This window comes from Cervus elaphus, chromosome X (genome assembly GCF_910594005.1).
Source record: "Cervus elaphus chromosome X, mCerEla1.1, whole genome shotgun sequence".
NCBI classification, from domain to species: Eukaryota; Metazoa; Chordata; class Mammalia; order Artiodactyla; family Cervidae; genus Cervus; species Cervus elaphus.
The window spans coordinates 145,285,320-145,420,945 of record NC_057848.1 but is presented as its reverse complement, the minus strand read 5'-3'; the positions used below and the strand labels follow the sequence as shown (position 1 = coordinate 145,420,945).

Genomic DNA, 135,626 nt, shown 5'->3' with positions numbered 1-135,626 from the left:
TGACTGGGCAGCCTGTATATTGAAGCTCAGGGCTATGTTCCTGCGCTGCTTGAGAATATGCATGGCATGTCTTGCTTGGAACTTGTTGGCCCTTGGGTGGTGCTTGGTTTCAGTGTAGGTATGGAGGCTTTTGATGAGCTCCTATCAATTAATGTTCCCTGGAGTCAGGAGTTCTCTGGTGTTCTCAGGATTTGGACTTAAGCCTCCTGCCTCTGGTTTTCAGTCTTATTCTTACAGTAGCCTCAAGACTCCTCCATCTATACAGAACCAATGATAAAACATCTAGGTTAATGGTGAAAAGTTTCTCCACAGTGAGGGACACCTGGAGAGGTACACAGAGTTACATGGAGAAGAGAAGAGGGAGGAGGGAGATAGAGGTGACCAGGAGGAGAAGAGAGGGTTTCAAAAGGGGAGAGAGCAAGCTAGCCAGTAATCACTTCCCTGTGTGCTCTCCACAGTCTGGGTTCCTCAGAGATGTTAATGGAGTTACACAGAGAAGAAAAGAGGGAGGAAGGAGAGAGAGGTGGCCAGGAGGATAAAAGGGGGAATCAAAAGGAGAAAGACAGTTCCAGCCAGTAATCAGTTCCCTAAGTGTTCTCCACAGCCTAGAACACACAAAAAGATTCACAGAGTTGGGTAGAGAAGAGAAGGGGGAGGGAGGAGATAGAGGCGACCTGGTGGAGAAAAAGGAGAGTCAAAAGGGGAAGAGAGTAATCAAGCCAGTAATCTCGCTCCCAGGTAAAAATGGGTACTGAAGATTGGGTTCTTAAAGGTACAAAATTGATAACAAATACCAAAAAGCAAAGATTAAAAATCTAGAGTAAAGGTTAGATACTCAAAAATGCAATATTAAAAAAAAAGTCACAAAAATTATAATATATATATATATGTGTGTATATATATATATATATATACACGAAGTTTGCTTTAAAAATAGGGTTTTTTTGGCAAGGAAATAGTAGGTTATAAAAATGAAAATTAAAGGAGTAATAGAGGACTTAAAATTTTTTTTTAATTAATTAAAAAAATATAATAGTAAAAATATATCTAGGACTTTCTCTGGAGCTGTTGTGGGCAGTGTGAGGTCAGTTCATTTTCAGATAGTTCCTTTATCTGGCTTATACTTCTCAAGATCTATAGGCCCCTTCCTATGTAGTCAGTTCTAACTGCAGGGTTTTAATCGATTGCACCTGTCACTTCCAAAGCGGTTCCCTCTGTTTATTTTAGCTTCTTCTGTTTGCTGGTCTCTTCGGTGTCTAATTTCCACCCTGACACAAGGGGGCGGTGGTGGTCACTTTTTTAGGCTCACTTGTTCAGTCATGCTGTGTGGAGGGAGGAGCACTGCAAACAAACATCACTGGTATGTGTGGGGCGTGGTCGCAGGGTTTGGGCCACACTGGGTTTGCCCCCGCTCACGGCATGTGTGCTTTCCCAGTCTACACTGCTCAGGCTCTAGGTTGCTCTGCCGGGAACTGTCTGAGGCAGGCCCTGGGTTGCGTGCACTTCCCAGGTCTAAGCTGCTCAGGTTCAGGTTCTCAGGTACTCCACAAAGGCGCAGACTTGGTTGAACCTGCGTTTTGTGCCCGTCCCAGGTCTGAGCAGCTCAGGTGACCAGGTGCTTGGTGAGCTCAGTCACCCCCAGTTGGAGGCTGTGTCTTATTGCCTCCCCTGTACCAGCTGCTTGGTTTTCTGGGTATACAATGGGCACACCTTCTCAGGTGTGCCATGTGTCTCTTCTGGGGAGCTGATCTCTGGCTGTGACCCTCCCGGCGGATGTCAACCATCCATAATCCCAAAAAGTCTTGGTTAGCAACGAAGCCTGCTTGCAGTTTCATAGAGGATGACTCTCTGGGGCTGCAATTGCCCCCTTCCGGCTCTGGTTGCCCTCGCCTGCCTGTCTCCAGCAGAGGATGGGCCAGTCTGCAGCCAGCTAGCTCTGCTCAGTCCTTTGTTCTGTGAGCGGGCCTGGCAGTGTCTTAGGTTAGGGCTTTTTGTGAGATAGCTATCCCACAGTCTGGGTTGCTATTTCAAGTTAGTTCCCTCAGATTGGCCTCGGGACATTCAGGCCTGGTCCTTGCCCTAAGCAATGCAGCCCATGCCTCCCTGCCCAGCCCTTGCTTGCTAGTGGCAGATGCGAGTGTCTGGGCTGCTTCTCCACTGGGAGTTGCCCTTAGGCATGTAATCTGTGGGTTTTAATTATTTATTTATTTATTTATTTATTTTTCTTCCCAGTTATGTTGCCCTCTGAGATTCCAAGGCTCGCCACAGACCCACTGGTGAGAGTATTTCCTGGTGTTTGGAAACTTCTCTCTTTTTTAAGACTCCCTTCCCAGGATGGATCTCCATCCCTACCTCTTTTGTCTCCCTTTTTATCTTTAATATTTTGTCCTACCTCCTTTTGAAGACAATCGGCTGCCTTTCTAGGTGCCTGATGTCCTCTGCCAGCATTCAGAAGTTGTCTTGTGGAATTTGCTCAGCATTCAAATATTCTTTCAATGAATTTGTGGGGGAGAAAGTGGTCTCCCCATCCTATTCCTCCACCATCTTAGGACTGCCCCTTGAAACATGGGATCTTAATTCCACAACCAGGATTTGAACTCACACCCCTTGCATTGGAAGCACAGTTTTGTCTTTTATAATTTGAACTTTTATTTTTTGCTTGGGGATAGCCGATTAACAATATTGTGACAGTTTCAGATGAAAAGTGAAGGGACTCATCCATACATATACATACATCCATACATATACATGTATATACTCTCCCCCAAACTCTCCTACCATCAATATTGCCATATAACACATAACCAAAATAATTAAGAGAGATAAAGGAGAGAAAGAGATAATGCTCAGTAACCATATGATCATCTGCATGTGCAAATTCAGACACCCTCAAGTCATCAAGGGCTTACAAGATTATCAGGTGCTATCCTTCTATGTAGAAAGTACATACTTTCTTTTTTTATTTTTTTATTTTACTTTATTTTTTTAATTAAAAATATTTTTTTTTTTTTTTTTGGCTGCTCTGGGTCTTAGCTGTGACACTCAGGATCTTTATTGCCACATATAGGCTCTTTAGTTGTGGCATATGAAAGTTTTAGTTGTGGCACATGAACTGTTAGTTCTGGTATGTGGGATCCAGTTGCCTGACCAGGGATCGAACCTGGGCCCCCTGCACTGGGAGCACAGTCTTAACCACTGGACCAATAGGAGGGTCCTGAAAGTAAAGATTTTAGAACTACCCTAAATCTGGTGGCTCAGAAAGTAAAGAATTCACCTGCAATGTGGGAGTCCTGGATTCAATCTCTGGGTTTGGTACATCCCCTGGAGGAGAGCACCCCACTCCAGGATTCTTGCCTGGAGAATCCCCATGGACAGAGGAGCCTGTCAGGCTACAGTCCATGGGGTTGCAAAGAATAGGACATGACTGAGCGACTAAGCACACACCCAAAATCTGGTTGAAGAGAAGGAATATATCAGCTCTTTTTCTCTGACAGCATAACATCTGTCCTGAGTTCCTTGGTTTCTGCTGCATTTTCCTAATCTTACATCACTTTTGGGACTGAGTCCCGTTTTCTCCCAGATTTCCTAGAGGGTAACTGCTCAAGTGTTTGTAGGAATATACGTTTCCCAGGAAGTCTTTAATCAAGCAACAGAAGCTGATATCTGAACTCCATGAAGGAGGACTGTGGAGACAGTGACTCCTGATTATGGTGGTCACCCAAAGAGGTATCTTACATCAGTAGAAAGAGCAGTCCCAGGCTGTGGTAGATGTAGTGGGGATGCTGAGCAAGAGGAATCCAGGACTCGAGTTGCATCCCCACTGCCTGGTTTTGGAGGCCCTTATGGACTACGATCACATGAGGGTCACCCTGACTTCCAACTTGGAATTCTCAAGGAGACTTGGACCTTGATGTAAGACAAGCAGCTTCATAAAGCAGACAGTGGAGTTACAGGATTCATTACGTGTCAATGTGAGGACATGAAAGTGGACTCACAGTAGCACACACTGCATAAAAGGAGGCCCTGGAAAACCTCTGTCGCTGTGCTCCCGAGGAAGCTCAAGTCACAGATGTCAGGTTGATTTCAGTCTGGAAATTCTCAGTGAGGTGAGGCCTCTGTCTAATAGGATCAGCCTAGTTTAGTGGGTGGACGAACCTGAGCCCAAGCAGGACCTCAGATGACAATGCTGAATGTTAGAGGGGACCCCTGGAGAGGGAGCCAAACAGCATTCTGTAAATTCTTAGCTCTGAGAGACCCAGAAGAGTTACTTCTGAGTGGTCCCCTCATTCCACCTGTGTGATCTCAGGGACGGCAAGGCCTTCTCTAGCAGGATAGGGCCCCAGATCTGCAGAGGGGTGTCATCTTGACCATAACCAGACTTAAGGTGAGGACAATCAGTGCTAATGAGAGGATCTCTCCCTGAAAGAGGGAGGCTTACAGAGTGGCAACCCTCCTGACAAGCAGAGATGCTCAGAGCAGTGCCCTGATTCCCTCCACTAGGGACTTGGGAAGGTGAGGGCTTTGTTTGGGGGCTGAAGGACTTGGGTTCATAGATGGAGACTTTCAGGGCTCTGATAAACTGCACACGGAGGACCCTGAGAGAGAATCCCGGGACGGATGAATATTGAGCTACCGGGGTTCCCGTAGCACGCTGCCCCTGCCGTCGTCCCTGGGAGACCGCACGTAGGACCTTACGCAGCTCCCCTCCACTTCCGCTTCGAAGGCGAGAAGTTTGACCGATAGCCGCAGCGACCGTTTGACGGAGACTTGGTGTCCAGGACTCGTTAGGAACCAAGGTGAGGACCTGAATGTAGCTGAAGGAGCTTTCCCAACCCTCCCAGTAATAAAAGTGACCCATCCACATCCCACCCCTGTGATATGGCTCTTGTGGGCCCCTCAGTGCTATTGGCTGAATGCGGTCTAGCGTCTCAGGTGAAGGCATTGGTCTGTGGGGGTAGGCCCGGATTCTACCCTCGAAGGAGCTCTCGGTCCTAGATAACGGCCCTGAGGGCCGATGAGCAGACTTCGACACTGCAAGGGGGCCACACTGAGCGGCCCCCCTGCACTCAGCTCTAAGAGGCCCTAGGTGGAGCTGGCTGATTGTGGTGCCCCCTGTTGTCCACAGGAGGTGGTCCTGGGGAATTGAGAGTCTTGCCCTAACAGAATAAAACCAGTTCAACAAAGGGAGCTAGTCCCCAACATGATTCATGGTTGTGACGCTGAGTGAGGTTGGGGGCTACTTCCTTAAGAAACGGGGCCACATCAAGCACCAGCCCTGTTCTCAGGCCTGGGAGAATTGGGCGTTTTGACATGACACTTCCCGGGACATCTCAGGGAAGTGACAGACCAGGTCAAAGGGGGCAGCCTCAGGTTGACAGGGGAGGGTTTCGGGTTTACCAGGTGTCATGGTGAGAACCTCAGAGGCTGTGGGGATGTTCCACACCACATCATTCAGACCAAATCCTCCCTGTCGTCATCCCTGGTCGACCTCAAGAATACATGTCGGTCCCCACTGTGGGCTAAGGAGTGGTCATCTAAGGGAGTGGTCAGCAGAAGGAGAAATCTTAGACCCTGTCATGAGTCAAAAGTAGACCTTGGTTACTTCTATGTCCTGGCTATTGTAAATAGTGCTGCAGTGAACATTTGAGTACAAGTGTTTTTTTCAGTTAGTTTCCTCAGGATATATGCCCAGTAGTGGTACTGTTGGCTCATGTGATAGTTTTATTCCTAGTTTTTTATGCAGAGTGAATTAAGTCAGAAAAAGGAAAGCCAGTATCATATATTAATGCATATATATGGAATCCAGAAAGATGGTACTGATGAACCTGTTGGCAGGGCAGCCTGGAGATGGAGACGTAGAAAACACACTCATGGACACAGTGGGGGAAGGAGAGGGAGGGGCAGATTGAGAGAGCAACATTGAAAACATACATATTACCATATGTAAAATAAATAACCAGTGGGAATTAGTTTCATGACTCAGGGAGCTCAAAGCCAGTACTCTGACAGCTTAAGAGGGGTGGGATGGGGTAGGGGGTGGGATGGGGTGGGATGGGGGAGAGTTTCAAGAGGGAGGGGACATACAGTATACCTATGGCTGATTCATATTGTTGTGGGGCAGAAAATAACACAATATTGTAAAGGTATTATCTTTCAATTAAAAATAAATAAGTTTGTTTTTAAAAAGACACGTAGAAGAAAAGAAAAGCAAAAAAAAAAAAAAAAATTAACTTTGAATTGGGATCTTGGATGGGACCACAGGGACAGCAACCTGCCTGCAACAGCTTCCATTCTTAGGAGACCATGTTTGGTAAGATGAGGTCATCTTCACTTCCTCCTGTTGGGACACAGGGTGGTTGGCTTTTACTATCACACAGGCATCAATTCAGGAGAAAGAGGAGGTTCTCTACCAGGAGCTCAGTTGAGGAACCTGAGTGAGGACACAAAGCATCCATCCCAACCCTTGGATTTCAGCCCAGGAAATCTCAGGGATGGGCTGTGAGGTTGAACATCTGCTTTACTGTTTTATACCAAGTCTAGGGGAGGGGAAATGTCTAGTCTGAAGGTGCAGCCACCAGTTAGCAAATGGAGAATAATGCCCAACATTTTAAGGAGCCAAGGTAAGGACCATGAATGATGATCCCAGTGAACTCAGGGTAGAAAAGACCCTACTAAGCTCTCAGCACTGGTTATCCCCTGGGAGGGAGGTGGACTGAGGCATCCCTTCACTTGCTTCTGGATCATGTGGGGGTCTAAACTGTCAACATCAGAGTTAGCAGAGGGAAGGATGCCCAGGCTCCGCCAGGATTTGATGTGATAATAGTGAAGATGAGCTGAAAGGAACCCACTGTCAGCACCTGCTGTCACCTCAGTAAATCCAAAGCAGGGCTGAGAGGATGCAGAGGAAAAATCTAAGGCCTCTGTTCTTCCTCTGTGGGATTCTCAGGGGACACGCTGACCAGGAAAACAGGAGCCTTGTGGATTCCTAGGGCAGTGTCCCCAAGGACACCTGCAGAGGCGGCCTTTGATTAAGCCAAGGTAGAATCTCCCTGTTTTAAGGTGCTCATGTCACCTCATTCTCCATCCTCCAGGTGCCCCAATCCCCTATTGGCCCAGACTCCTGCCTACGGTCCCTGAGCACAGCCATCATGCCTCGTGGGCAGAAGAGTAAGAACCGTGCTCGTGAGAAACGTCGCCAGGCCCAGGCTGATACCCAGGGTCTTCATGATGAGGCCACCACATCTGGGGGAGAAGAGACCACCTCTTCCTCTCCTCCTGATTCAGAGAGCGCTCCCTCAAGCTCATCTGCTGCTGGCACCCCCAAGGGGCCTCAGGGAGCCCAAGGCACCACCAGTGCTGCTGCAGGTGCTATACGCAAAAGATCTGGTGTCGGTGGCAAAGCACACTCAAGATCTGGTGCAGGTGGCAAAGCACGCTCAAGATCTGGTGTAGGTGCCGAGGGCCAAGTTCAGGAAGGTGAAAATTCCTCCCAGGCCTCAGCTGCTGCTGAGAGTTCTCACACAGAACTTCTGGCCAGGAAGTCAGAGATGTTGGTGCAGTACATGCTGTTTAAGTATAAAGTGAGGGAGCTCATTAAGAGGTCTGAAATGCTGAAGGTTATCCACAGAAGGTACAGGGAGCAATTCCCTGAGATCCTCAGCAGGGCCTCTGAGCACATGGAGCTGGTGTTTGGCCTGGTGCTGAGGGAAGTCAGGCCCAACAGTCACTCCTATACCCTGGTGAGCAACGTAGATTTCAGCGACAGTGAGTCTATGAGAGGTGATTGGGGGCTGCCGAAGAATGGTCTTCTGATGCCTCTGCTGGGTGTCATCTACCTCAATGGCCGCCGTGCCTCTGAGGAGGATGTCTGGAAGTTCCTGAATATTCTGGGCATCTATGATGGAAGAAGGCACTTCATTTTTGGAGACACCAGGAAGCTCATCACAGAAGATCTGGTGCGGGAAGAGTACCTGGAGTACCACCAGGTGCCCGGCAGCGATCCCCCTCGCTATGAGTTCCTGTGGGGTCCTAAAGCACTCACAGAAAACTGCAAGATGAAAGTCCTGCAGTTTTTGAGCAAGGTCAACGATTCGGTCCCCGATGCCTTACTGCCGCATTATGAGGAGGCTTGGAGAGAGGAGGTAGAGAGCGCCAGAGCCAGAGCTGCAGCCAGTGCTGGCCCTTCTGCCTCAGGCAGTGCTGGCCCTTCTGCCTCAGCCAGTGCTGGCCCTCCTGCCTCAGCCAGACCTGGCACTTCTGCTGCAGCCAGGGCTGCCACTTCGGCCTCAGCCAGGGCTGATATGTCTGCCACGGCCAGGCCTGGCCCTTCTGCCTCGGCCCATGCTGGCCATCCTGCCTCTGCCAGGCCTGGCCCTTCTGCCTCTGCCAGGCCTGGCCCTTCTGCCTCTGCCAGTTCTGGTCTTTCTGCCTCAGCCAGACCTGGCACTTCTGGTGCAGCCGGGGCTGGCACTTCGGCCTCGGCCAGGGCTGACGTGTCTGCCAGGGCCAGGCCTGGCCCTTCTGTCTCAGCCAGTGCTGGCCCTTCTGCCTCAGCCAGTGCTGGCCCTTCTGCCTTGGCCAGACCTGGCACTTCTGGTGCATCCAGAGCTGGCACTTCGGCCTTGGCCAGGGCTGACATGTCTGCCAGGGCCAGGCCTGTCCCTTCTGCCTCAGCCAGTGCTGGCCCTCCTGCCTCGGCCAGACCTGGCACTTCTGGTGCAGCCAGGGCTGGCACTTCAGCCTCGGCCAGGGCTGACATGTCTGCCACGGCCAGGCCTGGCCCTTCTGCCTCAGCCAGGCCTGGCCCTTCTGCCTCAGCCAGTGCTGGCTCTCCTGCCTCAGCCAGTGCTGGCACTTCGGCCTCGGCCAGGGCTGACATGTCTGCCACGGCCAGGCCTGGCCCTTCTGTCTCAGCCAGTGCTGGCCCTCCTGCCTCGGCCAGACCTGGCACTTCTGGTGCAGCCAGGGCTGGCAGTTCGGCCTCGGGCAGGGCTGACGTGTCTGCCAGGGCCAGGCCTGGCCCTTCTGCCTCGGCCAGTGCTGGCATTTCTGCCTCGGCCAGTGCTAGCACTTCTGCCTCGGCCAGTACCCACTCCAGGGCCACATCTAGCTGCTCATCTCACCCCTAGTGTGGTCTGAAGCCTGCTCTTCACTTTGTGGTTGTAAAAGCCTGTCAACCTGTGTTCCTAATATGCATCAATAACTTGTTGACTTTCCCCCATAATTTTCAGTATTACTTTTTTCAACAGAAACTTTATTTAGTTTAATGATAGAAGTATATTAATTACATGGGTACACACTATTTGCTGTTTGTCAAATTTAGGAGTAAGAGTTTTGTTTTTTGAAATACATATTGGAAATCCTTAAATCACTTGTGATCCAGGATGAGAATAACATCACTTTAGTATAAGAATATGCTTAGAAATGTGAAAGACACCACACTAAGAGAGGCTCAGAACATTGATACATAAATAGAGATATAGCTGAAAGTTAGTCAGTTTTTGGTTTGCTTTCCTCTCTGTTTAGTCTCCCTTTTTGTAAAGATAAAAGTTATATACATGGATCTGCTTATGGTTTTCAAGAATGTTTGAGAATATAAATTATCTCAAATGATTTATTCGTGGTTCTTCTTTTACACAAACATTAATTGAGCATCTACTCTTAAGAAGTCTTCATGCTTATACTGGTGATATTTAGTCAAAAATGTCCCAGCCTCTGCCCATTCAATTATAGTCTCTCAGAGAAGCCGTCATTCTATGGAAGAGGCTGAGATGCTCTCTACCTCAAGAAGAAAAAGTGAAAAGGGTAAAGTGGGGTTGGAAACAGCATATTACATTGTTTTCATTGCTAGGCAGAATTTTTGCTAGATTCAGGAGGTTGGGTATTTTTTTTTTTTCCTTCAGTTAGAATGCTGCATAGTACCTGATATCTGTTAGATGCAAAAAGAAAAAAAAAAAAAAAGAATACTGGCTGATGTAATCCCAGCTGATTATCTGAGGTCAAGATAATCATAGTAATAACAGCCACTGCCCTTAATGTCTCAGTAGAGTCAAGCACCATGACAGATGCTTTCTGTAAATACATATATTCCACCAGTCCAGCAAGACAGGGCTTATCAAACACAGTTCACGATGGAGAGCCCGAGGCTCATAGAGATAGTGTTTGATTTTTGCCGAAATACTTCAGGCTGGTAAATGACAGAGCTGGGACTAGACTCCTGCTCTATAAACTACTGGAGCACTCATACTATTTTCACCCTCCCCCGACCCCAAGACATACCCTTGTCTTTTTTTTTTAAACAAGTACTTTTAACATTTGATATTTCATTTCCTTTTTCTTATTTATTTATTTGGCTGTGCTGGCTCTTAGTTGCGACACGTGGGGTCTACTTCCCTGACGAGGGATCAAACATGGGCCCCCTGCATTGGGAGCCTGGAGTCCTAGCCCCTGGACCACCAGGAAAGTCCCCACCCTGTATCTTTTATTTCAGTGTTTTTCTCAATACTTCAAAATTTGTTCTAGGTGATAAAGAATGCCCTTGTGCTCAAGCTACTGGATCAGAATGTGTAACCAGAGCAGTAAGAATACCAAATATATTTAACAAAAAATACATATCACTTATTCATTATTCACAGATAAATGAGACAATATTCGGTGCCAGTATAAGCATGTACGTTGGCCATATTAGATAACTTCTGAAGACCAAGGGCTCTCCATATCATGCTTACAGTCTCTTGCCGGTAGAAAGTATATCTATCAGAAGAGAAATAACATGAGAACCTTCACCTGACTGATAAGGAGATAGATTGATGTACTTTTTTTACCTGATGGGTGACCACCTGTCCTGGGACTCCTGCCATGGGCTATAGCTTCTCCATCTTCCAGCACTCCTAGGAGAGAGACCCATTCTCTGTAGCACTGCAGAGCAAACACGGCTCAAGAGTTTGCAGAGATGTATAATTTCCCCAGAGCCTTTAATCCAAGATACAGAAAGCAAGATGAGGACCCCATGTAGGAGGATTGAGGAGAGCAGCACCCCAGAATATGGGTGGGGGGGTCACTGGAACAGCATTCCCGACTGCTCTCAGACACACAGAATCTCAGAACTGTTAGGTAAAGCACAGCCTCGCTTATTTCTCAGGCTTCTCAGAGACCTAAGAAACTTGGTGTTGGGGCAGAGTTCTGAGGTTGGATAGGAGTGAGGATCAGTCTCTCAGAATTGATGGTGATTAACCTGAATGAGGGCGATAGAAAGACCCAGCCACAACAGTAGCAACCTGTAAAGACCTGTCCTCATTGGCAAGCCCATAAAGTCCAGAAAAATCCAGGCTGCTGTAGTTAATGCTTTCAGATCAGGTCCCAGGAAGGTGAGGACATTGGGAATCAGCAGAGTCCTCAGCCTCAGATCAGCAGAGAATAGAACCCCAGGAAGGGTGCAAAGCGAGGACCCAGGATGTGGACATGGAAGCCACTCAACTCACAGCCAACAGGGCTACACTTAGTCCCTCCTCTCCAGTTAGCCCTGGGAAGCATAGGTAAGTGCTGGCCAGCTCAAGGGTCCCCTGACTTCTGCCTGGAGGGTGTCAAGGAGATGTGGACATTGATTTATAGGCTGGCTCTTCATCAGAGAGTGGAAATCCCAGGCATGACATTTGCACAGTCCTGTATGAGGAGTGTGGCCGCCAACTACCCCGTTACAGATAAATTCTTAGAAAGTCCCGCAAATGTAATGGGCCCTGGGAGGGAACAGGCAGGGCTTTCAGACTAGGTTTATCCCTTATTTTCTGAAGGCAGATGGCTTCAGGGCCTTAAAATCCTTGGGCTAATGGAGGGAGCCTCTATCAGCTGAGGAAGGGTACCCAGTTCCTAACAGGAGTCAATTGATGATACTGACCAACAACAAAGGATCCCTCCCAGAAAGAAGGGGGCTACAGAGGGCACTGTCCCTGTTGTCAGGCCTGAGAGTGTGCCACATAGGCCTGGTGACATGGTGAGTCCTACTCACTTCCTCCCAGAGGATCACATGGACGTAACGAACCTCATCCTGATCAAAGGGAGCAGCCAAAGCTCAGCAGAAGGATGATTTCCAGGTTGTGCCAGAAGTCAAGGTAAGGAACCTGAAGACTGAAAAGACCACCTGCCTCAAAACAGTGGGACAGAACATATTCCTTCCACTACCGTTAGCCTTGGAAGACCATGGGCTGGGTGGGCCATGAGGCAAATTCCACTTCTACCTTGAGAGTCTCAGGGAATTGGGGGCCTGATTGGAGAAGCATTAAGGCAATTCAGGGAATATTTCCAGGTTATTTTCAATCAGATTGAGGATGGTAAAGAATGTGGAAACACACATACCAGGATGTCCACACACAATCCTCCCTACTGTCAGGCTAGAAGGCTCCAGGCAGAGTTGTCAGGCCAAGGGGCCCTTCAGTTCTGACCAAGGAGTAGCAGGAAAATTAGGGTTTTGTTCTCATGGTGGTGGTCCCATGTTAACAAGGGGGAATCTTGGGCTTGGCTGAGAGTCAGAATTTGGGACCCTGATTTGGGACCCTGAGAGGAATCATCTGTCATCCTCAACCAGCTTCCAGAGCTTTCATTCTTGTGAGACTATTGGCAGGTATGGCTAGTTAAGGCCACCCTTATTTCTTCCTCCAGGCTCACAGGAAGGTATGGGTCTTACTATGAGGAAATAGGCCTGAGATCAAGAAGGAGGGGATTCCCCAGGCCCCACCAGAATTCAAATTGTGGAGCCGGAGTGGAGACTGAGGGGTCTACCCATCCCTGAACAGAGGGGACAAAAGAGAGTCATGCCCTACCCTTTGATGTCAGTTCTAGAAGATCAGGGCATGGCTGTAAGCACTCTCCCTAACTTCTTTATATCATGCCTTTTTGTTATTATTGAATTGCTAAGTCGTGTCTGACACTTTTGTGACACCATGGACTGTAGCCCACGAGGCCCCTCTGTCCATGAGATTTTCCAGGGAAGAATTCTGAAGTGGGTTGCCATTTCCTCCACCAGGGGATTTTCCCGACCCAGGGATCAAAACTATGTCTCCTGCGGTTCCTGTACCACAGGCCGTACCAGTGAGCCACCAGGGAAGCCCTGTATCAGGCATAAGGAAGGTCAGATCTTTGTTGGAAAGTGCAGCCACCAGTCACAAAAAGTGAGGGATATGATGCCTGCCAGGCACTGCAGCAGATAGTTTACAGTTAGCACCAAGGCCACCAGTCCTTCCAGACCGGGCTTGGCACGCTCCATTCACAGTTAAAAAACTGAGGCACTCTTCAGTTTAATAATGTGACAAATTTCCCATGGCTGGTAAGTGACAGTGATGGTTGTAGGCCATTGATTTGAGTTAGTCTAAAGCTCACCCTCTCACTCCTGCAAGCCTGAGCTGACCTTATGCCCTTAATTCCCTTTTTATTCTCATTACTGTGAAATGTATCTGAAGCAATAAGAAGAGGGACTCTCATGTCCAACTATTATACTGTAACACATAGCCAGAGCAATAATAATAATAAAAGCAAAATATATGTGACATATGAAGAGAGGAAAAAGATATTATTCACTGACAATAGGATCATCTATCCATACACACTAGGTCTCAGATAAGCTTAAAAGATCTGAAAGCTTTAAAGATTCAGATAAGCTCAAAAGATCAGGATTCAAAAAAAATCATCTCACAGCCATTTCTTTGTATAAAGACATATCTATTAGATCTGAAATATAAAGTTTATTTATTAGAACAGAGGTTGCCTGAGAAGTCTGGCTGAAGGAGAGAAGGGACAGGTTACCACGTTTTGTTTCCCTCACAGGTCTCTACCTGGACCCCCATTACTTATGCCATGGATTTCCCATCTTTCATCACTCCTAGGACAGGGACTCCTTCTCTGCAAGGTTTGGAGCAGGGAAACTGCTCAGGGCTTTTCAGGGATGCAGCATTTCCCAAGAAGTCTCTAATCTAAGGGACAAGGGCCTATAGGAGGACACCGTGCACCTGGACTGAGGAAAGCAACACCCCAGAGTATTAGGTGTAAGAAGGCTCCAGGCAGAGCTCTCAAGCTGAACATCTCCTTGCTGTGTTGTCACAGTATAGTTGTCAGGGTTTGAGACCTTAGGTCTAAGGAGGGCAATCTCAGGTCACAGAAGGAATTGTCAGATATATATGTGAAGCCCCTTGAAATGAACGGAAAGAAATAGCCACCCAGAACCACTGGGGTTCTGTAGCATCCAGTTCCTGATATCAGCCCTTGGAGGTCCTGAATTACATCATAGGATGAGGAAGAGAGAGCACTACTGCCATGGGTAGGACACATTCCAGAACCAAGTCCACCAGCTCCTCCCACATAGTGACATCCAGGGCAGATCTTTCATCTTGTGATTGAAAAGAGAAGTAAGTATTCCAAGTAGCTGAGTGCCAAGGTAGAGCTGAAGGGAACACATTTTATGTCTTTTTTTGTTCTTGCTTGACCTCAGTAACTGGGAGATGTATCTTTTTCTGTTTAGGGCTTTCTTTCTGATGCTCTTAAAATACTATTCCTTATAATTGAAGGTTTATTTGACATCCATATCTGTGTTATGAACAAAGTATATCCCATTTATTGCTGTATTTCCGTATAGGTATAAAGGTTTTGGTATTTTGTATAATGAATCAGAAATCCTTGGACCTCCTTTTATGGTTCAGAACAAGACATGTCAAGAGAGTTGGGATTTTCTTGCCAATGTGAAAGAACACTGAGTAAAATTGTTGGTATCAGAAAATAAAAGGATCTTGACTGAGTGGCATCTGCAATACAGTGGAACAGGAATTCCAAGCCCCTTTCCCTACAGCAACCCAGATTTTAAAATTGTATAAGTAACAAAATACCTTTATAGATGGTCCAGAATGCAATTAAGAAATTGAAGTATCACAGGTAAGCATATAACTTAGATCAGCTGCACTTGAAATGGGTAAGAACAGCAATTTGACTTTATTGGCATCAGGCCCTGGCTCAGGCTGGCAGAGCTTAGTAACAAGAGAGATTGTGACCTTTCTTGTTGGGGGAAAGTGAGAGTGAGGTGAATGTTCCGAGTGTCCAGGAAAATGTTACAATTAAGAAATGAATTCAAGAAAGCTGCAGGACACAAAATAACACACAAAAATGAGTTGTGTTTGTAAACACTAACAACAAACTATCTGAAAAAGAAATTAAGAAAACAGTTCTATTTGAAAAGTGTCAAAAAGAGTAAAATACTTAGGAATAAATTTAACAAAGGAAGTGAGAGAGCTATACACTAAAAGCAACAAGACATTGATGGAAGAAAGTGGAAAAGACACAAATAAAAAGATGTCCCAAGTATATGAACTGGAAGAATTCACACTGTTAAAGTATTCATACTACCCAAAGTGATCTACAGATTTAATATAATGTATGTCATAATCCCAGTGGAATTTTCCAGAGAAATATAAATGCTAAAATTCATATGAAACCACAGAAGACCTTGAATAGACAAAGTAATCTTGACAAAGAGGAGCAAAGGTGGAAGCATGGCACATCTTGACTTGGAGTATAGTATGAGACGGCGTGATACCAGCATAAACATAGACACACAGACCAACGGAGCAGAATAGAGCCTAGAAATAAACACATGCATTTATAGGCATGTGATCTTTGACAAAGGCACTAAGAATACACAACGGAAAAAACATACATCCTCAATCAACAAATAGTGTTGAGAAAATTGGATATTTGCATGAAAAGAGTAAAACTGGAGTCCTATCTTACATCATACTAAAAAAAAATACAAAATGGATTCAAGACTTAAAAATGAGACCAGAAACCATAAAACTCTTAGAAGAAAACATGGGGGAAAGCTCCTTGTCATTGGTCTTGGCAATGTTCTGGGTGTGTGTGTTGTTTTTGTTTTTTTTTTTTTTTTTGTATTTTGTTTATTTGTTTTTAATTTGACAGCAGAAACCCAAGCAAGAAAAACAAAAATAAGTTGGACTACATCAAATTAAAAGATTCTGTATAGCAATGGATATGATCAACAAAATGAAAAGGTGAAATAGGAGAAAATATTTTCAAGCCATGTATTTGATAAATTAATATCTAAATCATAAAAGAAGTCATACAACTCAATAACAGAATAATTAATTAAAAATAACTTTAAAAATGGGCAAAGAACCTAAATATTTTCCAAAGAAGACATACAAATGGCCAACAGCTATGTGAAAAGGGGCTCAGCATCACTAATCATCAGGGAGATGATAATCCAGACCACAGTAAGAGATCACCTCATACCTATTGGGAGAGCTATTATCAAAAAGCCAAGTGATAACAAGTGTTTGCAAGGGTGTTGAGAAAAGGGAACTTTTGTACACAGTTGCTGGGAATATAAATTGGCACAGCCACTATGGAAAACAGTGTGGAGGTTCCTCAGAAAATTACAACTGTAACTATCGCATGACTCAGCATTTCTACTTCTGAGTATGCTGTTGACACTTGAACAATACAAGACTGAACTGTGCAGGCCCACTTATAGATGAATTTTTTTCCATAAATACATTGGGAAACTATTCAGAGATTTGAGATGATTTGAAAAAAACTCACAGGGGACTCGCATAGCCTAGAAATACAAAAAATTAAGAAAAAGGTGTCATGAATGCATAAAATTTATGTAGATAGTAGTCTATTTTATCACTTACTATCATAAAATATACACAAATATAAAAGGATTAAATTTATCAAAAGTTATGCACACACACACACACACGCACACACACACTTTTGGACCATGAATAGCACTATACATTCCTGATGAGCAATTTCTATAGTAAACTGTGATCTCAAAGTGATCACTGATGGTCCATGGGTATTTCTCATTGTGTTTAGTACAATACCGTAAGCCTTGAATAACAGCATAGGACTCAAATGAAGTGCCCCTAGTGGTGCTGGAAGTGCTCACAAGAAACAGAGAGAAGTCATGACTTCATACAAAAAGTTGCTTGTTATGTACCACAGTTTGGGTCTGCAGTCGTGGTTGCCACCATTTCAAGATGAATGAATCCAGCATAAGGACCACTGTAAGAAAAAGAAATTTATGAAGCCATCACTGCAGCTACACCAGCAGGTGTGAAAATCTTGTGCTTTTTGTGAAATACCTTATCTTGTATTGAAAATATAGCTTGTATATGGGTGCAGGATTGCTATAAGCTAGGCATATCTATAGATTCTAATATGATTGAAGAAAAATCAAAGTCATTATGGCAACCTAAAGCAAAAGGGGGGTGAAGGGTCTAAAGCTGGAGAATTTTATGCCAGCAAAGGTTGGTCAGATAATTTTAGAGAGAGATTTGACTTAAAATATCAAAATAATAGTAGAAGCAGCTTTTGAGAAATCAAGAGGCAACAGATGCATTCCCAGGTGCCATTAACAAAATCACTGGGTATTAATCTTGTATCCTGCAACTTTACCAATTCATTGATGAGCTCTAGTAGTTTTCTGGTAGCATCTTTAGGCTTTTCTATGTCTAGTATCATGTCATCTGCAAACAGTGCCAGTTTTAGTGGTTTTCCAACTTGGATTCCTTTTATTTCTTCTCTTCTCTGATTACCACAGCTAGGACTTCTGAAATCATGTTGAATAAAAGTGGAGACAATGCACATCCTTGAGATTTTCATATTAAGTGAAGTCAGACAAAGACAAATATCACATCACTCATATGTGGAAATATAATTTTAAAAAATTGATACAAAGGAAAAAAATAGAAACAGACTGAACAGATCTCAAAAATTAACTTATGTTTGCCAAAGAGGAAACATGGTAGGGAGGAATAAATCATGAGCTTGGGATGAACATATACACACTACTGTATACAAGGTAGATAACCAACAAGGACCTACTGTATAGAGGAGGAAACTCAATATTCTGTGATAGCTTATATGAGAAAAGATTCTTTAAAAGAATGGATATATGCATATATATCACCTAATCACTTTGCAGTACACCTGAAACTTATACAACATTGTAAATCAACTGTACTCCAAGAAAAAGTTAAAAAAGAAAATCACTGAGGAGAAAACAGATCTGTCTGGACAGGTTTTAATGCAGATGAAAGTGCCCTATTCTGGGGGAAATGCCACAAAGTACATGGATTGTTAAGGAAGGGAAGTGAACTCCAGGATTTGAGATAGAATGAGATAGGCTAATTCTATGATTTTGTGCAAATGCCATCAGGGTTTTGTGCAAATGATCAGGACTCCACTAACCTATAGAGCTGCTAACCCTGAGCCTTCAAGGGAAACAATAAACACAATCTCCCAGTGTTTCAGTTGTACAACAAGAAGGCCGGACAGCAGGAAACTTTGGGGGGATTGGTTTCATCAGTGCTTCGTCCCTGAATTCAGGAAGTACCTTGCCAGTAAGGGACTGCCTTTTAAAATTCTTTTGATATTGGACAATGCCCTTGGCCATCCAGAACCCCATGAGTTCAACACTGAAGGCGTCAAAGTGGTCTCCTTTCCCCTAAACACAACATCTCTAAGTCAGCCTATAGATCAGAGGGTCAGAGGGACCCTTAAGGCTCAGTACACATGGCATTCAATGGAAATGTTTGTCAATGCTATAGAAGAGAACCCTGATAGAACATCATGAAGTCTGGAAGGATTGCACGACTGAAGATGTGATTGTTGTCACACACACACACACAAAAAAAATCCCATGAATGCCCAAACAATAAATTCCTGCTAAAGAAAACTGTCCAGATGTTGTGCATGCCTTCACAGGATTTATGACAGAGTCAGTCAAGGAAATCATGAAAGAGACTTTGGATATAGCATGAAAAGTTGGGAGGGGGTGAAGAGTCCCAAAATATGGATCTTGGAACAATCCAAGGGCTAACAGAAATTACAGCAGAGAAATTAACAGAATACAACTTGATGGACATGATTGGTTCCAAACCAGAGCTGGATGATGAAGAATAAGACATAGAAGAAGCAGTGCCAGAAAACAAATTGACATTAGACAATCTGGCAGAAGTGTTCAGAGTACTCAAGACTGCTTTTGACTTCTTGTATGGCATGGACCCTTCTATGATAAGGGCACTGAAATGAAAGCAAATAGTGGAAGGAGGGCTGATAATACACAGAAACATTTTTAGAGAAATGAAAAAGCAATATGTTTGGAGAGAAATTACAATGTATTTCCATAAAGGTACACTGAGTGTGCCTGCTTCTCCTGCCTTGCCTTCCACCTCCTCTGCTCTTCCATCTCTGCCACTCATCAAGGTCAACCCCTCTTCTTCCTCCTCCACCTTAGCCTACTCAGCATGATGGTGATGGGAATAAAGACCTTCATGATGACCCACTTCCACTCAATGAGCAGTAAATAATCGTCATGCCATACAGGTAATAAACTTATCTCTTGAGTATGTGTGTGAGTGTCTTTGTCCTAAGAGCTAATAACTCTATGGCAAGGACTGTATGAGATGCTTCTGTGTCATCATCACCTTCATCATCACCACCAGCTAAATATTCGTCATGTAGAACATTGCATACAAGACTTGTATTGAAGTGGATGGTCTACCATTACATAGGCAGAAGGTGAGGATATTTAATATAAAACTAATAATGTCTTCATTTTCTTACTGTTTTATAACTTTACTTTCAAAGTGTTATATTACTGCACAGGGTCCCACCTCTCTCTTATCAATGGATAAGCTGCACATCAGACTGTCATCATAGGTAAGTGTTTTCTCTTAAAGTAACAATGTTTTCAGTACTGTATTATAAGTACTACCATAATAGTGTATGCTATAAAAATTTTTAGCGATTCATTCATTACTGTATATGCTTGGCAACCATGAAGCAATCCTATTGATTACACTAGGCTACTACAGAGCAGTCATATTACTACTTCTTCATTATCAAAGTTTGAATCATTCATTATACCTGTAACTAAATATGAATTTCTTTTTACATTATGTTTTCATTTTTTATATTTAGTGTTTTGTATCTATAGTCTTTTGTGTCATGTAAGATAATATAGATGTAGGTACTGACATAATTCTTATAAATGGATGCTGTAAACTTACAGTATTGCTAAATACTGTGAATATATTTTCTTACGATTTTCTTTTTTTTTCTGTTAATGAAAATAAGCTTTATTATATCAAGTAATAAATACAAAGACACAAACAGTTCCATTTTCTTCCAGATGTTTGGGTCAACCCTCAGAAAAGGCAGAACTGAAATCTACATACAGTCTTAGGAAAAATTTCAGGGGTCCTTGTTAGGTTTGGTTTGGGAGGTTGCTCTTTCTTCTGTATTTATAACTTGTGCATTTTAGAATGGACTTCAAAGCACTAATAATCATGCAAATATGCTTAAGCAAAAAAGAAGTTACATTAAGCAGAATCTATACCGTATGGCAAACGAGGGGACTGGCTACTAGGTTAAGTGTGCTGTCAAGTCCGTACTACTGAAAAAAAAACTTCAAGTTATATCAGCTTGTGAAAAGGAACACTGAACAATGTGGGTTAACATAAATGTATTCAAAAGAAAACCTGACACTGGTATCTCAGAGTCAAAACTAGTTTGCTGTAAGACAGGTAACTTCTACGTGCATCTTTTGAATCAATGCTTTTAAAAAAAGAAAACAAAACCACAAACACCTGGAAAGTTCCTAACTATTTCCAATGTAACTCCTAATCAATTGCAAAATCTTTCCTCAATCTTAAAGAGACTGTAGATTCAGAGCCTAAATGAACCACGGGAGGGGCAGAGGGACGAGAAACTGAACTGGTTAACTTGAAAACAAAAGTTTCATCTCAATAAGGGAGGTGAACTGTAACTTCTCCTCTGGGAAGAAGCTGGAAAACCTTCCAGGCTCACAAGGCAGCTAGGACCTTGCGTTTCGTTCCGTTTCAGCCAGGCACTCCCGCACCAATCCTTGGGCATGGATGATGCCTTGTTTTAGTCTCTCCATCGCACTCTTGCTGCCCGCGTAGGTGGGTCTGATCTCCTTCCCCAGCTCTTCGATGATGGCCAGCAGCTTGGCATATTTGCTCTGGGGCACCTGGCTGTTCCCAGTACCCTGGGTGTAGCCTAGAGATGGCGGCCCGTAGTCACTCAGCAGCTGGCGGTACTGTGAAGACGTGGCCATGCTGGTGGAGGGCGGGTGGACGCTCCCAGCGGCGTTGAGGAAGGCGGCGGGCTTGTGTGCGGTCAAGTTCGGTTTGTAAGACCCCGAGCGGCGAGGCGCGCCGGGGCGCAGCGGGGCCCGGCCCGCTAGGGCGGCGGCGGCGAGGCGGTCCCGGCGTCCGTGCGCCCGTCCGTGCGGCCGCCGAGCTCCCGCGCCCTTTTTGTTGTTGACGGCTCGGGCCGCACTGGCAGATATGGCCGTCCCTCACCCTGACACCCGCTGCAGTATATCACCCATACATCCGGCGGGCGCGCGGGCGCAGGGGCGGCCGCAAACTTTGAGCGGAGCCAGCGGGGCCTGCCGGGGCCGGGAGGGGGCGGCCTGGCGCGCCGCGGCCGGGAGTCCTCTTATGATTTTCTTAATAACATTTTAGTTTCTCTACCTTACTTTATTGTAAGAATACAGTAGAAAATACTTACAGCATACAAAATATGCAATCACGGGTTATCAGTACGGCTTCCAGTCAACAGTAGGTTATCAGTAGTTAAGTTCGGACAGAGTGAAAAGTATACAGTTATTTTTGACTGCATGGGGGATTGGTGCCTCTAACCTCCGCATGGTTCAAGGGTCAATTGTACATCCAAAGGAAGTGAAATCAGGATCTCGAAGCGACATCTTCACTCCTGTGTTCATTGCACCATATTTACAATAGCCAAGATATGGTAACAACCCAAATCTCTACCAACAGATAAATGGATAATAAAAATGTGGTAGACACAATGGGATATAATTTCACCTTAAAAATAAAAGAAATCTTGTTATATGGGACAACATGGAGAAACCACAGGGGCATTATTCTAAATGAAAAAGCCAGTCACAGAAAGACAAATGCTCCATGGTTCCACTTATATGAGGTATCTAAAATTTTTAAAAACATAGAAATCATGTCAATGTATGGCAAAACCCACTACAATATTGTAAAGTAATTAGCCTCCAACTAATAAAAATAAATGAAGAAAAAAAAAAAGAACACATAGAAACACAGAAGGCCCAGGGCAGGGAGAAATGGGCAGTTGCTTTTCACTTGGTATAATGTTTCAGTTATGCAAGATGAATAAATTCCAGAGATCTGCTGTGTAACATTGTGCCTGTATTTAACAGTACTGTATTATGTGTCTAAAAATTTAAGAGAGTAGATCTGATGTTAAGTGTTTTTACCACAACAATAATTTGAAAAGTTGATTGTCTTGCTCTCTCTCCAGTAGAGAGTAAGCTGATTAAGTGAACGCATTTAGAAAACTCTTTTATACTGTTAGAGAGTGAGAATGTCAATGGGTGAAGCCACTGTCGAAAACAGTATTGAGGTTCCTCAAAAAATTAAAAACTGAATTACCATTTGATTCATCAAACCCACTTCTGGGTATCTATCCAAAGGAGTTAAAATTACACTCTCCAAGAGATATCAGTATTCCCATATTTGTTGCAGCATTATTCACAATAACCAAGACAGGGAAGCAGCCTAAATGTCCTTTGATGAATGAATGGATAAATATATGGTGTCTACATATCATGGAGTGTTGTGTGTGTGCGTCCTCAGTCGCTCAGTTATGTCCAACTATTTTCCAACCCCATGGAATCCAGGCTCCTCTATCCATGGGATTTTCCACGCAAGAATACTAGAGGGGGTTGCTGTTTCCTCCTCCAGGGGAGGATGCCATTTCCTTCTCCAATGGATTACCTCTTACAAGTGGGTTGCCCTTTCCTCGTCCAGGGGATCATTCCAATCCAAGGACTGAACCCAGGTTTCCTGTGTGTCCTGCATTGGCAGGTGGATTATTTACCACTGAGCTACCTGGGAAGCCCATAATGGAGTAGTATTCAGCCTTAAAGAGAAGGAAACTTTGTCATTTGCAATAATAGAGATGATCGAGATGACATTATGCTAAGTGAAATAAGCCAGACACAGAATGACAAATACATGATACCACTTAAATGAGGAATCTAAAACAGGCAAACTGATAGAAGCAGGGTAGGATGGTGATTGCCAGGGCCTGGGAAGAGGCATAGTGAGAAAGTGATTGTCAAAGGACACAGATTTTCTGTTATATAAGATGAATAATTTCTAGAAATATACTGTATAGCATAGAGCTTATAGTTAACAATTCTATATTGGATACTTAAAGATTTTCTGAAAGTGTGGATGCTACATTAATTGTTCTTATTCCTCCCCACCTCCAAAAAAATAAATGAGTAAATAAATAATGAGGGTAGGAGGAAGCTTTGGAGATAATGGACATATTGTAGGCATATATTGTAAATATGGATCACAAGCAGGGGTGCCCACCATCCAGGCCTTGGATCAGAACCTCATGTGAGAGCAGTAGGGACATTTAGATTAGAAATAAAGTTCATAATAAATGGAATGTGCTTGAATTATCCCAAAACTATCCCCCACTCCCAGTCTGTGGAAATATTGTCTTCTACAAAACCAGTCCCTGGTGCCAAAAAGGTTGGGCACTGCTGAAAGAAGATGTCAAAAGCAGGGGTAGAGAGGGCAGGCAGTTGGAGTTGAAAGCAAGTGTAAATGGCCTGCGGTGAGGCAGTTTGGAGCCTTGTTGTTATCAGTCATTGTCATGTCCCACTCTTTGTGACCCCATGGACTGCAGCTCATCAGGCCCCCCTGCCCTTCACTATATCCCAGAGTTCTCTCAAACTCATGTGCATGGAGTCAGTGATGCCATCCAACTATCTCATCCTCTGCACCTCCTTCTTCTCCTGCCCTCAATCTTTCCTTCCTAGCATCAGGGTGTTTTCCAACAAGTCGGCTCTTTGCATCAAGTGGTTAAAGTATTGGAGCTTCAACTTCAGCATCTGTCCTTCCAATGAATATTCAGGGTTGATATCCTTTAGGATGGACTGACTTGATCTCCTTGCTGTCCGAGGGACTCTCAAGAGTCTTCTCCAAGACCACAGTTCGAAAGCATCAATTATTTGACGCTCAGCTTGCTTTATGGTCCAACTCTCAAATTCGTACATGACTACTGGAAAAACCATACCTTTGACTATAGTGACCTTTGTTGGCAAAGTGATGTCTCTGTTTTTTAATACACTGTCTAGGTTTGGAGCCTTAGGAAAATGCAAAGCCATCAGTGAGAGGTCATTTTAAGTGAAGTAGCTGTGGGGTAGACAGACAGTGGAAGTGGTGGGCATGACCAGATCCTCAGATGGAGGGCCTAAGAGAGTCCAAAGTCTCCAGGACTGGTGACCGTTACCCTGGGTTGAGGGAGCCAGAGACCTCTCCATTAAGAAAGTACTCAATTATTTTATCTTGTGTGTAACTGGGAAAATTCTAGGCAAGTTCTAGTTTTTTTGTTGCTACTTAAATACGTGGAAATATTGGTTATTTAGATGAAATGGTAGCTAGGAGGGAAGATACTGGTCAATGACAAAAATTCTAAAAACTTTGAGTTGTTTCCAACTGGGAAAGATTCTACCTCAAGCACATTCTATGCTACATCCTCTGGTGTGAATGTTACATGATCTCCTTGCTACACTGTGATTTTCTTTGTCTTGGAGTTTGGGTAATGTGCTGGAGTTCATGGGGCTAGTGAAAGAGCATGTGAAACAATTGACTAGCTTAAACTGCTTTTGCCTCCTCAAATAGATTGTTGATTAATCACACCTTGAGTCATTTTACAAAGAAAGAAGTTCATGTGTCCAAGAAGGAACGCATGACCTCAGGATGACCCCGGAGGAAGATCTTCAGACTGCAGAATTCAGAGAAGAGAAATGTTGCCCCGAGGGCCCTTTACAAAGTGAGAAGTTCTTCAATGAAGAAAACCTGGCTTCCAGTAACCTGAGTAGCTGAAATGGACTAATTGAAGACTAGCCAATTAGCTTCCAAGTTAGAAATTCTCCTGACCCCTTAGATTTCAGGGGCTTCCATTGTGGCTCAGCTGGTAAAGAATCCACCTGCAATGCAGGAGACCTGGTTCGATCCCTGGGTTTGGAAGATCGCCTGGAGAAGGGAAAAGCTACCGACTCCAGTATTCTGGCCTGGAGAATTCCATGGACAGTCCATGGGGTCGCAAAGAGTTGGACACGACTGAAAAACTTTCACTTCATTTCACTTAGATTTCACCCAGGCTGCTGAATTGAAGAGAGATGTGAAACCTTGTCTTCTGCATTGGTCAGCCTCTCTTTTCTCAAAAACTCTTGCCTTAAGTATTGGCTTCTGTGCACATCAGGCAGTGAGCCCATGTTCATTGAATTTGGGCAGCCCAGTTGAGATTTAGGACTTGTGACCATCTGCTTGAGGCACTGTAGCCCCTGGCAGAGTGTGGGCCCTCAGCACCCACCCTGAGTGGCCACCTCGACTGAGTTTGTCTAGAGAATCATCTCTCGGGTTCCTGTTTCCTCACCATGGCACTCCGGGATCCTCAGGCCCCTCTCACTTTTAAGAAAAGGAACAGCTCCAGGATAATACATCTTCGGGGTGAGTAAACTCGTTAAAATGTGCCAGTAGTTAAATGTGCTAAATGTAGTTAAAATGTGCCTGTAGTCTAGTAATCTCGTCAGGACTGTGGGTTAGAATGGATGAGATGGTTGGATGGCATCACCAATTCAATGGACTTGACTTTGAGCAAACCCCAGAGTATAGTGAAGGACAGGGAAGCCTGGTGTTCTGCAGTCCATGGGGTCGCAAAGAGTCGGACATGACAGGATGACTGAAGAATGATAACAACACTGTGGGATAGACTCCCACCTAGGGGAGTTTATTACATTTGGTTAGAACCCTAAGGCTACAACCATGGGTTAGAGACCCACCTTAAGATGACAATGCAAGAGGTTAGAGCTGCTGAGGTACTCAAAGGATTGGGTTAGAGCTCCGACTACTGGGTTAAGGTCCCAGGCCTTTGGATTTACTTGCTTGTTTGTCTATGTCTGACTGTTATATGTGTTGGGATTTGGCTAATAGGAGTTGGCTTTTGGTTGACTGTGACAAAACTTTATTAAACCTGATGTTAATGAGGGTTCTCTGAATCAGGAGATAAAACACCTTGCTCCTGAACTGGAAACATTGCTTTATGGAGGTGATGGGGTTTTTCCCCCTTGCCTAAGTGATGACCCAGAGGTATTGTTACAGATGGATATTCTTTTTTTTTTTTTAATTATTGGAGAACTGTTGATTTACAATCTTGTGTTAGTTTCAGGTGTACAGCAAAGTGATTCAGTTACACTTATATTCAGTCTTTTCCAGATTCATTTCCCATATAGGCTATTACAGAATATTGAGTAGAGTTGCCTATGCTATATAGGAGGTCCTGTTCGGTTATCTATTTTCTATATTGGTGGTGTGTGTATGTTCATCTCAGGTTTCTAATGTAACCCTCCCACCAAAGTTTCCCCTTTGGTAATCATAAGTCTGTTTTCAAATTGTGTGAGTGTATTTCTGTTTTGTAAATAAGTCCATCTGTGTCATTTTAAAAAATTAGATTGCACCTATGAGCAATATACTATGGTATTTGTCTTTGTCTGACTTCACTCAGTACGACAATCTCTAGATCCATCCATGTTGCTGAAAATGACATTATTTCATTCTTTTTTATGGCTGAGTATTCTTCCATTGTATTTATGTATCACATCTTATTCATATGTTGATGGACCTGTAGATGGTTTCCATGTCTTAGCTATTGTAAACAGTGCTGCAGTGAACATGGGGGTGCTTGTTCCTATTCAAATTATGGTTTTCTTCAGATATATGCCCAGGTAGTCTATTTTTAAAAATTTTATTGGAGTAAAGTTGATTTACAATGTTGTTTTAGTTTCAGGTGTATAGCAAAGTGATTCAGTTATATATATATATACATATATTCATTCATTTTCAGTTTATCATATAGGTTATCAAAGAAAATTGATTAGAGTTCCCTGTGTTATGCAGGGTGTCCTTATTGGTTACCTATTATATATATATAGTGGTGTAAGTTTATCCCAAGCTCCTGTTTTATCCTTCCCTCACTGCGTTTCCCCTTTAGTAACTAAAATTTTGTTTTCAATGTCCGTAATTCTTTCTGTTCTGTAAATAAGTACATTTTATCACTTTTTAAATTTAGATTCCACATATAAGGGCTATATTTGTCTTTGTCTGACTTACTTCACTTAGTATGACAATCCCTAGGTCCATCCATGTTGCTGCAAATGGCATTCTTTCATTCTTTGTTATGGCTGAGTAATGTTCCTTTGTGTTTATGGACCATGTATTTATCTACTCCTCTGTTGGTAGACATTTAGGTTGCTTCCATATCTTGGCTATTGTAAATAAGGCTACAGTGAACATTGGGGTGCTTGTACCTTTTTGGAATTATGGTTTTCTCTGGATATATGCCCTGGATTCAGATTGCTGGATATTATGGTAAAATTATTTTTCTGTTTTATTTTATTGTAGTACAATTGATTTATAATGTGTTAGTTTCAGGTGTATAACAAAGTGATTTAGTTATACCTACACATATATTCATTCATTTTCAGATTCTTTTCTCATACAGGTTATTACAGAATAATGAGTAGAGTTCCCTCTGCTATACAGTAGGTACTTTTTGGTTATTCTGAAGCGACTTAGCAACAGCAGCATTATACATAGTAATTGTGTATGTGGGCTTCCCAGTGGTAAAGAATCCACCTACCAATGGAGGAGACACAAGAGAAGTGAGTGCAATCCCTGGATCAGAAAGATCCCCTAGAGCAGTAAATGTCAACTCACTCCAGTATTTTGACCTGGAAAATTCCATGGACAGAGGAGTCTGGTGAGCTACAATCTATGGAGTCACGAGGAGTCAGACACGAGAGTTGTGTATGTCTATCTCTAGCTCCTAAAGTATCCCTCCCCCAACATTTTTCCAGTGGTAACCACAAGCTTGTTTTTGATATCCAGAAGTCTATCTCTGTTTTGTAAACAAGTCCATTTATGTCATTTAAAAAAATTAGGTTCCATGTTTGAGTGATATTATATGATATGTCTTTCTCTGTCTTACTTAGTATGACATTCCCTAGGTCCATCCATGTTGCTGCAAATGGCATTATTTAATTCTTTTCTATGGCCGAATAATATTCCATTGTATGTATGTACCACATCTGCTTTATTCACTCCTCTGTCGATGGACATTTACGTTACTTCCATGTCTTGGCTAATGTAAATAGTACTGTAATGAAGATTGGGTGCATGTATATTTATGAATCATAGATTTCTCTGGATATGTGCCAGGATATTTTTAGTTTTTCAAGGAACTTCCATAATGTTCTCCGTAGTGGCCATGTCAATTTGCATTCCCACCGAGAGTGCAAGAGTGTTCCCTTTTCTCCACACTCTCCATCATTTATTATTTGTAGATTTGGGGATCGGAGAAGGCAGTGGCAACCCACTCCAGTACTCTTGCCTGGAAAATCCCATGAACGGAGGAGCCTGGTAGGCTGCAGTCCATGGGGTCACAAAGAGTCAGACACGACTGAGTGACTTCACTTTCACTTTTCACTTGTATGCATTGGAGAAGGAAATGGCAACCCACTCCAGTGTTCTTGCCTGGAGAATCCCAGGGACAGGGGAGCCTGGTGGGCTGCTGTCCATGGGGTCGCACAGAGTCAGACACGACTGAAGCGACTTAGCAGCAGCAGCAGATTTGGGGATGATGACCATTCTGGCTGGTGTGAGGTGATACCTCATTGTAGTTTTGATTTGCATTTTTCTGATAATTAGTGATGTTGAGCATCTTTTCATGTGTTATTTGGCCTTCTTCTTTGAAGGACTGTTTATTTATATCTGCTGCCCATTAATGATTGGACTGTTTATTTGACAGAGTGTGTGAACCTTTTATATATTTTGCAGATTAATCCCTTGTTGTTTGCTTTATTTGCAAATATTTTCTCTCATTCTGTGAGCTTTATTTTTGTTTATGGTTTCTTTTGCTTTGTGGAAGCTTTTAATTTTAATTAGATGCCACCTATTTATTTTTCTTTTTATTTTGATTACGAGGTAGATCAAAAATCATTGCTAAAAGAAAAAAAAAGTAAGCCAGAAAGATAAAGAACATTACAGCATACTAACACATATGTATGGAATTTAGAAAGATGGTAATGATAACCCTATATGCAAAACAGAAAAAGAGACACAGAAATACAGAACAGGCTTTTGAACTCTGTGGGAGAAGGTGAGGGTGGGATGTTTCGAAAGAACAGCATGTATATTATCTATAGTGAAACAGATCACCAGCCCAGGTGGGATGCATGAGACAAGTGCTCGGGCCTGGTGCACTGGGAAGACCCAGAGGAATCGGGTGGAGAGGGAGGTGGGAGGGGGGATCGGGATGGGGAATACATGTAACTCCATGGCTGATTCATATCAATGTATGACAAAACCCACTGAAATGTTGTGAAGTAATTAGCCTCCAACTAATAAAAAAAAGTACTGCAATTGATGTCAAAGAGTGTTCTTCCTAGGTTTACCTCTGAGAGTTTTATAGTGTCTGGCTTTACATTTTGGTCTTTGATCCATTTTGAGTTTATTTTTGTGTATGGTGTTAGAGAATGTTCTAAATTCATTCTTTTCCATGTAGCTGTCCAGTTTTCACAGTACCACTTATTGAAGAGACTGTCTTTTTTGGTTTGTTAGTCTTTTGTTGAGGATTTTTGCATCTATTTTCCTCAGTGATATTGGCCTGTAATTTTCTTTCTTTCTTTTTTGTGGTGGTTCTCTCACTTTTCTATCAGGGTGATGGTGGCCCCATAGAATGAGCTTGGGAGTAATCCTTCCTCTGCAATTTTTTGGAAGAGTTTGAGATGGATAGGTACTAACTCTTCTCTAACTATTTGATAGAATTCACCTGTGAAAGCATCTGGTCCTGGACTTTTTATTGGAAATGTTTAAATCACTGTTTCAATTTCAATACTTGTGATCCGTCTGTTCACATTGTCTATTTCTTCCTTGTTCAGTCTTAGAAGGTTGTACCTCTAAGAATCTGTCCATTTATTCTAGTTTGTCCATTTTATTTGCATATAGTTGTCTGTAGTAGTCATTTATGATCCTTTGAATTTTACATGAGTGTATTCTTAATGAAACCAGCCCTGATTACCTTGTTGTGGTGAGGGCATAAAGGTAAAATGAGGGAGTGTAAAGCAGGAAAATTCTTCCCCACCCCCAGAAGAATGTACCTTGAGCCTGGGTTAAAGAATTTTATACAATTGGACACATTATGGTGTTTCCTCACTAAAAATTCTAGTCCTCTTCTGTATCAACCAGAATAGCAGAGAGTTAGCTTGAACTGCTTTTATGTTTGTGTGTGTGTGTGATGTTAAAAATGAAATTTTACCAGGAGAAACAGCCACTTGTTGTGATGTTAAGGCCATGGGCTATATAGAGGCTTGAGGTGAATGTATTCCACCTGGAAGTTGCTCAGATATCTAGATTTGCTTGTCTGTGATCTCTGCTGGAGGGATAAAATGTTTTTGTCATCAACCAGAAAGATTAAACCACAACATGCTCAGAAAGGAGGTGAGGAAATTGGTGTTAAATGTGTGTGCGCCTGAATTGCTCTCTGAAACTCAGCTCTGACTGAGTTTAAGACAGCTTCCTCTTTCACTTTCTTCAATGTGATGCAATGCATCTTCCACCGTTTTTCAAGGTGGAGAGTGAGACAGAACCTAAAATTCCATAGGACCTTTTCAGTAGACAAGCTTGTCCTCAGCACATGGAGGGGCAGAAATATTAGGAGCCTCTGACCAAGTGGGCTCCAGTCATGGAACTGGTGGGACAGATTCCTTTGAATTTGGGTAGCATGTGTAACTCTCAAGCTAAAGTTGGAAAGCCACCTCTAATACAAAACTTTTCAGGGTTCTTTAAGTGAATGCTCAGATCCAAGCTGGTCACCTTTGAGACTGTCTATTCCTTTTAGTGGCTTCTCCAGGGAATTCATACAGCCAATTCCTCCCAGAAACCAAACTAGGAGATGGAATTGGGTCCTAAATTAAGGGACAGTGCCTCTAGTTTGCCCATTTTCTTCCTAGAAAGGAACAAAGCACTCTGAGCCACAGAAAGACAAGCCCTGATGACTTTCCTACAGCTCCTATGAATGCAAGGGTTTTCCAAGGGAAGCCAACATTTCTGCCTCATCCAAGACCTCAAGTCCCTGATAAGAGTGCTGGTTGATGTCAGCTGCAATCCATGAAGGCTGGGAAGAGGCAGCAAGCATTGGTTAAGGCAGTTGGTCCAGGCTCTGTTTGCTGGCCAAAATGTAAACTTTTTGAGCACTACAGTGGAGGAAATCGGTCTGTCAACTGCAGAGCTCAGTTTGGGCTGATGAGTGGCTAGGAAGAGCCAAGACAGCTGACCCAATAGTAATAAAAGTCCATCCAGGCACCAAAACTCCAAACTTAAAGCAATAGCCTATAAAGAGACATGTGAAGGAAGTTAAATCTCTGATAATTACCTTTCTTAAATACCAATTAATCCAACCTTGTCAGTGCTTATATCATACTCCAGTCTGGTTGGTACACAGATTTGAGACCTGGGATTATCATTTTGTACAGAATTTGAGAATCATTAACCAAATTGAGGATGATTTCCCACAAGATTAAAGAATGTACAAAGAGAGATGGTGGGGATTGAAACATAAAACATCAACCAATTTAATCTTGTTTTGCTTCCTTAAAACAGGTTGTTGGTTAATGAAACCTTGAGTTATTTTTAGAGACAGCACCAGGCATGTACAAAAAGGAGCCCCAGTTTCCAGGATGACCCCCGAACCAAGAGGGTTCAGTCTGTGGAACTCTCAGAGTAGGAATGTTGCCATGGGAGAACTGTATGAAGTCCTTCAATACGGAAAATCTGGCTTCTAGCAGCATGAATAGCTTAAATGAACTAATTCAAGACTAGCCAATTAGCTTCCAAGTTTGCAGTTCCCCAAGCCCTTTAATTTTACCTCAAATTCTGGATTGAGGAGATAGATTTGAGAGCCCTGCCTCGTGTCTTCTTGCCACTCCACCTTGGAATAAAATTTTTCTCTCAAAAGCCCGTTCCATAGTATTGGCTTCTATGTGCATCAGGCAGTGGGCCCTTGCTGGGGAACACTCGTGACTGATAGGCCTGGAATTAGATTCTTCTCTGAATTCCTCTAGATTCCACACTGTTAGACTCCCCTTGACCTAAAGCAGAGCTTGTGTTCCTTAACACTCAAATGTATCTTGGGATAAAAGTAAGGACACTGGATATATTCCAATGCACTTCTTTAGGCACAAAGCCTTGAAGGCTACCTCAGGAAATGAGAGCAATGAGGAGGAGAAACAGATGATAGTGACAATAAGATCGTCTCTCTGTGCAGTGTCAGATAATCTCAATTAGAATAGCACAAAGCCATCTTGGATGGCTTTTTTCCTTTAGAATTGTACTCATATCTCAGATATCGTGAGTTTGGTTCTAGATCACTGCAATAAAGTGAATATTGCCATAAAGTAAATCACAGGGATTTCAGGGTTTCCCAGTGCTTATAAAACTTGTTAACCCTATTGTACACCTACTAGAAAATGTCTAAAAAATATACATACCTTAATTTAAAATTATAATACAGTTACAATGTAACAAAGAGAATGGATCAGAGCACCATAAGAAATAAAATAAGGAAAAAGTTTAAAATATTTAAAGAAGTAACAAAATGTGGCCCAGGGACCCCAAGTGAACACACGGTTTTGGGAAAATGGTAACGTTGACATGTTCAATGCAGGGTTACTGTAAACTTTCATTTTGTAATGAAACACAGTATTTGTGAAGTATGATTAAGTGAAGTACAATGTTTAAAGGTATGCCTATTAATCAATTAAAACAATTCACATAAGAGTCTGACTCTTGCTTTTTAAAGATATTACTTTGTTTTAATTGGAGGCTTATTACTTTACAATATTTTAGTTGTTTTTGCCATACATCGACATGAATCAGCCACAGGTGTACATATGTCCCCCCCCCCATCCTGAATCCCCCTCCCACCTCCCAAAAAGGACGGATCAGCATTTTTCTTTGAGTGTACCCCATTCTGCCCCATGCCTTCTCTGGCAATTCCCCATCTCACCTCAAGTCTGGGACATGAGACTGTAAGGTTTGCATTAGGGACACTTCTCAAGATTTTACAGGCATGTGGTTTTTCCCAGGAATTGTTTAATCCAAGAGATAGACAAAATGAGGACCCCCATGAGTGAGGACTGGAGAGACAACCACCCTAAAATATAGGTCATTCGGAGACCTGCCCAAACTTGCTCTTGGACTTAGAATGCCCAGAGTGGGCATTGTCTCTTATAAGCCTTGTAGTTCTTTCTGAGATCAAAGTCTCCGGCTATGAAGAATGGCCTCAGTTGAGTGGAGGGAGAATCTTAGGTTGGAAGGTCAGGTCCCAGGACTGGCCAGGAGCATGGTGAGGTCCCTGAGTGAAGAAAGAAGTATCACTAGACCCACAAATGAGGAGGCTTTACAGACCCCTGCCCCTATTCTTAACCCTGGAGGCTCCAGGCAGAGTTATAAAGATGAGAAGCCTCTCAATTTTTGTCTGATCTAAGCGAGGGAAGGGCTTTGTCAGGATCAAACCCCAGTTCTGCAGAGCAGGGCACCTTGGTCATCACCACAGTGAAGATGAGGACCATCAGTGCTAATGAGATGGTCCCTCCCACCAAGGAGGAAGGCTCAAAGAGTGGCACCTCTCCTGTCAAGGAGAGATGCTCAGAGAAGCTCCCTGACTCCCCACTAGGGATTCAGGGCGGTGAGGGCTTTGATTGGGGGCTGGAGGACTCCAGTCCATAGAGCAAGGGGTCCCGAGCTCTGACACATGGCACGTGGAGGACCCTAGGGGATGACCCAGAGACCGCTGAACACTGAACGATGGGATCCCCACAAGCCCCACCCCTGGAATCATCCCTCAGAGATCCCACACAGGGCAGCCTTAGCTGGAAGTGTCTCCCCCACCAACTTCCATGCTGGCGGTGAAGAGCTCTGACTGCTGTTCAGGACGTTCATTTGGACGAGAGTGGATTCCCAGGACTGATCTAAAGGCATGGTGAGGACCTGAATGTGGACTCAAGGGACCATTGCCCCCTCCTGTAACAAAGCAAAACCCACAAAGTCTCGCCTCTGTGGTCGACAGGGAATGGTTCCTACAATGCTGTTAGGCTTCCTTTTTTGGTAATTCTTGATCTAAGAGATTCTTTAAGATCTAAGAGATTTCTTGATTCTGGAAATGAAGGAAATCTAGGCTCTAACTCCAGTCACAGGGAGAGCCCCGAGTGCTAAAAGGGCACAGGCAGTAAAGATGGTGACAGAAAGCAGCCCCCTTGCACTCAATTCCCGGACTTCTCCCCTTCTGAACTCTAGGAGGTAAAGCTTTGTTTGGATGCTTGTGGACACAGTTCAGTAAAGGAAGGTGTGTTATTCTCTGATAGATAGGAAGATGGGGATGCCGAATGAGAACCCTAGAACAAGCAACCCCCCCCCCGGCCCTGGATTTTCCCCCACCCCTATAGTACTATCTGAGAGCCTAAGCATCATGGTGGGATATGAGTCATCCTCACTTCTGATCTACAGTGACTAGGAAGTAAGGACTTAAGTTTGAGGGCCTGGCCTCTGGTCGGCAGAGGGTGGATTCCCAGCGCTGATCCAGATTTGAGGTGAAGACTGAGTTGGGACTGAGGCAGCGGCCACTCAGCCCATAACAAAGAGGGCCACACCAAGTCTCACTGCTGCTGTAAACCCTGGGAAGCCCCGGCAGAGCCATCAAACTGAATTTGGCCTGGGAAGTCTCAGGGATGGGAGGGCTTTGGTCTCAGGAATAGCTCCTGCTTGCAGATGGAGGATACCTCTGTCCTAACTGCAGTGAAGTGAGTGCCCTAAGTACTGATTGGGGGCCCCTCCCCATTTAGGGGTGGTATCACAAAGTAGAGTGCCTACGTATCTGGGAGGCTCCAGTGAAGTGTAGTCACGTATGTAGTACCCTGACTTTGCCCCTCCAGGGACTCAGGGAATTGAGGACTTTGCTCTGAGGCTGAACTACCCAGGTTATTTGTGGGAGGAGTCCTGAGTTCTACCCAGACCTGAGTGAGGACTAAGGGGAACACCAACTCTAAACTTAAGTTCTCATAAATATTGGCCCTTTTCCATGTAGAAACCTAGAGTATCTGTAAAGATGAAGTCTTCTCACTTCTGTCTGGAGAGTTCAGAGAAGTGAGGATGTTGGACTAAGTGAATGACCTCAATTCTGCCAAGGTAGGAGGCCCAGGGCTTCAGAGGAGTCAGGGTGAGGACCCTGAAAGAACTGATGTTTGCACTCACCCACCAACAGGGGATCAATAGAGAGTACCCTCCGTACCACCCGCCTCCTGGCTCAAAGCACTGAGAAGCCCAGGCATGAAGTCAGGTGTATGTGAACCCTCCTTTCCTTCTGATGGTATGGGATTGGAGAGAGCCTTTGTCTGAGAGGAGGTACACCAGAGCAGCAGACACGGGTGTCCCAGGCTCTACCGAGAGCCAAGGCAAGACCGTGAAAGAGGACGGAGAACCCCAGTGAGCCCAGGACAGAATTCCCTAGAGCTGACTGCTGTGGGTGCCCCCTGCCAGGGATACAGGGCTGAAATGCCCCTTCACCTCTTAAGGTATCATAGGAAGATGAAGACCGGGCTTTGGGGTATAAGCTTATACCACACAGAGGAGGGGGCCCTGCACCTGCCAAAAGTTGATACGATTGTCCTGAATATGTACCGAGAGGACCCCACCCTCCAGAATGGAGGGGGGTGTCCACAAGGACTAGACTGGCCCATTGCTCCTCAGCCTCAGGAGGCAGGTGGCAGGGCTGGCAGGCTGAAGCCTGAGTCTCACCTTAATTATTCCAACAGAGTTTTCAGAGGAGAGGGTGATCAGAATCCTTTGGGTTCACAGAGCAGGGCCCGCATGGAAACCTGCAGAGGGGGCCTTCTTAAAGGCAGAGTGGTGCCTCCCTGCCACAGGTGCTTCATCCTCTCATCCTCTCTCCTCTCTGCCCAGATCACATGCTGTTCTACCTGTGCTCCTGCCTGTTGTCCCTGACCACAGTCACCATGCCTCGGGGTAAGAGGGGTAAGAAGGGTAAGCCCACACCTCTGAAAAACACCCAGGCTCAGCATGGCACCCACAATCTGAGGGGCACTCAGGTCACTGCCACCATGATGGAAGCACTCTGCTCTTCCTTCAATCCTGATCCTGGGGTTGATGCAAAGGGAAAGCACGGTGCTAGGTCTGGTAACCATCTCAAGCGTCCTCGGGGGGCCCTGGCCACCACCACTGTGCCTGCAGGTGTTTCTCCTATACGATCATCCATAAGAGCCATTGGGAAAATTGGGAAAACACATAATTCCTCTCAGGCCCCTCTCTCCAACGTGCGGTCTGGAAAACGCTCACTAACCAGGCCGATGAATCTGTTGGTGCAGTTCCTGTTACGCATGTATAAGACGAAAAAGCCCATTAGGAAAGTGGATATGCTGAAGATCATCGATAAAAAGTACCAAAATCAATTCCTCAGGATCCTCAAAAGAGCTTCTGAGAGCATGGAGGTGGTATTTGGTATTGACATGAAGAAAGACAACACTGCCAAGCATTCTTATTCCCTTGTCAGCAAGATGAATCTCCCCTGCAACGGGATCGTGCACTGTGGCAGGGGTTTCCCAAGACCAGTCTCCTGATGAATCTCCTGCGTGTGATCTTCATGAAGGGCAACTGCACCACAGAGGAAGACATCTGGAATTTCCTGGGTAAGATGGAAATCTATGCTGGGAAGAGGCACTTCTTATTTGGGGAGCCCAAGAAGCTCATCACCCAAGATTTGGTGCAGCTGAAGTATTTGGAATATCGGCAAGTGCCCGGCAGCAGTCCAGCATGCTATGAGTTCCTGTGGGGCCCGAGAGCGCATGCTGAAACGAGCAAGATGAGAGTCCTGGAGTTCCTGGCCAGGATTAACCATTTGGATCCCAGTGCCTTCCACTGTCGTTATGAAGAGGCTTTGAAAGATGAGGAAGAGAGGGCCCAAGCCAGCAGATGTTCCAGTGTTCCTCCAGCAGTTCCTTCCACACCTAGTGAAGTTGAGGCAAATTCTGCCTTTTGTGGCTGAAGAGAGTATTCACAGTGCTCCAAGTACTATAGGACTGGACGTCACTGAGGGTTCACAGTGTAAAATACCCTGGTGTTCCTGTTCTGTATCAGGAATTGAGAGATAAATCTGTGCTTTTATGTTCTTGCTACTTTTCAAATGTTTCTCCTAAATGAAAGCTTATCTAGCCTATATGTGTACAAATTCATCAGTCACACTTAACCATTCTTTGTTGGTCTTAAGGATAAGAGTTTTTCTGTTGTGTAAAGCAAATGGGGAAGCTTCCATCTTATTTAGTAAGCCAGTGAAAGATAACATGGCATTGCAACATGTTATTTCCTTGAAAATACAAAAAAGTTAAGCAGTAAAATATGTGGGATCAAGAAATAGAGGAAAAGGAAGATGGTCGGTATTTGGTTTCCTCATCCCTTGTACTCTGTGTTTTATAAAATTATAAACAACAATGTATGCTTGGTTAATTAAAAAATGTAGAATTCTAATAATTTCAACCTCATGCTCACAGGCTTATTTATTTCCCAAAGATTAATTGAGCCTTTGCTCACAGAAGGCTCCATCCTAATACTTAGAAAGCTTAGAAAAAGATCTAGCCACTGACCATAAAATTATAGAGTTGAGAAGCAGCTGTCATGTAAAGAAAATGGTGACATGACAGCAGTCAAATGTGAATTCCCTGATGCAAGTTGGTGGTGGACCTTGGGAAAATATAAGTCCTTCAGTGGGAAGTAATTATAAGTTGAGGGCATGGCGGGCTGGATGAGGCTGTGGTAATCCTGACCAGGGACCAGGTTCTCACATGGTGGGCCCCAAAGTTTAAAGACAAAGCCTGGGATGGGAAACTGCCCTTAACAGTTATAGGCACTTCGCTCTGTTGCACTTTGATTTATTGTATTTCACAGGTACTGCTTTTCTTTTCTTTGTTCTTTTTCTTTAACAAATTAAAAGTTTGTCAGCCAACCTTGCTTCCAGCAAGTGTTTTGGCTCCATGTTTCCAACACTGTTTGGTCACTTCATGTCTGTGTCACATTTTGATAACTCTTGCGATGTTCACACCCTCAGCAGCAAAAAAAAAAAAAAAAATGGACTCAGTGAAGGCTCAGAAAATGGTTAGCATTTGTTTTAGCGAAGAGGTGTTTTTAATTAAGATATCTATATTGTTCTGAAGCATAATGCTATTGTGCATTTAATAGCCTATAATATAGTATAATCATAAATTTTATGAAAGCACTGGGAAACCAAAAATTTGTGACTGCATTGTGATATGGACTTTTCTTTGGGGGTTGAGAACCAAACCTGCAGTATTTTCTGAGTCTGCCTGTGCTTTGGGATTGTGAGTATATCAGACAGAAATCACATGAAGCTGGCATGGAATGTGTCCTGTGCACTTGTTTGGGTGCACATAAACACTGTGCAGATGAGATGTTTTATTCACGTTACCTTCTATCCACAGTTTCTGAGAAATCAGGGTGGCACTCCCCTGAGGTGGGATGATGCCCAGAAGCTGCTAGACTGCCACACTCTGTGCTATCTGTGCATAACTGTCAACTTTTAGGTTCTGAATGTTTTTCAGTCTACAGTTCATTCTCATCTACCCTCCCATAGCCCATGGCAACCACCACTCTTCTCTCTGCTTTTTTGATTTTGACCATTTTATGTTGCTCATATAAATGACATCACGCAGTATTTCTCCTTCTGTGTCTGGCTTATTTCACTGTAGTATAATGTCCTCTAGATTTATCCACGCTGTCATTAACTAGAGAGGTTAGCTTCTTTTTAAGGCTGAATGATATTCCATTGTATGTGTATTTTACATCTTCTTTATCCATCCATCTATCACTGGACACCTAGGCTGCTTCCCTCTCTTGGCTATTGTGAGTAGTGCTGCAATGAACATGGGAGTGCAGAGCTCTCTTCGAGGTCCTGATTTCAATTCCTTTGGATAGTAGTGGAATTTTGCGGAAAGGATCATGTGTTATTTTTGATTTTTTGAGGAACTGCTACACTCTTTTCCCTGTAAATTGGCTGTACCAATTTACATTCCTACCAGCAGTGTTGAATATGTTTAGTTTACTAAGAAACTTGCAAGCTGTCTTCCAAAGTGGCTCTCCCATTTTCCATCATCACCACCAAGGAATAAGAGTTCTTGTTGATTCACATCCTTACCAGCATTTGGTGGTGTCAGTCCTTTGGATGCTGGCCATTCTGAAAGGCATGTTGTGGTATCTTGTTGTTTATTTTAATTTGCAGTTCCCTAATGGTATATGATGCTGAGCATCTTTTCATATGCTTGTTTGCCATCTGTGTATCTTCCTTGGTGAGGTACCTAATCATATGTTTTGTCCACTTTTATTAGATGTTAGTTTTCTTATTAATTTTTAAGAGTTCTTCATATATTTTAGATTAGAGCCTTCATCAGATATACCTTTTGCAAATATTTTTTCCCAGACTATGACTCATCTTCTTGGTCTCTTGGTGTATTTTTATAGAGCAGAAGTTTAAAGGGAATTAAATCTAGCTTATCAATTATTTCTTTCATGGAGCCCCATCACTTTTTTCTATGATCTTTTATTGATTGATTGATTGGTATGTGGCACATGGGGTCTTAGTTCCCCAACCAGGGTTTGAACTCACACTCCTTGCACTGGAAGCACCATTTTTCTCTAATTTTAACTTTTTATTTTGTGTTGGGGTATAGCAAATTAACAATATTGTGACAGGTTCAGGTGAACAGTGAAGGGACTCAGCCATCCATATACATGTATCTATTGGCTCCCAAACTCTTGTCTCATCAATACTGCCACATAACATATAACCAAAATAATTAAGAGTGATAAATAAAGGAGACAAAGAGATAATGCTCAGTAACAATATGATCATCTGCTTGTGCAAAACTAAACACCCTCAAGTTATCAAGGCTTGCAAGATTATCTGCCACTATCCCTCTCTGTAGAATGTAAATATTTATTTAATTAAAATATTTATTTTTATTTATTTTTTGACTGGTCTGGGTCTTAGTTATGACACTCAGAATCTTTGTTGCCATGGGCAACAAAGTTGTGGCACATGAGATTTTTAGTTGTGGCACATGAACCCTTAGTTGTGGCATGTGGGATCCAGGTACCTGACCAGGGATCAAACCCAGGCAGGGAGCACAGAGTCTTAACCACTGGATCAACAGAGTGGTCCCAAAATAAAGATTTTAGAACTAACCTAAATCTGATGGCTCAGATGGTAAAGAATGCCCCTGCAATGCAGGAGACCTGGATTCGATCCCTGGGTTGGGAACATCCCCTGGAGGAGGCAACCCACTCCAGGATTCTTGCCTGGAGAACCCACATGGACAGAGGAGCCTGGCAGGCTACAGTCCATGGGGTTGTAAAGAGTTGGACATGACTGAGCTACTAAACACACACCCTAAATCTGACTGAAGAGAAGGAATATATCAACTCTTTTTCTCTGACAGCATAACATCTATCTTGAATTCCTTGATTCATGCCGCATTTTCCTAATCTTATATCATTTTTGGGACCAAGACCCATTTTCCCCAAGATTTGCTAGACGTTAGCTGCTGAAATATTTGTAGGAACATGCATTTCCAAGGAAACCTTTAATCAAGCGACAGAAGCTAATATAGGAACCTTCATGAAGGAGGACCGAGGAGACAGTCACCCCTGAATATAAGGGTCACCCAAAGACTGAGAAGAAGAATCTTAGATCAGTAGAGAGAGCAGCCCCAGGCTGTGGTAGACGTAGTGAGGATGATGCTGAGTAAGAGCAGTCCAGGAGGACTCGAGCTGCATCCCCACTCTCTGTTCTCGGAGGCTCCAATAGACTATGATGGAACGAGGATCACCCTGACTTCCTACTTGGAATTCTCAGGAGACTAGGACCTTGATGTAAGACAAGCAACTTCATAAAGCAGAGAGTGGAGTTACAGGATTCGTCACGTGTCTATGTGAGGACCTGAAAGTGGACTCAGAGTAGCACACACTGCATCAAAGGAGGCCCTGGAAAATATCTGATGCTGTGGTCCCCAGGAAGCTCTGGGCACAGAAGTCAGGTTGATTTCAGTCTGGAAAGGCTCAGCGAGGTGAGACCTCTGTCTAATACGATCAGCCTCATTTTCACAAAGGGAGGGACCTGAATCCAAGGAGGACCTCACGTAATAACGCTGAGTGTTAGAGGGGACCCCTAGAAAGGGAACCAAACAGAATTCTGTAAAATCTTAGCCCTAAGAGACCCAAAAGAGCTACTTCTGAGTGGTCCCCTGTTACACCTGTGTGATCTCAGGGAGGGCAGGGCCTCCTCTAGCAGAATTGGACCCCAGATCTGCAGAAGGAGGCATCTTGACCATAACCAGATTTAAAGTGAGGAGCGTCGGTACTAGTGAGAGGGCCTCCCCCAAAAGAGGGAGGCTCACAGAGTGGTGCCCCTCCTGACAAGCAGAGATGCTCAGAGCAGTGCCCTGACTCTTCCCACTAGGGACTCAGGGAGGCGAGGGCTTTGTTTGGAGGCTGGAGGACTCAAATTCATAGACAGAGGCGTCCCGAGTTCTGATAGGCTGCACAGGGTTGACTGTGAGAGAGGATCCAGGGACAGATGAATATTGAGCTATGAGGGTTTCTGTAGGTCCTTGCCCCTGCCGTTGTCCCTGGGAGACCTCACGTAGGACCGTATGCCCCGCCTCTCCATTTCCGCTTCTGAAGCGAGGTGCTCCACCGCTTGCTGTGGCGTCTGTTCTGCAGAGATTGATTGTCCAGGACTCGTCCGGAGCCGAGGTGAGGACCTGAGTGTAGCTGAAGGGAATTTCCCAACCTCTCCCAGTAATAAAAGTGACCCAACCCCATCCCACCCCTGCAATCTGCAGTTTCTCTGACCCTGTCCTGAATTACAGGGCCGAGCAGCCATCTTGTCATTGCCACGTAGAGGGCCACAGCAGGTCGGGCGGCTTTGTTTAAAGAGGGCGGCCTCTTTAGGTGAAGGGAGTAGTCTTGTTCTCAAAAGGTAAAAGGATGGGGCCTTCAGAGCTCACTGGGGTATCTCCTTCCAAAGAGGTGACTGCACAGAGGCCCCTCCTGCCACCATTGCTGCAGGGACCTGGAGTAGCGGCCCCCAATCTTTTTAGCACCGGGACCGGTTTTTTAGAAGTCAGTTTTTGCATGGGGTGGGGTGCGCTGGTGGGATGGGGCTCGATGGGGTGGACAACGGAGGGTGGGGTGGCATGGGGGTAGGGTGGGTTTAGGTAAAGGGAGGGTTTCAGGATGCTTCAAGTGTATTACATGGTTACTTTATTTCTGTTATTATTACATCCACTCCAGTTTAGATCATTAGGCATTAGATTGGGAAGGTTTGGACTCCTACCATAGGGGTCCAAATTACCATAGAGTAATTCAGGCTGAGAGAACCCATCATTTTTGTGGTGGGGGTTATGGCTGGCATTGGGGGTAAGGGACGTTCAGGTAGAGAAAGGCATTTATATAAAAGGGTATGGACCTAGAGAGTATTACATATGCTAAGTGAAGTAAGTTAGAGAAAAACAAACTATGTGATTTCACTTGCATGAGGAATCTGTAAAACAGTTGTAGATGAAGAGAAAAAAAGGAGGTGGTCATTGATGGGAGTTAGGGTTGGGAGTGTGGGGGAGACAAATAGATGAAAAAAGATTAAGATGTACTACCAGTTACATAATAAAAGCAATGGGTGTGAAATGTAAATAAATAAAGAGATAGAAAGATAGATAAGGTAACCCCGATAGGCATAGGGAGGAGTCTCAGTCTTAGAAGAAGTCAAACTAGGACTGTCAGTGCTAGTCAGCAGGCCTGGCATGCAAGCGGATTGCTGCACTAAGGAGCAGCCCCACTCTCAGATCTGGGCATCCAAAACAAGGTAGCTGGGTGTGGAGCCCCCAGCATCTCCTCTAGCCACTCAGGGAGATGAGAGCTTTGCTCTGGGGAATGTAGACTCAGGTCAGCAGAGGGAGGGCTCCCAAACCCTACCCAAACTGGAGGCCAGAATCCTGAGTGAGGACAGAGGGAGCCCCTTACTCCAGAACTGGGAGGGTTGAGAGACCCACCCTTGTGGTTAGCAGCACAGCCCCAAATCAGTTTTGGCAGGATGTGACTCACTTTGTCAGCTCTGGTCCCAGAAAGATGAAGACCTTTTTGCAGGGTTTTGGGCTCAGGTCGGCAGAAGGCAGAGTCCCAGGAAGAAGGTGGAGTCGAAGGAAAGATCCATACACGGTAGAGAGAGCCACATCTGATGTTGCCTGTACTATCAGCCCCGGGGATTCCAGAGCAGAGCTGGCCAGCTCTGGTGCCCCTGACTTCTGCCTGTGGGGTCCCAGGGAGAAGAGAGCCTTGGTTTCAGGTCCGGCTGCCCAGGTCAGCAGAAAACCAGGAGTCCCAGGCCATGACAGATATTGAGGCACCAATTCTATGTGAGGAAGGAGACAACTGACTCCCACAGAACAGCAGAGCCCACACAGAGTGCCACCTCTGCCGTCGTCCTGGGAAGCCGGGTTAGAGCTCTCAGGCTGAGGTGCCCTCTCATTTCCTCCAAGGATGGTCTCAAGGACATTAGGGTTTGGGTCTGATAGGTGAGGCCTCATTCAACATAGGGAGGAAGCCCCGTTCCTAAAATGAGTCATAGTATAACACTGAATGAACATGCGAGAACCCCACCCAGAAGGAAGTGAACCACATAGTCGCATCACTCCTCTCAGACCTGGGAGACCCAGGCGTGGGGACCAGATGACCCACATTTGCTTCTTCCCAGAGCCTCACAAGGAGGTGAGGAAGCTCACTGATGGGGGTATGGGTTCAGGTCCACCGCTGGAGCATTTGCAGCTAGTAGCAGGAGCACAGGAGAGGACCTAAGAATTGAGGGGACCACCCACCTACCCCACGACAACAGAGGGCAGTGCAGAATCTCTTCCTGACTGTCCACATCAGGAGTCCACACACAGCTATAGCTAGAGAGATCAGAAAAATGTCGCTGCTTTCTAGTGGGTCTCAGGGAGATGGGGGCCTTAGTAGGATGGGAGAGATCTCAAGTCAAGACAGAGATTTCCTGGCCCTGCCAGGAGTCACGGTAAGGACCCAGAGAGATGACTTAGATGAGCACCTACCCAAAGCAGTGGGGGCCCGCAAAGTCCCAGCCCCTGTCAGTCCTGAGACACCCCAGGCAGAGGTCTCCAGATGTCACCCCTCACTTCCAGCCCCAGGAACTCAGGGAGATGTGGGCCTTGATCTGAGGCCGGAAGACTCAGGGTGGACTAAGAGAGGAGCATAGGTCCCATCCAAGTGAGGACAAAAGGGGCCAGTGATGACAGAGCAGTAAGAGTCCCACAGAGTCCAGCCCCTGCTGCTGTCCCAGGGAGGTCAGGGACAGGGGTGACTGGAGTTGGCTCACAATTTCTTTCACCTTGGGAACCTCAGCATGCTCAGGTCAGCAGAGGGAGAGTTTCTAGCATTTGCCAGGACTCATGGAGAAGATGCTGAGGACTGTGGGAAACTCCCAGAATTCCTCTCACTGTCACTTCTTGGCACCCCCAGGCATACATGGCGGGCAGCAGTGTTTCTCACTCACAGCTAACAGGAAAGTGAGTGCCTTAGTCTAATGGGTCAGCAGAGGAAGGAATCTTAGACTCTCCCCTAAGTAAAATCTGGGGACCTTACATGAGGACCACACATTACAAGGCCTCAACCCCCAGCCACACCTTTTCAGGCCCCAGAGACCGTGGGCAGTAGGGCCAGGTAAGGCCACCCTGGCTTCCCCCATTCAATCTCAGGGAGCTGTTGGCCTTGCTGTGAGGAAAGGTCCTCAAGTCAGGAGAGAAGGGAGCCCCCAGATCCTCCCAGGAGTCAAAGTGAGGACTCATTTCTTTGTGTCATTTCTAAGGGAGATGAGGTTCTTCACCTGAAGGGGCGGCACCAGAGGCAGGAGGGAGGGGGCCACACCCTCAGTGTTGACAAGATGAGGACCCTGAATGGAGAAGCAATGAGTTCAGGACAGAGCAGGCCCCCAGAACTGCCAGTGCCATCCTCCCCACCAGTGCCCATGACTCGGTTCCTTCTCTTGCGTCCCAGGGAGCTTGAGGCATCACCGTTCAAGTGGCATATGGCAGGGGTCCCGGCTCTACTAAGAGCTGATGTGACAGTTGTGTGTGTAAACGAAGGGATCCAGAGAGGGCCCCGCTCCCAGGATCTGCTGTCACTGCAGGCAGCCACAGGCAGGCTGTGGCCTGAGGTTGGCTCACTCACTTCTTTCACTGGGTTCTCAGGGGATAGGCTGACCAAGAACAAGCGGCCAGTGGTTCCTGGAGCAGGGCTCTCAAGGAAGTGGGCAGAGCAGCCTTCTTCCCTCCCCGGTGAAGGAGCTCATCCACTCATCTTCCCTTCTCCAGGTTCCAGCATCACCTACTTGCCTGCCCAGTCCCCTGCCCGCTGTGCCCTGCCCGCTGTGTCATGCCTCGGGGACAGAAGAGCAAGCTCCGTGGGCGTGAGAAATGCCACCAAGCACGCATGGAGACCAAGGATCTTGGGGATGCTCAGGCTGCTGCCTCCCCCACCCCTACTTCTGGGAGTACACCCCCAGGCTCCCCCACTGCTGGTGCGGGCCAGAATCCTCAGGGAGCTGCAGCCACTAGCTCTCCTGTTGCAGGGGCTTCACGCCCAAGATCTAAAGCACGTGCCAGGCGCCAAGCTATGCAACATAGAAAGTCTTCCCAGGCCTCGACCTCTGCTAAGCCCGCTCCCCCAGATCCTCTGACCAAGAAGGCAGGGGTGTTGATACATTTCCTGCTTCAGAAGTTTAAGATGAAACAGCCCATTAGGAAGAGAGATATGCTGAAGCTTTTTCACAAAAGGTTCAAGACACGCTTCCCCGAGGTCCTCAGGAGAGCAGCTGAGTGCATGGAGCTGGCCTTTGGTCTTGAGTTGAAGGAAGTCAAGCCGAATGGTCACTCCTATACCCTGGTCAGCAATCTAGGCCTCACCAATGATGGTGTACTGAGCAGCAGCTGGGGGCTGCCGAAGAATGGGCTTCTGATGCCTCTGCTGAGTGTGATCTTCCTGAATGGCAACCGTGCCTCTGAGGCTGATGTCTGGGAGTTCCTGAATATTCTAGGCATCTATGATGGAAAGCAGCATGTAATCTTTGGGGATCCCAGGAAGCTCATCACGGAAGAGCTGGTGCAGCAGAATTACCTGGTGTATCGTCAGATTCCCGACAGCGATCCCCTGAGTTATGAGTTCCTGTGGGGCCCAAGAGCCCATGCTGAAACCAACAAGATGAAGGTGCTGGAGTTTGTGGCCAAGATCAATAGTACCGTCCCCAGTGCTTTCCCATTCCATTATGAAGAGGCTTTGAGAGATGAGGAAGAGAGAGCCAAAGCCATATCTGCAGCCAGGGCTCGTGGTGCTGCTAAGGCCATTGCCTGCTCCAAGGTCCCACCCAGCAATCCGTCCAGCCCCCAGTGAGGTCTCAGGCAGCATCTTCACTTTGTTTGACCAATACCGCCAACCTTTTTATTAGTGAGAGGATAAAGTGTGGCTGGAAAGGTCATAATATATTTTTTGTGCTCCTGTTTTACCCTGTTACCTTTCAAATGTTGTTTCTTTTCCTAGAATGTTTGTTTCGATTCAGAATCCAAGTTTACAAATGACACAGATCACACATTTGTTGTCTGTCAGATCTAAGAGTAAGAGTTTTGGCACTGTGTAGTACAATTCGAAAAATCCTTGCATTTTTTGGGGATCCAGAACAAGATAACATAGCTTTGGAATAGGAATTTTCTTAGAAATGTGAAAGAATGCTGTGGTTTTAAAACAGATGATAACGATGTAAGCTGTAGTCAAGTTTTGGTTTATGTTATTCACCTTTGTCTTTCTCTTTCTAACATTCGGCAGTACCCTTAGCGATACACTTAGATGTTCTTAGCTTATTCAAGAATGCTGATAAAATTAATAAGAAACTACATTCCTTGCTTGGTGTCTCATTTATTCCCATCTTTACTTGAGCATCTGCTCTTCAGAAGGTTCTGTGCTGGTGGGGGTGATGCGAAGATAAAGGAGAACCTGCACCTGCCTGTAGATGTCTTGAGTATATGAGCAGTGATTCCACAAGGAAGGTGGTGTGATGATCTCAGACAAGTGACAAAAAGCACGCAGGATGCTGGGGAGGGAGTTGGGATGAGAGCAGTGAGGTCTAAATTCTCTCAGCCTTTATTCTCTCAAACCAAAACTTTGAGGTTTTGTATTTTGGCCAAGGTCAATGGTAACATCCCCAGTGCCTTCCCGCCCCATTATGAAGAGGCTCTGAGAGATGATGACAAGAGATCCCGAGCTGCAGTTAGGGTTTGTAGTCCTGCCAAGGCCAGCGTCTGCTCCAAGGTCATGCCTAGCAGTCCCTCCAGCCCCTAGTGTGGTCTGAGGCAACTTCTTCCCTTTGTGTTCGACCAACACTCCCAATCTTTTTAAGTTGTGAGAGGCTAAGGTGGGGCTGGAAAGCTAATCATAACATACATCTTTGCATTCCTGTTCCTTCCTGGGAGGTCATTTTAAGTTGGCTGTGTGGTGGACTGGATGAGCCTGTGATAATGGTGAGCTGGGACCAAATCCCTAGATGGTGGACCTCAGAGTTGGGAGGCTGCAACTGAAATGAGAAGCTGCCCTGGACAGTTACCCTGAGATTGTGAGTCAACTGGGGAAAGAACGGAAGGTGTCCAGCACTCCTTCCCCAATGCAGGTGAACACAGTCCACAGACCAGCTGTTTGATGCCTATTATTGTCTCCTTTCTGATGGGATGTTGAGAAGTCACTGTGCTGGCATTCTGGGCCCTGAACGGAAGGAGCCCCAGCACACTCCAAACATGAGGGTATCTCGAGTGTAATCTAGTAGACCTCCTGAGAGGGGCTAGATTTTAGTGGTGGTGAAACACATGAGAATTGGGGTGTTTTGTCAGGAGGGCTTTGGGAGGCAGGGGAATTACTGGTCCTTGACACAAATTCTATAATGTTTTGAGTTGCATCCTGGTAAAATGCTTGCCTCTAAATTCAATAACATATTCTCTGATAGAGAAAATTTACTTAGGGTTACTTGTTTAAATGCTAAGTTATGTCTGATTCATTATGGCCCCATGGACAGTAGCCTGCCAGGCTCCTCTGTCCATGAAACTTTCCAAGCAAGAATACTGGAGTGGATTGCCAGTTCCTTCCCCAGGGGATCTTCACAACCTAGGGATTGAACTGGCATTTCCTGGTTGTCAGGTGAATTTTTTACCACTGAGCCACCGGGTAAGCCCTAGGGTTTCTTGCTAAGCAGCAGTTTGATTGACTTAGCTTTCTTTGTTTAGAAGACCACATGGTCTGTAGTTTCTCCTGGATAAAGAAAAATTCCCATAGATGAAGGTAGACATTCCCATAGATTTTCTTCTGGTATGAAAATAAGCATTATAAAACCTAAACATTGCCAGCTGCAGTGCCAGGTGCTTTACACAAGCTACATATGTTCCGATAATTCTGTAAGACAAGTCTTAACAAACTCACTTAGCAGACAAAGAACTTCTATTCTCCAGGCTGATAAAGTGACAAAACTGAGTGTAGAGCCTGGGCTGAATTGCTCTAGAGTCCATAATGTTTCACTCCTCCCAGTCTGAGGCTGACATTTTGTCGATTCATTTCTCTTCACACTGCCTGGCCGCTATCCCCCTCGCTATGGGGGATCCGAGAGCGCTCCTGTGGGGTCTGAGAGCAGTTATGGAAACCAGCAAGGTGAAAGTCTTGGAGTTTTTGCCAAGGTCAATGATAGTGTCCCCACTGCATTCCTGCCCCATTATGAGGCGACTTGGAGAGAGGAAGTAGAGAGCACTGGAGCCAGAGCTGCAGCCAGGGCTGGCACCTCTGCCTTGGACAGTGATGGCCTTTCTGTGGCCAGCGCCCACTCCATGGCCACATCCGGCCACTCACCCCTAGTGCGGTCTGAATCTGTTCTTCACTTTGTGATCACAAAAGCCTGTCAACCTGTGTTCCTGATAATGCATCAATAACTTTTTGACTTATCCTTTTCTTGTGGGGGGTGAGGCGGTAATTTTCAAGTGATTTTCCTTTCAGTAGAAAGTTTATTTAGAGTCAGAACATAAACTTATGAATGACATGGGTCACACACTTATTGCTCTTTATCAGATTTAGAAATAAGAATTCTGCTTTCTGAAATACAAACTGAAAAAATTTTAAATCATCTGTGTGACCCAGAGCAAGATTACATGGCATTGGAACAGGGGTATCCTTGGTAATGTGAAAAACCCCACACTAAGATAAGAAGAGAAAAAAATTAAAGTGGTTCAGTTGTGGATCTAGCTTACTGTATTCAGTCCCTCATTCCTAAATTTCAAAGATATATACCTTTTAAATTTAGAAACATATATTTAGGGTATACTAAAGTTATTAAAGAAAATGTGAGTTTATGAAGATGTAAATTGATGCAGCCACTATGGAGAACAGTATAGATGCTCATAAAAAAATTGAAAATAGAACTACCATGTGATCTGGCAACTCTACTCCTGGAAATTTAGCTGAAAGAAATGAAGCCAACACTTGGAAAAGATATCTGCACCCTCCGTGTTCGTTGAAACATTATTTACCATAACCAAATTATGAAAACAGCATAACTGTCCATTAATGGATGAACTGATAATGTCACACAGACACACACACACACACACACACACACACACACACACTCATCCTCACTCAGATATTATTTAGCCAATAAAAGAGAAAAAGGAAATCTGACCATTTGCAGTAACACAGATGCACCTTGAGGGCACTATGCTAAGTGGAATAAGTCAGACAAAGACAAATACTATATAGTCTCACTTATATGTGAAAATTTTTGAAAAATGAACTCACAGAGAATAGATTGGTGTTTGCCGCAAGTGGGGGTTGGAGGATGGATGAAATGGGTGTAAGTGGTCAAACAGCATAAACTTTCACAACTTTCATGTACAAAATAAAGAAGTCCTGGGGACATAATATACAGCATAGTGACTGTAGTTAATAATTCTTGTTAAGTTGCTAAGTGGTTTCCTACTCTGCAACCCCATGGATTGTAGCTCACCAGGCTCCTGTGTCTATGGAATTTTCCATGCAAGGATACTGGATTCAGTTGCCATGTCCTTCTCCAGGGGACCTTCCTGACCCAGGAATCAGACCCTCATCTCCTGCATCAACAGGCAGATTCTTTACTGCTGAGACACCAGAGAACTCCATAGTTAATGATACCGTATTGCATATGTGAAAGTTCCTGAGAAAATAGATTTTTTTTAAGTGAGGTATAGTTGATGTGGGCTTCCCTGGTGGCTCAGATGGCAAAGAATCTGCCTGCAAGGCAGGAGACCTGGCTTCAATCCCTGGGTCAGGAAGATCCCCTAGAGAAGGGACTGGTTACCCACTCCAGTATTCTTCCCTGGAGAATTCCATGGACAAAGGAGCCTGGCGGGCTACAGTCTATGTGGTCAACAAGAGTTGGACAAGACTGAGCAACTAATACTTTCACTTCATTTTCATAGTTGATGTACAATATTTTATAAATTACAGGTGAACAACAAAGTGATTCACAGTTTTTAAAGGTTATGTTCCATTTACAGTTATTATAAAATATTAGCTATATTCCCTTTGTTGTACAATATATCCTTGTTGCTTATTTTATACATATTAGTTTGCACCTCTTAATCTTCTGTCCCTGCCCTTCCCCTCCTGCTTGCCACTCCCCACTGGTAACCACTAGCTTGTTCTCTATATCTGTAAGTCTGCTTCATTTCCCTAGTCTGTTTTATTTTTAAAATTCTCCATGTCAGTGGCATCATACAACATTTGTCTTCCTCTAGCTCACTTATTTCATTAATACCATCTAACTATTTACTAATTAATAGCATAATACCCTCAAACTCCATACATGTTGTTGAAAAATGGCAAAAGTTCATCCTTTTTAATGACTAATATTCCACTATGCATGTATGTGTGTGCATGTGTCTGTGTGTGTATAGGTTGTATACATATAGATTACTTTTGTACCTTGGTAAATGTCAGTAATGCTGCTATGAACATTGGAGTGCATGGAATTTTTGAATTAGTGGATTTTTTTCATTTTAAACAGTAATTTAAAGTTTATTCAAGCTTTAATGCAGGTTATTCTAACTTTAAGTTAGCATCACATGGCATACTTCTGAGTCCATTCCTAAAAAATTCTGTTGTACTTATCTCTGTCTGTTTTATAGATCTCTGCGACCTCTGGCACTGGGGAGGGGGTCATCTGGGTTCGGATCACATAGCAGGGAACAAATGGATACCAGAACTTTAGAAATCATGAAAGCAAGAGACCACAGTGGTCTTAGAATATTGAACCAAGTGCTGCCATTAGTGTTCATGTCTGGATGATAAATTCTGTTGGAAATGCAACCTTAGGTAGTGTGAACGGGTAGTCTTTAGGGAAATGAATTGTCACGCAGAATACACTGCCTTGATATGGGCTGCCATTCTTTTTCATAATTGTGGTCTGCCAATGAAATGTGTCCTCCCCAATTGGACCTGCAGAGTTGGGCAGGTCACTGGCCACATCGCTAAGTTCCTTACTAATCCATTTCAGCGCCATAGTCTGTGCTTTTTGTCTGACTCCTCACGGTCTCAGTGTGTGCTCAAAGGTCCAGCCAAAACTCCTGATTATCTGGTGGCTGGCAAGGGCTCTCTCTTCATCTCACACTGGCTCTGCAGACACAGGTGCCTCTTAGTGAACAGGGAGGTTGGACTGGGGCGGGGTCACCTACGGAGAGTAGATGGGGGGAGGGGAGATGAGCAGTGGAGACCCTCAGACTCGGACAAGCGTCGAGTACCATCCAAATGGATGAAGGAGACCATCCAAATGAGTGGGCCATTTTTCTTTAAATATACACGCAGGAGTGGGATGGCTGGGTCATTTGCTAGTTCTCTTTTTAGATTTGGAGGAACCTCCTTACTGTTATCCATGGTGGCTGCACCAGTTGACATTCCCACCAACAGTATTGTCCACATGCTCACCGTTTGTTATTTCTGTTCCTTTTGAATGATAGCCCTTCTGATAGGTATAAGATAATACCTCATTGTGGTTTTAATTTGCATTCATATGATGATGATGATGTTGAACCTCTTTTCATGTGCCTCTCGGCCATTTGTTTCTCTTCTTTGGAAAAAAATGTCTATTTAAGTCTTCTGCCCATTTTTAAAATTCTTTTTTTAAACTGTTGAGTTATATAAGCTGTTAATATATTTTGGATATTAACCTTTATTGGTTATATCATTGGCAAATATGTTCTCCCATATAGTATGTCGTCTTTTCATTCTGTTGATGGTTTCCTATGCTGTGCAAAAGTTTTTACCTTTTATTTATTTATTTTTGCTTTTATTTTCCTAGATTTAGGAGACAGATCCAAAAAAATATTATTATGAATTATATCAAAGAGTGTCCCACTCTTTCATAGTGACTTCTAAGAGTTTCATGGTTTCCACTCATATTTAGGTCTCTAATCCATTTTCAGTTTATTTTTGAATATAGTGTTACAGAATGTACTAATCTTATTCTTTGACAGCAACATGTCATTTGAGTCAGTAATTAGAGTTTTCAGAAATTAACCCTGAAGATACATCCACAACCATATGAAAATACTTACATATCCATGAACATGTTAACAGAAGGAACAGGAGATAGATATATCTCCACAGAGTGGAGTACTATACAGCTATAAAAAAGAATGAGCATGATCTTTGTAAACTAATATGGAGTGCTTCCATGATAGATATATACAAAAGAATGTGGGAGTTTGGGGCTAATGTCAGTGATACTAAGTCCAGTGCCTCTGCATCCTGGTACGAAGAGGCTTTGAGAGCTGAAGAAGAGAGAGCCAGAGCCAGAGCTGCAGCCAGGGTTCCTATGGTGCCAGGGCCAGTGCACTTTCCCGAGCATGACCAAAGCTGCTCCCATCCCTAGTGACGTCTGAGAAGATACTTCACATTGCATTTCAAGAAAGCAGGCAGTCTTCCAACTAGCGGAGGGCCAAAGTGTTGCTCATGGAAACAGCATAAAATGTATTTGTGTTCCTATACAATATGCACAAATTGGAGGTTTTTCTTTTTTCTATTTTTAAATGTTGCTCCTTTTATTTAAAGATGTGTTTAGCTTCAGAGTCTAAGTATACTAATGCCACAGCTCCCACATGTACTGCAGATTATCAAGTTGAAAAGTAAGAATTTTTGTATTACATAGCACAGACTGAAATCCTTGGATCATTTCTTGTCATTCAGAACAAGACAACATGATACTGGAATATGGATTTTTTGTGTGTGTGAAAATGGAAATATTTCCACAGTGAAGTCTGTGTGATTATAAGATACAGAAAAAAACATCTTGAGAGGTATTCACTTCTTGGTTTGTTTTATTCCTTTTAGTCTTTCTTTGTAAAACTGAAGTGTATGTACCTGGATTGGCTTAGTTTATTTAAGAATGTGGGAGAAGTGAAATCCCAGTAAACTCGACTTCTTGCACACTTGCACTGTAATTCTTCAAATATCAATTTAGCATCTGTTGTTTGGAAGCTTCTGAGTATACTGGGGATGCTAAGAAAAATAAACCCAACCATTTCCTATAGAATTCTAGAATCTAAGAGAACAATTCATATAAAGTAGCTCGTGAACAAAGATCTAGGGGCCCAATAAAAGTGAGGTATAAGGAGGTGAAGGGATTGAGGGCTTTTCATGAGGAGTCTAGTGTAAATACACTGAGGCAAGGCACTTGGAGACTTTAGGACAATAAATGTCTGTGGGAGGTAATTTTAAGTTAGGCTACATGTTGAGCCCACCTGGGAGGCTGTAGAAACACTAAATAGAAGCCAGACCCTCAGATGGTGGGTCTCAAAGTTGAGAGACTTAAGCCTGGAATGGAAAACTACCCTGAAAAATTACTTTTCAATTATCAGGCTTCCCACACAGCTCAGTGGTCAAGAATCCACCTCCCAATGCAGGACATGTGGGTTCATTCCCTGGATCAGGAAGATCCGCTGGAGGAGGAAATGGCTACCCAATCCAGTAGTTTTGCCTGGAGAATCCCATGGACAGAGCAATCTGTTCAGTCCATGGGGTAGAAAAGGGTCAGACACGACTGAGTGACTAAACAGCAACATGAGTAAACCAGAGAGAAATCCCCCGTGGGGTAGGGCTGGAATGTGCCGTGTGCTCCTGTCCCAGTGCATGTGAACACAGTGCTCAACCTAGACGTTTCATGCTCATCAACTGCAAGGAGATTCTGTGAAATAAAAGTAATACTCGAATGAAACTGGAAACTCAGAAGCCAGTCGGCTGACACTCTTTGCTGTGAGTCATGGAGACAGAGCTCATGTTATTGAAAGGGCTTTCCATTCAGCGGTTTTGGCTGTGTTGATAATTCCACAAAGTGTATGAGATGAGTATATTTTAGGTGATGGTGAAATTGATGAACATAGGGGCTTATTTTATTTGGTTACTTATTTATTTGGCTGTGTTTGGTCTTATCTTTGCCATCCAGGATCCTCGAACTTCCTTGCAGCTTGAGAGTACTTTAGTTCCAGCATGAGGAATGTTTTAGTTGTGGCTTATAGGATATTTTTCTTGTGGTGTGTGGGATGGGGTCTAGTTCCCAGATCAGGGATGGAACCCAGTCCCACTGCATTTGGAGCACAGATTCTTAGCCACTTAGCTACGGGGCCACCTGGGCAAGTCTCTAGGAGTTGTTTAAATGAAAGAGCAGCTTGGAAGGAAGAAAGAGTTAGTCTAAGAACGAAATTCTAGATTATTTGAATTTCATTCAGTTAAAAAAACTACCCCCACACTCAAAATATGATTTAGTAGTGGAAATGAAAGATTCTTTCTAAACAGCATTTTGGACTGATTTGGTGTTCTATCTCCAAGAATGGCACAGATTCTCTGACATCTCCTGGATTTAAAACTTCATCAGGGTACGTGGTATCCTCTGGGAACAAAATAATCATAATCATAGTAGAAACAGATACTGTGTAAAGTCTCAGTGTGGTCCAGGCACCAAGCCAGGTGCTTTAGCTACATGCCACTAGCCCCTAGAAAAGCCACTTCACCTGAGGCTCCCAGAGTTTGGGGATGGACCCAAGTCCACACAACTGATAAGAGACAGAGCTGGGACAGGAGTGCTGGTCTGAACTTGTCCAGAGCACATACCCTTCCATTTGTCCCGTCCTGAGGTGCTCATGAGGCAGTTAATTCACTGTCTTCTAGCACTCCAAAATGTATCTTGAGTGATAAAAAGAAGGACTCTGTGACCAAAACACTGGGTTGGGATACATAGCCAAGGCAATACAAACACCAAAATAATAAAGAGGCATGAATAAAGGAGAGAAGGAGATGATGCTCAGCATCCACATGATCATCTGCATGTGCAAATTCAGACACCCTCAAGTGATCGAGGGCTTACAAGATTATCTGGCACTATCCTTCTATGTAGAAAGTAAACATTTTATTTTTTAATTAAAAATAGTTATTTTTTGGCTGCGCTGCATTCAGTTGTGACACTCGGAATCTTTGATGCCACATGCAGGCTCTTTAGCTGCAGCATGTGATGCTTTTTGTTGTGGCATGTGAACTTTTAGTTCTGGCATGTGTAATCCAGTTACCTGACCAGGGATCAAACCTAGGCCCTGTGCATTGGGAGTGCGGAGTCTTATCCACTGGACCAACAGGGAGGTGCCGAGACTAAATACTTCAGAACTACCCTAAATCTCGTGGCTCAGAAAGTAAAGAATCCATCTGCAATATGGGAGTCCTGGGTTCGATTCCTGAATTTGGTAAATCCCCTGGAGGAGGGTATGGCCAGACACTGCAGTATTCTTGCCTGGAGAATTCCCATGGACAGAAGAGCCCGGCGGGCTACAGTCCATGCGGTCAAAAAGAGTCAGACACAACTGAGCGACTTAGCAGACCCCCTAAATGTGGCTGAAGACAAGGAATATATCAGCTCTTTTTCTCTGACAGCATAACATCTGTCCTGAGTTCCTTGATTTGGGCTCCGTTTTCCTAATCTAACATCACTTTTGGGACCTAGTCCCCTTTTCTCCAAGATTTTCTAGAGGGTATCCACTCAATGTGTGTAGGAATATGCATTTCCCAGGAAGCCTTTAATCAAAGGACAGAAGCTGATATGGGAACATCCATGAAGGAGTGCTGAGGAGACAATCACCCCTGAATACAGGGGTCACCCAAAGACTAAGAAGAGGAATCTTAGATCAGTAGAAGGTGCAGTCCCTAGCTGTGGTAGATGTAGTGAGGATGCTGAGCAGGAGGAATCTGGAAGGACTCAAATTGCATCCGCACTGTCTGTTCTCAGAGGCCCTGATGGACTAGGATCACAAGAGGATCACCCTGACTTCCAACGTGGAATTCTCAGGAGACTAGGACCTTGATGTAAGACAAGAAGCTTCATAAAGTAGAGAGTGGAGTTACAGGATTTATCATGTGTCAATATGAGTTCCTGAAAGTGGACTCATGGTAGCATACACCATAAAAGGAGGCCCTGGAAAATATCTGATGCTGTGCTCCCCAAGAAGCTCTGGGGACAGATGACAGGTTGATTTCAGTCTGGCAAATCTCAGTGAGGTGAAATCTCTGTCTAATAGGATCAGCCTCCATTTCACAGAAGAATGGACCTGAGCCCAAGCAGGACCTCAGATGACAATGCTGACTGTTAGAGGGGACCGCTGGAGAAGGAGCCAAACAGAATTCTGTAAATTCTTAGCCCTGAGAGATGAGAAGAGCTACTTCTAAGTGGTCCCCTCATTCCACCTGTGTGATCTCGGGGAGGGCAGGGCCTCCTCTAGCAGGACTAGGCCCCAGATCTGCTGAGGGGGACGTCTTGACCATAACCGGACTTAAAGTGAGGACCATCAGTGCTAGTGAGAGGGTCTCCCCCAACAAGGGAGGCTCACAGAGTGGCGCCCCTCCTGACAAGCAGAGATGCTCAGAGCAGCGCCCTGACTCCTCCCACTAGGGACTCAGGGAGGCGAGGGCTTTGTTTGGCAGCTGGAGGACTTGGATTCATAGCTGGAGATGTCCCGGGCTCTAACACACTGCGCAAGGAGGACCCAGGGACGGATGAATATTGAGCTACAGGGGTTCCCGTAGCACCAGGCCCCTGCCGTCATCCCCGGGAGACCCCACGTAGGACCGTACGCATCTCCCATCCACTTCCGCTTCAAAGGCGAGGAGATTGACCGGGAGTCGTGGCGTCTCTTTGGTGGTGTTTCTGTGTCCAGGACTTGTCCAGAACCAAGGTGAGGACCGGAATGTAACTGAAGGGACTTTGCGAACCCACTATTAAAAAAAGTGACCCAGCCGCATCCCACCTCTGTTATCTGGCTCTTTCGAGTCCCTCGGAGCTATCGGCAGAATGCGGTCTAGCGTGTGTCAAGTGAAGGCGTTGGTCTGTGGGGGTAGGCCCAGATTCTACCCTCTAAGGAGCACTCGGTCCTAGATAATGGCCCTGAGGGCCAATTATCAGACTTTGAAACCGCATAGGGGCCACACTGAGGGGGCCCCCTGCACTCAGCTCTAGGAGGCCCCACGTGGAGCTGGCCGACAGTAGTGCCCCCTATCGTTTGCTGGAGGTGGGATCAGGGAGGTGTGACTCTTGCTCTAAAGGAATAAACCTAGTTCAACAAAGGGGCCTAGTCCCCAACACGATTGATGCTTGTGACGCTGAGTGAGAATGGGGGCTCCTCCCATAAGAAACGGAGTCGCAATCGGGCATTTTGACATGACACTTCCCAGATCATCTCAGGGAAGTGAGAGACCAGGTCAAAGTGGGGAGCGTCAGGCTGAGAAGGGAGAGTTTCGGGTTCCCTGGTGGGATGGTGAGAATCTCGGGTCTGTGGGGATCTTCCACACCACATCATTCAGACCACATCCTCCCTGTCATCATCCCTTTGAGACCTCAAGAATACATGGTGGTTCTCACTGCGGGCTAAAGGGGATGCAGCTCCCCTCAGACCACTCCACCCATGTCTGAGGGGCGTGGTCAGCAGACTGAGAAATCTTAGATCCTGTCATAAATCAAATGTAGGCCTTGGTTGCTTCTATGCCCTGGCTATTTTAAAGATGCTGCAACGAACTTTGGAAAATAAGTGTTTTTTAAGTTACTGTTTCCTCAGGGGATGTGCAAAGTAGTGGGATTGTTGGCTCATGTGGTAATTTTAGTCCTAATTTTTTATGCAGAGTGAATTAAGTCAGAAAGAGGAAAGCCAATATTGTATATTAACACATATACATGGCTTTCAGAAAGAGGGTACTGATGAACCTATTTGCAGGGCAGCAGTGGATTTGCAGACATAGAGAACAGATTCGTGGACACTGGGAGAAAGAGATGGAGGGACAGACTGAAAGAGTAACATTGAAAACACACACATTACCATATGTAAAATAGATAACCAGTGAGAATTAGTGGTATGACACAGAGAGCTCAAACCCGGTGCTCTGTGATAGCTTAGAGGAGTGGGATGCGCTGGGAGCTGGGAGGGAGTTTCAAGAGGGAGGGGAAATACAGTATACCTATGGCTGATTCATATTGATGTGTGGCTGAAACAAAAACAATACTGTAAAGCAATTATCCTCCAATTAATAGTAAATAAATTTAATTATGAAAAGAGAGAGAGAAGAAAAGAGAAGCAAAAAGATATTATAGACCTTGAATTGGGATCCTGTGTGGGAGCACAGGGACATCAACCTGCCTGTAATAGCACCTGTTCTTAGAAGACTGTGTTTGGTAAGATAAGGTCATCTTACTTCCTCCTGTTGGGACACAGGCTGATTGGCTTTTACTATCTCACAGGCATCAATTCAGGAGAAAGAGGAGCTTCTCTGCCAGGAGCCCAATTGAGGAACCTGAGTGAGTACTCGGTGCATTTATCCCATCCCTTGGATTTGAGCCCAGGAAATCTCAGGGAAGGGCTGTGAGGTTGAGCATCTACTTCACCACTTTATACCAAGTCTAGGGGAGGGGAAATGTCTAGTCTGAAGGTACAGCCACCAGTCAGCAAATGGAGAATGGTGCCCAATGTTTTAAGGAGCCAAGGTAAGGACCATGAATGGTGATCCCAGTGAACTCTGGGTGGAAAAAACCCTACTGAGCCCTCACCACTGGGTATCCCCTGAGAGGAAGGTGGCCTGAGATATCCCTTCACTTGGCTTCTGGATGATGTGGAGGTCTAAAGTTGTCTGCATCAGAGTAGCAGAGGGAAGGGTGCCCAGGCTCTGCCAAGGCTTGACATGGTAATACTAAAGATGAGCTGAGAGGACCGCAATGCTGGTAAATCCAAAGCAGGGCTGAGAGGATGCAGAGGGAAAATCGAAGGCCTCTGTTCCTCCTCTGTGTGATTCTTTGGGGACAGCTGAGCACAAAACAGGAGTCTTGTGGGTTCCTCGGGCAGTGTCCTCAAGGACACCTGCAGAGGCGGCCTTTGATAAAGTCAAGGTGGAATCTCCCCATTTTAAGTTGCTCACATCGCCTCATCCTCCATCCTCCAGGTGCACCAATCTCCTGTCCTTTGACCCAGACTCCTGCCTGTAGTTCCTGTCCACGGCGATCATGCCCCGTAGGCAGAAGAGTAAGGTCTGTGGTCATGAGAAACATCACCAGGCCCGGGCTGAGACCCAGGTCCTTCATGATCAAGCCACCACCTCTAGGGGAGAAGAGACCACCTCCTCCTCCCCTCCTGATTTAGAGAGTGCTCCCTCAAGCTCCTCAGCTGCTGGCACCCCAAAGGAGCCTCAGGGAGCCCAAGGCACCACCAGTGCTGCTGCAGGTGCTATACCCAAAAGATTTGGTGTCGTTGCTGCAACACGCTCAAGAGCTGATGTCTGTGATGCAGCACGCTCAAGAGCTGATGTCAGTGCTGCAGCACGCTCAAGAGCTGATGTCTGTGGTGCAGCACGCTCAAGAGCTGATGTCGGTGCTGCAGCACGCTCAAGAGTTGATGTCTGTGGTGCAGCACGCTCAAGAGCTGATGTCGGTGCTGCAGCACGCTCAAGAGCTGATGTCTGTGGTGCAGCACATGCAAGAGCTAGTGACGGTGCCGCAGCACGCTCAAGAGCTGGTGTCGGTGCCGAGGGCCATGGTCAGGGAGGTGGAAATTCCTCCCAGGCCTCAGCTGCTGCTGAGAGCTCTCACACAGATCCTCTGACCATGAAGGTGCAGGTGTTGGTGCAGAAGATGCTGTATAAGTATAAGGAGAGGGAGCTCATTAAGAGGTCAGAAATGCTGAAGGCAATCAATAAAAGGTACAGGGGGCAATTCCCTGAGATCCTCAGGAGAGCCTCTAAGCACATAGAGATCATGTTTGGCCTGGTCCTGAAGGAAGTCAGGCCCGACGGTCACTCCTATATCCTGGTGAGCAACCTAGATCTCAGTGACAGTGAGTCTATGAGAAGTGACCGGGGGCTGCCGAAGAATGGTCTTCTGATGCCTCTTCTGGGTGTCATCTACATGAATGGCCACCGCCTCTCTGAGGAGAAGATCTGGAAGATCCTGAATTTTCTGGGCATCTATGATGGAAGAAGGCACTTCATCTTTGGAGATACCAGGAAGTTCCTCACAGAAGATCTGGTGCGGGAAGAGTACGTGGAGTACCGCCAGGTGCCAGGCAGCGATCCCCCTCGCTATGAGTTCCTGTGGGGTCCGAGAGCACTCATGGAATCCAACAAGATGAAAGTCCTGGAGTTTTTGGCCAAGGTCAACGATACGGTCCCTGCTACCTTCCTGGAGCATTTTGAGGAGTCTTCCGGAGAGGTAGTAGAGAGCACCAGCGCCAGAGCTGTAGCCAGCGTTGGCACTTCTGCCTCGGGCAGGGCTGGCACGTCTGTCTGGGATACTGCAGGCATTTCTTTCTCGGTCTGGGATGGCCCTTCTGCTGCAGCCCAGGCTGAGCATCCTGCCTCAGCCATGCCTGGCATTTCTGCTGCAGCCAGTGCTGGCCCTTCTGTCTCGGCCAGTGCCCACGCTAGGGCCGCATCCAGCTGGTCATCTCGCCCCTAGTGTGGGCTGAAGGCCATTCTTCACTTTGTGGTCAGAAAAGCCTGTCATCAGCCTGTGTTCCTGTTGACTTGCCCCACCCCCCACCCCCACCCCCCCCAGTTTTCAGTTCCTTCTTTTTTCAACAGAAAGCGTCTTTAGGTTGATGATACAAGTATTTGAATAACATGGGTCACACACACTTTGCTGTTTGTCAAATTTATGAGTAGGAATTTTGGTTTTGGAAATGCATATTGGAAATCCTCAAATCCTTTTTGTGATCCCAGATGAGAATAACATCACTTTAGGATAAGAATAGCCTTAGAAATGTGAAAGACACCACACTAATAGAAGCTCAGAACATAGATACATAGAGAGAGAGCTGAAAGTTCTTCAATTTTTGGTTTGCTGTACTCTCTGTTATAGTCTCCTATTTTGTAAATGTATAAGATATATCCTTGGATCTGCTTATGGTTTTCAAGAATGTTTGAGAATATAAATTATAGCAAATGATTTATTTGTGGCTCTTCTTTTACACAAACATTAATTGAGCATCTGCTTCAAAGAAATCTTTCAGGCCTGTACTGGCGCTGTTTGGTCAAAGAACCTCCCAGTCTGCCCATTCAATTATAGTTTCCAGGGAAGCTGTTATTCTACAGAAGAGGCTGAGATACTCTATTTCAAGAAGAACAAGAAAGAAGCAGGGTAAAGAGGGAGTGGAGAGAATATATTACTTTGGTTTCATTGCTAAGCAGAATTTTGGCTGATTGGGGAGGTGCGGTCATTTTTATTTTTCTTTCAGTTAGAACGCTGCATAGTTTCTGACATCTGATAGATGCAAAAAGAGAAACCCAGCTGATGTAATATGTGAGGTCAAGATAATCATAATAACTGAATTGCCTCTAATTTCTCAATAGAGACAGGTGCTGTGTTAGATGCTTTCCATAAATACATATATTCCACCAGCCTGACATGGCAGGGTTTATAAAACTCACTTCAGAGTGGAGAGCCCGAGGCTCATAGAGTTAGAGTTTGGTTTTGTGCCAAAATACTTAAGGCTGGTCAGTGACAGAGCTGGGACTAGACTCCTGCCCTAAACTACTGTAGCATACATACTATTCTTCCCCGACCCTGAGACATACCCTTGTCTTTTCTTTTAAACAAGTACTTTTAACATTTGATATTTCATTTCCTTTTTCTTATTTATTTTTTTGGCTGTGCTGGATCTTATTTGCGGCACTTGGGGTCTACTTCCCTGACCAGGGATGGAACCTGGGAGCCTGCAGTGGGAGCCTGGGGTACTAGCCACTGGACCACTAGGAAACTCCCCACCCTGTATGTTTTATTTCAGTGTTTTTCTCAATACTTCAAAATTTGTCCTAGGTGATAAAAAAGAATGCCCTTGTGCTCAACCTACTGGATCAGAATGTGTAGCCAGAGCAGTAAGAATACCAAATATATTCAACCAGAAATATGTATCCCTTATTCATTACTCATAGATTAATGAAAGGGACAATATTCGGTGACAGTATTAGCATGTGCATTGGCCGTGTGAGATAACCTCTGAAGACCAGGGGCTCTCCATATCATGCCTACAGTCTCTTGTCTATAGAAAGTAAATCTATCAGAACAGAAATTACGTGAGAACCTTCACCTGGCTGGTGAGATAGATTGATGTACCATTTTTCCCTGACGGATGACCTCCATTCTGGGACTCCTGCCTTTGGCTGTAGCTTCTCCATCTCCTATCACTCCTGGGAAAAGGACCCATTCATTCTCTGTAGCACTGCAGAGCAAGCATGGCTCCAGGGTTTGCAGAGATGTGGAATTTCCCCAGGAGCCTTTAATCTAAGACGCAGAAAGCAAGATGAGGACCCCATGTAGGAGGATTGAGGAGAGGAACACCCCAGAATATGGGGGTTGATCACTGGAACAGCCCTCCCAACTGCTCTCAGTCACAGGGGATCTCAGACCTGTTAGGCTAAGCATAGCCTCGCTTATTCTTCAGGCCTCTCAGAGAGCTAAGAAACTTGGTCTCGGTGCAGAGTTCTGAGGTTGGTAGAGGAGAGAGGATCAGTCTCTCAGAATTGACAGTGAGAAACCTGAATGAGGGTGATGGAAAGATGCAGCGACATAGTAGGAACCTGTAAAGATACACTTGTCCTTGTTGACAAGCCCATGAAGTCCAGAACGATGTGGGCTGCTGTGGTTAACACTTTCAACTCAGATCCCTGAAAAGTAGGGACTTTGGGAATCAGCAGAGGATAGAGCAGCCCCAGGAAGGGTGCAGAGTCAAAGTGAAGACCCAGGGTATGGAGCTGGAAGCCCCTCAACTCACAGCCAACAGGGCTACACTTAGCCCATCTTCTCCAGTGAGCCCTGGGAGGCAGAGGGAAGTGCTGGTCAGCTCTAGGGCCCGCAGACTTCTGCCTAGTTGGTGTCAAGGAGGTGAGGACTGTCATTCATAGACTGGCTGTTCATGACAGAGTGGAAATGCCAGGTATGAGAGTGGCACAAACTTGTCTGAGGAGTGCAGCAGGCAACTACCCCGCTACAGAGAAATTCTTAGAAAGTCCTGCAAATGTACTGGGCCCTGGGAGGGAACAGGCAGGACTTTCAGACTAGGTTTATCCCTCATTTTCTGAAGGCGAATGGCTTCAGGGCCTTACAGTCCTTGGACTAGTGCAGGAGGCCCCATTCAGTTAAGGTCGGGTACTGAGTTCCGAACAGGAGTCAACTGATGGCACTGGCTGACAACGAAGGATCCATCCCAGAAGGAAGGGGGCCACGGAGGGCACTTTCCTTATCTTGCCTGAGACTCTGCCACTTAGGCCTGGTGACATGGTGAGTCCTACTCACTTCCTCCCAGAGCGTCTCGTGGAGGGAAGGAACCTCATCCCGGTCAACAGGAGCAGCCATAACTCAACAGAAGGACAATTTCCAGATTGTACCAGAAGGTAAGGACCCTGATGACTGAAAAGACCATCTGTCTCAAAACAATAGGGGTAGAACATATTCCTTCCACTGCTGTTAGCCTCAGAAGACCACAGGCTGTGGTGGACTGATGAGGCCAATTCCACTTCTCCCTTGGGGGTCTCGGGGAATTGGGGGCCTGAGGGGAGAAGCCTTAAGGCAAACCAGGGAATATTTCCAGTTGATGAATATTTCCAGGTTATTTCCAAGTCAGGGTGAGGACGGTAAAACTGTTTAAACACACATACCAGGATAGCCACACAGAATCTTCCCTACTGTCAGACTAGAAGGCCACAGGTGGAGTTGTCAGGCCAAGGGCCCCTTCAGTTCTGACTGTGTAATAGCAGGAAAGTTGGGGTTTTGGTCTGATGGTGGCGGTCCCATGTCAACAGAGGGGGGAGTTTTGGGCTTAGCTAAGAGTCAAATTTTGGACCCTGACTTGGGACCCTGAGAGGAACCGTCTGTCATCCTCAAGGAGCTTGCCACAGCTTTCATTCTTGTGAGACTATGGGCAGGGGTGGCTAGACAAGGCCACCCTATTTCCTCCTCCAGGCTCACAGGGACGTATGGGTCTTACTATGAGGAGGTAGGCCTCAGGTCAAGAAGGAGGGGATTCCCCAGGCCTCACCAGAAGTCAAATTGTGAAGTCCAAGTGAAAGTTGAGGGGTGTACTCATCCCTGAATAGAGGGGACTAAAGAGAGTCATGCCCTGCCCTTTGATGTCAGTTCTAGAAAGCTCAGGGGAAGACTGTCAAGCAAGGCTCTCCCTCACACCTTTATACCAGGCCTCCTTCTCCTTGTTGAATTGCTAAGCCATGTCGGACTCTCTTGTGACTCCATGGACTGTAGCCCACCAGGCTCCTTAGTCCATGGAATATTCCAAGGAAGAATTCTGGGGTGGGTTGCCATTTCCTCCTCCAGGGGATTTCCTGACCCAGAGACTGAGTCTGCATCTCCTGCAGCTGCTGTATCACAGGCGGACACTTTACTGGTGAGCCACCGGGGAAGCCCTATGTCAGGCCTAAGGGAGGCCAGATCTTCGTTGGAAAGTACAGCCACCAGTCATGAGAAAGGAGGGATATGGTGCCTGCCAGGCACTGTGGCAGATGCTTTACAGTTACCACCACATGCCACCAGTCCTTGCAGGCAGGGATTGCCAAACTCCCTTCAGAGTTAAAGAGCCCAAGGCTCTCTCAGAGAGTTTAATGGTGTGACAAACTTCCCATAGCTCCTTAAGTGACAGGGATGGGCATAGCCCCCTGATCTGAGTTATTCTAAAGCTCACCCTCTCACTCCTGCAAGCCTGAGCTGACCTTGTACCCTTAATTCCCTTTTTATTCTCATTACTGTGAAATGTATTAGAAGTAATAAAAGAAAACTATTAAGGGTGAACTATTACATTATAATACATAGCCAGAGCAATAATAATAATAATGCCATAACAAATGTGACATATGAAGAGAGGAAAAAAGAGATAATATTTGCTGGTATTAAGATCATCTATGCATACATGTGAGGTTTCAGATAAGCTTAAAAGATCAAGGACTCACAAAACAATCATCACATAGCCATTTCTTTTTATAAAGAAATCTCTGTTAGATCTAAAATATAAAGTTTATTTATTAGAGGTTGCCTGAGAAATCTGGCTGAAGGAGAGAAGGGACAGGTTACCACGTTTTGTTTCTCTCGCAGGTCTCTAGCTGGCCCCCCTTTCTTATGCCATGGATTTCCCATCTCTTATCACTCCTAGGACAGGGATTCATTCTCTGCAAGGTCTGGAGCAGGGAAACTGATCGGGGCTTTTCAGGGATGTGGCATCTCCCAAGAAGCCTTTAATCAAAGGGACAAGGGCCTATAGGAGGACACCCATACGTCTGGACTGAGGAAAGCACCCCCAAGAATATTAGGCATAAGAAGGTTCCAGGGAGAGATCTCAAGGTGAACATCTCTTTTCCCTGTTGTCACAGTACAGTTGTCAGGGACTTGAAACCTTTGGTCTAAGGAGGACTATCTCAGGTCAGAGTAGGAATTGTCCAATATATATGTGAAGCCCCTGACAAAGAAGTGAAAGAAATAGCGACCCAGAACCGCAGGGGTTCTGTAGCATCCACTTCCTGCTGTCAGCCCTTGGAGGTCCTGAATTCCATCATAGGATGAGGTAGAGAGAGGCCTCGAGAGCTAAGAGAGAGTGCTACTGCCATGAGCAGGGCACGTTCCAGATCTCAGTCCTCTTGCTCCTCCCACATAGTGACATCCAGGACAGATCCTTCATCTTGAGGTTGAGAAGAGAAGGAAGTATTTGAACTAATTGAGTGGCAAGATGGAGCTTAAGGGAACATATTTTATGTCTTTTATTGTTCTTGCTTGACCTCAGTAACTGGGAGATGTATCTCTTTCTGCTTAGGGCTTTCTTTTTCATAGTATTGAAATATTCTTCCTTGTCATTGAAGGTCTGTTTGACTTACATATCTGTGTTTATGAACAAAGTATATCCCATTTATTACTGCATTTCAGTATAAGTATAAAAGTTTTGGTATTTTCTATAACGAATTGGAAATCCTTGAGTCTCTCTTTGTGATTCAGAGCAAGATAACATGTCAAGAGTATTGGGAGTTTCTTACCATTGTGAATGAAGACTAAGTGAAATTGTTGATATCAGGAAATAACGAAAAGGGTCTTGAGTGTGTGGCATCTGCAATACAGTGGAACAGGAATTCCCAGCCCCTGTTTCCCCACAGCAACCCAGATTTTAAAATTGTATAAGTAACAAAATACCTTTATAGAAGGCCTAGAACCCAATTAAGAAATTGCAGTACCATAGGTAAGCATAAAATTTACATCAGCTGCACTTGAAATGTGTAAGCACAACAGTTTGACTCTTTGGCATCACCCCCTGTCTCGGGCTGGTACAGCTGGGTACCAAGAGCGATTGTGACCATTGCTGGTAGGGGGAAGTGACAGTGGGGTGAGTGTTTTGAGTTTCAGTCCTGTTAGTACTAAGAAATGCATTCAAGAAAGGTGCAGGACACAAAATAACACAGAAAAATGAGTTGTTTTTCTAAATACCAGCAACAAACTATCTGAAAAAGAAATTAAGAAAACAGTTCTACTTCAAATGTGTCAAAAAGAATAAAATACTTTGAAATAAGTTTAATCCAGGAAGTGAAATATCTATACACTGAAAGCAACGAGACACTGATGGAAGAAGTTGGAAAAGACACAAATAAAAAGATGCCCCAAGTATATGAATTGGAAGAAGCCATACTGTGAAAGTATCCATCCTGCCCAAAGTGATCTACAGACTTAATGTACTGTGTGTCATAATTCCACTGGAATTTTCCAGAGAAATAGAAATGGTAAAATTCTTATGAAACCACAAAAGACCTTGAATAGACAAAATAATGTTGAGAATGACGAGCAAAGGTGGAAGCCTGGCACTTCTTGCCTTTGTTCAAGACAGTGTGATACCAGCGTATACATAGACACACAGACCAATAGAACAGAATAGAGCCTAGGAATACAACCATGCACAGAAAGTCAAGTCATCTTTGAGAAAGGCACTAAGAATACACAGTGAAAAAGAGGGTATCCTCAGTCACCCAATAGTGTCGAGAAAACTGAATATTTGCATGAAAAGGATTAAACTTGAGTTGTATCTTACATCACTCGAAAAATGCAAAATGGATTAAAGACTTAAAAATGAGACCAGAAACCTTAAAACACTTAGAAGAAATCATAGGGGAGAACTCCTTTTCATTTGTCTTGGCAATGTTCTGGGGATTTTAGTTTTACTATTTTTTTTTTCAATTTGACATCAGAAACACAGGCAAGAAAAACAAAGCTAAATGGCACTACATGAAATTAACAAGATTCTGTATAGCAATGGAAACAATCAACTAAATGAAAAGGTGGAATAGGAGAAAAAGTTTGCAAGCCATATATCTCATAAATTAATATCTTATAAAAGGAACTCAGACAACTCAATGACAGACTAATTAATTGAAAATCACTAAAAAAGGAGCAAAGAACCTAAACATTTTCCAAAGAAGACATACAAATGGCCAGCAGCTATATGAAAAGGAGCTCAGCATCATTAACCATCAGGGAGATGACAATCCACACCACAGTAAGACATCACCTCATGCCTGTTGGCACAGCTATTATCAAAAAGCCAAGTGATAACACGTTTTGGCAAGGTGTTGAGAAAAGGGAACCCTTGTACACAGTTGCTGGAAATATAAATTGGCACAGCCACTATGGAAAACAGTGTGGAGGTTCCTCAGAAAATCACAAATGTACCTATCGTAGTACTCAGCATTGCCACCTCCTTGTATGCAGTCGACCCTTGAACAACACAAATTTGAACTGTGCAGGTCCACATATAGATGAATTTTTTTTTCAATAAATACATTGAAAACGATTCAGAGATTTGAGATGACTTGAAAAAACAGGTGACTCGCATAGCCTAGCAATATAAAAAGATTGAGAGAAAGGTATCATGAATGCATAAAATTTATGTAGATACTAGTCCATTTTATCACTCACTACCATAAAATATACACAAATATGAAAAGCTTAAATTTATCAAAACTTATGCGCTCGCGCGCACACACACACACACACTCACACACACACACACACACACACACACACACACACTTATCAACCATGAATAGCACTATTCAATCCCGGTTGAGCAGTTTCGGTAGTAAATTGTGATCTAAAAAAATCTGACCACCAGTGGTTCTCAGGTAGTTCTCATTGTGTTTACTATGATATTGTAAACCTTGAATAACATGATAGGACTCATATCAAGTGGCCCTAGTGGTGCTGGAAGCGCTCTCAAGAAGCGGAGGGAAGTCATGACATTACGCAAAAGTGTTGAATTGCTTGTTATGTACCACAGTTTGGGTCTGCAGTTGTAGTTGCCACCATTTCAAGATGAATGAATCCAGCATAAGGACCACTGTAAGAAAAAGAACATGAAATTTAAGAAGCCATCACTTCAGCTACACCAGCAGGTGAGAAAACCTTGTGCTTTTTGGGAAATATCTTTTTATCTTGTATTGAAAATATAGCTTGTATGTGGGTGCAGGATTGCTATAAGCAAGGCATATCTATAGACTCTAATATGATTGAAGAAAAATCAAAGTCATTATGACAACCTAAAGCAAAAGGGGGTTGAAGGATCTAAAGCTGAAGAATTTAATCGCAGCAAAGAATGGCCTGACAACTCTAGAAAGAGGTTTGACGTAAATTATCAAAAGAATAGGAGAAGCAGCTTTTGTAAAATCAACAGGCAACAGATGCATTCCCAGATGCCATTAAGAAAATCACTGGGTATTAATTTTGCATCCGGAAAATGTACCAATTCATTGATGAGCTCTAGTAGCTTTCTGGTAGCATCTTTAGGCTTTTCTATGTCTAGTATCATATCATCTGCAAACTGTGCCAGTTTCACTTCTTTTCCAACTTCGATTCCTTTCATTTTTTCTCATCTCTGTTTGCTACAGCTAGTACTTCTGAAATCATGTTGAGTAAAAGTGGAGACAGTAGACATCCTTGAGATTTTCATATTAACTGAAGTCACGAAAAGATGGAGATCACATCACTCATGTGGAAATATGAGGTTTTTTAATTGAAAGATAATTTCTTTACAGAATTTTGTTGTTTTCTGTCCAACCTCAACATGAATCAGCCATAGGTATACATATATCGCCTCCCTTTTGAACCCCCCTCCAATCTTCCTATCCATCCCACCCCTCTAGATTGATACAAAGCCCCATTTTAATTCCTGAGACATACAGCAAATTCCCTTTGGCTATAAAATTTACACACAGTAATTTAAGTTTCCATGTAACTCACTCTATACATCTCACCCTCTCCTCCCCTCTCCCCATTCCCATAAGGCTATCTTCTATGACTGTTTCTCCATTCAGTTCAGTTCAGTGTAGTTGCTTAGTCATGTCCAACTCTTGGCGACCCCATGAACCACAGCAAGCCAGGCCTCCCTGTCCATCACCAACTCCTGGAGTTCACCCAAACCCGTGTCCATCGAGTCAGTGATGCCATCCAACCACCTCATCCTCTGTCACCCACTTCTCCTCCTGTCCTCAATTTTTCCCAGCATAAGGGTCTTTTCAAATGAGTCAGCCCTTTGCATCAGGTGGCCAAAGTATTGGAGTTTCAGCTTCAGCGTCAATCCTACTAATGAATGCCCAGGACTAATCTCCTTTAGCATGGACTGTTTGGATCTCCTTGCAGTCCAAGGGACTCTCAAGAGTCTTCTCCAACACCACAGTTCAAAAGCATCAATTCTTCGGTGCTCAGCTTTCTTTACAGTCCAAATCTCACATCCATACATGACCACCAGAAAAAACCATAGCCTTGGCTAGACGGACCTTTGTTGACAAAGTCATGTCTCTGCTTTTTAATATGCTGTCTAGGTTGGTCATAACTTTCCTTCAAAGAAGTAGGCTTCTTTTAATTTCATGGCTGCAGTCACCATATGCAGTGATTTTGGAGCCCAGAAAAATAAAATCAGCCACTGTTTTCCACTGTTTCCCCATCTATTTGACATGAAGTGATGGGACTAGATGCCATGATCTTAGTTTTCTGAGTGTTGAACTTTAAGCCAACTTTTTCACTCTCCTCTTTCAGTTTCATCAAGAGGCTCTTCAGTTCTTCTTCACTCTCTGCTATAAGGGTGGGGTCTTCTGCATATCTGAGGTTATTGATATTTCTCCTGGCAATCTTGATTCCAGCTTGTGCTTCATCCAGCCCAGCATTTCTCATGATGTACTCTGCATATAAGTTAAAGAAGCAGGGTGACAGTATACAGCCTTGACATACCACTTTTCCTATTTGGAAGCAGTCTGTTGTTCCATGTCCAGTTCTAACTGTTGCTTCCTGACCTGCATATAGGTTTCTCAAGAGGCAGGTCAGGGGGTCTGGTATCCCCATCTCTTTCAGAGTTTTCTACAGTTTATTGTGATTCACACAGTCAAAGGCTTTGGCATAGTCAATAAAGCAGAAGTAGATGTTTTTCTGGAACCCTCTTGCTTTTTCCATGATCCAGCAGATGTTGGCAAATTGATCTCTTGTTCCTCTGCCTTTTGTAAAACCAGCTTGAACATACGGAAGTTCATGGTTCACGTATTGCTGAAGCCTGGCTTGGAGAATTTTGAGCATTACTTTACTAGCGTGTGAGATGACTGCAATTGTGTGGTAGTTTGAGCATTCTTTGGGATTGGCTTTCTTTGGGATTGAAATGAAAACTGACCTTTTCCGGCCCTGTGGCCACTGCTGAGTTTTCCAAATTTGCTGGCATACTGAGTGCAGGACCTTCACAGCATCATCTTTAAGGATTTGAAATAGCTCAACTGGAATTCCTTCACCTCCTGTAGCTTTGTTCGTCTCCATTTCTGCCCTGTAAATAAATTCTTCAGTACCATTTGTCTAGATTCCGTATATATGCGTTAGAATACAATATTTATCTTTCTCCTTTTGACTTACTTCACTCTGTATAATAGGCTCTAGGTTCATCCACCTCATTAGAACTGACTCAAATGTGTTCCTTTTTATGGATGAGCAATATTCCATTGTGTACATGTACCACAACTTCTTTATCCATTCATCTGTTGATGGACATCTAGGTTGCTTCCATGTTCTAGATATTGTAAATAGTGCTGCAATGAACAATGTGTCTTTTTCAATTTTGGTTTCCTCAGGGTATATGCCAGGTTGTGGGATTGCTGGGTCATATGGTAATTTTATTCCTAGTTTAAAGGAATCTTTATATCATCTTTCATACTGGCTGTATCAATTTACATTCCCACCTACAATGCAAGAGTGTTCCCTTTTCTCCACACCCACTCCAGCCTTTATTGTTTGTAGACATTTTGATGATGGCCATTCCGACTGGTGTGAGGTGATAGCTCATTGTAGTTTTGATTTGCATTTCTCTAATAATGAGAAATTTTGAGCATCTGTTCACGTGTTTGTTAGCCACCTATATGTCTTCTTTGGAGAAATGTCTGTTTAGGTCTTTTTCCACTTTTTCATTGGGTTGTTTGTTTTTCTGGTATGGAGTTATATGAGCTGCTTGTATAAAATTAATCCTTTGTCAGTTGTTTCATTTGCTATTATTTTCTCCCATTCTGAGGGTTGTCTTTTCACCTTGCTGATAGTTTCCTTTGCTGTGCAAAAGCTGTTAAGTTTCACCAGGTCCCACTTGTTTACTTTTATTTTTATTTCCTTTACTCCGAGAGGTGGGACATAGAGGATCTTGCTTGATTTATGTCATCAAGTGTTCTGCCTATGTTTTCCTCTAAGAGTTTTATAGTTTCTGGTCTTACATTTAGTTCTTTTTTTTTTTTTTTTTTTTTGAGCAAACCCAAGGAAAAAGTGAAGGACAGGGAAGCCTGGTATGCTGCAGTCCTTTGGGAAGCAGAGTCAGGCATGACTGATTGATTGAAGAACGACAACAACACTGTGGGTTAGAGTCCCACCTAGGAGAGTTTCTTCTGTCTGATTAGAATCCTAAGGCTACAGTCGTGGGTTTGAGACCCACCCTAATAGGACAATGCCAGAGGTTAGAGCTACTGAGGTGCTCAAATGATTGGGTTAGAGCTCTGAACACTGGGTTAAGGTTCCAGGCCTTTGGATTTAATTGCCTGTGTTTGTCTGTGTCTGACTCTTTTATGTGTTGGGATTGGCTAATAGGAGTTGGCTATTGGATAAATGTGGCGAAACTTTTTCAACCTATAATTAATGAGGATCCTCTGAATCGGGAGATAAAACACCTTGCTCCTGGACTGGAAACATTGCTTTATGGAGGTGATGGGGCTTTTCCCCTTTGCCTAAGGTGGCAACACAGCAGTATTGTTACAGATGGATATATATTTTTTTAAGTTTATTGGAGATTTCTTGATTTACAGTCTTGTGTTAGTTTGAGGTATACAGCAAAGTGATTCAGTTACACATATATTCAATCTTTTCCAGATTCTTTTCCCATATAGGCTATTACAGAGTATTGAGTAGAGTTCCCTTTGTTATATAGGAGGTCCTGTTCAGTTATCTATTTTCTATACTGGTTGTGTGTGTGTATGTTCATCTCAAGTTTCTAATGTATCCCTCCTCACAAAGTTCCCCTATGGTAACCATAAATCTGTTTTCAAATTGTGTGAGTCTGTTTCTGTTTTGTAAATAAGTCCATCTGTGTCATTTTAAAAAATTAGATTGCACCTATGAGCAGTATACTGTGGTATTTGTCTTTGTCTGGCTTACTTCACTCAGTATGAAAATCTCTAGGTCGTCCATATTGCCAAAAATGGCAATATTTGATTAATTTTTATGGCTGAGTATCCTTCCATTGTATTTAGGTATCACGTCTTTCTCATCTGTTGATGGACCTGTAGGTGGTTTCCATGTCTTGGCTATTGTAAACAGTGCTGCAGTGAACATGGGGGTGCTGGTTCCTATTCAAATTATGTTTTTCTTCATATATATGACCAGATAGTCTATTTTTGAAAATTTATTGGAGTATAGTTGATTTACAATGTTGTGTTAGTTTTAGGCATATAGCAAAGTAATTTGGTTATACGTATATAAATTCATTTTCAGTTTCTTTTCTCATATAGGCATCACAGAATATCAATTCGAGTTCCCTGTGCTATGCAGGACGTCCTTATTGGTTATCTCTTTTATATATAGTGGTGTGTGTAAGTTCATCCCAAGCTCCTGATTTATCCATCCCCCATTACATTTCCCCTTTAGTATCCATAAGTTCATTTTCAGGATCCGTAAGTTTTCTGTTTTGTAAATAAGTTCATTTTATCACTTTTTAAAATCAGATTCCACAGATGAGGGATAGAGTTGTGTTTGACTTACTTGACTTAGTATGACAATCCCGAGGTCCATTCATGTTCATGCAAATGGCATTCTTTCATGTGGCTGAGTAATATTCCTTTTTATTTCCTGACCACGTGTTTATCTACTCCTCTGTTGATGGACATTTAGGTTGCTCCCCTGTCTTGGGTATAGTAAACATTGCTGCAAATTACATTCTTTCATATGGCTGAGTAATATTCCTTTGCATTTCTGGACCACATGTTTATCTACTCCTTTGTTGATGGACATTTAGGTTGCTCCCATGTCTTAGGTATTGTAAATATTGCTGCAATTTACATTGGGGTGATTGTTCCTTTTTCGACGTATGATTTTCTCAGGATATATGCCCAGGAGTCAGATTGCTGAATGCTATGGTTGTATTATTTTTCTATTTCATTTTATTGGAGTATAATTAATTTAAAATGTTGTGTTAGTTTCAGGTGTATAACAAAGTGATTCAGTTATACATACACATAATCACTCATTTTCAGATTCTTTTCTCATACAGATTATTACAGATTATTGGGTAGAGTTGCCTGTGTTATACAGCAGGCGCTTTTTGGTTATTGCTATTTTATATTAGTTGTAGATGTGGGCTTCCCAAGTGGCGCAGTCATCTACCAGAAAGATTAAACCCCAGCATGCACAGAAAGGAAATGAGGAAATTGGTGTTTAAACGTGTGTGCTCCTCAGTTGCTCTCTGAAAGTTAGCTCTGCCTGAGTCTAAGACAGCTTCCTCTTTCACTTTCTTCAATGTCATGCAATCACTATCTCAGCCTCCTCCTCACTAGGTAAGTTTCTCTACGTGGAGAGTGAGACAGAGCCTGAACTTCCATAGGACTCTCTTTGAGGACAAGCTTCTCCTCATCACATGGCGGCGCAGAAATTTTGGGAGCCTCTGACCAAATGGGCTCCAGTCTTGGAACTGGTGGGACGATTCCTTAGAAGCTGGGTAGCACGTGTGCCTTTCAAGCTACAGTTTGATAACCACATGTAATGGAAAACTTTTCAGGGTTCTTTAAGTGAACCCTCAGACCCAAGCTGGTCACCTTTGAGACTGTCCATTCTTCTCAGTGGTTTCTCCAGGGAATTCATACAGCCAATTCCTCCCAGAAACCAACCTAGGAGATGGAATTGGGTCCTAAATTAAGGGACAGTGCCTCTAGTTTGCCCATTTTCTTCCTAGAAAGGAACAAAGCACTCTGAGCCACAGAAAGACAAGCCCTGAAGGCCTTCCTACAGCTCCCATGAATGCAGGGGTTTTCCAGGGGAAGCCAACATTTCTGCCTCATCCAGAGACCTCAAGTTCCTGATAAGAGTGCTGGTTGATGTCGACTGCAATCCGTGAAGGCTAGGAAGAGGCAGCAAGCATTGGTTAAATGCAGGTGGTCCAGGCTCTGTTTGCTGGCCAAAACGTAAACTAACTTTGAAAGAGCCCTACAGTAGAAGAAATTTATCATTCAACTGCAGAGCTCAGGTTGGGCTGATGAGTGTCCAGGAAAAGCCAAGACAGCTGACCCAGTAGTAATAAATTCCATCCAGGCACCAAAATGCCACATTTAAAGCAATATCCTGTAAAGACACATGTGAGGGAAACAAAGCCTCTGATAATCACCTTTCTTAAATACCAATTAATTCAACGTTGTCAATGCTTATATAACACTCCAGTCCTGTTGGTACAAAAATTTGGGACCTGGGATTATCATTTTCTATACAATTTGAGATTCATTAACCAAATTGAGGATGGTTTCCCACAATCTTGAAGAATGTACAAAGAGAAATGGGGGAATTGAAACATAAAGCACTGACCAGTTTAAACTGGTTTTTCCTCCTTAAAACAGGTTATTGATTAATCAAACCTTGAGTTATTTTTAGAGGCAGCACTATACAAGTGCAAAAAAGGAGCCCCTGTTTCCAGGATGAGCCCCGAAACAAGAGGGTTCAGTCTGTGGAACACTGAGAGTAGGAATGTTGCCATGGGAGAACTGTATGAAGTCCTTCAATAGGGACAATTTGACTTCTAGCAGCATGAATAGCTCACATGAACTAATTCAAGACTAGCCAATTAGATTCCAAGTTTGCAGTTCCCCTAAACCCTTTAATTTAACCCCAAACTCTGGATTGAGGAGACAGATTTGAGAGCCCGACTTCCTGTCTTCTTGCTACTCCACCTAGGATTAAATTTTTTCTCTCAAAAGCCTGTTCCATAATCTTCACTTCCATGTGCATCAGGCAGTGAGCCCTTGCTGGGGAACACTTGTGACTGATAGGCCTGGAATTAGATTCTTCTTTGAATTACTCTAGATCCTATACTGTTATACTCCTCTTGTCCTAAAGCAGAGCTGTGTTCCTTACCACTCAAAATGTATCTTGGGATAAAAGTAAGGCCACTGGATATATTCCAATGCACTTCTTTTATTTTTTTTTTCCAATGCACTTCTTTAGGCACAAAGCCTTGAAGGCTACCTCAGGAAATGACAGGAAAAAGGAAGAGAAACAGATGACAGGGACAGTCAGATCATTTCTCTGTGCAGTGTCAGATGACCTCAATCAGAATACCACAAAACCATCTTGGGTGGCTATTTCCTTTAGAATTGTACTCATATCTCAGATATGGTGAGTTGGGTTCTAGATCACTGCAATAAAGTGAAAACTGTCATAAAGTAAATCATGAGGAATTTGGGGGATTCCCAGTGCTTATAAAAGTTGTTAATCCTATTATAGGCTTACTAGAAGATGTCTTAAAAATGCACATATCTTAATTTACAAATGTCGTACAGTTACAATAGTAACAAATACAACTGATCAGAGCACCATAAGAAATAAAATAAGGAAAGAGATTAAAATACTTAAAGCATGAACAATATGTGGAAAAGGGACCCCAAGTGAATACATGATGTTGGGAATATGGTGCCATAAACACGTTCAATGCATGGTTACCATAAATTTTCAGTTTGTAACGAACACATTATTTGTGAACAATGATTACATGCAGTACAATGTTTTAAAAGTATGCCTGTAAATCCTTAAAACAAGCCATGAAAAGAGACTGACCCTGGCTTTTGAAAGGATGGGTCAGCATTTTTTTCTGGGAGCACACCCCATACTGCCCCCTGCCTTCTGTGTTATTTTCCCCATCTCAGGTCCAGACTGGGACATGAAATTGTAAGGTCTGCATTAGGGACACGGCTCAAGAGTTTGCAGGGATGTGGTTTTCCCCAGGAATCTTTTAATCCAAGAGATAGACAAAATTTGGGCCCCCATAAGTGAGGACTGGAAAGACAACCACCCTAAAATACAGGTCATTCAGAGACCTGCCCAAACTTGCCCTCAGGCCTAGAATGCCCAGACAGGACATTCCCTCTTAGAAGCCTTGTAGTTCTCTGTGAGGTCAAAATCTGAGTCTAAGAAGAATGGCCTCGGTTCAGAGGAGAGAGAATCTCAGGTTGGAAGGTCAGGTCCCAGGACTGGCCAGGATCATGGTGAGACCCCTGAGTGAAGAAAGAAGTATCACTAGACCCACAAATGAGGAGGCTTTGCAGACCCCTGCCCCTATTCTTAACCCCAGAGGTTCCAGGCAGAGTTATACGGATGAGAAGCCTCTTCATTTCTGTCTGGTCTCAGCGAGGGAAGGACTTTTTCTATCAGGATGGAAACCCCAGTTCTTAGAAGGGTGGCGTCTTGGCCATCACCACTGGGAAGATGAGGCCCATCAGTGCTAATGAGAGGGTCTCTGCCACCAAGGAGGAAGGCTCACAGAGTGGCGCTCCTCCTGTCAAGGAGAGATGCTCAGAGCAGTGCCCTGACTCCGCACTAGGGACTCGGAGAGGTGAGGGCTTGGTTTGGGGGCCGGAGGACTCAAGTCCCTAGGGCGAAGGGTCCCGGACTCTAACAGACGGCATGTTCAGGACCCTAAAGGATGACCCAGGGACCGCTGAACAGTGAACGACGGGGTCCCCACAGAGCCCTGGTCCTGTCATCATCCCTCAGAGATCCTGCATAAGGCAGCCATAGCCGGAAGTGTCTCTGCAAAACTTCCGTGCTGGTGGGAAGAGCTCGGACTGATGTTCAGTGCATTTGTGTGGCTAGGAGTGGATTCCCAGGACTGAGCTGAAGGCAAGGTGAGGACCTGAATGTGGTCTCAAGGGACCATTCCCCCGTCCTGTAACAAAGAGTACGCCCAAAGTCTCATCTCTGTGATCGGCAGGGGGCGGTTCCTACAATTCTTTAGGCTGATTTTCCGTATATCTTGATCTAAGACATTCTGTAAGATAAGCGATTACTTGATTCTGTAAATGAAGGAAACCTAGGCCCTAAGTCCAGTCCCGGGAGAGCGCCGAGTGCTAACGAGGCATGGGGCAGTGAAGATGGCGACACAAAGCGGCACCCATGCGCTCAATTCCCGGACTTCTCCCCTGCCGAACTGTAAGAGGTGAAACTTTGTTTGGAGGCTTGTGGACACAGTTCAGTAAAGGGAGGACTGTCAGGCTCTGATAGATATGAAGATGTGGACTGTGAATGAGGACTGTAGAACACCCCATCAGGCTTCTCCCCACACCCACCCCCTCCCCTCAGCCCCACCCCCACTCCCAGCCCCACCCCACCCACCCCCACCCCACCCCACCCCCACCCCTTCTGTGAGCTATCGGAGATCCTGGGTATCACAGCTTTGAAAGATGAGGAAGAGAGGGCCCAAGCCAGTGATGTCCCAGTGTTCCTCCAGCAATTCTTCCCAGGCCTAATGAAGCTTAGGCAAATTCCTTATTTATTTGTCTATGCTTGCTCTTGTCTTTGGCATCCAGGACCCTCGAACTTCCTTGCAGCCTGAGAGTTCTTTAGTTACAGCATGAAGAATGTTATAGCTGTAGCATATTGGATTTTTACTTATGGTGTGTGGGGTGGGGTCTAGTACCCTGATCAGGGATGGGACCCAGGCCCACTGCATTTGGAGCACAGATTCTTAGCCAATTAGCTACTGGGCCACTAGGCAAGTCTCTTCTGCTGCTGCTGCTAAGTCACTTCAGTCATGTCTGACTCTGTGCGACCCCATAGATGGAAGCCCATCAGGCTCTGCCATCCCTGGGATTCTCCAGGTAAGAACACTTGAGTGGGTTGCCATTTCCTTCTCCAAGGCAAAACAAATCTAGGAGTTGTTTAAATGAAAGAGCAGCTTGGAAGGAAGGAAGCGTTAGTCTCAGAACCAAATTCTAGATTATGTGAATTTCATTCACCTAAACAAAACTACCCCCGCGCTCAAAATATGATTTAGTACTGGAAATGAAAGATTCTTTCTAAACAGCATTTTGGACTGGTTTGGTGTTCTATGTCCAAGAATGGCACAGATTCTCTGACATCTCCTGGATTTAAAACTTCATCAGGGTACGTGGTATCCTCTGGGAACAAAATAATCATAATCATAGTAGAAACAGATATTGTGTAAAGTCTCAATGTGGTCCAGGCACCAAGCCAGGTGCTTTAGCTACATGCCACTGGCCCCTAGAAAAGCCACTTCACCTGAGGCTCCCAGAGTTTGGGGATGGACCCAAGTCCACACAACTGATAAGGGACAGAGCTGGGACTAGAGCGCTGGTCTCAACTTGTCCAGAGCACATACCCTTCCATTTGTCCTGGCCTGAGGTGCTCAAGAGGCAGTCTTCTAGCACTCCAAAAGGTATCTTGAGTGATAGAAAGAAGGACTCTGTGACCAAAACACTGGGTTGCGATACATAGCCAAGGCAATACAAACATCAAAATAATTAAGAGGCATGAATAAAGGAGAGAAGGAGATGATGCTCAGTAACCACATGATCATCTACATGTGCAAATTCAGACACCCTCAAGTGATCCAGGGCTTACAAGATTATCTGGCACTATCCTTCTATATAGAAAGTAAACATTTTATTTTTTAATTAAAAATAATTATTTTTTTGGCTGTGCTGCATTCAGTTGTGACACTCGGAATCTTTGATGCCACATGCAGGCTCTTTAGCTGCAGCATGTGATGCTTTTTGTTGTGGCACTTGAACTTTTAGTTCTGGCATGTGTAATCCAGTTACCTGACCAGGGATCGAACCCAGGCCCTGTGCATTGGGAGTGCGGAGTCTTATCCACTGGACCAACAGGGAGGTGCCAAGATAAATACTTCAGAACTACCCTAAATCTCATGGCTCAGAAAGTAAAGAATCCATCTGCAATATGGGAGTCCTGGGTTCGATTCCTGAATTTGGTAAATCCCCTGGAGGAGGGTATGGCCAGACACTGCAGTATTCTTGCCTGGAGAATTCCCATGGACAGAAGAGCCCGGCGGGCTACAGTCCATGCGGTCAAAAAGAGTCAGACACAACTGAGCGACTTAGCAGACCCCCTAAATGTGGCTGAAGACAAGGAATATATCAGCTCTTTTTCTCTGACAGCATAACATCTGTCCTGAGTTCCTTGATTTGGGCTCCGTTTTCCTAATCTAACATCACTTTTGGGACCTAGTCCCCTTTTCTCCAAGATTTTCTAGAGGGTATCTGCTCAATGTGTGTAGGAATATGCATTTCCCAGGAAGCCTTTAATCAAAGGACAGAAGCTGATATGGGAACATCCATGAAGGAGGGCTGCGGAGACAATCACCCCTGAATACAGGGGTCACCAACAGACTAAGAAGAGGAATCTTAGATCAGTAGAAGGAGTAGTCCCTGGCTGTGGTAGATGTAGTGAGGATGCTGAGCAGGAGGAATCCAGAAAGACTCAAGTTGCATCCGCACTGTCTGTTCTCAGAGGCCCTGATGGACTAGGATCACAAGAGGATCACCCTGACTTCCAACGTGGAATTCTCAGGAGACTAGGACCTTGATGTAAGACAAGAAGCTTCATAAAGTAGAGAGTGGAGTTACAGGATTTATCATGTGTCAATATGAGTTCCTGAAAGTGGACTCATGGTAGCACACACCATAAAAGGAGGCCCTGGAAATATCTGATGCTGGGCTCCCTGGGAAGCTCTGGAGACAGATGTCAGGTTGATTTCAGTCTGGCAAGTCTCAGTGAGGTGAGATCTCTGTCTAATAGGATCAGCCTCCGTTTTAGAGAGGAATGGACCTGAGCCCAAGCAGGACCTCAGATGACAATGCTGACTGTTAGAGGGGAGCCCTGGAGAGGGAGCCAAACAGAATTCTGTAAATTCTTAGCCCTGAGAGACGAGAAGAGCTACTTCTAAGTGGTCCCCTCATTCCACCTGTGTGATCTCGGGGAGGGCAGGGCCTCCTCTAGCAGGATTAGGCCCCAGATCTGCTGAGGGGACGTCTTGACCATAACCAGACTTAAAGTGAGGACCATCAGTGCTAGTGAGAGGGTCTCCCCCAACGAGGGAGGCTCACAGAGTGGTGCCCCTCCTGACAAGCAGAGATGCTCAGAGCAGCGCCCTGACTCCTCCCACTAGGGACTCAGGGAGGCGAGGGCTTTGTTTGGGGGCTGGAAGACTTGAATTCATAGCTGGAGATGTCCCGGGCTCTAATACACTGCGCAAGGAGGACCCAGGGACGGATGAATATTGAGCTACAGGGGTTCCCGTAGCACCAGGCCCCTGCCGTCATCCCCGGGAGACCCCACGTAGGACCGTACGCATCTCCCATCCACTTCCGCTTCAATGGCGAGGAGATTGACCGGGAGTCGTGGCGTCTCTTTGGTGGTGTTTCTGTGTCCAGGACTTGTCCGGAACCAAGGTGAGGACCGGAATGTAACTGAAGGGACTTTGCGAACCCACTATTAAGAAATGTGACCCAGCCGCATCCCACCCCTGTTATCTGGCTCTTTCGAGTCCCTCAGAGCTATCGGCTGAATGCAGTCTAGCGTGTCTTAGGTGAAGTTGCTGGTCTGTGGGGGTAGGCCCGGGTTCTACCCTTGAAGGAGCTCTCGGTCCTAGATAACGTCCCTCAGGGCCAATTATCAGACTTTGAAACCGCATAGGGGCCAAACTGAGCGGCCCCCCTGCACTCAGCTCTAGGAGGCCCCACGTGGAGCTGGCCGACAGTGGTGCCCCCTATCGTTTTCTGGAGTTGGGATCAGGGAGGTAGAAGCTTGCTCTAAAGGAATAAACCTAGTTCAACAAAGGGACCTAGTCCCCAACACGATTCATGGTTGTGACGCTGAGTGAGGATGGGGGCTCCTCCCATAAGAAACGGAGTCGCAATCAGGCATTGTGACATGACGCTTCCCAGATTATCTCAGGGATGTGAGAGACCAGGTGAAAGCGGGGAGCGTCAGGCTGGGAAGGGAGAGTTTTGCGTTCCCTGGTGGGATGGTGAGAACCTCAGGGGCTGTGGGGATCTTCCACACCACATCATTCAGACCACATCCTCCCTGTCATCATCCCTTTGAGACCTCAAGAATACATGGCGGTTCCCACTGCAGCCTAAAGGGGAAGCAAGTCCCCTCTGACCACTCCACCCTCGTCTGAGGGGCATGGTCAGCACACTGAGAAATCTTAGATCCTGTCATAAATCAAATGTAGGCCTTGATTGCTTCTATGTCCTGGCTATTGTAAAGAGTGCTGCAACGAACTTTGGAGTAGAAGTGTTTTTTAAGTTTCTGTCTCCTCAGGGGATATGCCCAGTATTGGATTGTTGGCTCATGTGGTAATTTATTTTTTAATTTTTTTTCATTTATTTTTATTAGTTGGACGCTAATTACTTTACCATAATGTAGTGGTTTTTGCCATACTTTGACATGAATCAGCCATGGATTTACATGTGTTCCCCATCCTGAACGTCCCTCCCCATCCCATCCCTCTGGGTCATCCCAGTGCACCAGCCCCGAGCACTTGTCTCATGCATCCAACCTGGACTGGCAATCTGTTTCACAATTGATAATCAGGTTTCGATGCCATTCTCTCAGATCATCCCACCCTCACCTTCTCCCATACAGCCCAAAATTCTGTTCTATACATCTGTGTCTCCTTTTCTGTCTTGCATATAGGGTTATCGTTACCATCTTTCTAAATTCTATATATATGCATTAGTATACTGTATTGGTGTTTTTCTTTCTGGCTTACTTCACTCTGAATAATGGGCTCCACTTTCATCCACCTCATTAGAACGGATTTAAATTGATTCTTTTTAATGGCTGGGTAATATTCCGTTTTGTATATGTACCACAGCTTTCTTTTTTTTTCCCATTTAATTTTATTAGTTGGAGGCTAATTGCTTGACAGTACTGCAATGGTTTTTGCCATACATTGACATGAATAGGCCATGGATTTACATGTGTTCCCCATTCCGATTCCGCCCTCCCACCTCCCTCTCCACCCGATCCCTCTGTGTCGTCCCAGTGCACTAGCCCTGAGCACTTGTCTCATGCATGCAACCTGGACTGGTGATCTGTTTCACCCTTGATAATATACATGTTTTGATGCTGTTCTCTCGAAATATCCCACCCTCGCCTTCTCCCACAGAGTCCAAAAGTCTGTTCTGTACATCTGTGTCTCTTTTTCTGTTTTGCATATAGGGTTATCATTACCATCTTTCTAAATTCCATATATATGTGTTAGTATACTGTATTGGTCTTTATCTTTCTGGCTTACTTCACTCTGTATAATGGGCTCCAGGTTCATCCATCTCATTAGAACTGATTCAAATGAATTCTTTCAATGGCTGAGTAATATTCCATGGTGTATATGTACCACAGCTTCCTTATCCATTCGTCTGCTGATGGGCATCTAGGTTGCTTCCATGTCCTGGCTGTTATAAACAGTGCTGCAATGAACATTGGGGTGCACGTGTCTCTTTCAGATCTGGTTTCCTCGGTGTGTATGCCCAGGAGTGGGATTGCTGGGTCATATGGCAGTTCTATTTCCAGTTTTTTAAGAAATCTCCACACTGTTCTCCATAGCGGCTGTAGTAGTTTGCATTCCCACCAACAGTGTAAGAGGGTTCCCTTTTCTCCACACCCTCTCCAGCATTTATGGCTTGTAGACATTTGGATAGCAGCCATCCTGACTGGCATGTAATGGTACCTCATTGTGGTTTTGATTTGCATTTCTCTGATAATGAGTGTGTTGAGCATCTTTTATGTGTTTGTTATCCATCTGTGTCTTCTTTGGAGAAATGTCTGTTTAGATCTTTGGCCCATTTTTTGATTGGGTCATTTATTTTTCTGGAATTGAGCTGCAGGATTTGCTTGCATATTTTTGAGATTAATCCTTTGTCTGTTTTTTCATTTGCTATTATTTTCTCCCAATCTGAGGGCTGTCTTTTCACAATGCTTTTAGTTTCCTTTGTTGTGCAAAAGCTTTTAAGTTTAATTAGGTCCCATTTGTTTATTTTTGCTTTTATTTCCAATATTCTGGGAGGTGGGTCATAGGGGATCCTGCTGTGATTTATGTCAAAGAATGTTTTGTCTATGTTCTCCTCTAGGAATTTTATACTTTCTGGTCTTAAATTTAGATCTTTTGTTTTGTTTTGTCTTTATTTTTTTATTTATTTTTTATTTTTTTCATTTATTTTTGTTAGTTGGAGGCTAATTACTTTACAATATTGTAGTGAGTTTTTTCATACATTGACATGAATCAGCCACGGAGTTACATGTATTCCCCTTCCCGATCCCCCCTCCCACCTCCCTCTCCACCCGATCCCTCTGGGTCTTCCCAGTGCACCAGGCCCGAGCACTTGTCTCATGCATCCAACCTGGGCTGGTGATCTGTTTCACCATAGATAATATACATGTTTCAATGCTGTTCTCTAGAAACATCCCACCCTCTCCTTCTCCCACAGAGTCCAAAAGTCTGTTCTGTACATCTGTGTCTCTTTGTCTGTTTTGCATATAGGGTTATCATTACCATCTTTCTAAATTCCATATATATGTGTTAGTATGCTGTAATGGTCTTTATCTTTCTAGCTTACTTCACTCTGTATAATGGGCTCCAGTTTCATCCATCTCATTAGAACTGATTCAAATGAATTCTTTTCAATGGCTGAGTAATAGTCCATGGTGTATATGTACCAGAGCTTCCTTATCCATTTGTCTGCTGATGGGCATCTAGGTTGCTTCCATGTGCTGGCTATTATAAACAGTGCTTCAATGAACATTGGGGTGCACGTGTCTCTTTCAGATCTGGTATCCTCAGTGTGTATGCCCAGAAGTGGGATTGCTGGGTCATATGGCAGTTCAATTTCCAGTTTTTTTAAGAAATCTCCACATTGTTCTCCATAGCGGCTGTACTAGTTTGCATTCCCACCAACAGTGTAAGAGGGTTCCCTTTTCTCCACACCCTCTCCAGCATTTATTGCTTGTACACTTTTGGATAGCAGCCATCCTGACTGGCCTGTAAAGGTACCTCATTGTGGTTTTGATTTGCATTTATCTGATAATGAGTGATGTTGAGCATCTTTTCATGTGTTTGTTATCCATCTGTGTCTTCTTTGGAGAAATGTCTGTTTAGATCTTTGGCCTATTTTTTGATTGGGTCATTTATTTTTCTGGAATTGAGCTGCAGGAGTTGCTTGTATATTTTTGAGAGTAATCATTTGTTGCTTCGTTTGCTATAATTTTCTCCCAATTTAAGGGCTGTCTTTACACAATGCTTTTAGTTTCATTTGTTGTACAAAAGCTTTTAAGTTTAATTAGGTCCCATTTTTTATTTTTGCTTTTATTTCCAATATTCTGGGAGGTGGGTCATAGGGGATCCTGCTGTGATTTATGTCAGAGAATGTTTTGCCTGTGTTCTCCTCTAGGAATTTTATAGTTTCTGGTCTTACATTTAGATCTTCAATCCATTTTGAGTTTATTTTTGTGTATGGTGTTAGAAAGTGTTCTAGTTTCATTCTTTGCCGTGATCGTATAGTGGTTAGTACTCTGCATTGTGTACCACAGCTTTCTTATCCATTTGTCTGTTGATGGGCATCTAGGTTGCTTCCATGTGCTGGCTATTATAAACAGTGCTGCGATGAACATTGGGGTACACGTGTCTCTTTCAGATCTGGTATCCTCAGTGTGTATGCCCAGGAGTGGGATTGCTGGGTCATATGGCAGTTCTATTTCCAGTTTTTAAGGAATCTACACACGGTACAAGTGGCTGTAGTAGTTTGCATTCCCACCAACAGTGTAAAAGGGTTCCCTTTTCTCCACCCCCACTCCAGCATTTATTGCTTGTAGACTTTTGGATAGCAGCCATTCTGACTGGCGTGTAATGGTATCTCATGGAGGTTTTGATTTGCATTTCTCTGATAATGAGTGATGTTGAGCATCTTTTCATGTGTTTGTTAGCCATCTGTATGTCTTCGTTGGAGAAATGTCTGTTTAGATCTTTGGCCCATTTTTTGATTGGGTCGTTTATTTTTCTGGAATTGAGCTGCAGGAGTCGCTTGCATATTTTTGAGATTAATCCTTTGTCTGTTTTTTCACTTGCTATTATTTTCTCCCATTCTGAAGGCTGTCTTTTCACTTTGCTTATAGTTTCCTTTGTTGTGCAAGAGCTTTTAAGTTTAATTAAGTTCCATTTGTTTAGTTTTGCTTTTATTTCCAATATTCTGTGAGGTGGTTCATAGAGGATCTTTTTTTTTTTTTTTTTCATAGAGGATCTTACAGTGATTTATGTCAGAGACTGTTTTGCCTATGTTCTCTTCTAGGAGTTTTATAGTTTCTGGTCTTACATTTAGACCTTTAATCCATTTTGGGTTTATTTTTGTATATGGTGTTAGGAAGTGTTGTAGTTTCATTCTATTAGAAGTGGTTGACCAGTTTTCCCAGTACCACTTGTTAAAGAGGTTATCTTTTTTCCATTGTATATTCCTGCCTACTTTGTCGAAGATAAGGTGTCCATAGGTATGTGGATTTTTCTCTGGGCTTTCTATTTTGTGCCATTGATCTATATTTCTGTCTTTGTGCCAGTACCATACTGTCTTTATGACTGTGGCTTTGTAGTAGAGCCTGAGGTCAGGCAGGTTGATTCCTCCAGTTTCATTCTTCTTTCTCAAGATTGCTTTGGCTATTCGAGGTTTTGTGTATTTCCATACAAATTGTGAAATTATTTGTTCTAGTTCTGTGAAGAATACCGTTGGTAGCTTGATATGGATTGCATTGACTCTATAGATTGTTCTGGGTTCAGTTCATTTCAGTTCAGTTCCTCAGTCGTGTCCGACTCCTTGTGACCCCATGAATCGCGACACGCCAGGACTCCCTGTCCATCACCAACTCCCCCAGTCTACTCAAACTCATGCCCATCAAGTCAGTAATGCCATCCAGGCATCTCATCCTCTGTCGTCCCCTTCTCCTCCTGCCCCCAATCCCTCCCAGCATCAGGGTCTTTTCCAAGAGTCAACTGTTTGCATGAGGTGGCCAAAGTATTGGGAGTTTCAGCTTCAGCATCAGTCTGTCCAATGAACACCCAGGACTAATCTCCTTTAGAATAGACAGGTTGGATCTCCTTGCAGTCCAAGGGACTCTCAAGAGTCTTCTCCAACACCACAGTTCAAAAGCATCAATTTTTCGGTGCTCAGCTTTCTTCACAGTCCAACTCTCACATCCGTACATGACCACTGGAAAAACCATAACCTTGACCAGACGGACTTTGTTGGAAAAGTAATGTAGTATACTCATTTTCACATTATTGATTCTTCCAATCTTTGAACACGGTATATTTCTCCATCTCTTTGTGTCCTCTTTGATTTTTTTCATCAGTGTTTTATAGTTTTCTATGTATAGGTCTTCAGTTTCTTTAGGTAGAATACACCTAAGTATTTTACTCTTTTTGTTGCAATGATGAATGGTATTGTTTCCTTAATTTCTCCTTTTGTTTTCTCATTGTTAGTGTATAGGAATGCAAGGGATTTCTGTGTGTTAATTTTATATCCTGCAACTTTACTATATGCATTGATTAGCTCTAGTAATTTTCTGGTAGAGTCTTTAGGGTTTGCTATGTAGAGGATCATGTCATCTGCAAACAGTGATAGTTTCACTACTTTTTTTCCTATCTGGATTCCTTTTACTTCTTTTTCTGCTCTGATTGCTGTGGCCAGAACTTCCAAAACTATGTTGAATAGTAGTGGTGAGAGTGAGCACCCTTGTCTTCTTCCTGATTTCAGGGGAAATGCTTTAAATTTTTCACCATTGAGGTTAATATTTCCTGTGGATTCATCATATATAGCTTTTATTATGTTGAGGTATGTTCCTTCTATCCCTGCTTTCTGGAGAGTTTTTATCATAAATGGATGTTGAATTTGTCAAAGGATTTTTCAGCATCTATTGAGATAATCATATGGTTTTTATCTTTGAATTGGTTAATGTGGTGTATTACGTTGATTGATTTGCAGATATTAAAGAATCCTTGCATTCCTGGGATAAAGCCCAGTTGGTCATGATGTATGATCTTTTTAATATGTTGTTGGATTCTGTTTGCTAGAATTTGGTAAGGATTTTGCATCAATGTTCATCAGTGATATTGGCCTATAGTTTTCTTTTTTTGTGCCATGTTTGTCTGGTTTTGGAATTAGGGTGATGGTGGCCTCATAGGATGAGTTTGGAAGTTTACCTTCTTCTGTGATTTTCTGTAAGTGTTGGAGTGAGATGGGTGTTAGCTCTTCTCTAAATTTTTGGTAGCATTCAGCTGTGAAGCCATCTGGTCCTGGGCTTTTGTTTGCTGGAAGATTTCTGATTACAGTTTCGATTGCTGTGCTTGTGATGGGTCTGTTAAGATCTTCTATTTCTTCCTGGTTCCGTTTTCAAAAGTTATACTTTTCTAAGAATGTGTCCATTTCTTTCATGTTGTCCATTTTATTGGCATAGAGCTGCTGGTAGTAGTCTCTTATGATCCTTTGTATTTCAGTGTTGTCTGTTGTGATCTCTCCATTTTCATGTCTAATTTTGTTGATTTGGTTCTTCTCCCTTTGGTTCTTAATGAGTCTTGCTAACGGTTTGTCAATTTTGTTTATCTTTTCAAAACACCAGCTTTTAGCTTTGTTGGTTTTTGCTATGGTCTCTTTTGTCTGTTTTGCATTTATTTCAGCCCTAATTTTTAAGATTTCTATCCTTCTACTAACCCTGGGGTTCTTCATTTCTTCCTTCTCTAGTTGCTTTAGTTGTAGATTTAGGTTATTTATTTGACTTTTTTCTTGTTTCTTGAGGTAAGTCTGTATTGCTATGAACCTTCCCCTTAGCACTGCTTTTACAGTGTCCCATAGGTTTTTGGTTGTTGTGTTTTCATTTTCATTTGTTTCTATGCATATTCTGATTTCTTTTTTGATTTCTTCTAAGATTTGTTGGTTATTCAGAAGCGTGTTATTTAGCCTCCATATGTCTGAATTTTTAATGTTTTTTTTTCCTGTAATTGAGTTCTAATCTTACTGCACTGTGGTCAGAAAAGATGACTGGAATGATTTCAGTTTTTTGAATTTACCAAGGCTAGATTTATGGCCCAGGATGTGATCTATTCTGGAAAAGGTTCCGTGTGCACTTGAGAAAAAGGTGAAATTGATTGTTTTAGGGTGAAATTTCCTATATATATCAATTAGGTCTAGCTGGTCCATTGTGTCATTTAAGGTTTGTGTTTCCTTGTTAATTTTCTGTTTAGTTGATCTATCCATAGATGTGAGTGGGTATTAAAGTCTCCCACTATTATTGTGTTATTGTTAATTTCCCCTTTCATACTCATTCACATTTGCCTGACATATTGCAGTGCTCCCATGTTGGGTGCATATATATTTATACTTGTAATATCTTCTTCTTGGATTGATCCTTTGATCATTATGTAGTGTCCTTCTTTGTCTCTTTTCACAGCCTTTATTTTAAAGTCTATTTTATCTATTTTATCTGATATGAGTATTGTGACTCCTGCTTTCCTTTGGTCTCCGTTTGCGTGAAAAAATTTTTTCCAGCCTTTGAATTTCAGTCTGTATGTGTCCCTTGTTTTGAGGTGGGTCTCTTGTAGACAGCGTATATAGGGGTCTTGTTTTTGCATCCATTCAGCCAGTCTTTGTATTTTGGTTGGGGCTTTCAACCCATTTACATTTAAGGTAATTATTGATAGGTATGGTCTCATTGCCATTTACTTTGCTGTTTGGGGTTCGCGTTTATAAAGCTTTCTGTGTTTCCTGTCTAGAGAAGATCCTTTCGCATTTGCTGAAGAGCTGGTTTGGTGGTGCTGAATTCTCTGAGGTTTTGCTTATCTTTAAAGGTTTTGCATTCTCCTTTATATCTGAATGAGATCGTTGCTGGGTACAGTAATCTGGGTTGTAGATTACTCTCTTTCATTACTTTAAGTATGTCCTGCCATTCCCTTCTAGCCTGGAGAGTTTCTACTGATAGATCAGCTGTTATCCTTATGGGCATCCCATTGTGTATTATTTGTTGTGTCTCCCTTGCTGCTTTTAGTATTTTTCTTTGTGTTTGATCTTTGTTAATTTGATTACTATGTGTCTTGGGGTGTTTCGCCTTGGGTTTATCCTGTTTGGGACTCTCTGGGTTTCTTGGACTTGGGTGACTATTTCCTTCCCCATTTTAGGGAAGTTTTCAGCTATTATCTCCTCGAGTATTTTCTCATGGCCTTTCTTTTTGTCGTCTTCTGGACTACTATGATTCGAATGTTGGGGTGTTTCACATTGTGCCAGAAGTCCCTGAGGTTGTCCTCATTTCTTTTGATTCTTTTTTCTTCTTTCCTCTCTGCTTCACTTATTTCCACCACTTTATCTTCTACCTCACTTACCCTATCTTCTGCCTCCGTTATTCTACTGATGGTTCCCTCCCGAGTGTTTTTTATCTCATTTATTGCATTATTCACTTTTAATTGACTCTTTTTTATTTCTTCTAGGTCCATGTGGAACATTTCTTGCATCTTCTCAATCCTTGTCTCCAGGCTATTTATCTGTAACTCCATTCTGTTTTCAAGATTTTGGATAATTTTTATTATCATTATTCTAAGTTCTTTTTCAGGTAGATTCCCTATCTCATCCTCTTGTTTGGCTTGGTGGGCATATTTCATGTTTCTTTACTTGCTGGGTATTTCTCTGCCTTTTCATCTTGTTTAGATTGCTGTGTTTGGGGTGGCCTTTCTGTATTCTGGTGGTCTGTGGTTCCTTTTTATTGTGGAGGTTTCTCCCAGTGGGTGTGGTTGGACGATTGGCTTGTCAAGGTTTCCTGTTTAGGGAAGCTTGCGTCGGTGTTCTGGTATGTGCAGCTGGATTTCTTCTCTCTGGAGTGCCATGGAGTGTCCAGTAGAGAGTTTTGAGATGGGTCTGTGGGTTTGGTGTGACTTTGGGCAGCCTGTATGTCGACACTCAGGGCTATGTTCCTGTGTTATTGGAGAATTTGTGTGGTATGTCTTGCTCTGGCACTTATTGGCCCTTGGGTGGTGGTTGGCTTCAGTGTAGGTATGGAGGTTTTGGATGATCTCTTATTACTTAATGTTCCCTGTAGTCAGGAGTTCTCTGGTGTTCTCAGGTTTTGGGTTTAAGTCTCGTGTCTCTGGATTTCAGTCTTATTCTTCCAGTAGCCTCAAGACTTCTCCAACTGTACAGCACTGATAATAAAACTTCTAGGTTAATGGTGAAAAGATTCTCCACCGTGAGGGACACCCAGAGAGGTTCACAGAGTTACAATAAGAAGAGGAGAGGGAGGAAGGAGATAGAGATGAGCAGGAGGAGAAAAGGGGGGACTCAGGAAAGAGACAGATCTATGCAGTACTCTGTTCCCTAAGTGTTCTCCGTAGCCCAGGACACCCACAGAGATTCACAGAATTGGATTGAGAAGAGAAGGGGGATGGAGGAAATAGAGGTGATCTGGGGGAGAAAAAGGAGAGTCAAAAGGGGGAGAGAGTAATCATCACACTCCTGAGTAAAAATGGGTACTGAATATTGGATTCTAAAATGTCCAAAATTGCTATCAAATACTGAAAACCAAACATTAAAAATCTAGAGTAGAGGTTAGACTCTTAAAAATACAATATTAAAAACAAAAAGACAAAAAATTTAGGAAATATGTATGAAGTTTGCTTTAAAAATAGGGTTTTTTTTTGCAATGTTATAGTCGGTTATGAAAATGAAAATTAAGGAGCAGTAGAGGAGTAATAGAAAGTGAAAGTGAAAGTCAAGTAGCTCAGTCGTGTCTGACTCTTTGCAACCCCATGGACTGTAGCCTCCCAGGCTCCTCCCCCCATGGGATTCTCCAGACAAGAATACTGGAGTGGGTTGCCATTTCCAAAAAAAGAAAAGAAAAACATTAAAAAATTTTTTTTAATTAAAAAAAATTGTAAAATTATATCTAGGATATTCTTTGGAGCTGTTGCAGGCAGTGTGGGTTCGGTTCAGTTTCAGATAGCTCCTTGTTCCAGCTTACACTTCTCAATATCTATAGGCCCCTTCCAGTATAGTTGGTGTTAACTACAGGGATTTTAATCTGTTGCACCTGTCACTTCTGAAGCGGTTTCCTTTGTTTATTTGGCTTCTGTTTGCAGGTCTCTTCACTGTCTAATTTCTGCCCTGACACACACGGGTGGAGGTGGACTCTTGTTTAGGTTTGCTTGTTCAGTCATGCTGTGGGGAAGGGGGGGCACTGCAGACATATCACTGGCGTGTGTGGGGAGCACAGGCGGTTTTCCGGCCACACTGGGTTTGCCCCCACTCGTGGCGTGTGTGGTTTCCCCATCTACACCGCTCAGGCTCCAGGTTGCTCTCCAGGGAGCGGGCCCTGAGGTGCATGCACTTCCGAGGCCTAAGCCACTCAGGTTCCAGTTTTCGGGTACTCCACAAAAGCGCAGACTCTGTTCAGCCTGCGTTTTTTGCCTTCCCTGCCAAGTAGCTCAGGCAGCCAGGAGCTTGATGGGCGCACTCTCCCAGGGTGTGGTGCGCCTTCTCCCCTCCATGGACCCACCCTGTTTCCACCTATCCGGCTAGCCTTGTGTCTCTTCTGGGGAGCTGGTCTCTAGCTGCGACCCTCCCAGCAGGTGTCAACCCTCCAGAATCTCAGGAAGTCTTTGGTTAGAGACTGGAAACCTATTTGCAGTTTGGTAGGGGATGCTGTCTCTGGGGCCAGGTTTGCCCCTTTCCCCTCCTCCCTGCCTCCTGCCACCAGCGGGGGACAGGCCAGTCCACAGCCGGTTAGCTCTTCTCCAGAATTGCTCAGTCCTTCCTTTGTTCTGTCAACAGCCGGCAGTGTCTTCAGTTAGGGCTTTTCGCAGGTTAATTTTCTCTCTCTCTCTTGCTATCCCACAGTTTAAGTTGCCATCTCAGGTTAGCTCTCTCCGATTGCCTGCAGGGCATTCAGGCCCGGTTCTTACCATAAGCAATGCTTCCCGCTCCTCTTCGTTCATCCCCCCTTTCTGGTGGTGGATGCGAGCATCTGGGGTACTTTTCTGCTGGGAGTTGCTTTTAGGCATGTAATCCATGGGTTTTATTTATTTTTCCTCCCAGTTAAGTTGCTCTCTGAGACTCCAAAACATCTCCCATACCCGCAAGTGAGAGTGTTTCCTGGTGTTTAGAAACTTCTTCTATTAAGACTTCCTTCCCGAGACGGGTCTCTGTCCATAACTCTTTTGTCTCTCTTTTTATATTTTATATTTTGTCCTACTTCCTTTCGAAGACAATGGGCTGCTTTTCTGGGCGCCTGATGTCATCTGCTAGCGATCAGAGGTTGTTTTATGGAGTTTGCTCAGCGTTCAAATGTACTTTTGATGAATTTGTAGGTGAGAAAGTGGTCTCCCCATCCTATTCCTCCGCCATCTTAGCTCCACTTTCCATGTGGTAATTTTAGTCCTAATTTTCTATGCAGAGTCAATTAGGTCAGAAAGAGGAAAGCCAATATTGTATATTAACACATATACATGGATTTAAAATGATGGTACTGATGAACCTATTTGCAGGGCAGCAGTGGATTTGCAGACATAGAGAACAGGCTTGTGGACACTGGGGGAAAGAGAGGGAGGGACAGACTGAGAGAGTAACATTGAAAACACACACATTACCATATGTAAATTAGATAGCCACTGGGAATTATTCATATGACACAGAGAGCTCAAACCCCATGCTCTGTGATAGCTTACAGGAGTGGGATGGGCTGGGAGGTAGGAGGAAACTTCAAAAGGGAGGGGACATCCAGTATACCTATGGCTGATTCATATTGATGTGTGGCTGAAACAAAAACAATACTGTAAAGCAATTATCCTCCAATTAATAGTAAATACATTTAATTATGAAAAGAGAGAGAGAAGAAAAGAGACGCAAAAAGATATTATAGACCTTGAATTGGGATCCTGTGTGGGAGCACAGGGACATCAACCTGCCTGTAATAGCACCTGTTCTTAGAAGACTGTGTTTGGTAAGATAAGGTCATCTTACTTCCTCCTGTTGGGACACAGGCTGATTGGCTTTTACTATCTCACAGGCATCAATTCAGGAGAAAGAGGAGCTTCTCTGCCAGGAGCCCAATTGAGGAACCTGAGTGAGTACTCGGTGCACTTATCCCATCCCTTGGATTTGAGCCCAGGAAATCTCAGGGAAGGGCTGTGAGGTTGAGCATCTACTTCACCGCTTTATACCAAGTCTAGGGGAGGGGAAATGTCTAGTCTGAAGGTACAGCCACCAGTCAGCAAATGGAGAATGGTGCCCAATGTTTTAAGGAGCCAAGGTATGGACCATGAATGGTGATCCCAGTGAACTCAGGATGGAAGAACCCCTACTGAGCCCTCAGCACTGGGTATCCCCTGGGAGGGAGGTGGCCTGAGATATCCCTTCACTTGGCTTCTGGATGATGTGGAGGTCTACAGTTGTCTGCATCAGAGTAGCAGAGGGAAGGGTGCCCAGGCTCTGCCAAGACTTGACATGGTAATACTAAAGATGAGCTGAGAGGACCGCAATGCCGGTAAATCCAAAGCAGGGCTGAGAGGATGCAGAGGGAAAATCGAAGGCCTCTGTTCCTCCTCTGTGGGATTCTGTGGGGACAGCTGAGCACGAAAAAGGAGCCTTGTGGGTTCCTCGGGCAGTGTCCTCAAGGACACCTGCAGAGGCGGCCTTTGATAAAGTCAAGGTGGAATCTCCCCAATTTAAGTTGCTCATGTCACCTCATTCTCCATCCTCCAGGTGCACCAATCTCCTGTCCTTTGACCCAGACTCCTGCCTGTAGTTCCTGTCCACGGCCATCATGCCCCGTAGGCAGAAGAATAAGGTCCGTGGTCATGAGAAACATCACCAGGCCCGGGCTGAGACTCAGGGTCTTCATGATCAAGCCACCACATCTAGGGGAGAAGAGACCACCTCCTTCTCTCCTGATTTAGAGAGTGCTCCCTCAAGCTCCTCAGCTGCTGGCACCCCAAAGGAGCCTCAGGAAGCCCAAGGCACCACCAGTGCTACCGCAAGTGCTATAGCCAAAAGATTTGGTGTCGTTGCTGCAGCACGCTCAAGAGCTGATGTCTGTGGTGCAGCACGCTCAAGAGCTGATGTCGGTGCTGCAGCACGCTCAAGAGTTGATGTCTGTGGTGCAGCACGCTCAAGAGCTGATGTCGGTGCTGCAGCACGCTCAAGAGCTGATGTCTGTGGTGCAGCACGTGCAAGAGCTGATGTCTGTGGTGCAGCACGCTCAAGAGCTGGTGTCGGTGCCACAGCACGTGCAAGAGCTGGTGTCCGTGCCGAGGGCCAAGGTCAGGGAGGTGGAAATACCTCCCAGGCCTCAGCTGCTGCTGAGAGCTCTCACACAGATCCTCTGACCATGAAGGTGCAGGTGTTGGTGCAGAAGATGCTGTATAAGTATAAGGAGAGGGAGCTCATTAAGAGGTCAGAAATGCTGAAGGCAATCAATAAGAGGTACAGGGGGCAATTCCCTGAGATCCTCAGGAGAGCCTCTAAGCACATAGAGATCATGTTTGGCCTGGTCCTGAAGGAAGTCAGGCCTGACGGTCACTCCTATATCCTGGTGAGCAACCTAGATCTCAGTGACAGTGCGTCTATGAGAGGTGACCGGGGGCTGCCGAAGAATGGTCTTCTGATGCCTCTTCTGGGTGTCATCTACATGAATGGCCACCGCCTCTCTGAGGAGAAGATCTGGAAGATCCTGAATTTTCTGGGTATCTATGATGGAAGAAGGCACTTCATCTTTGGAGATACCAGGAAGTTCCTCACAGAAGATCTGGTGCGGGAAGAGTACGTGGAGTACCGCCAGGTGCCAGGCAGCGATCCCCCTCGCTATGAGTTCCTGTGGGGTCCAAGAGCACTCATGGAATCCAACAAGATGAAAGTCCTGGAGTTTTTGGCCAAGGTCAATGATACGGTCCCTGCTACCTTCCTGGAGCATTTTGAGGAGTCTTCCAGAGAGGTAGTAGAGAGCACCAGCGCCAGAGCTGTAGCCAGTGTTGGCACTTCTGCCTCGGGCAGGGCTGGCATGTCTGTTTGGGATACTGCAGGCATTTCTTTCTCGGTCTGGGATGGCCCTTCTGCTGTAGCCCAGGCTGAGCATCCTGCCTCAGCCATGCCTGGCATTTCTGCTGCAGCCAGTGCTGGCCCTTCTGTCTCGGCCAGTGCCCACGCTAGGGCCGCATCCAGCTGTCCAACTCGCCCCTAGTGTGGGCTGAAGGCCATTCTTCACTTTGTGGTCAGAAAAGCCTGTCATCAGCCTGTGTTCCTGTTGACTTGCCCCCCCCCCCCCGCCCCCAGTTTTCAGTTCTTTCTTTTTTCAACAGAAAGCATATTTAGGTTGATGATACAAGTATTTGAATAACATGGGTCACACACACTTTGCTGTTTGTCAAATTCATGAGTAGGAATTTTTGCTTTGGAAATGCATATTGAAAATCCTCAAATGACCTTTGTGATCCCGGATGAGAATAACATCACTTTAGGATAAGAATAGCCTTAGAAATGTGAAAGTCACCACACTAATAGAAGCTCAGAACATAGATACATAGAGAGAGAGCTGAAAGTTCTTCAATTTTTGGTTTGCTGTACTCTCTGTTATAGTCTCCTTTTTTGTAAATGTGTAAGATATATCCTTGGATCTGCTTATGGTTTTCAAGAATGTTTGAGAATATAAATTATAGCAAATGATTTATTTGTGGCTCTTCTTTTACACAAACATTAATTGAGCATCTGCTTCAAGGAAGTCTTTCAGGCCTGTACTGGCGCTGTTTGGTCAAAGAACCTCCCAGTCTGCCCATTCAATTATAGTTTCCAGGGAAGCTGTTATTGTACAGAAGAGGCTGAGATACTCTCTATTTCAAGAAGAACAAGAAAGAAGCAGGGTAAAGTGGGAGTGGAGAGAATATATTACTTTGGTTTCATTGCTAAGCAGAATTTTGGCTGATTGGGGAGGTGGGGTCACTTTTGTTTTTCTTTCAGTTAGAACGCTGCATAGTTTCTGACATCTGATGGATGCAAAAAAAGAAAAGAAACCCAGCTGATGTAACATCTGAGGTCAAGATAATCGTAATAACTGCGATTGCCCGTAAGTTCTCAATAGAGACAGGTGCTGTGTTAGATGCTTTCCATGAATACATATATTCCACCAGTCTGACAAGGCAGGGTTTATAAAACTCACTTCACAGTGGAGAGCCTGAGGCTCATAGAGTTAGAGTTTGGTTTAGTGCCAAACTACTTAAGGCTGGTAAATGACAGAGCTGGGACTAGACTCCTGCTCGAAACTACTGTAGCATACATACTGTTCTTCTTCCCCGACCCAGAGACATACCCTTGTCTTTTCTTTTAAACAAGTACTTTTAATCTTTGACATTTAATTTCCTTTTTCTTATTTATTTATTTGGCTGTGCTGGATCTTATTTGCGGCACTTGGGGTCTACTTCCCTGACAAGGGATAGAACCTGGGACCCCTGCAGTGGGAGCCTGGGGTACTTGCCACTGGACCACCAGGAAACTCCCCACCCTGTATGTTTTATTTCAGTGTTTCTCTCAATACTTCAAAATTTGTCCTAAGTGATAAAAAAGAATGCCCTTGTGCTCAAGCTAGTGGATCAGAATGTGTAGCCAGAGCAGTAAGAATACCAAATACAATTAACCAGAAATATCTATCCCTTATTCATTACTCATAGATAAATGAAAGAGACAATATTCGGTGACAGTATTAGCATGTGCATTGGCCATGTGAGATAACCTCTGAAGACCAGGGGCTCGCCATATCATGCCTACAGTCTCTTGTCTGTAGAAAGTAAATCTATCAGAACAGAAATGACGTGAGAACCTTCCCCTGGCTGATGAGATAGATTGATGTACCATTTTTCCCTGACGGATGACCACCTGTCCTGGGACTCCTGCCTTTGGCTGTAGCTTCTCCATCTCCTATCATTCCTGGGAAAAGGACCCATTCACTCTCTGTAGCACTGCAGAGCAAGCACGGCTCCAGAGTTTGCAGAGATGTGGAATTTCCACAGAAGCCTTTAATCCAAGACCCAGAAAGCAAGATGAGGACCCCATGTAGGAGGATTGAGGAGAGGAACACCCCAGAATATGGGGGTTGATCACTGGAACAGCCCTCCCAACTGCTCTCAGTCACAGGGGATCTCAGACCTGTTAGGCTAAGCATAGCCTCGCTTATTCTTCAGGCCTCTCAGAGAGCTAAGAAACTTGGTCTCGGTGCAGAGTTCTGAGGTTGGTAGAGGAGAGAGGATCAGTCTCTCAGAATTGACAGTGAGAAACCTGAATGAGGGTGATGGAAAGATGCAGCGACATAGTAGGAACCTGTAAAGATACACTTGTCCTTGTTGACAAGCCCATGAAGTCCAGAACGATGTGGGCTGCTGTGGTTAACACTTTCAACTCAGGTCCCTGAAAAGTAGGGACTTTGGGAATCAGCAGAGGATAGAGCAGCCCCAGGAAGGGTGCAGAGTCAAAGTGAAGACCCAGGGTATGGAGCTGGAAGCCCCTCAACTCACAGCCAACAGGGCTACACTTAGCCCATCTTCTCCAGTGAGCCCTGGGAAGCAGAGGGAAGTGCTGGCCAGCTCAAGGGCCCCGTGACTTCTCCCTAGTTGGTGTCAAGGAGGTGAGGACCTTGGTTTATAGACTGGCTGTTCATCAGAGTGGAAATGCGAGGTATGAGAGTGGCACAAACTTGTCTGAGGAGTGCAGCAGGCAACTACCCCGCTACAGAGAAATTCGTAGAAATTCCTGCAAATGTAATGGGCCCTTGGGGAGAACAGGCAGGACTTTCAGACTAGATTTATCCCTCATTTTCTGAAGGCAAATGGCTTCGGGCCTTACAGTCCTTGGACTAGTGCAGGAGGCGCCATTCAGTTGAGGTCAGGTACTGAGTTCCTAACAGGAGTCAACTGATGGCATGGGCTGACAATGAAGGATGCCTCCCAGAAGGAAGGTGGCCACAGAGGGCACTGTCCCTGTCAGGCCTAAGACTCTGCCACTTAGGCCTGGTGACGTGGTGAGTCCTACTCACATCCCCCCAGAGCGTCTCGTGGAGGAAAGGAACCTCATCCTGGTCAACGGGAGCAGCCAAAGCTCAGCAGAAGGACGATTTCCAGATTGCACCAAAAGCCAAGGTAGGGACCCTGATGACTGAAAATACTATCTGTGTCAAAACAATAGGGGCAAAACATATTCCTTCCACTGCTGTTAGCCTCGGAAGACCACAGGCTGTGGTGGACCGATGAGGCCAATTCCACTTCTCCCTTGGGGGTCTCGGGGAATTGGGGGCCTGAGGGGAGAAGCCTTAAGGCAAACCAGGGAATATTTCCAGTTGATGAATATTTCCAGGTTATTTCCAAGTCAGGGTGAGGATGGTAAAACTGGTTAAACACACATACAGGATAGCCACACAGAATCTTCCCTACTGTCAGACTAGAAGGCCACAGGTGGAGTTGTCAGGCCAAGGGCCCCTTCAGTTCTGACTGTGTAATAGCAGGAAAGTTGGGGTTTTGTTCTGATGATGGTGGTCCCATGTCAACAGAGGGGGGAGTTTTGGGCTTAGCTAAGAGTCAAATTTTGGACCCTGAATTGGGAACCCTGAGAGGAACCGTCTATCATCCTCAAGGAGCTTGCCACAGCTTTCATTCTTGTGAGACTATGGGCAGGGGTGGCTAGATAAGGCCACCCTGTCTCCTCCTCCAGGCTCACAGGGACATATGGGTCTTACTATGAGGAGGTAGGCCTCAGGTCAAGAAGGAGGGGATTCCCCAGGCCTCACCAGAAGTCAAACTGTGAAGTCCAAGTGAAGGTTGAGGGGTGTACTCATCCCTGAATAGAGGGGACTAAAGAGAGTCATGCCCTGCCCTTTGATGTCAGTTCTAGAAAGCTCAGGGGAAGACTGTCAGGCAAGGCTCTCCCTCACTTCTTTATACCAGGCCTCCTTCTCCTTGTTGAATTGCTAAGCCATGTCGGACTCTCTTGTGACTCCATGGACTGTAGCCCACCAGGCTCCTTAGTCCATGGAATATTCCAAGGAAGAATTCTGGGGTGGGTTGCCATTTCCTCCTCCAGGGGATCTTCCTGACCCAGAGACTGAGTCTGCATCTCTTGCAGCTGCTGTATCACAGGCGGACACTTTACTGGTGAGCCACCGGGGAAGCCCTATGTCAGGCCTAAGGGAGGCCAGATCTTCGTTGGAAAGTACAGCCACCAGTCATGAGAAAGGAGGGATATGGTGCCTGCCAGGCACTGTGGCAGATGCTTTACAGTTACCACCACATGCCACCAGTCCTTCCAGGCAGGGCTTGCCAAACTCCCTTCAGAGTTAAAGAGCCCAAGGCTCTCTCAGAGAGTTTAATGGTGTGACAAACTTCCCATAGCTCCTTAAGTGACAGGGATGGGCATAGCCCCCTGATCTGAGTTACTCTAAAGCTCACCCTCTCACTCCTGCAAGCCTGAGCTGACCTTGTACCCTTAATTACCTTCTTCTCATTATTGTGAAATGTATTGGAAGCAAAACGAAGCAAGACTCTAGGTTCAAACAGTTACATTGTAATACATGGCCAGAGCAATAATAATAATAATGCCATAACAAATGTGACATATGAAGAGAGGAAAGAAAGAGATAATATTTGCTGGTATTAAGATCATCTATGCATACATATGAGGTTTCAGATAAGCTTAAAAGATCAAGGACTCACAAAACAATCATCACATAGCCATTTCTTTGTATAAAAAATCTCTGATCTAAAATATAAAGTTTATTTATTAGAGGTTGCCTGAGAAATCTGCCTGAAGGAGAGAAGGGACAGGTTACCACGTTTTGTTTCTCTCGCAGGTCTCTACCTGGGCCCCCTTACTTATGCCATGGATTTCCCATCTCTTATCGCTCCTAGGACAGCGATTCATTCTCTGCAAGTTTGGAGCAGGGAAAGTGATCAGGGCTTTTCAGGGATGTGGCATTTCCCAAGAAGCCTTTAATCAAAGGGGCAAGGGCTATAGGAGGACACCCATACGTCTGGACTGAGGAAAGCACCCCCAAGAATATTAGGCGTAAGAAGGTTCCAGGGAGAGATCTCAAGGTGAACATCTCTTTTCCCTGTTGTCACAGTAAAGTTGTCAGGGACTTGAATCCTTTGGTCTAAGGAGGACTATCTCGGGTCAGAGTAGGAATTGTCCAATATATATGTGAAACCCCTGACAAAGAAGTGAAAGAAATAGCGACCCAGAACCACTGGGGTTCTGTAGCATCCACTTCCTGCTGTCAGCCCTTGGAGGTCCTGAATTCCATCATAGGATGAGGTAGAGAGAGGCCTCGAGAGCTTAGAGAGAGTGCTACTGCCATGAGCCGGGCACGTTCCAGATCTCAGTCCTCTTGCTCCTCCCACATAGTGACATCCAGGACCGATCCTTCATCTTGAGGTTGAAAAGAGAAGGAAGTATTTGAAGTAATTGAGTGCCAAGATGGAGCTTAAGGGAACACATTTTATGTCTTTTTTCATACTTGCTTGACCTCAGTAACTGGGAGATGTATCTTTTTTTGCTTAGGGCTTTCTTTTCCATAGTATTGAAATATTCTTCCTTGTTTTGAATGTCTGTTTGACTTCCATATCTGTGTTTATGAACAAAGCATATCCCACTTATTACTGCATTTCTGTATAAGTATAAAGGTTTTCGTATTTTCTATAACGAATTGAAAACCTTTGAATCTCTCTTTGTGATTCAGAGCAAGATAACATGTCAAGAATATTGGGAGTTTCTTACCATTGTGAATGAAGACTAAGTGAAATTGTTGATATCAGGAAATAACGAAAAGGGTCTTGAGTGTGTGGCATCTGCAATACAGTGGAACAGGAATTCCCAGCCCCTGTTTCCCCACAGCAACCCAGATTTTAAAATTGTATAAGTAACAAAATACCTTTATAGAAGGTCTAGAACCCAATTAAGAAATTGCAGTACCATAGGTAAGCATGAAATTTACATCAGCTGCGCTTGAAATGTGTAAGCACAGCAATTTGACTCTTTGGCATCACCCCCTGTCTCTGGCTGGTACAGCTGGGTACCAAGAGAGATTGTGACATTTCTTGGTAGGGGGAAGTGACAGTGGGGTGAGTGTTTTGAGTTTCAGTCCTGTTAGTACTAAGAAATGCATTCAAGAAAGGTGCAGGACACAAAATAACACAGAAAAATGAGTTGTGTTTCTAAATACCAGCAACAAACTATCTGAAAAAGAAAATAAGAAAACAGTTCTACTTCAAATATGTCAAAAAGAATAAAATACTTTGAAATAAGTTTAATCCAGGAAGTGAAATATCTATACACTGAAAGCAACAAGACACTGATGGAAGAAGTTGGAAAAGACACAAATAAAAAGATGCCCCAAGTATATGAATTGGAAGAAGCCATACTGTGAAAGTATCCATCCTGCCCAAAGTGATCTACAGACTTAATGTACTGTGTGTCATAATTCCACTGGAATTTTCCAGAGAAATAGAAATGGTAAAATTCTTTTGAAACCACAAAAGACCTTGAATAGACAAAATAATGTTGAGAAAGACGAGCAAAGGTGGAAGCCTGGCACTTCTTGCCTTTGTTCAAGACAGTGTGATACCAGCGTATACATAGACACACAGACCAATAGAACAGAATAGAGCCTAGGAATACAACCATGCACAGAAAGTCAAGTCATCTTTGAGAAAGGCACTAAGAATACACAGTGAAAAATAGAGTATCCTCAGTCACCCAATAGTGTCGAGAAAACTGAATATTTGCATGAAAAGGATTAAACTTGAGTTGTATCTTACATCACTCGAAAAATGCAAAATGGATTAAAGACTTAAAAATGAGACCAGAAACCTTAAAACACTTAGAATAAAACATAGGGGAGAACTCCTTGCCATTTGTCTTGGCAGTGTTCCGGGAATTTTATTTTGTTTTTTTGTTTGTTTATTTGTTTGTTTTGTTTTGTTTTTCAATTTGACATCAGAAACACAGGCAAGAAAAACAAAGCTAAATGGCACTACATGAAATTAACAAGATTCTGTATAGCAATGGAAACAATCAACTAAATGAAAAGGTGGAATAGGAGAAAAAGTTTGCAAGCCATATATCTCATAAATTAATATCTTATAAAAGGAACTCAGACAACTCAATGACAGACTAATTAATTGAAAATCGCTAAAAAAGAAGCAAAGAACCTAAACATTTTCCAAAGAAGACATACAAATGGCCAGCAGCTATATGAAAAGGAGCTCAGCATCATTAACCATCAGGGAGATGACAATCCACACCACAGTAAGACATCACCTCATGCCTGTTGGCACAGCTATTATCAAAAAGCCAAGTGATAACACGTTTTGGCAAGGCTGTTGAGAACAGGGAACCTTTGTACACAGTTGCTGGAAATATAAATTGGCACAGCCACTATGGAAAACAGTGTGGAGGTTCCTCAGAAAATCACAAATGTAACTATCGTAGGACTCAGCACTGCCACCTCCTTGTATGCAGTCGACCCTTGAACAACACAAATTTGAACTGTGCAGGTCCACATATAGATGAATTTTTTTTCAATAAATACATTGAAAACTATTCAGAGATTTGAGATGACTTGAAAAAAACAGGTGAATCACATAGCCTAGCAATAAAAAAAGATTAAGAAAAAGGTATCATGAATGCATAAAATTTATGTAGACTAGTCTAATTTATCACTCACTACCATAAAATATACACAAATATGAAAAGCTTAAATTTATCAAAAGTTATGCACACACACACACACACAACTTATGGACCATGAATAGCACTATTCATCCCTGATGAGCAGTTTCGGTAGTAAGTTACGATCTCAAAAATCTGACCACCAGTGGTTCTCACGTAGTTCTCATTGTGTTTACCATGATATTGTAAACCTTGAATAACATGATAGGACTCATATGAAGTGCCCCTAGTGGTGCTGGAAGTGCTCTCAAGAAGTGGAGGGAAGTCACGACATTATGCAAAAAAGTTGAATTGCTTGTTATGTACCACAGTTTGGGTCTGCAGTTGTAGTTGCCACCATTTCAAGATGAATGAATTCAGCATAAGGACCACTGTAAGAAAAAGAACATGAAATTTAAGAAGCCATCACTTCAGCTACACCAGCAGGTGTGAAAACCTTTGCTTTTTGGGAAATATCTTTTTACCTGATATTGAAAATATAGCTTGTATGTGGGTACAGGATTGCTATAAGCAAGGCATTTCTATAGACTCTAATATGATTGAAGAAAAATCAAAGTCATTATGACAACCTAAAGCAAAACGGGGGTGAAGGATCTAGAGCTGGAGAATTTAATGGCAACAAGGGATGGCCTGACAACACTAGAAAGAAGTTTGACGTAAATTATCAAAAGAATAGGAGAAGTAGCTTTCGCAAAATCAACAGGCAACAGATGCATTCCCAGATGCCATTAAGAAAATCACTGGGTATTAATTTTGTATCCTGCAAATTTACCAATTCATTGATGAGCTCCAGTTGTTTTCTGGGAGCATCTTTCGGCTTTTCTATATCTAGTATCATGTCATCTGCAACCAGTGCCAGTTTCACTTCTTTTCCAACTTGGATTCCTTTCTATTTTTCTCATCTCTGATTGCTACAGCTAGTATTTCTGAAATCATGTTGCGCAAAAGTGGAGGCGGGACATCCTTGAGATTTTCATATTAAGTGAAGTCAGAAAAAGAGAGATCACACCACTCATGTGGAAAGATAATTTTTTTAATTGAAGGATAATTTCTTTACAGAATTTTGTTGTTTTCTATCCAACCTCAACATGAATCAGCCATAGGTATACATATATCCCCTCCCTTTTGAGCCTCACTCCAATCTTCCTCTCCATCCCACTCCTCTAGATTGATACAAAGCCCCATTTTAACTTCCTGAGACAGAGAAAATTTCCATTGGCTATATATTTTGCACACATTAATGTAAGTTTCCATGTTACTCACTCCATACATCTCACCCTCTCCTCCCCTCTCCCCATGCCCATAAGTCTATTCTCTATGACTGTTTCTCCATTCAGTTCAGTTCAGTTCAGTCGCTCAGTCATGTCCAACTCTTTGCAACTCCATGAACTGTAGCATGCCAGGACTCCCTGTCCATCACCAACTCCTGGAGTTCACCCAAACCCGTGTCCATCGAGTCGGTGATGCCATCCAACCATCTAATCCTTTGTCACCCCTTTCTCCTCCTGCCCTCAATTTTTCCTGGCATCAGGGTCTTTTCAAATGAGTCAGCTCTTTGCATCAGGTGGCCAAAGTATTGGACTTTCAGCTTCAAACTCAGGCATACCAATGAACAGCCAGGACTGTTCTCCTTTAGGATGGACTAGTTGGATCTCCTGGAAGTCCAAGAGACTCTCAAGAGTTTTCTCCAACACCACAGTTCAAAAGCATCAATTCTGCAGTGCTCAGCTTTCTTTATAGTCCAAATCTCGCATCCATACATGTGAGAAACCATAGCCTTGACTAGATGGACCATTCTTGACAAAGTCATGTCTCTGCTTTTCAATATGATGTCTAGGTTGGTCATAACTTTCCTTCCAAGGAGTAGGGATCTTTTAATTTCATGGCTGCAATCACCATCTGCAGTGATTTTGGAGCCCAGAAAAAGAAAGTCAGCCACTGTTTCCCCATCTATTTGCCATGAAGTGATGGGACCGGATGCCATGGTCTTAGTTTTCTAAATGTTGAACTTTAAGCCAACTTTTTCACTCTCCTCTTTCACTTTCATCAAGAAGCTCTTCAGTTCTTCTTCACTTTCTGCTATAAGGGTGGTGTCATCTGCATATCAGAGGTTATTGATATTTCTCCTGGCAATCTTGATTCCAGCTGGTTCTTCTTCCAGCCCAGCGTTTCTCATGATGTACTCTGCATAGAAGTTAAATAAACAGGGTGACAATATACAGCCTTGACATACCACTTTTCCTATTTGGAAGCAGTCTGTTGTTCCATGTCCAGTTCTAACTGTTGCTTCCTGACTTGCATATAGGTTTCTCAAGAGGCAGGTAGGGGATCTGGTATTCCCATCTCATTCAGAGTTTTTCACAGTTTATTGTGATCCACACAGTCAAAGGCTTTGGCATAGTCAATAAAGCAGAAATAGATGTCTTTCTGGAAATCTCTTGCTTTTCAATGATCCAGCAGATGTTGGCAAATTGATCTCTTGTTCCTCTGCCTTTTGTAAAACCAGCTTGAACATGTGGAAGTTCATGGTTCACGTATTGCTGAAGCCTGGCTTGGAGAATTTTGAGCATTACTTTACTAGCGTGTGAGATGAGTGCAATTGTGTGGTAGTTTGAGCATTCTTTGGCATTGCCTTTCTTTGGGATTGGAATGAAAACTGACCTATTCCGGTCCTGTGGCCACTGGTGAGTTTTCCAAATTTGCTGGCATACTGAATGCAGCACCTTCACAGCATCATCTTTAAGGATTTGAAATAGCTCAACTGGAATTCCGTCACCTCCACTAGCTTTCTTGGTCTCCATTGCTGACCTGTAAATAAATTCTTCTGTACCATTTTTCTAGATTCTGTATATATGCCTTTGAATACAATATTTATCTCTGTCTTTTTGACTTACTTCACCCTTGTATAATAGGCTCTAGGTTCATCCACCTCATTAGAACTGACTCAAATATGTTCCTTTTTATGGCTGAGTAATATTCCATTGTGTATATGTAGAAGAACTTCTTTATCCATTCATCTGTTGACAGACATCTAGGTTGCTTCCATGTTCTAGATATTGTAGATAGTGCTGCAATGAGCAATGGGTATATGTGTCTTTTCAATTTTGGTTTCCTCAGGGTATATGCCAGGGAGTGGGGTTGCTGGGTCATATGGTGGTTTTATTCCTAGTTTTTTAAGGAATGTTTATATCGTCTTTCAGAGTGGCTGTATCAATTTACATTCCCACCAGTAGTGCAAGAGCATTCCCTTTTCTCCACACCCTCTCCAGCCTCTATTTTTTGTAGACTTTTTGATGATGGCCATTCTGAATAGTGTGAGGCGATAGCTCATTGTAGTTTTGATTTGCGTTTCTCTAATAATGGCTGATTTTGAGCATCTATTCATGTGTTTCTTACCCACCTATATGTCTTCTTTGGAGAAATGTCTGTTTAGGTCTTTTTCCACTTTTCCATTGGGTTGTTTGTTTTTCTGGTATTGAGTTGTGTGAGCTGCTTATATATTTTTAAAATTAATCCTTTCTCAGTTGTTTCATTTGCTGTTATTTTCTCCCATTCTGAGGGTTGTTTTTTCACCTTGCTGATAGTTTCCTTTGCTGTGCAAAAGCTGTTAAGTTTCACCAGGTCCCACTTGTTTACTTTTATGTTTTATTTCCTTTACTCTGAGAGGTGGGACATAGAGGACCTTGCTTGATTTATGTCATCGAGAATTCTGCCTATGTTTTCTTCTAAGAGTTTTATAGTTTCTGGTCTTACATTTAGTTCTTTAATCCATCTTGAGCTTATCTTTGTCTATGGTGTTAGAAAGTGTTCTAATTTTATTCTTTTACACGTAGCTGTCCAGTTTTCACAGCACCATTCATTGAAGAGGTTGTCTTTGCCCCATTGTATATTATTGCATCCTTTGTCAAATACAAGGTACCCACAGGTGCATGGGTTTATTGCTGGGCTTTCTATCTTGTTCCATTGGTCTGTATTTCTGTTGTTGTGGCAGTACCATACTGTCTTGATGACTGTAGCTTTGTAGTATAATCTGAAAACGGGAAGATTGATTCCTCCATCTCCATAATTCTTTCTCAAGACTGCTTTGGCTCTTCTGGGTCTTTTATGTTTCCATATGCATTTTGAAATGTTTTGTTCTAGTTCCATGAAAAATGCCATTGGTGACTTCATGGGTATCACATTGAATCTGTAGGTTGTGTTTGGTCATGTAGTCATTTTCACAATATTGATTCTTCCTATGCAGGAACATGGAATGTCACTCCATCTTTTTATGTCGTCTTTGATTTCTCTCATCAGTGTCTTACAATTTTCTGTTTACAGTCATTTGTCTCCTTAGGTAAGTGTATTCCTAGATATTTAATTCTTTTTGTTGCAATGGTAAGTGGGATTGATTCCTTGATCTGCCTTTCTGATTTTTCATTGTTAGTATATAGAAATGCAACTGATTCCTGTGTACTGATTTTGTATCCTGCAACTTTGCTAAATTCACTGATTAGTATTCATAATTTTCTGATAGTATCTTTAGGGTTTTCTATGTACAGTATCATGTCATCTGCAAACAGTGAGAGCTTTACTTCTTTTCTGATCTGGATTCCTTGTATTTCTTTGTCTTCTCTGAGTGCTGGAGCTAGGACTTCCAGAACTATGTCGAATAATAGTGGTGAAAGTGGACACCCTTGCCGTGTTCCTGATTGTAGGGGGAATACTTTCAGTTTTTAACCACATACAGTAATATTTGCTGTAGACTTATCATATATGGCCTTTACTATATTGAGGTAGTTTCCTTCTGTGCCCATTTTTTGACGAGTTTTAATCACAAATGGGTGCTGAATTTTGTCAAGGGCTTTTTCTGCATCTCTTGAGATTATCATTGGTGTTTATCTTTCAATTTGTTTATATGATGTATCACATTGATTGATTTGCATATAATGAAGAATTCTTGCATTTTGGAAATAAACCCAGCTTGATCATGGTGTATGAGCTTTTTGATGTGTTGCTGAATTCTGTTTGCTAAAATTATGTTGAGGATTTTTGCACCTATATTCATCCCTGATATTGGCCTGTAGTTTTCTTTCTTGGTGTTGTCTTTTTCTGGTTTGTTATCAGGGTGATAGTGGCCTTGTAGGATGAGCTTGGAAGTGTTCTTTGCTCTGCAATTTTTTGAAAGAGTTTTAGAAGTATAGGCATTAGTTCTTCTCCAAATGTTTGACGCCATTCTCCTGTGAAGTCATCTGGTCCTGGGCTTTTGATTTTTGGAAGGTTTGTTATCACAGCTTCAATTGCAGTGCTTGTAACTGGGTGGTTCATAATTTCTGTTTCTTCCTGTTTCAGTCTTGGAAGATTGAATTTTCTAAGAATGTGTCCATTTCTTCCAGGTTATCCATTTTATTGCCATACAGTTGTTCAATGGCCTCTTATAATCCTTTGTATTTCTACATTATCTGTTGTAACCTCTCATTTTCATTTCTAATTTGTTTGATTTGATTCTTCTCCCTTTCGTTCTTGATGAGTCTAGCTAAAGTTTTGTCAGTTTTATCTTCTCAAAAAACCAGCTTTTAGATTTATTAGTATTTACTGTTGTTTCTTTCCATTCTTTTTCAATTATGTCTGCTCTGATCTTTATGATTTCTTTGCTTTTACTAATTTCGGGATATTTTTTGTTCTTCTTTTCCAGTTGTTTTAGGTGTAAAGTTAGATTGTCTGTCTGATGTTTTTCTTGTTTGTTGAGGTAGGATTGTATTGCTATAAACTTCCCTCTTAGAACTACTTTTGATGCATCCCATAGGTTTTGAGTTGTCATGTTTTCATTGTCATTTGTTTCTAGAAATTTTTCGTTTTCTCTTTTGCTTTCTTAAGTAACCTGTTGGATATTTATGTGTTGTGTAATCTCCATGTGTTATTGTTTCTTACAGTTTTTTTCTTGTAATTGATATCTAGTCTCATAGCATTGTGGCCAGAGAAGAAGCTTGATATGATTTCAGTTTTCCTAAATTTACTGAGGTTTGATTTTTGGACCACGATGTGGTCTATCCTGGAGAATGTTCCATGTGCCCTTGAGAAGAAGGTGTATTCTTCTGCATTTGCATGGAATGTCCTGACAATGTCAATGAGATCCATCTCATCGAATTTGTCGTTTAAGACTTGTGCTTCCTTATCAATTTCCTGTTGATGATCTGTCCGTTGGTGTGAGTGGGGTGTTAAAGTCTCCTACTATGATTGTGCTACTGTCAATTTCTCGTTTTATGTCTGTTAGTGTTTGTCTCATGTATGAGGTGCTCCTATGTTGGGTGCATAGATATTTACAATCGTTACGTCTTCCTCTTGGATTGACCCCTTGATCATTATATAGTGTCCTTTCTTATCTCTTGTAAACTTCTTTATTTTAAGGTCTATTTTGTCTGACATGAGGATTGCTACTCCAGCTTTCTTTTACTTCCCGTTTGCATGGAATCATTTTCCATTTTCTCACTTTCACTCTATATGTGTCTTTAGGTCTGAGGTATGTTTCTTGTAGACAGCATATATATGGGTCTTGTTTGTGTATCCATTCAGCCAGTCTGTGTCTTTTGGTTGGAGCCTTTAATCCATTTACATTTAAGGTAATTATTGATATATATGTTCCTATTGCCATTTTCTTCATTCTTTGGGGTTGATTTTGTAGATCTTTTTTCTTCTCTTGTATTTCTTGACTGTATAAGTCCCTTTAACGCTTGTTGTAAAGCTGGTTTGGTGGTACTGAATTCTCTTAACGTTTGCTTGTCTGAAAAGCTTTTATTTCTCCATCAATCTTGAATGAGATCCTTGCCAGGTACAGTACTCTTGGTTGTAGATTTTCCCGTTTCAGTACTTTAAATATTTCTTGCCATTCCCATCAGGCCTGCAGAATTTCTGCTGAAGGATCAGCTATTAAACATATGGGGTTTACCTTGCATGTTACGTGTTGCTTTTCCTTTAGTGCGTTTAATACTCTTTTTTGTGTGTTTAACCTTTGTAAGTGTGATTAGTATGTATCTTGGCATGTTTCTCCTTGAATTTATCCTGAATGGGACTCTACACCTCTTGGACTTGATTGGCTATTTCCTTTTCCATGTGAGGGAAATTTTCAAATATAATCTCTTGCAAAATTTTCTCCTACCCTTTCTTTTTCTCTTCTTCTTCTGGGACCCCTATAATTCGACTGTTGGTACGTTTGATATTGTGCCAGAGGTCCGTGAGACTATCCTCAGTTCTTTGCATTTCTTTTACTTTATTGTGCTCTTCAGAAGGTATTTCCACCATTTTATCTTTCAGCTCACTGATTCCTTTTTCTGCTTCAGATATTCTGCTCTTGATTCCTTCCAGCATATTTTAATTTCAGTAATTTTGTTGTTTGTTTCAGTATGCTAATTCTTTAATTCTTATAGGGCTTTGTTGGTTGATATTTGAATTTTATCCATTTTGTTTTCAAGGGTTTTGATCATCTTTACTCTCATTATTCTGAATTATTTTTTTCAGGTAGTTTGACTATTTCCTCTTCATTTATTTCGACTTCTGTGTTTCTGCTTTGTTCCTTCACTTCTGTAGTATTTCTCCTCTTTTTCTTTTTTTTTTAACTTATTGTGTTTGAGGTCTCCTTTTCCCAGGCTTCAAGGCTGAATTCTTTCTTCCTTTTGATTCATGCCCTCCTATGTTGGTCCAGTGGTTTGTGTAACCTTGTATATGGTGAGTTTTGTGCTTAGATTTCTTGTTTGTTTGTTTTTCCACTGATGGGCAAGGCTGAGTAAGGTTGGTAATCCTGTCTGCTGATGTTTGGGTTTGTATTTTTTTGTTTGTTTGTTGTCTAGATGAGGTGTCCTGCTCAGGGTGCTACAGGTGGTTGGGTGATGCTGGTTCTTGTATTCAGGTGGTTTCTTCTGTGTGAGTTCTCACTATTTGATACTCACTAGGGTTAGTCCAGAGAAGGCACTGGCACCCCACCCAAGTACTCTTGCCTACAAAATCCCATGGACGGAGGAGCCTGGTAGGCTGCGGTCCATGGGTCTCTAAGACTCGGACACGACTGAGCGACTTCAGTTTTACCTTTCACTTTCATGCATTGGAGGTGGAAATGGCAACCCATTCCAGTGTTCTTTCCTGGAGAATCCCAGGGCCTGGGCACCTGGCAGGCTGCCGTCTATGGGGCCACACAGAGTTGGACATGACTGAAGTGAATTAGCAGCAGCAGCAGCCACCCTCTACATGTGACTCAGTAGTATCGCCTTGCTTCCACGGCTGCCTGTCTTTCCTCCACAGGCATTGCCCACCACAATTTCCTCTCTCACATCACCTCAGTTGTTCTCTCCACGGTCAAGAGCAGCTCTCGCCATGAGATTGCTCCACAGTCCCTAAACTCCAGCTCCCAGCCATTGTGCCTTCTAGGGGACCTGTGTCCCAGTTCGGGGTGTGTGTGGCAGCGGCAAGGATTGTCATTCTCAACCCATTTAGGCTGCCACAGATCAGCTGTTCCACTCTCAGCCTTAATGTTTCTTCTCTGACTCAGACAGTTGCCCCGATGTTGGGATCAAACCTTCCTTCAGTGCCCCCACCCGACGAGGGCAGGTCCAGTCCTACTAGCACTCCTGTTTTCCCCCCAGTTCCTTCCTCCTATGGAGTTTGGCGTGGTTCTAGATATTTTTCTGATGGTCAGGTACTCCTGTTCACTCTCATCTGGTGTTCTGCATGCACTTCTGTGTCTGAAGGTGTATTCCTGATGTATCCGTGGAGAGAGATGTACTCCACATCCACCTATACCTCTGCCATCTTATTCTCATCTGGAAATATAGTTTTCTTTTTTTTTAATTACACGAATGAACTTCTTTAGCAAATAGAAACAGACTGAACCCATATCAAAGGCAAGCTTCTGGTTACCAAAGAGGAAACGAGAGAAAACGTGGCAGGGAGGGATAAATCAGGAGCTTGGGATGAACATATACACACTATTGTATATAAGGTATATAACCAACAAGGATCTACTATATAGAGCAGGAAACTCAATCTTCTGTGATAAGATATATGACCAAAGACTCTCTAAAAGAATGCATATATGGGTATGAATAATTGATTCACTTTGCAGTATACCTGAAACTAACACACCGTTGTAAATTAAATATACTCCAATGAGATTTTAAAAAGAAAATCACTGAGGAGAAAGGAGATCTGTCTAGACAGGTTTTAAGGCAGATGAAATTCCCTATTCTGGATGAAATGCCCTGAAGTACATCCATTGGTAAGGAAGGGAAATGAGCTCCAGGATTTGAGACAGAAAGAGATAGGCTAATTTTATGATTTTGTGCAAATGTCATCAGGGTTTTGTGCAAATGATCAGGTCCCCTGACCTATAGAGCTGCTAACCCTGAGCCTTAAAGGGAAACAATAAACACCATCTGCCAGTGTTTCAGTTGTACAACAAGAAGGCTGGACAGCATGAACCCTTGAGGGGGATTGGTTCTGTCAGTGCTTTGTCCCTGAATTCAGGAAGTACCTTGCCAGTAAGGGACTGCCTTTTAAAATTCTTTTGATATTGTATAATGCCCTTGGCCACCAAGAACCTCGTGAGTTCAACACCAAAGGAATCAAAGTGGTCTCCTTTCCTCTAAACACAACATCTCTAAGTCAGAGGACTTAGAGCTCCATCTCTATAGATCAGAGGATCAAAAGGACCTTTCAGGCTTCTTACATAGGGTACTGTATTGTCAATGGTATAGAAGAGAACCCTGATAGAACATCATGAAGTCTGGAAGGATTACATGACTGAAGATGCGATTGTTGTGACCAAAAAAAGAAAAAAACACGAAAGCCCAAAACAATAAATTCCCACTAAAGAAAACAGTCCAGGTGTTGTGCATGCCTTCATAGGATTTGTGACAGAGTCAGTCGAGGAAATCATGAAAGAGACTGTGGATATGGCATGCAAAGTTGGGAGAGCAGCAGAGGAATTAACAGAATATGACTTGATGGAGATGAGTGGTTCTGAACCAGAGCTGGATGATGAGGAACAAGATGCAGAAGAAGCAGTGTCAGAAACCAAATTGACATTAGACAATCTGGCAGAAGTGTTCAGAGGACTCAAGACTGCTTCTGTCTCTTGTATGGCATGGACCCTTCTGTGATCTGGGCACTGAAACAAAAGCAAGTGGTGGAAGGAGGGCTGATAATACACAGAAACATTTTTAGAGAAATGAAAACTAAAAATGTTTGGACAAAAATTATAATGTATTTCCATAAAGGTACACTGAGTGTGTCTGCTTCTCCTGCCTTCCCTTCCACCTCCTCTGTTCTTCCATCTGTGCCACTCATCAAGGTCAGTCCCTCCTCTTCCTCCTCCTCCTCAGCCTACTCAGCAAGAAGGAGTCGGGAACGAAGACCTTCATGATGATCCACTTCCACTCAATGAGTAGTAAGTAATCGTCATGCCATATGGGTAATCAACTCATCTGCTGAGTATGTGTGTGATGTCTTTGTGCTAAGAGCCAATAACTGTATGCCAAGGACTCTATGAGATGCTCCTGTGTCATCATCACCGTCATCAACACCACCACTTAAGTAATCATCCTGTAGAACATAGCGTGCAAGACTTGTATTGAAGTGGATAGCCTACCATTACATAGGCAGAAGGTGAGTGACATTTAATATAAAAGTAATAATATTTTCATTTTTCTGTTTTATGATTTACTTTCAAAGAACTATATTATTGTACTACCTCTCTCTTGTGTCCCACCTCTCTCTTGTAAATGGATAAACATAAACACATATCAGCCTGTCATCACAGGTGTTTTCTCTTGAAGTCACAATGTTATCAGTACTCTATTATAAATATGACCATAATTGTGTATGATATAAAAAATTTTAGTGATTCATTCATTACTGTATATTCTCAGCTACCATGAAGCAATCCTATCAAGTACACTGAAAGTGAAAATGAAAGTGAAGTCGCTCAGTCCTGTCCAACTCTTTGTGACCCCGTGGACTCTAGCCTACCAGGCTCCTCCGTCCATGATTCTCCAGGCAAGAATACTGGAGTGGGTTACCATTTCCTTCTCCAGGGGATCTTCCCAACCCAGGGACTGAACCCGGGTCTCCCACATTGGAGGCAGATGCTTTACCCTCTGAGCCACCACGAAAGCCCCACTAGGCTACTATAAAGCAATTATATTTTTTCTTCTTTCTGATCAATGCTTGAATCATTATACCTGTAACTAAATATGAATTTCTTTTCACATTAAGTTTTCAGTTTTGATACATAGTGTCTTGTATCTATAGTCTTTTGTGTCAGTAAGACAAAATAGATGTAGGTACTGACAGACAATTCTTGTAAATGGATGCTGTACTACTGTAGTATTGATAAACACAGTACCGTTACTATATTTTCTCTTATGATTTTCTTAATAACATTTCGTTGTCTCTAGCTTACTTTAGCATAAGTATACAGTAGAAAATACTTAGAGTATACAAAATATGCATTGACGGTTTATCAGTAAGGCTTGAGTCAACAGTAGGTTATTAGTAGTTACATGTGGGCAGGGTCAAAAGAATACAGAGGGTTTTGACTGCATGGGGGTTTTGTGTAAACCAAACCCACCAAAGGAAGTGAAATCAGTATCTCAAAGAGACATCTTCACTCCTGTGTTCATTGCACCATTATTTACAATAGCCAGTATATGGTAACAACCCAAATATCTACCAACAGATAAATGGATAAAGAAAATGTGGTAGACACAGACAATGAGATATAATTTCTCCTTACAAATGAAAGAAATTTTGTTATATGGGACAACATGGAGAAACCACAGGGACATTATTCTAAATGAACTAAGCCAGTCACAGAAGGACAAATGCTGCATGCTTCCACTTATATGAGGTATCTAAAATCCTTAAACACATAGAAACACAGAGGGGCCACAGGAGGGAGAAATGGGCAGTTGCTTTCCACTTGGTAAAATGTTTCAGTTATGCAAAACGAATAAATACCAGAGATTCCGCACCTGTTTTTAACAGTACTGTACTGTGTGCCTAAAATTTTAAGGGTAGATTTAATGTTAAATGTTTTTACCACAACAATAATTTGAAATTTTGATTGCCTTGCTCTCTCTCCAGTAGAGAGTAAGCTGATTAAGTGCAAGGATTTAGAAAAGAGCTCTTTTATACTGTTAGTGAGAATGTCAATGGGTAAAGCCACTGTGGAAAACAGTATTGAGGTTCCTCAAAAAATTAAAAATTGAATTACCATATGATTCAGCAAACCACTTCTGGGTATCTATCCAAAGGAGTTAAATTTAGACTCTCCAAGATATATTAGTATTCCCATATTTGTTGCAGCATTTTTCACGATAGCCGAGACAGGGAAGAAGCCTAAATGTCCTTTGATCGATGAATGGATATATATATGGTGTACACATACCATTGAATGTTGCTTTTTCCTCTAAAAATTTATGTTATACAATTGGATTTGTTTATATTATTTAGGAATGTACGATAAATTCATCACTTCATGGCAAATGGATGGGAAAACAGTGGAAACATTGACAGACTCATTTTGGGGGACTCCAAAATCATTGCAGATGGTGACTGCAGCCACGAAATTAAAAGACACTTGCTTCAGGGAAGAAAAGTTATGACCAACCTGAAGTGAAGTGAAGTGAAGTCGCTCAGTCATGTCCGACTCTTTGCGACCCCATGGGCTGTAGCCTACCAGGCTCCTCTGTCCATGGAATTTTCCAGGCAAGAGTACTGGAGTGGGTTGGCATTTCCTTCTCCAGGGGATCTGCCTGACCCAGGGATTCAACCCGGGTATCCCACATTTCGGGCAGATGCTTTACCATCTGAGTCACCAGGGAATAAAGGCCCAGGGAAGAAAAGTTATGACCAACCTAGACGGCATATTAAAGAGCAGAGACATTACTTTGCCAACAAAGGTCCATCTAGTCAAAGCTATGGTATTTCCAGTAGTCATGTATGGATGTGAGAATTGGACTGTAAAGAGAGCTGAGCAGTAGAGAATTGATGCTTTTGAACTGTAGTGTTGGAGAAGATTCTTGAGAGTCCGTTGGACTGCAAGGAGATCTAACCAGTCCACCCTAAAGGAAATCAGTTCTGAATATTCATTGGAAGGACTGATTCTAAAGCTGAAACTCCAATACTTTGGCTGCCTGATGTGAAGAGCAGACTCAATTGAAAAGACCCTGATGCTCAGAAAGATTGAAGGTGACAGGAGAAGGGGATGACAGAGGATGAGATGGTTGGATGGCATCACCGACTCAATGGACATGAGTTTGAGTAAACTGTGGGAGTCAGTGATGGACAGAAAGGCCTGGCATGCTGCATTCCATGGGATCACAAAGAGTCGGACGCGAGTGAGTAACTGAACTGAACCGAACTGAAGACAAATTCTAATGGATTGGGCCACATGCTTATTCTCTTATTTATTTCCCAATTAGTAATTGAGAAGGAGCTCTTTTTTGGGGTGCAGGGGTATGTGCAGCATGAGGGACCTTCCCCAACCAGGATCAAACTCATGCCCCCTGCAGTGGGAGCAGGGAGTCTTATCCTCTGGATCACCGGGAAGTTCTGAGAATGAGCCTTTTGGAATGTTTACTAGTACTGTGGACTATTTTTTTTCTTTTTTCAAAACATGGAACAACAACCACCACCAAAACAAGATCTAGCCGCTGCCCATTGGATTTTAGAATCTAGGAGGTACTATTACATAAAAATATGGTGAGATACTCTCTATGACCAAAAGCAGCAGTCCCCACCATTCAGGTCTTGGACCAGTACCGCCTGTGAGATCAGCACCAACATTTAGACTTGAAATCAAGTTCACAATAAATGTAATGTGCTTGATTTGCCCCAAAACCATCCCCCACTCCCAGTCTGTGGAAAAATTGTCTTTTACAAACCCAGTCCCTGGTGCCAAAAAGTTTGGGCACTGCTGAATGAAGATGTCAAAAGCAGGGGTAAAGACGGCATGCAGTTGGAGTTGAAATCAAGGGTAAATGGCCTGTGGTGAGGCAGTCTGGAGCCTTGTTGTTGTTCAGTCATTAAGTCTTGTCCCACTCTTTGTGACCCTATGGACTGTAGCTCACAGGCCTCCCTGCCCTTCACTGTCCCCTAGAGTTTTCTCAAGCTCATGTCCATTGAGTCAGTGATGCCTGCCAACCATCTTGTCCTCTGCTGCCCTGTCCTCTCCTGCCCCCAATCTTTCTTTCCTAGCATCAGGGTCTTTTCCAATGAGTTGGCTCTTTGCATCAGGTGGCCAATGTATTGGAGCTTCAGCTTCAGAATCAGTCCTTCCAATGAATACTCAGGGTTGATTTCCTTACGGCTGGATTGACTTGGTCTCCTTGCTTCCAAGGGACTCTCAAGAATCTTCTCCAGCACCACAGTTTGAAAGCATCAATTCTTCAGCGCTCTGCCATCTTTCTGGCCCAACTCTCACATCCATACACGACTGCTGGAAAAACAGTAGCTTTGACTAAAGGGACCTTTGTCAGCAAAATGATGTCTCCATTTTTTAATACACTGTCTAGGTTTGGAGCTTTAGGAAAACGCAGAGCCGTCAGTGAGCGGTCATTTTAAGTCAAGTTGCCTGGTGGGCTCGAGAGACAGTGGGAGTGATGAGCACAGCCAGATCTGCACATGGAGGGCCTCAGAGAATCCACAGTCTCCTGAACTGGTGACCTTTACCCTGGGTTGAGGGAGCCAGAGACCTCTCCTTAAGGAGGTACTTGATTATTTTCTCTTGTGTGTAATTGGGCAAATTCTAGGCAAGTTCTAGATTTTTTGTTGGTAGTTAAGTACATGGACAGGGAGGCCTGGCGTGCTGCGATTCATGGGGTCGCAAAGAGTCAGAGATGACTGAGCGACTGAACTGAACTGAACTGAAATACGTGGCAATACTCATTATTTAGATGAAAGGGTAGCTGGGAGGGAAGATACTGGTCAGTGACAAAAATTCTAAGAACGTTGAGTTGTTTCCAACTGGGAAAGATTCTACCTTAAGCACATTCTATGTTATATCCTCTGGTGTGAATATTACTCGATTGTCCTTGCTAGGCAACATTTTAGTTCACTGTGATTTTCTTGGTCTTGGAGTTGGGGTAATGTGCTGTAATTCAAGGGGCTAGTGAAACAGCATGTGAAACAATTGACAAGCTTAAACTGGTTTTACCTTCTCAAAATAGATTGTTGATATTGTTGATTAATCACACCTTGAGTCATCATACAAAGAAAGAACTACATGTGTCCAAGAAGGAACACAGGACCTCAGGATGAGCCCGCAGCCAAGGTCTTCAGTCTGCAAAACTCAGAGAAGAGAAATGTTGCCCCGAGGGCCTTTTACAAAGTGAGAAGTCCTTCAATAAGGAAAACCTGGCTTTCAGTAACCTGAGTTGCTGATATGGACTAATTCAAGACTAGCCAATTAGCTTCCAAGTTAGAAATTCCTGTGACCCCTTAGATTGCACCCAGGCTCCTGGATTGAAGAGAGATTTGATACCTTGCCTCCTGCGTTGGTTGGCCTTGCAGCAAAGCTCTTTTCTCTAAAGCTCTTGCCATAAGTATTGACTTCTCTGAGCATTGGGCAGTGAGCCCATGTTCAGTGAGTTTGGGCAGCCTAGTTGAGATTTAGGACTTGTGACCATCTGCTTGATACACTGTAGCCCCTGGTGGGCCTTCAACACCAACCCTGAGTGGCCACCTATACTGGGTTTGTCTAGACTTTGTTCTTGGGTTCCTCTTCCCTAGCCATGGTGCTCTGGGATCCTCTGGCTTCTTGGGCTCCTTTCACTTTTAAGGAAGGAAACAGCTCCTGGACCAGACATCTTTGGGGTGAGTAAACTTGTTAAAATGTGCCTGGAACTAAATGTGCTATATGAAATTATAATGTGCTTGTAGTCTAATAATGTCATCAGAACTGTGTGTTAGAGAGGATGAGGCGGTTGGATGGCATCACTGACTCAATGGACATGAGTTTGAGCAAACCCGAGGGGAAAGTGAAGGACAAGGAAGCCTGGTATGCTGCAGTCCTTTGGGAAGCAGAGTCAGGCATGACTGATTGATTGAAGAACGACAACAACGCTGTGGGTTAGAGTCCCACCTAGGAGAGTTTCTTCTGTCTGATTAGAATCCTAAGGCTACAGTCGTGGTTTAGAGACCCACCTAAGAGGACAATGCCAGAGGTTAGAGCTACTGAGGTGCTCAAATGATTGGGTTAGAGCTCTGAACACTGGGTTAAGGTTCCAGGCCTTTGGATTTAATTGCCTATGTTTGTCTGTGTCTGACTGTTTAACATGTGGGATTGGCTAATAGGAGTTGGCTATTGGATAAATGTGGTGAAACATTTTCAACCTATAATTAATGAGGATCCTCTGAATCGGGAGATAAAACACCTTGCTCCTGGACTGGAAACATTGCTTTATGGAGGTGATGGGGCTTTTCCCCCTTGCCTAAGGTGGCAGCACAGTGGTATTGTTACAGATGGATATTCTTTTTTTTTTTAATTTATTGGAGATTTGTTGATCTACAGTCTTGTGTTAGTTTGAGCTGTGCAGCAAAGTGATTCAGTTACACAGATATTCAATCTTTTCCAGATACTTTTCCCATATAGGCTATTACAGAATATTGAGTAGAGTTCCCTTTGTTATATATGAGGTCCTGTTCAGTTATCTATTTTCTATATTGGTTGTGTGTGTGTATGTTCATCTGAAGATTCTAATGTATCCCTCCTCACAAAGTTCCCCTATGGTAACCATAAATCTGTTTTCAAATTGTGTGAGTCTGTTTCTGTTTGGTAAATAAGTCCATCTGTGTCATTTTAAAAAATTAGATTGCACCTATGAGCAGTATACTGTGGTATTTGTCTTTGTCTGGCTTACTTCACTCAGTATGAAAATCTCTAGGTCGTCCATATTGCCAAAAATGGCAATACTTGATTCATTTTATGGCTGAATATGCTTCCATTGTATTTAGGTATCACGTCTTTCTCATCTGTTGATGGACCTGTAGGTGGTTTCCATGTCTTGGCTATTGTAAACAGTGCTGCAGTGAACATGGAGGTGCTGGTTCCTATTCAAATTATGGTTTTCTTCATATATATGACCAGGTAGTCTATTTTAGAAAATCTATTGGAGTATAGTTGATTTACAATGTTGTGTTAGTTTTAGGCATATAGCAAAGTAATTCAGTTATACGTATATAAATTCATTTTCTGTTTCTTTTCTCATATAGGCATCACAGAATATCAATTCGAGTTCCCTGTGCTATGCAGGACGTCCTTATTGGTTATCTCTTTTATATATAGTGGTGTGTGTAAGTTCATCCCAAGCTCCTGATTTATCCATCCCCCATTACATTTCCCCTTTAGTATCCATAAGTTCATTTTCAGGATCCGTAAGTTTTCTGTTTTGTAAATAAGTTCATTTTATCACTGTTTAAAACTAGATTCCACAGATGAGGGATAGAGTTGTGTTTGACTTACTTGACTTAGTATGACAATCCCTAGGTCCATTCATGTTCTTGCAAATGGCATTCTTTCATGTGGCTGAGTAATATTCCTTTGTATTTCTGGACCACATGTTTATCTACTCCTCTGTTGATGGATATTTAGGTTGCTCCCCTGTCTTGGGTATTGTAAACATTGCTGAAATTTACATTGGGGTGATTGTTCCTTTTTCGAATTATGATTTTCTCAGGATATATGCCCAGGAGTCAGATTGCTGGATGCTATGGTTGTATTATGTTTCTATTTCATTTTATTGGAGTATAATTAATTTAAAATGTGTTAGTTTCAGGTGTATAACAAAGTGATTCAGTTATACATACACATATTCACTCATTTTCAGATTCTTTTCTCATACATATTATCAGAGATTATTGGGTAGAGTTCCCTGTGTTATACAGTAGGTGTTTTTCAGTTATTGCTATTTATGTATATATATATATATATATATATATATATACACATATATGTATATATGTTAGTTGTAGATGTGGGCTTCCCAAGTGGCGCAGTCATCTACCAGAAAGATTAAACCCCAGCATGCACCGAAAGGAAGTGAGGAAATTGGTGTTTAAACGTGTGTGCTCCTCAGTTGCTCTCTGAAAGTCAGCTCTGCCTGAGTCTAAGACAGCTTCCTCTTTCACTTTCTTCAATGTCATGCAATCACTATCTCAGCCTCCTCCTCACTAGGTAAGTTTCTCTACGTGGAGAGTGAGACAGAGCCTGAACTTCCATAGGACTCTCTTTAAGGACAAGCTTCTCCTCATCACATGGCGGCGCAGAAATTTTGGGAGCCTCTGACCAAATGGGCTCCAGTCTTGGAACTGGTGGGACGATTCCTTAGAAGCTGGGTAGCACATGTGCCTTTCAAGCTACAGTTTGATAACCACATGTAATGGAAAACTTTTCAGGGTTCTTTAAGTGTACCCTCAGATCCAAGCTGGTCACCTTTGAGACTGTCCATTCTTCTCAGTGGTTTCTCCAGGGAATTCATACAGCCAATTCCTCCCAGAAACCAACCTAGGAGATGGAATTGGGTCCTAAATTAAGGGACAGTGCCTCTAGTTTGCCCATTTTCTTCCTAGAAAGGAACAAAGCACTCTGAGCCACAGAAAGACAAGCCCTGAAGGCCTTCCTACAGCTCCCATGAATGCAGGGGTTTTCCAGGGGAAGCCAACATTTCTGCCTCATCCAGAGACCTCAAGTTCCTGATAAGAGTGCTGGTTGATGTCGACTGCAATCCGTGAAGGCTAGGAAGAGGCAGCAAGCATTGGTTAAACGCAGGTGGTCCAGGCTCTGTTTGCTGGCCAAAATGTAAACTAATTTTGAAAGAGCCCTACAGTAGAAGAAATTAATCATTCAACTGCAGAGCTCAGGTTGGGCTGATGAGTGTCCAGGAAAAGCCAAGACAGCTGACCCAGTCTTGGGTGATATATATTCCATGCAGCCTCCATGATGCCACATTTAAAGCAATATCCTGTAAAGACACATGTGAAGGTAACAAAGCCTCTGATAACCACCTTTCTTAAATACCAATTAATTCAACGTTGTCAGTGCTTATATAAGACTCCAGTCCTGTTGGTACAAAATCTGTGACCTGGGATTATCATTTTCTACACAATTTGAGATTCATTAACCAAATTGAGGATGGTTTCCCACAAGCTTGAAGAATGTACAAAGAGAAATGGGGGGATTGAAACATAAAGCACTGACCAGTTTAAACTGGTTTTTCCTCCTGAAAACAGGTTATTGATTAATCAAACCTTGACTTATTTTTAGAGGCAGCACTATACAAGTGAAAAAAAGGAGCCCCTGTTTGCAGGACGAGCCCTGAACCAAGAGGGTTCAGTCTGTGCAACTCTCAGAGTAGGAATGTTGCCATGGGAGAACTGTATGAAGTCCTTCAATAGGGACAATTTGGCTTCTAGCAGCATGAATAGCTCACATGAACTAATTCAAGACTAGCCAATTAGCTTCCAAGTTTGCAGTTCCCCTAAACCCTATAATTTTACCCCAATCTCTGGAATGAGGAGACAGATTTGAGAGCCCGACTTCCTGTCTTCTTGCTACTCCACCTTGGATTAAAGTTGTTCTCTCCAAAGCCCATTCCATAATCTTCGCTTCCATGTGCATCAGGCAGTGAGCCCTTGCTGGGGAACACTCGTGACTGATAGGCCTGGAATTAGATTCTTCTTTGAATTACTCTAGATCCTATGCTGTTATACTCTTGTCCTAAAGCACAGCTGTGTTCCTTACCACTCAAAATGTATCTTGGGATAAAAGTAAGGCCACTGGATATATTCCAATGCACTTCTTTTATTTTTTCCTTCCAATGCACTTCTTTAGGCACAAAGCCTTGAAGGCTACCTCAGGAAATGACAGGAAAAAGGAAGAGAAACAGATGACAGGGACAGTCAGATCATTTCTCTGTGCAGTGTCAGATGACCTCAATCAGAATACCACAAAACCATCTTGGGTGGCTTTTTCCTTTAGAATTGTACTCATATCTCAGATATGGTGAGTTGGGTTCTAGATCACTGCAATAAAGTGAAAACTGTCATAAAGTAAATCATGAGGAATTTGGGGGATTCCCAGTGCTTATAGAAGTTGTTAATCCTATTATAGGCTTACTAGAAGATGTCTTAAAAATGCACATATCTTAATTTACAAATGTCGTACAGTTACAATAGTAACAAATACAACTGATCAGAGCAGCATAAGAAATAAAATAAGGAAAGAGTTTAAAATATTTAAAGAATTAACAATATGTGGAAAAGGGACCCCAAGTGAATACATGATGCTGGGAAAATGGTGCCATAGACACTTTCAGTGCATGGTTACCATAAACTTTCAGTTTGTAATGAAACACAGTATTTCTGAATCATGATTACATGCAGTACAATGTTTTAAATGTATGCCTGTAAATCATTAAAACAAGCCATGAAAAGAGACTGACCCTGGCTTTTGAAAGGATGGGTCAGCATTTTTTTCTGGGAGCACACCCCATCCTGCCCCCTGCCTTCTGTGTTATTTTCCCCATCTCAGGTCCAGTCTGGGACATGAAACTGTAAGGTTTGCATTAGGGACACGGCTCAAGAGGTTGCAGGGATGTGGTTTTCCCCAGGAATCTTTTAATCCAAGAGACAGACAAAATTTGGGCCCCCATAAGTGAGGACTGGAGAGACAACCACCCTAATATACAGGTCATTCAGAGACCTGCCCAAACTTGCCCTCAGGCCTAGAATGCCCAGACAGGACATTCCCTCTTAGAAGCCTTGTAGTTCTCTGTGAGGTCAAAATCTGAGTCTAAGAAGAATGGCCTCGGTTCAGAGGAGGGAGAATCTCAGGTTGGAAGGTCAGGTCCCAGGACTGGCCAGGATCATGGTGAGACCCCTGAGTGAAGAAAGAAGTATCACTAGACCCACAAATGAGGAGGCTTTGCAGACCCCTGCCCCTATTCTTAACCCCAGAGGTTCCAGGCAGAGTTATAGGGATGAGAAGCCTCTTCATTTCTGTCTGGTCTCAGCGAGGGAAGGACTTTTTCTGTCAGGATGGAAACCCCAGTTCTTAGAAGGGTGGCGTCTTGGCCATCACCACCAGGAAGATGAGGCCCATCAGTGCTAGTGAGAGGGTCTCCCCCAACGAGGGAGGCTCACAGAGTGGCGCCCCTCCTGACAAGCAGAGATGCTCAGAGCAGCGCCCTGACTCCTCCCACTAGGGACTCAGGGAGGCGAGGGCTTTGTTTGGGGGCTGGAGGACTTGGATTCATAGCTGGAGACGTCCCGGGCTCTAACACACTGCAGAAGGAGGACACGGGGACGGATGAATTTTGAGCTACCAGGGTTCCCGTAGTGCCTTGCCCCTGCCGTCATCCCCGGGAGACCCCACGTAGGACCGTACGCAGCTCCCGTCCACTTCCGCTTCAACGGCGAGGAGCTTGACCGGGAGTCTTGGCGTCTCTTTGGTGGTGTTTCTGTGTCCAGGACTTGTCCGGAACCAAGGTGAGGACTGGAATGTAACTGAAGGGACTTTGCGAACCCACTATTAAGAAAAGTGACCCAGCCACATCCCACCCCTGTGACCTGGCTCTTTCGAGTCCCTCACAGCTATCGGCAGAATACGGTCTAACGTGTCTCAGGTGAAGGCGTTGGTCTGTGGGGGTAGGCCCGGATTCTACCCTCGAAGGAGTTGTCGGTCCTAGATAATGGCCCTGAGGGCCAGTTATCAGACTTCAAAACCGCATGGGGGCCACACTGAGCGGCCCCCCTGCACTCAGCTCTAGGAGGCCCCACGTGGAGCTGGCCGACAGTGGTGCCCCCTATCGTTTGCTGGTGGTGGGATCAGGGAGGTGAGAAGCTTGCTCTAAAGGAATAAACTTAATTCAACAAAGGGACCTAGTCCCCAACACGATTCATGGTTGTGATGCTGAGTGAGGATGGGGGCTCCTCTCATAAGAAATGGAGTCGCAATCGGGCATTTTGACATGACACTTCCCAGATCATCTCAGGGAAGTGAGAGACCATGTCAAAGCGGGGAGCGTCAGGTTGGGAAGGGAGAGTTTCGGGTTCCCTGGTGGGATGGTGAGAACCTCGGGGCTGTGGGGATGTTCCGCACCACATCATTCAGACAACATCCTCCCTGTCATCATCCCTTTGAGACCTCAAGAATACATGGCGGTTCCCACTGCAGCCTAAAGGGGAAGCAAGTCCCCTCTGAGCACTCTGCCCTGGTCCGAGGGGCGTGTCAGCACACTGAGTAATCTTCGATCCTGTCATAAATCAAATGTAGGCCTTGGTTGCTTCTATGCCCTAGCTATTGTAAAGAGTGCTGCAACGAACTTTGGAGTAGAAGTGTTTTTTAAGTTACTGTTTCCTCAGGGGACATGCCCAGTATGGGATTTTTGGCTCATGTGGTAATTAATTTTTTTAATTTTTTTTCATTTATTTTGATTAGTTGGAGGCTAATTACTTTACAGTAATGTAGTGGTTTTTGTCATACGTTGAAATGAGTCAGCCATGGATTTACATGTGTTCCCCATCCCGATCCCCCCTCCCACCTCCCTCCCCATCCCATCCCTCTGGGTCGTCCCAGTGCACTAGCCCTGAACACTTGTCTCATGCATCCAACCTGGGCTGGTGATCTGTTTCACCATAGATAATATACATGTTTTGATGCTGTTCTCTCGAAACATCCCACCCTCGCCTTCTCCCACAGAGTCCAATATTCTGTTCTGTACATCTGTGTCTCTTTTTCTGTTTTGCATATAGGGTTATCGTTACCATCTTTCTAAATTCCATATATATGTGTTAGTATACTGTATTGATCTTTATCTTTCTGGCTTACTTCACTCTGTATAATGGGCTCCAGGTTCATCCATCTCATTAGAACTGATTCAAATGAATTCTTTTTAATGGCTGAGTAATAGTCCATGGTGTATATGTACCAGAGCTTCCTTATCCATTCATCTGCTGATGGGCATCTAGGTTGCTTCCTTGTCCTGCCTATTATAAACAGTGCTGTGATGAACACTGAGGTGCACGTGTCTCTTTCAGATCTGGTTTCCTCGGTGTGTATGCCCAGGAGTGGGATTGCTGGGTCATATGGCAGTTCTATTTCCAGTTTTTAAGGAATCTCCACACTGTACTAGTGGCTGTAGTAGTTTGCATTCCCACCAACAGTGTAAGAGGGCTCCCTTTTCTCCACACCTGCTCCAACCTTTATTGCTTGTAGACTTTTGGATAGCAGCCATTCTGACTGGCGTGTAATGGTATCTCATGGAGGTTTTGATTTGCATTTCGCTGATAATGAGTGATGTTGAGCATCTTTTCATGTGTTTGTTAGCCATCTGTATGTCTTCTTTGGAGAAATGTCTGTTTAGATCTTTGGCCCATTTTTGATTGGGTCATTTATTTTTCTGGAATTGAGCTGCAGGAGTTGCTTGTATATTTTTGAGATTAATCCTTTGTCTGTTTTTTCATTTGCTATTATTTTCTCCCATTCTGAAGGCTGTCTTTTCACTTTGCTTATAGTTTCCTTTGTTGTGCAAAAGCTTTTAAGTTTCATTAGGTCCCATTTGTTTATTTTTGCTTTTATTTCCAATATTCTGGGAGGTGGTTCGTAGAGGATCTTGCAGTGATTTATGTCAGAGAGTGTTTTGCCTATGTTTTCCTCTAGGAGTTTTATAGTTTCTGGTCTTAGACTTAGATCTTTATCCATTTTGAGTTTATTTTTGTGTATGGTGTTAGAAGGTGTATTAGCTTCATTCTTTTAGAAGTGGTTGACCAGTTTTCCCAGCACCACTTGTTAAAGAGGTTGTCTTTTTTCCATTGTATGTTCTTGCCTTCTTTGTCAAAGATAAGGTGTGCATAGGTATGTGGATTTTTCTCTGGGCTTTCTATTTTGTTCCATTGATCTATATTTCTGTCTTTGTGCCAGTACCATACTGTCTTGATGACTGTGGCTTTGTAGTAGAGCCTGAAGTCAGGCAGGTTGATTCCTCTAGTTCCGTTCTTCTTTCTCAAGATTGCTTTGGCTATTCGAGGTTTTTTGTATTTCCATACAAATTGTGAAATTATTTGTTCTAGTTCTGTGAAGAATACCATTGGTAGCTTGATAGGGATTGCATTGAATCTATAGTTTGCTTTGGGTTCAGTTCAGTTCAGCTCAGTCGCTCAGTCGTGTCCGACTCTTTGTGACCCCATGAATCGCAGCACGCCAGGACTCCCTGTCCATCACCAACTCCCCCAGTCTACTCAAACTCATGCCCATCTAGTCGGTGATGCCATCCAGCCATCTCATCCTCTGTCGTCCCCTTCTCCTCCTGCCCCCAATCCCTCCCAGCATCAGGGTCTTTTCCAATGAGTCAACTCTTTGCTTGAGGTTGCCAAAGTTTTGGGAGTTTCAGCTTCAGCATCAGTCCTTCCAATGAACACCCAGGACTGATCTCCTTTAGGATGGACTGCTTGGATCTCCTTGCAGTCCAAGGGACTCTCAAGAGTCTTCTCCAACACCACAGTTCAAAAGCATCAATTTTTCGGTGCTCAGCTTTCTTCACAGTCCAACTCTCACATCCGTACATGACCACTGGAAAAACCATAACCTTGACCAGACGGACTTTGTTGGAAAAGTAATGTAGTATACTCATTTTCACAATATTGATTCTTCCAATCTCTGAACACGGTATATTTCTCCATCTCTTTGTGTCCTCTTTGATTTTTTTCATCAGTGTTTTATAGTTTTCTGTGTATAGGTCTTCAGTTTCTTTAGGTAGATATATTCCTAAATATTTTATTCTTTTTTTGCAATGGTGAATGGTATTGTTTCCTTAATTTCTCTTTCTGTTTTCTCATTGTTAGTGTATAGGAATGCAAGGGATTTCTGTGTGTTAATTTTATATCCTGCAACTTTACTATATGCATTGATTAGCTCTAGTAATTTTCTGGTAGAGTCTTTAGGGTTTGCTATGTAGAGGATCACGTCATCTGCAAACAGTGATAGTTTCAATTCTTCTTTTCCTGTCTGGATTCCATTAATTTCTTTTTCTTCTCTGATTGCTGTGGCCAAAAGTTCCAAAACTATGTTGAATAGTAGTGGTGAGAGTGGGCACCCTTGTCTTGTTCCTGATTTCAGGGGAAATGCTTTCAATTTTTCACCATGGAGGATAATGTTGCCTGTGGATTTGTCATATATAGCTTTTATTATGTTGAGGTATGTTCCTTCTGTTCTTGCTTTCTGGAGAGTTTTAATCATAAATGGATGTTGAATTTGTCAAAGGATTTTTCTGCATCTATTGAGATAATCATATGGTTTTTATCTTTGAATTGGTTAATGTGGTGTATTACATTGATTGATTTGCGGATATTAAAGAATCCTTGCATTCCTGGGATAAAGCCCACTTGGTCATGATGTATGATCTTTTTAATATGTTGTTGGATTCTGTTTGCTAGAGTTTTGTTAAGGATTTTTGCACCTATGTTCATCAGTGATATTGGCCTGTAGTTTTCTTTTTGTGTGGCATGTTTGGTTTTGGAATTAGGGTGATGGTGGCCTCATAGAATGAGCTTGGAAGTTTACCTTCTTCTGCGATTTTCTGGAAGTGTTGGAGTGAGATGGGTGTTAGCTCTTCTCTAAATTTTTGGTAGCATTCAGCTGTGAAGCCATCTGGTCCTGGGCTTTTGTTTGCTGGAAGATTTCTGATTACAGTTTCGATTGCTGTGCTTGTGATGGGTCTGTTAAGATCTTCTATTTCTTCCTGGTTCCGTTTTCAAAAGTTATACTTTTCTAAGAATGTGTCCATTTCTTCCATGTTGTCAATTTATTGGCATAGAGCTGCTGGTAGTAGTCTCTTATGATCCTTTGTATTTCAGTGTTGTCTGTTGTGATCTCTCCATTTTCATGTCTAATTTTGTTGATTTGGTTCTTCTCCCTTTGGTTCTTAATGAGTCTTGCTAACGGTTTGTCAATTTTGTTTATCTTTTCAAAAAACCAGGTTTTAGCTTTGTTGATTTTTGCTATGGTCTCTTTAGTTTCTTTGCATTTATTTCTGCCCTGATATTTAAGATTTCTATCCTACTAACCCTGGGGTTCTTCATTTCTTCCTTCTCTAGTTGCTTTAGGTGTAGACATAGGTTGTTTATTTAACTTTTTTCTTGTTTCTTCAGGTAAGCCTGTATTGCTGTGAACCTTCCCCTTAGCACTGCTTTTACAGTGTCCCATAGGTTTTGGGTTGTTGTGTTTTCATTTTCATTCATTTCTATGCATATTCTGATTTCTTTTTTGATTTCTTCTAAGATTTGTTGGTTATTCAGAAGCGTGTTATTTAGCCTCCATATGTCTGAATTTTTAATGTTTTTTTTTCCCTGTAATTGAGATCTAATCTTACTGCATTGTGGTCAGAAAAGATGACTGGAAAGATTTCAATTTTTTTGAATTTACCAAAGCTAGATTTATGGCCCAGGATGTGATCTGTTCTGGAAAAGGTTCCGTGTGCACTTGAGAAAAATGTGAAATTGATTGTTTTAGGGTGAAATTTCCTATAGATATCAATTAGGTCTAGCTGGTCCATTGTGTCATTTAAAGTTTGTGTTTCCTTGTTAATTTTCTGTTTAGTTGATCTATCCATAGATGAGAGTGGGTATTAAAGTCTCCCACTGTTATTGTGTTATTGTTAATTTCCCCTTTCATACTCATTCGTATTTGCCTAACATATTGCAGTGCTTCCATGTTGGGTGCATATATATTTATACTTGTAATATCTTCTTCTTGGATTGATCCTTTGATCATTATGTAGTGTCCTTCTTTGTCTCTTTTCACAGCCTTTATTTGAAAGTCTATTTTATCTGATATGAGTATTGCGACTCCTGCTTTCTTTTGGTCTCCGTTTGTGTGAAATATTTTTTTCCAGCCCTTCACTTTCAGTCTTTATGTGTCCCTTGTTTTGAGGTGGGTCTCTTGTAGACAGCATATATAGGGGTCTTGTTTTTGTATCCATTCAGCCAGTCCTAGTTTTTTGGTTGGGGCATTCAACCCATTTACATTTAAGGTAATTATTGATAGGTATGGTCTCATTGCCATTTACTTTGCTGTTTTGGGTTCGCATTTATACAGGCTTTCTGTGTTTCCTGTCTAGAGAAGATCCTTTCGCATTTGCTGAAGAGCTGGTTTGGTGGTGCTGAATTCTCTCAGACTTTGCTTGTCTCTAAAGCTTTTGCATTCTCCTTCATATCTGAATGAGATCCTTGCTGGGTACAGTAATCTGGGTTGTAGATTACTCTCTTTCATTACTTTAAGTATGTCCTGCCATTCCCTTCTGGCCTGAAGAGTTTCTACTGATAGATCAGCTGTTATCCTTATGGGAATCCCTTTGTGTATTATTTGTTGTTTCTCCCTTGCTGCTTTTAGTATTTTTCTTTGTGTTTGATCTTTGTTAATTTGATTACTATGTGTCTTGGGGTGTTTCGCCTTGGGTTTATCCTGTTTGGGACTCTCTGGGTTTCTTGGACTTGGGTGACTATTTCCTTCCCCATTTTAGGGAAGTTTTCAGCTATTATCTCCTCGAGTATTTTCTCATGGCCTTTCTTTTTGTCGTCTTCTTCTGGGACTACTATGATTCGAATGTTGGGGTGTTTCACATTGTCCCAGACGTCCCTGAGGTTGTCCTCATTTCTTTTGATTCTTTTTTCTTCTTTCCTCTCTGCTTCACTTATTTCCACCACTTTATCTTCTACCTCACTTACCCTATCTTCTGCCTCCGTTATTCTACTGATGATTCCCTCCCGAGTGTTTTTGATATCCTTTATTGCATTATTCACTTTTAATTGGCTCTTTTTTATTTCTTCTAGGTCCGTGTGAAACATTTCTTACATCTTCTCAATCCTTGTCTCCAGGCTATTTATCTGTAACTCCATTCTGTTTTCGAGATTTTGGATCATTTTTATTATCATTATTCTAAATCCTTTTTCAGGTAGATTCCCTATCTCCTCCTCTTGTTTGGCTTGGTGGGCATTTTTCATGTTTCTTTACTTGCTGGGTATTTCTCTGCCTTTTCATCTTGTTTAAATTGCTGTGTTTGGGGTGGCCTTTCTGTATTCTGGTGGTCTGTGGTTCCTTTTTATTGTGGAGGTTTCTCCCAGTGGGTGTGGTTGGACGATTGGCTTGTCAAGGTTTCCTGTTTAGGGAAGCTTGTGTCGGTGTTCTGGTATGTGCAGCTGAATTTCTTCTCTCTGGAGTGCCATGGAATGTCCAGTAGAGAGTTGTGAGATGGGTCTGTGGGTTTGGCGTGACTTTGGGCAGCCTGTACGTCGACACTCAGGGCTATGTTCCTGCGTTGCTGGAGAATTTGTGTGGTATGTCTTGCTCTGGATCTTATTGGCTCTTGGGTGGTGGTTGGCTTCAGTGTAGGTATGGAGGCTTTTGGATGATCTCTTATTACTTAATGTTCCCTGTAGTCAGGAGTTCTCTGGTGTTCTCAGGTTTTGGGTTTAAGTCTCGTGTCTCTGGATTTCAGTCTTATTCTTCCAGTAGCCTCAAGACTTCTCCAACTGTACAGCACTGATAATAAAACTTCTAGGTTAATGGTGAAAAGATTCTCCACCATGAGGGACACCCAGAGAGGTTCACAGAGTTACAATAAGAAGAGGAGAGGGAGGAAGGAGATAGAGATGAGCAGGAGGAGAAGAAGGGGGACTCAAGAGGAGAGAGACAGATCTATGCAGTACTCTGTTCCCTAAGTGTTCTCCGTAGCCCAGAACACCCACAGAGATTCACAGAATTGGACTGAGAAGAGAAGGGGGATGGAGGAAATAGAGGTGATCTGGGAGAGAAAAAGGAGAGTCAAAATGGGGAGAGAGTAATCATCACACTCCTGAGTAAAAATGGGTACTGAATATTGGATTCTTCAATGTCCAAAATTGATATCAAACACTGGAAAACAAAGATTAAAAATCTAGAGTAGAGGTTAGACTCTTAAAAATAAAATATTAAAAACAAAAACACAAAAAATTTAAGAAATCTATATGAAGTTTGCTTTAAAAATAGGGTCTTTTTTTTTGCAAGGTTTTAGTGGGTTATGCAAATGAAAATTAAGAAGTAATAGAGGAGTAATAGACAGTGAAAGTGAAGTCGCTCAGTCATGTCCGACTCTTTGCAACCCCATGGACTGTAGGCTATCGTGCTACTCCCCCCATGGGGTTATCCAGGCAAGAATACTAGAGTGGGTTGCCATTTCCAAAAAAGGAAAAGAAAAACATTTAAAAAAATTTTTTTAATTAAAAAAATAGTAAAATTATATCTAGAATTTTCTTTGGAGCTGTTGCGGGCAGTGTGGGTTCGGTTCAGTTTCAGATAGCTCCTTTTTCCAGCTTACACTTCTCGATATCTATAGACCCCTTCCAGTATAGTCAGTGTTAACTACAGGGATTTTAATCTGTTGCACCTGTCACTTCTGAAGCGGTCCCTTTTGTTTATTTGGCTTCTGTTTGCAGGTCTCTTCAGTGTCTAATTTCTGCCCTGACACACACGGGCGGAGGTGGTCCCTTGTTTAGGTTCGCTTGTTCAGTCGTGCTGTGGGCAGGGGGGCGGGGCACTGCAGACACATCACTGGCATGTGTGGGGAGCACTCGCGGTTTTCCGGCCACACTGGGTTTCTCCCCGCTCACGGCGTGTGTGCTTTCCCCATCGACAGTGCTAAGGCTCCAGGTTGCTCTACAGGGAGCGGGCCCTGAGGTGCGTGCACTCCTGAGGCCTAAGCTGCTTAGGTTCCAGTTTTTGGGTCCTCCACAAAAGCGCGGACACAGTTGCGCCTGCGTTTTGTGCCTTCCCCAGCCCGAGCAGCTCAGGCAGCCAGGAGCTTGACGGGCTCACTCTCCCTGGGTGCGGTGCACCTTCTCCCCTCCGCGGTCCCAGCCTCAGTTTCCGCCTGTCCGGCACCCCTTGTGTCTCTTCTGGGGAGCTGGTCTCTAGCTGCGACCCTCCCAGCAGGTGTCAACCCTCCAGAATCTCAGAAAGTCTTTGGTTAGAGACTGGAAACCTATTTGCAGTTTGGTAGGGGATGCTGTCTCTGGGGCCAGGTTTGCCCCTTTCCCCTCCCCACTGCCCCCTGCCACCAGCGGGGGACAGGCCAGTCCACAGCCGGTTAGCTCTTCTCCAGAATTGCTCAGTCCTTCCTTGGTTCTGCCAACAGCCGGCAATGTCTTCAGTTACGGCTTATCGCAGGTTAATTTTCTTTCTCTCTCTTGCTATCCCACAGTTTAAGTTGCCATCTCAGGTTAGCTCCTTCCGATTGCCCACAGGGCATTCAGGCCCGGTTCTTGCCATAAGCAATGCTTCCGGCTCCTCTCCGTTCAGCCCCCACTAGCTGGTGGCGGATGCGAGCGTCTGGGGTACTTTTATGCTGAAAGTTGCTTTTAGGCATGTAATCCATGGGTTTTATTTATTTTTCCTCCCAGTTAGGTTGCTCTCTGAGACTCCAAAACTTCCCCCATACCTGTAAGGGAGAGGGTTTCCTGGTGTTTAGAACTTCCTCCATTAAGACTTCCTTCCCGAGACGGGTCTCCGTCCCTAACTCTTTTGTCTCTCTTTTTATCTTTTCTATTATGTCCAACCTCCTTTCAAAGACAATGGGCTGCTTTTCTGGGCGCCTGATGTCCTCTGCTAGTGATCAGAAGTTATTATGGAGTTTGCTCAGCGTTCAAATGTACTTTCGATGAATTTGTAGGTGAGAAAGTGGTCTCCCCGTCCTATTCCTCCGCCATCTTAGCTCCACTTTCCATGTGGTAATTTTAGTCCTAATTTTCTATGCAGAGTGAATTAAGGCAGAAAGAGGAAAGCCAATATTGTATATTAACACATATAAATGGCTTTTAGAAAGATGGTACTGATGAACCTATTTGCAGGGCAGCAGTGGATTTGCAGACATAGAGAACAGGCTTGTGGACACTGGGGGAAAGAGAGGGAGGGACAGACTGAGAGAGTAACATTGAAAACACACACATTACCATATGTAAAATAGATAGCCACTGGGAATTAGTCCTATGACACAGAGAGCTCAAACCCGGTGCTCTGTGATAGCTTAGAGGAGTGGGATGGGCTGGGAGGTAGGAGGAAACTTCAAGAGGGAGGGGACATCCAGTATACCTATGGCTGATTCATATTGATGTGTGGCTGAAACAAAAACAATACTGTAAAGCAATTATCCTCCAATTAATAGTAAATAAATTTAATTATGAAAAGAGAGAGAGAAGAAAAGAGAAGCAAAAAGATATTATAGACCTTGAATTGGGATCCTGTGTGGGAGCACAGGGACATCAACCTGCCTGTAATAGCACCTGTTCTTAGAAGACTGTGTTTGG

At 43.6% G+C, this 135,626-nt stretch overlaps 6 protein-coding genes and 2 pseudogenes across 8 annotated transcripts in view; 6 read left to right on the top strand and 2 right to left on the bottom strand.

Annotated features, from left to right (window-relative positions):
• Positions 1-4,702: 4,702 nt before the first annotated feature.
• LOC122689901 (melanoma-associated antigen B4-like) lies at positions 4,703-9,579 on the top strand. The gene is made up of 2 exons (XM_043896710.1): positions 4,703-4,796; positions 7,092-9,579. The coding sequence occupies exon 2, from the start codon at positions 7,149-7,151 to the stop codon at positions 9,126-9,128; it is 1,980 nt and encodes a 659-aa protein (XP_043752645.1). The 5' UTR covers positions 4,703-4,796; positions 7,092-7,148; the 3' UTR covers positions 9,129-9,579.
• A 10,532-nt stretch (positions 9,580-20,111) lies between these two features.
• On the bottom strand, positions 20,112-21,245 carry LOC122689522 (cyclin-dependent kinase 2-associated protein 1-like). The gene has a single exon (XM_043896031.1). It carries the CDS (start codon positions 21,143-21,145, stop codon positions 20,882-20,884), a length of 264 nt encoding a protein of 87 aa, XP_043751966.1. The 5' UTR covers positions 21,146-21,245; the 3' UTR covers positions 20,112-20,881.
• A 14,990-nt stretch (positions 21,246-36,235) lies between these two features.
• Positions 36,236-37,281, top strand: LOC122690522 (annotated as a pseudogene).
• Positions 37,282-41,926: 4,645 nt separating this feature from the next.
• LOC122689742 (melanoma-associated antigen B1-like) lies at positions 41,927-47,256 on the top strand. Its single transcript, XM_043896442.1, has 2 exons — positions 41,927-42,056; positions 45,683-47,256. Exon 2 carries the CDS (start codon positions 45,744-45,746, stop codon positions 46,755-46,757), a length of 1,014 nt encoding a protein of 337 aa, XP_043752377.1. The 5' UTR covers positions 41,927-42,056; positions 45,683-45,743; the 3' UTR covers positions 46,758-47,256.
• Positions 47,257-51,486: 4,230 nt separating this feature from the next.
• LOC122689752 lies at positions 51,487-51,927 on the bottom strand (annotated as a pseudogene).
• Positions 51,928-57,509: 5,582 nt separating this feature from the next.
• On the top strand, positions 57,510-61,878 carry LOC122689946 (melanoma-associated antigen B1-like). Of its 2 annotated transcripts, XM_043896794.1 has the most exons (4): positions 57,510-57,634; positions 59,188-59,244; positions 59,883-60,409; positions 60,440-61,878. In XM_043896794.1, exons 3-4 carry the CDS (start codon positions 59,944-59,946, stop codon positions 61,387-61,389), a joined length of 1,416 nt encoding a protein of 471 aa, XP_043752729.1. In that variant the 5' UTR covers positions 57,510-57,634; positions 59,188-59,244; positions 59,883-59,943; the 3' UTR covers positions 61,390-61,878. The 2 variants fall into 2 exon arrangements, with proteins under 2 accessions (XP_043752729.1, XP_043752727.1); XM_043896792.1 differs by having other exon boundaries at positions 59,883-61,878.
• Positions 61,879-81,810: 19,932 nt separating this feature from the next.
• LOC122689894 (melanoma-associated antigen B2-like) lies at positions 81,811-97,205 on the top strand. Its single transcript, XM_043896694.1, has 3 exons — positions 81,811-81,935; positions 94,576-94,632; positions 95,271-97,205. The coding sequence occupies exon 3, from the start codon at positions 95,332-95,334 to the stop codon at positions 96,742-96,744; it is 1,413 nt and encodes a 470-aa protein (XP_043752629.1). The 5' UTR covers positions 81,811-81,935; positions 94,576-94,632; positions 95,271-95,331; the 3' UTR covers positions 96,745-97,205.
• Positions 97,206-124,208: 27,003 nt separating this feature from the next.
• LOC122689703 (melanoma-associated antigen D2-like) overlaps positions 124,209-135,626 on the top strand; it is a 14,668-nt gene continuing 3,250 nt past the window's right edge. Inside the window, exon 1 of one of the 2 annotated variants that reach the window (XM_043896352.1) lies at positions 124,209-124,296. The gene's annotated coding sequence lies outside the window, so the exon portion shown is untranslated. Of the gene's footprint in view, positions 124,297-125,575; positions 125,781-135,626 lie in introns of those variants that run through there. The other variant, XM_043896350.1, reaches the window with a different exon arrangement.

What these genes read in the sequence shown, in the direction of transcription:
- LOC122689901 (XM_043896710.1), top strand. Translation starts at nt 7,149, where the DNA reads ATGCCTCGTGGGCAGAAGAGTAAGAACCGTGCTCGTGAGAAACGTCGC.
- LOC122689522 (XM_043896031.1), bottom strand. Translation starts at nt 21,145, where the DNA reads ATGGCCACGTCTTCACAGTACCGCCAGCTGCTGAGTGACTACGGGCCG.
- LOC122689742 (XM_043896442.1), top strand. Translation starts at nt 45,744, where the DNA reads ATGCCTCGGGGACAGAAGAGCAAGCTCCGTGGGCGTGAGAAATGCCAC.
- LOC122689946 (XM_043896792.1), top strand. Translation starts at nt 59,944, where the DNA reads ATGCCCCGTAGGCAGAAGAGTAAGGTCTGTGGTCATGAGAAACATCAC.
- LOC122689894 (XM_043896694.1), top strand. Translation starts at nt 95,332, where the DNA reads ATGCCCCGTAGGCAGAAGAATAAGGTCCGTGGTCATGAGAAACATCAC.